Genomic DNA, 144179 nt, shown 5'->3' on the forward strand with positions numbered 1-144179 from the left:
CACACCTCAGGGCAGTCACTACTACTGGGCTAGTGGAGTACCGAGCTGGTGAGAATGGCAGAGGGGCCGTTAACCATGCCCCTAATCTCGTGCCCCTACATGAGGCCGCCTCCATCTGCTCCCACACCGATCCTTTCCCCACTACCCACTTCCTGACCATTGCCATGTTCGCCACCCAATAATAATTTATAAAGTTCGGTAGGGCCATCCTCACCTCTCGACCTGCTCCAGCAGCACCTTCTTCACCCGTGAGGTTTACCTGCCCACACAAACCCAGAAATCACCGCATTCACCCTCTTCAGGAAAGCCTGGGGATAAAAATAGGAAGGCTCTGAAAAATGAACCGAAACCTCGGGAGAACCGACATCTTCACCATCTGCAACCTCCCGCCAGCGACAATGGGAGCACATCCCACCTTCTAAAGTCCCCATAATCAGCTTGTGCAGCTGCTCCCCTCGTGGTGGGTTATTGTTAATGGTGGATATTTTCTGGACTTTCTGAAACTCTCCTCGCAAGTTTGGCTACATTGGAAGAAAAATTAAAAAGGCAAAATTTTGTGATTCAAAAGTCAGAATTCTGCCAAACAGTGAAAAAAGCCACCAGCGGGCTGAGTTAAAATCAACCCGGCTGACCATATAAGGACAGCTCTGCTATCCTTTGAGATTGATTCTCAAGTTGAAGACAAATTTGTTTCCCCCAATATTCCAGGATGGATTCTCCTCACATTATCAGGTTAGCCAATGGTTGGGGCTTCTGCCTGCCCAGTTGACCAGTGAACTTTCCTATGATGTTTCCGTGGAGATTTTGGTGGCTGACGAGGATTTGGAAGTCACCAAAGAGAAAATGCTGCCGGAGCAACCGTTGGCCGATAATAAAAGTAATAATAATAATCACTTATTGTCACAAGTAGGCTTCAGTGAAGTTACGTGAAAAGCCCCTTGTCGCCACATTCCGGCGCCTGTTCGGGGAGGCCGGTACGGGAATTGAACCTGCGCTGCTGGCCTTGACTTGCATTTCAAGACAGCTGTTTAGCCCACTGTGCTAAACCACTGTGCTAAGCCAGGCAGTCAACTTGCCCAATTTTAAGCCCTTCCACCCACCTTTCCCACCTGGTAGAGTGGAGTTGAAAATTAATGCCAGAGAGAGAGAGAGTAGTCTGTAAAGTCCTAGATGTGTGATAATATCTGTCATGCTGGTGAGAATTTGGTAGTGTTGTGATGTCTACGTTAAGGACTGTAAGGAATGGAGAAATTCTTAGCCCCTTGCACACATAACCTTTGTGAAAACAGAGGATAAGGAAGCTATGGACTGTAAGGGACCCAGTTTCATTAGGGGATCTGCTGTTAGATCACAAAAGAGACAGTAGTGCCAAAAGCCCTGGAGCTATTCTGAGAAATAATGTACAAGATAAAATCACATGGATCACCACAGAAGAAATATTCGGATTATCCTTTATTAAAATGCAGAACATACCAAAAATAAATAAGAATTATTGTTTAATACAGCTAAATTCCAAATTGCAAATGTAAATCCTTGATCGATGTTTTGCCCCAACATCCTCCTTTTAAATTGAATATCTTGGTATATAGTTTGATGTGTTCATATATAATTTGTTGGTCTAATTAAGTGTATGTTAAAAACAAAGTTATAAACAGTAGTTTTTTAAAAAATTATAAGCTACAAGTGAGTGTTATCTTTGGTAAAACACGAGATTTGTTTCAGATCATGAAAGTTTTTTTAAAAATTCACAGACAAAGTACATGGTGAGGTGGCATTCCACATCATTCCAACCTCCGTCACTTACCATTTCTACACAGTCCTCACCACCAAATGCATTGTTGGGTTCTCCTGGTCTCCAATGACTGTAATTCTGCAGAGGGGTGGAGTCAGTGTACGTGAACTGTCTTTCTTTTTCTAAGTCATTCACCCCGATGAACACTCGAGACAAACCAGTCTTGTTCACATAGGCCGCAATCAGTGTGTTTGTTTCTTCATCCTTCGGCATTGCCAGTGATCCTCCTCTATCTTTGCAGTGCACAAGAGCAGCATTGTAGTTCTTCCCTTCTTTCACAATCAGGTAGAATTTCTCTGCGGTCTCTTTGATACCTGCTATAACTGTGAAGGTAAAGCAGAGAATTTATTTTGTTTGCCAACCAATGACTGGTACTTATGAGGTTATTCATGAAGGCCCTGCCTTATCAACCTTACCCCTCGCCTGAGATGTGGTGACCCTCAGGTTAAATCACCACCAGTCAGCTTTCCTCCTCAAAGACGCCTATGGGCGTCTGGGACTATGGCGACTTTAATTTTTATTTAAGACAGCTTGGTTGCCACATTCTGCACATTGCCAAATTTGCAGATGAACTAGAGGGAAGATGAGGATAAATGATTTTATGCAGCAACTTGTTGAACATCGCTAATCCCTTCTCTTAACAATGCACAACTGAACACGCATTTATCAGCAAGGAGGACAACTGTGCACCTGCCTCCCCCTATCCGCCCCTTCATTGCTATTTAAAGGGATCATAAACTGCATTAAGGACAGTTGCTGATTGATTTATATGGGCTGTTACTGCAATTGTTGCAGTGCTTGTTACGTTTGACTGTTCTAGAAGTAAACAAGAAATGGTGTGGCATATACCAAAGGACTGGTGCTGACTTTAATCATTGTGCAGAAACCACTTGGTGTCAGACATAGGTGCAGTAGCATGCATCACGCTTCAACTACAGAATGCAGTTAGCATGAGCAAAGGAGACACAGAGCAGCACAAGCTGCTGGGATAAGGAGGCCTTGAATAAGAGAAGAGCCAAGAGCTCAGAGAGCCAGCAGCCTCACTGTGCAAAAAAGGTAATGATATGGCCAATCAATAAGTACTGCACCCAATTCGAAACGAGATTCGCTATTTCCCAAAATTTTTCTCCCATGAAAAGAAAACCTTAATTTCTGCCTGCATTGAACAAACATGCAGCAGAATGTTTGAGCTTGGTGATGTCAAATTGAAAATTGCCTTCTGGTCCTCCCCGACTTGTTATTAAATTTCTCAAGAAGATTAGCAAGCCATGAACCGGGACACTGGCGTGCCATCCACACGCTTTAATTTCAATGTTCCAGCCCCTGGGTAATTAAAAGTCCGAGCCCTCAAAGCAGGGTGAGCACAGCATTGCCAGAAGCTGTGAAGGTAATTATACCCATGAACCTCTATACACTGTGCTCCCTCCAGGCTGGTGCAGGTGATGTTTGCAACATCTCCCAGTTTGTCATAAACTTTGCATTAAGGAGATCCATTCCCATAAATACATATCATTCTCTCATGGCATTAGAAAAGCAGATGGACTGAGCACACTGTTTCCTCAGATTGCAGGCTTCCCATGATGCTATTGACGTTATGGGTAGTGCATGTCAACTCTGAAATGTACCGCAGCCAAAAAGATTCCATTCCTTCAACATGCAGCTGGTGCCCGCCGATACGCACAATGCCATGCTGGTCAATGCCCGGTTCATGTATTTTGCAGCAGTGGCAGCAGTCATAATCCCATCACTCTGCAGCAGTCCACTATGCCATGTGCATTTGGATCACTACAACCAACCAATGACGTGGTTAATGAACCTGGTTCATAACCCAAGCACTCAAGTGCAGACTCCGCACTGACAGTGACCCAAGCCAGAATCGAACCTGAGAGCCTGGAGCCGTGATGCAACAGTGCTACCGTGCCGCCCAATATCCATCATATTGGTACTACATCTTCATCCTCTTCCAGATATTTCAAAGGCAATTTTCATGGGGTGGTAAGTATGCCGCATTTTCCAAATGTTTCCAGAGTACTTTAGATGGCAGCTTTGTATCTCCATGTTTAACTTGTCTGTACGCGATTGCCAGAACTGATGATCAAACTGACACCTTAAACGATTGAGGTCAAAAGTATTGTACTGCATAGAAAGTGGCAATATTGGCAAGATGTGTCTGACAACACCTCTTTGAAAGACTTATTGGATTCTTCCCACTACCTGTTCTTTCACCATAGCCCCAAAATTTGTTTTCCTTTTCAGGTTTCCATCAAATTCCTTTTTTTCTATATAAAGGAGCATTTTGCGTGGTCAATTCACCTACCCTGCACGTCTAGGGTATGTGGGGGTGAGACCCATGCAGACACTGGGAGAATGTGCAAACTCCACACGCACAGTGACCCAGGGCCTGGATCGAACCCGGGTCCTCGGCAGCAGTGCTGACACTTGCGCCACCGTGCCGCCCGATCAAATTCCTGTTTTGAAAGTTACTATTGCGGTTGTTTCCGTCACATTTTCAGATGCACAATCAAGATTAATTCTAATATATAAATCTGTGTGATTTATAGAGAAATTCATTGGGAATTCTACGGTCTATGAAGCAAGTAAAGTTGCCATAGCTCCAGATGACCACAGGCTGCTTTCCCCTTTGAGGGGGAGAGCTGACTGGTGGTGATTTAACCAGAGGATCAGCACACCTAGGCTGGGGGGAAGGGTTGAGAAGGCACAGCCTTCATGAACAACCTCAGCCGGCGCAGGAATTGAACCCCCATTGCTGGTTTTGTTCTGCATCACAAACCAGCTGTTCAGCCAAATGAGCTAGATTACAAACATAGACTAGAAAACATTGGCAAGTACAGCATAACCTCTCTTGTCTGGAATACGTGGGGCCAAGTCATTTTTGAATAAGGAATTTTCTGGATTATAGAACGATGTTAGAATGCCTACCCACAAGTGCAAGAACTGGAAAACAGTATGGCCGGGATTCTCCGAAATCCCGGCCAAGTGTTGACGTCGGCGTCAAAACTGGCCACCAGGCCCGGTTATTCTCCCCATCCTCGGGGGCTGGAACGGCGCCGGAGTGCTGTGCGCTGCTCCGGCACCGAAAGCCGGCCTGCCACGGCCAGCACGGGTCCATGCATGCGTGCCACACCCATCTCCGAGCCGGCCCACGGGCAACATGGCGGTGCCCTACAGGGGCCTGGCGCGGAGGAACATAGGCCCCCCCCCCAGAGTTAACGCGCCCGCCGATCGGTTGCCCACGATCGCGGGACTGGCCACTGTGGAAGCCCGACGATTCTCCGAACCGGCACGGGCTCGGAAAATCCTTGCCTAAATATATCTATTCGCCTGAAACATAAATCAGTGCTAAAACATTTTCAAGCATGGGCACTTTGCCATATCGGTACAAGATCCTGCTATGGCCTGATGCCACGCCTGTGGTCTACGCACCACGCCGGGTCCCAGCTCCACTGAAGGAGCGCCTGAAGGCGCAGCTAAAGGAGCTTCAGGACCAGGGCATCATCTCCAAAGTTACAGAACCGATTGACTGGGTCAGCTCGATGGTATGTGTAAAAAAGCCTTCGGAGGAGCTGCGCATCTGCATTGATCCCAAGGATCTCAACCAGAATATAATGCGAGAACACTATCCCATCCCAAAGCGGGAGGAACTCTCAAGTGAGATGGCACATGCCCGGTTTTTCACAAAGTTAGATGCATCACATGGATTCTGGCAAATCCAGCTGGATGAGTCCAGCAGAAGGCTCTGCACCTTCAACACACCGTTTGACAGGTACTGCTATAATCGTATGCCGTTCGGCATTGTCCCGGCCTCGGAGATCTTCCACAGAATCATGGAGCAGATGATGGAGGGCATTGACGGGGTTCGTGTGAATGTGGACGACATTATCATATGGTCCACAACCCCTGAGGAGCACATCTCTCATCTCCAGTAGGTATTCCGCCGTGTCAATGCCAATGGCCTCACGCTGAACAGGGCCAAGTGTTGCTTTGGCATGTCGACACTTAAGTTCTTAGGTGACCAGATATCTCAGCAGGGTGTGCACCCGGAGACAGACAAGGTTAAGGCCATCGAAGCCATGAAGATTCCTGAAGACAAGAAGGCGGTGCTGCGCTTCCTAGGCAGGGTAATCTTTTTGGGCAAGTTTATCCCAAACCTTGCCTCGCACACCACGGCCCTCAGACACCTGGTGAAAAAGTCTACTGCCTTTGAGTGGCAGACAGCTCATCAAGCAGAGTGGTTGGAGCTGAAAGCCAAGCTCACCACTGCACCTGTATTGGCATTTTTTGACCCTGACAGGGAAACAAAAATCTCGACAGATGCCAGCCAGGTCGGCATTGGCGCGGTGTTGCTCCAGCGCGATGACACTTCATCCTGGGCACCGGTTGTCTACGCATCACAGGCGATGACACCCACCGAGCAACGGTACACCCAAATTGAAAAGGAATGCCTGGGCCTTCTCACTGGAATTCTCAAGTTCCACGATTATGTCTACGGCCTGCCGACGTTCACTGTCGAGACGGACCACAGGCCTCTGGTCCACATTATCCACAAGGACCTGAACAACATGACGCCCCGGCTGCAGCGCATCCTCCTCAGACTCAGAAGGTACGACTTTGAACTCGTGTACACGCCTGGCAAGGAGCTCATTATTGCGGAAGCCTTGCCTCAGTCTACAGAGCTTGGTGCTCTGGCAAATCCACGAGGGACATCTGGGTGTCAAGAAGTGCAGGCGCAGAGCCAGGCAAGCTGTCTACTGGCCTGGGATTAGTCAGGACATCTCAAATATGGTCCTCAACTGTCTGACCTGTCAGCGCTTCCAGCCAGCACAGAGTAAGGAGACGCTTCAGCAGCACAAAATCGTGACCTCCCTGTGGTCCAAGGTGGGCATCGACCTCTTTCCGCCAATGGTCGTGATTATGGGTTAATCATTGATTATTTTTCCAACTACCCAGAAGTCGTGAAGCTATCGCACCTCACATCCAAGACCGTCATCAAGGCCTGTAAGGAGACGTTCTCCCAGCATGGTATCCCACTCACTGTCATGAGTGACAACGGTCCATGCTTCAGCAGCCAAGAGTGGTCAGGATTTGCCCAGATGTATCAGTTTCATCACGTCATTTCCAGCCCACATTACTCGCAGTCCAACGGGAAGGTTGAGAAAGGGATGCACATAGTGAAGCAGCTCATCTGCAAGGCCACAGATTCTGCTTCTGACGTCAACCCTGCGCTGCTTGCATACAGGGCAACCCCTCATGTCACCGGCTCAACTCCTGATGAACAGGGACCTGCGGACGACTCTTCCAGCCATACACTTGTGCGATCTGGATCACCTCCCGGTGCTGCAGAAGGTGCAGAAACTCAGGGACCGGCAAAAGCAGGGCTATGACGCTCATGCCACTGATTTGCCTTTGCTATCCCCGGCGGATGCTGTTCGGATCAAGTTACGTGATGGCGGCTGGTCAGCTCCAGCTGTTGTGGTTCAACAGGCTGCTCCTCGAGCGTATGTTGTGCGTATGGCTGATGGCTCTGTTGTGCGACGAAACAGACGGGCACTTCGCACAGTTGCCCGCCCGCAACCACTTTCTTCGTTGTTTCCATCTGTTATTGTGCCACCTCCTGATACCTCGAACCACGAGGCCACCAGTCTGGCTGCAATCCTGCCTATCAAGGCGCCGTTGTCCCCACCATCACCTCTCCGGCGGTCGACCAGGATCAGACGCAAGCCCCAGAGACTGGACTTATGAACATTTGTTTTGTTTGCTATGTTCTGTTTTTGCACATTAGACAGCTGTTTTCACATGTACATCTGTTCCCATCTGCCATTGTATGTAAATAAGTTAGTTTTTCGGCCTACACATATAAATACTTTCACATATGCTACAGAAAAACATTTCAAAAGGGGAGATGTCATGATATGCAGACGTGCACATAATGAGATACAGACAGGCAGCTAAAGAACACAGAGAGCAGGACATAACCAATCAGCAGGCAGAACACTTGGGGGTGGTTTCCCACAAAAAAAGGCACGAGGCACTCACACTCCGCCTCTTTCCACCGGGGTCATCTACAGAGTGAGTCAGGTGTATATACCACATAACATCTACAGCACGTGGCTAAGAGCTAGTCTGGTTCAGTCAGACAGAGTAATCACACTTAGGTTAGCAGAGAGTCGAACTCACAGAGAACTGAGCTAACTGTGAAAACTCTGAAAACAGCGCAGGAGCTGAGGGAGCCGGGACTTTGAAAACAGCGCGGGAGCTGAGTGAGCCGGGACAGTGAAAACAGCGCGGGAGATTTAAAAAGCGCGGGTGCTGCGAGTCGGAGCGGAGGTTTTAAAAGATCACGGCCTAGTTTCGGGAGCGGTTCGGAGGAGGAGGAGCAGTCTCTGTCAGGGAGAGAACCTGAGAACATCTAAGACACTCAGAGGGTAAGAAGGTAAGTAAGTGATTTTTACTCATTTTTACTTTTATACCTTTTTCAAATTGTGGGTGTCGGGGGGAAACTGAAGTGACATCACAGAAAACCTGTGGCCTGAGTGGCTGGTTGGGAATCTACACTAAATTAAAAAAATTAAGCATTGGTAACTAGAACATAGAACATAGAACAATACAGCGCAGTACAGACCCTTCGGCCCACAATGTTGCACCGAAACAAAAGCCATCTAACCTACACTATGCCATTATCATCCATATGTTTATCCAATAAACTTTTAAATGCCCTCAATGTTGGTGAGTTCACTACTGTAGCAGGTAGGGCATTCCACGGCCTTACTACTCTTTGCGTAAAGAACCTACCTCTGACCTCTGTCCTATATCTATTACCCCTCAGTTTAAAGTTATGTCCCCTCGTGCCAGCCATTTCCATCCGCGGGAGAAGGCTCTCACTGTCCACCCTATCCAACCCCCTGATCATTTTGTATGCCTCTATTAAGTCTCCTCTTAACCTTCTTCTCTCCAACGAAAACAACCTCAAGTCCATCAGCCTTTCCTCATAAGATTTTCCCTCCATACCAGGCAACATCCTGGTAAATCTCCTCTGCACCCGCTCCAAAGCCTCCACGTCCTTCCTATAATGCGGTGACCAGAACTGTACGCAATACTCCAAATGCGGCCGTACCAGAGTTCTGTACGGCTGCAACATGACCTCCCGACTCCGGAACTCAATCCCTCTACCAATAAAGGCCAACACTCCATAGGCCTTCTTCACAACCCTATCAACCTGGGTGGCAACTTTCAGGGATCTATGTACATGGACACCTAGATCCCTCTGCTCATCCACACTTTCAAGAACTTTACCATTAGCCAAATATTCCGCATTCCTGTTATTCCTTCCAAAGTGAATCACCTCACACTTCTCTACATTAAACTCCATTTGCCACCTCTCAGCCCAGCTCTGCAGCTTATCTATATCCCTCTGTAACCTGCTACTTCCTTCCACACTATCGACAATACCACCGACTTTAGTTCGTCTGCAAATTTACTCACCCACCCCTCTGCGCCTTCCTCTAGGTCATTGATAAAAATGACAAACAGCAACGGCCCCAGAACAGATCCTTGTGGTACTCCACTTGTGACTGTACTCCATTCTGAACATTTCCCATCAACCACCACCCTCTGTCTTCTTTCAGCTAGCCAATTTCTGATCCACATCTCTAAATCCCCCTCAATCCCCAGCCTCCGTATTTTCTGCAATAGCCTACCGTGGGGAACCTTATCAAACGCTTTGCTGAAATCCATATACACCACATCAACTGCTCTACCCTCATCTACCTGTTCAGTCACCTTCTCAAAGAACTCAATAAGGTTTGTGAGGCATGACCTACCCTTCACAAAGCCATGCTGACTATCCCTGATCATATTATTCCTATCTAGATGATTATAAATCTTGTCTCTTATAATCCCCTCCAAGACTTTACCCACTACAGACGTGAGGCTCACCGGTCTATAGTTGCCGGGATTGTCTCTGCTCCCCTTTTTGAACAAAGGGACCACATTTGCTGTCCTCCAGTCCTCTGGCACTATTCCTGTAGCCAATGATGACATAAAACTCAAAGCCAAAGGTCCAGCAATCTCTTCCTTGGCCTCCCAGAGAATCCTAGGATAAATCCCATCAGGTCCCGGGGACTTATCTATTTTCAGCCTGTCCAGAATTGCCAACACCTCTTCCCTACGTACCTCAATGCCATCTATTCTATTAGCCTGGGGCTCAGCATTCTCCTCCACAACATTATCTTTTTCCTGAGTGAATACTGACGAAAAATATTCATTTAGTATCTCGCCTATCTCTTCAGACTCCACACACAATTTCCCATCCCTGTCCTTGACTGGTCCTACCCTTTCCCTAGTCATTCGCTTATTCCAGACATACCTATAGAAAGCTTTTGGGTTTTCCTTGATCCTTCCTGCCAAATACTTCTCATGTCCCCTCCTTGCTCGTCTTAGCTCTCTCTTTAGATCCTTCCTCGCTACCTTGTAACTATCCATAGCCCCAACTGAAACTTCACACCTCATCTTCACATAGGCCTCCTTCTTCCTCTTAACAAGAGATTCCACTTCCTTGGTAAACCACCCACTTCCTTGGTAAACCACAATTAATTAAACTAATTTACTAATCAACTAATTAAACATAATTACTTAATTATAATTTAGAGGGATATCTAAGCCAGAGATCGGAGAGTACTAAATTTAGCTTTTGCATTTCTATTAGAAATCTAGTGCTAGGAAACAGATAGTTAACAGTAACTTTGAAATTTTAAAAAAATATTAAAAAACAATTTTTTTTAAAATTAATTGACGCAATATCAGTTAGAGGGGTGCAGTGCTCTGACTGTGAGATGTGGCAGGTCCGGGAGGCTTCCAGCGTCCCGGATGGCTTCATCTGCAGAAAGTGCACCCAACTGGAGCTCCTCACAGACCGCATGGTTCGGTTGGAGCAGCAATTGGATGCACTTAGGAGCATGCAGGTGGCGGAAAGCATCATAGATCGCAGTTATGTAAATGTGGTCACACCCAAGGTGCAGGCAGAGAAATGGGTGACCACCAGAAAGGGCAGGCAGTCAGTGCAGGAATCACCTGTGGTTGTCCCCCTCTCGAACAGGTATACCCCTTTGGATACTGTCGGGGGGGATAGCCTATCAGGGGAAAACAGCAGCCAGAGCAGTGGCACCACGGCTGGCTCTGATGTTCAGAAGGGAGGGTCAAAGCGCAGAAGAGTAATAGTAATAGGGGACTCTATAGTCAGGGGCACAGATAGGCGCTTCTGTGGACGTGAAAGCGACTCCAGGATAGTCTGTTGCCTCCCTGGTGCCAGGGTCCAGGATGTCTCCGAACGGGTAGAGGGCATCCTGAAGGGGGAGGGCAAACAGGCAGAGGTCGTTGTACATATTGGTACTAACGACATAGGCAGGAAGGGGCATGAGGTCCTGGAGCAGGAGTTCAGGGAGCTAGGCAGAAAGTTAAAAGACAGGACCTCGAGGGTTGTAATCTCGGGATTACTCCCTGTGCCACGTGCCAGTGAGGCTAGAAATAGGAATATAGAGCAGCTAAACACCTGGCTAAACAGCTGGTGTAGGAGGGAGGGTTTCCGTTATCTGGACCACTGGGAGCTCTTCCGGGGCAGGTGTGGCCTGTATAAGAAGGACGGGTTGCATCTAAACCGGAGAGGCATAAATATCCTGGCCGTGAGGTTTGCTAGTGTCACACGGGAGGGTTTAAACTAGTATGGCAGGGGGGTGGGCACGGGAGCAATAGGTCAGAAGGTGAGAGCATTGAGGGAGAACTAGGGAATAGGGACAGTGTGGCTCTGAGGCAGAGCAGACAGGGAGAAGTTGCTGAAGACAGCGGGTCTGGTGGCCTGAAGTGCATATGTTTTAATGCAAGAAGTATTACGGGTAAGGCAGATGAACTTAGAGCTTGCATTAGTACTTGGAACTATGATGTTGTTGCCATTACAGAGACCTGGTTGAGGGAAGGGCAGGATTGGCAGCTAAACGTTCCAGGATTTAGATGTTTCAGGCGGGATAGAGGGGGATGTAAAAGGGGAGGCGGAGTTGCGCTACTGGTTCGGGAGAATATCACAGCTGTACTGCGGGAGGACACCTCAGAGGGCAGTGAGGCTATATGGGTAGAGATCAGGAATAAGAAGGGTGCAGTCACAATGTTGGGGGTTTACTACAGGCCTCCCAACAGCCAGCGGGAGATAAAGGAGCAGATAGGTACCCAGATTTTGGAAAAGAGTAAAAACAACAGGGTTGTGGTGATGGGAGACTTCAACTTCCCCAATATTGACTGGGACTCACTTAGTGCCAGGAGCTGAGACGGGGCGGAGTTTGTAAGGAGCATCTAGGAGGGCTTCTTAAAACAATATGTAGACAGTCCAACTAGGGAAGGGGCAGTACTGGACCTGGTATTGGGGAATGAGCCCGGCCAGGTGGTAGATGTTTCAGTAGGGGAGCATTTCGGTAACAGTGACCACAAGTCAGTAAGTTTTAACGTACTGGTGGACAAGGATAAGAGTGGTCCTAGGGTGAATGTGCTAAATTGGGGGAAGGCTAATTATAACAATATTAGGCGGGAACTGAAGAACATAGATTGGGGGTGGATGTTTGAGGGCAAATCAACATCTGACATGTGGGAGGCTTTCAAGTAGCAGTTGAAAGGAATTCAGGACCGGCATGTTCCTGTGAGGAAGAAGGATACATACGGCAATTTTCGGGAACCTTGGATGACGAGAGAGTAGGCCTCGTCAAAAAGAAAAAGGAGGCATTTGTCAGGGCTAAAAGGCTGGGAACAGACGAAGCCTGCGTGGAATATAAGGAAAGTAGGAAGGAACTTAAGCAAGGAGTCAGGAGGGCTAGAAGGGGTCACGAAAAGTCATTGGCAAATAGGGTTAAGGAAAATCCCAAGGCTTTTTACACGTACATAAAAAGCAAGAGGGTAGCCAGGGAAAGGGTTGGCCCACTGAAGGATAGGCAAGGGAATCTATGTGTGGAGCCAGAGGAAATGGGTGAGGTACTAAATGAATACTTTGCATCAGTATTCACCAAAGAGAAGAAATTGGTAGATGTTGAGTCTGGAGAAGGGTGTGTAGATAGCCTGGGTCACATTGAGATCCAAAAAGACGAGATGTTGGGTGTCTTAAAAAATATTTAGGTAGATAAGTCCCCAGGGCCTGATGGGATCTACCCCAGAATACTGAAGGAGGCTGGAGAGGAAATTGCTGAGGCCTTGACAGAAATCTTTGGATCCTCGCTGTCTTCAGGGGATGTCCCGGAGGACTGGAGAATAGCCAATGTTGTTCCTCTGTTTAAGAAGGGTAGCAAGGATAATCCCGGGAACTACAGGCCGGTGAGCCTTACTTCAGTGGTAGGGAAATTACTGGAGAGAATTCTTCGAGACAGATCTACTCCCATTTGGAAGCAAATGGACGTATTAGTGAGAGGCAGCACGGTTTTGTGAAGGGAAGGTCGTGTCTCACTAACTTGATAGAGTTTTTCGAGGAGGTCACTAAGATGATTGATGCAGGTAGGGCAGTGGATGTTGTCTATATGGACTTCAGTAAGGCCTTTGACAAGGTCCCTCATGGTAGACTAGTACAAAAGGTGAAGTCACACGGGATCAGGGGTGAGCTGGCAAGGTGGATACAGAACTGGCTAGGCCATAGAAGGCAGAGAGTAGCAATGGAAGGATGTTTTTCTAATTGGAGGGCTGTGACCAGTGGTGTTCCACAGGGATCAGTGCTGGGACCTTTGCTCTTTGTAGTATATATAAATGATTTGGAGGAAAATGTAACTGGTCTGATTGGTAAGTTTGCAGACGACACAAAGGTTGGTGGAATTGCGGATAGCGATGAGGACTGTCGGAGGATACAGCAGGATTTAGATTGTTTGGAGACTTGGGCGGAGAGATGGCAGATGGAGTTTAATCCGGACAAATGTGAGGTAATGCATTTTGGAAGGTCTAATGCAGGTAAGGAATATACAGTGAATGGTAGAACCCTCAAGAGTATTGAAAGCCAAAGAGATCTAGGAGTTCAGGTCCACAGGTCATTGAAAGGGGCAACACAGGTGGAGAAGGTAGTCAAGAAGGCATACGGCATGCTTGCCTTCATTGGCCGGGGCATTGAGTATAAGAATTGGCAAGTCATGTTGCAGCTGTATAGAACCTTAGTTAGGCCACACTTGGAGTATAGTGTTCAATTCTGGTCGCCACACTACCAGAAGGATGTGGAGGCTTTAGAGAGAGTGCAGAAGAGATTTACCAGAATGTTGCCTGGTATGGAGGGCATTAGCTATGAGGAGCGGTTGAATAAACTCGGTTTGTTTTCACTGGAACGAAGGAGGTTGAGGGGAGACCTGATAGAGGTCTACAAAATTATGAGGGGCATAGACAGAGTGGATAGTCAGAGGCTTTTCCCCAGGGTAGAGGGGTCAATTACTAGGGGGCATAGGTTTAAGGTGAGAGGGGCAAGGTTTAGAGTAGATGTACGAGGCAAGTTTTTTACGCAGAGGGTAGTGCGTGCCTGGAACTCGCTACCGGAGGAGGTGGTGGAAGCAGGGACGATAGTGACATTTAAGGGGCATCTTGACAAATACATGAATAGGATGGGAATAGAGGGATACGGACCCAGGAAGTGTAGAAGATTGTAGTTTAGTCGGGCAGCATGGTCGGCACGGGCTTGGAGGGCCGAAGGGCCTGTTCCTGTGCTGTACATTTCTTTGTTCTTATTTCTTTGTTCTGTGTGACAGGTTCAATAAATCAAATTGAACTAACTTCAAGGCCTGGAGTAGATTTCAGTTATAGCTGCATCCAGTTGTAGCCCGTGTTATTTCACTATGCTTAACACGACACACATCTCCTCTAAACATTGCCCCACGGACCTTAAACCTATGCCCCCTGGTGACTGACCCCGCCACCCAGGCAAAGAGTGCCTGCCCATCCACTTTATCCATGCCCCTCATAATTTTGTAGACCTCTATCAGGGCACCCCTCAACCTCTGTTGTTCTAATGAAAACAGTCCAAGTCTATTCAGGCTCTCTGCATAGCTAACACCCTCCAGACCAGGCAACATCCTGGTAAACCTCCTCTGCACCCTCTCCAAAGCCTCCACACCCTTCCCGTAGTGTGGTGACCAGAATTGTGCGCAATATTCCAAGTGCAGCCTTACCACGTTTCTATGCAACTGCAGCATGACTTCTCAGTTTTTATACTCGATGCCCCGTCCAATGAAGACAAGCACTCCGTATGCTTTCTTGACTACCTTGTCCACTTGTGTTGCCACTTTCAAAGATCTGTGGACATGCAAGCCCAGATCGCTCTGACTTTCCATATTCCTAAGAGTTTTGCCATTTACGGTACATTTCTCCTTCATGTTAGGCCAACCAAAGTTCATTAACTCATATTTGTCTGGACTAAACTCCATTTGCTATTTCTCTGCCCAAGTCTCCAACCTATCTATGTCCTGCTGTATCCTCTGACAATCCTCAACACTATCTGCCACTCCACCAACCTTGGTGTCATCCGCGAATTTACTGAGATGAACATAGAACATAGAACAGTACAGCACAGAACAGGCCCTTCGGCCATCGATGTTGTGCCGAGCCTTGTCCGAAACCTAGATCAAGCTAACCCACTCCCTGTCATTCTGGTGTGCTCTATGTGCCTATCCAATAACCGCTTGAATGTTCCTAAAGTGTCCGACTCCACTATCACAGCAGGCAGTCCATTCCACCCCCTAACCACTCTCTGAGTAAAGAACCTACCTTGGAAATCCCTCCTATATCTCCCACCCTGGACCTTATAGTTATGCCCCCTTGTAACAGCTACATCCACCCGAGGAAATAGTCTCTGAATGTCCACTCTATCTATCCCCCTCATCATCTTATAAACCTTTATTAAGTCCCCTCTCATCCTCCTCTGCTCCAAAGAAGGAGCTCTAGCTTCTTCAACCTTTCCTCATGAGACCTATCCTCCAAACCAGGCAGCATCCTGGTAAATGTCCTTTGCACCCTTTCCAATGCTTCCACATCCTTCCTGTAGTGAGGTGACCAGAACTGCACGCAATACTCCAAATGTGGTCTCACCAGGGTCCTGTACAGTTTCAGCATAACCCCACGGCTCTTAACTCAAGCCCCCTGTTAATAAACGCTAACACACTATAGGCCTTTTTCACGGCTCTGTCCACTTGAGTGGCAACCTTTAGAGATCTGTGGACATGAACCCCAAGATCTCTCTGCTCCTCCACATTCTTCAGAACCCTGCCGTTGACCCTGTAATCCGCATTCAAATTTTTCCTACCAAAATGAATCACCTCGCACTTATCAGGGTTAAACTCCATCTGCCATTTTTCGGCCCAGCTCTGCATCCTATCAATGTCTCTTTGCAGCCTACAACAGCCCTCCACCTCATCCACTACTCCACCAATCTTGGTGTCATCAGCAAATTTACTGACCACCAGATGATGAGTTGCTTAGGTTTACTGAAAGTAATTCTGGATAACTGGTGTTTCCGGACAATAGATTTCTGGACATGAAAGGCTGTAGTGTATCACCGTATCCCTGATACTAAGTATACCTTTTGCTCAAAACAAGAATCATGGGCGGGATTCTCCGATATCGGCGCGATGTCCGCTGACCGGCGCCAAAAACGGCGCTAATCAGTCCGGCATCGCGCCGCCCCAAAGGTGCGGAAGTCTCCGCACCAGCTGGCACGAAACTGACTTTGCCGGGCGGCGCTTGCACGGGAGCGTCAGTGGCCACTCACGGCATCCCCGCCCATGCGCAGTGGAGGGGGTGTCTTCCGCCTCCGCCATGGTGGAGACCATGGCGAAGGCGGAAGGAAAAGAGTGCCCCCACGGCACAGGCCCGCCCGCGGATCGGTGTGCCCCGATCGCGGGCCAGGCCACCGTGGGGGCACCCCCCGGGGCCAGATCGCCCCGCCCCCCCCCCAGGACCCCGGAGCCCGCCCGCGCCGCCGTGTCCCGCCGTCCCAAAAGTAGTTTAATCCACGCCGGCTGGTGTGGGTTGACAGCGGCAGGACTTCCGGCCCATCGCAGACTGGAGAATCGCCGGGGGATTCCCGCCGACCGGTGCGGCGCGATTCCAGCCCCCGCCGAATCTCCGGTGGCGGAGAATTCTCCGACCCGGTGGGGGGTCGGAGAATTGCTTCTCTTAGTCATGTTCAAAAACACATATCAGCATGCCTATTCAGTGAGCAACTGTATCAATACAACTTAAAACTAAAATGACCTACCGTTCTTTACAAAGCTCATTGTGTTGTTCAAACGAGCAATGTTTATATCCATTTGTCCTACAATTTTCCGGTATCTTCCACAGTCACAGAAGCTGCCTATTAATTGATCAGAACACACATTGGGAGTGATGTTGTCTTATCCAGAATAAGCATATCTTTGTTTGATAACGATTAAGGACAGAAGTTCAAAAGAGTTCTCTGTCTAAATATCAGAATAAAATTAACACAGAGAAATTTTGTATTAATACATTAGCAGGACTACTAGAAATAGATGTTGGAACGATTTCAACACCCATGTAAGAATTGAAATATTGTTGATGGCCAGTTACCACAAGGCACTAATCTACTGGTTGAGATACATGACATGGACCTCAAAATTATTCTTGAAATAAAACTGGTCAAAATTAAAAGTGAAGACTTTGGGTTGAATTTTCCAAAGGTGTCCGCAACCTCGACACTGGCTCCTCCCCCGATATATCTTACGGGAAGCGGCCAAGCCATAGGCCACCTTCGCGTTCTGTGTCCAATTAGGGGAAGCACACAGGTTCCAGAGGTGGAAGGGCAATCATATCTTACTATAATAATAATAATAACTCCACCCCACTGTGAGACCGGTGAAGGCCAGACTGATGGATTGGTAAGGAGGTAATGCTGCATCATTAGCATCTATTCTGTGGCTGTGATGTTACATGCAAAAATCATCAGAGACATCCATCTCTGCTATTTCAGAACTCAATGGTGTGTCTGCCCATTGCAACCGATGGGTTCTTTAACAGCCTTACAAGTTATAAGGCCCTGTCCTCCTTCCGTCAAGTAGCCTCTTCTCACCTGCCAGGGAGCAGACATAATAGGAGCCACGTGGCCAATCCAAAAAATGTAATACTATCAAAACATAGGGCTTAATGACCCTTTCAAGTGTTTCCATTGGCTACCTGTGCTGGTAGCCGATGCTGCTGGGAGCCCACATCCAGGAAATGTGCTTGGAGGCAGGAAGAAGTTGAAGAGTTAAACTGACAAGCTGCGTTCCAAATTCCCCCCCCCCCCCCCCCCCCCAAAAACGGCCTCCAAAGCCTCCACAGTGTCTCTCTTACACAAATTGCATTGACATGTTACAAAGTCAAGTAAATCATAAGCAGGACACAGTTGAAGAAGGTCAATTGAACTTTATGAGTTGACTCACCCACAAAGAACTTAAACTACTGACTTTTGTTTAATGATTCCTGGATTTTGCCTTCTTCCTGAATTCCATTCTATGTAATGCTCCATTTTTTTGTGAAGACCTTCCTGATGTCAGTTTTACATTTGCCTTTCACTCAAGAACAAAGGACAAAGAACAAAGAACAATACAGCACAGGAACAGACCCTTCAGCCCGCCAAACTTGTACTGGTCATGATACCACCCTTGGCCAAAACCCTCAGTACTTCCGAGTGCCGCATCCCTCTATACCCATCCTATCCATGTACTTGTCGAGATGCCTTTTGAACGCTGTTAATGTATTTGCTTCCACAACCTTTCCTGGCAACGTGCTCTAGGCACTCACCACCCTCTGTGTAAAAAGATCTCCTCTGAACTTTGCCCCACGGACCATAACCTATGCCCCCTGATGACTGACCCCTCCACCCTGGCAAAGAGTACCTGCCCATCCACTCTATCCATGCCCCTCATAATTTTGTAGACCTCTATCAGGTCTCAACCTTCATTGTTCTAATGAAAACAATCTGAGTCTATTCAGCCTCTCCGCATCGCTAACACCCTCCAGAACAGGCAACATCCTGGAAAACCTCCTCTGCACCCTCTCCAAAGCCTCCACATCCTTCTGGTAGTGTGGCGATCACTCGTTTGAACCTGCGTCTTTTATGCTTTCACAGTTAAGTTTGAAGCAATGTTCCTGACCCATCTTATTAAAAGCATTAATATTTGCATTTATATCTGATTTTAAAGGTCATGCAAAAAGCAGTTATCATGACAATTTACCCATTTATTTTAGAAATCGGAAACAATACCTGATTCACCTTTCAATCCGGGAGCTCCTGGATAACCTTTATTCCCTTTGTCACCTAAATTATAATCCATAATGAGTTATAATCTTATATCATAGTTAGAGAACTAGATATTACCAGTGGCACAACATGTTATTTAAAGATGAAAAGAAAATGACCTCTGTTTTGGGTTTTGGAGGGAGAACAGCCAATGCATCCTTTTCGTCACGTTGATGCCGCTGCACACGGCACAGTGATACATTACAATGTGATTTGCACACAATTGCAAGATGTGTTAACATACAAACAAAAATAGGAATGGCGATGGGTGGGTTTCCTCCAGGTCCTCCGGTTTCCTCCCACAGGTTAGGTGGATTGATCATGTTAAATTGTCCCTTATTGTCCAAAAGGTTAGGTGGGGATACTGGTGACAGGATAGGGTGGGAACGAGGACCAAGACGAGGTGTTCTTTCGGAGGGTTGGTGTGTACTCGATGGGCTAATTGGCTTCCTTCTGCACTGTGAGGATTCTCTGATGCTTCTATATGTTGGTCAAATTGTGGCATTATCACCCTATCACCTGGGAAATATTATCCACAATTTTGTGGGATGTGTGGGTTAGATGGATTGGCCATGCTAAATTACCCCTTAAGTGTCCAAACGTTAGATGGGATTGCGTGGATGGGCCTGGCAAGATGCTCTTTCAGAGGGTTGGTGAAGACTTGATGGGCTGAATGGCCTCCTTCTGCACTGTAGGGATTTTATGATTCTATGAAGTATATTGTTGTTCTATGAAGTTTATTTATGCCTATTTTTTCATTAATATAAATTGCTCAAAGTTACTATCTGGCGTGCTTCAGGTTTGAATTGCACCTTTGATAATATTTAGGAGCAAGTCTCAAATGGAATGCCGGATACAGTCACTCAAGATACTGAAGCTATATCACCAGAAACAAAAATCACCAAAGGATCACCGACTTCTGGAAATGGACCATGTCAGTCAATGGGACCATGGATCAGTTTGTGATTGAGTCCTTTGGAATATAATGGTCAGAAACTTATCACCCTCAGAGTATGGAGGGTGGGGAAATCCTGACAGATAAGCATCCTCGGATCAGATATCTGACAATTTCCGGCCTCTGAGCGATCTTGCTGGAGGTAGGGTCAAAGAGAATGTGGTGACCCATCCCATAGTGGCAGGTAGCCAATTAGACTAATTAAGGGACCAATTGGTACAGGAATAAGGAGCTGCTGGTATCTCAGCGACGGTGGATGGTATCCTCGCAGTCTCCTACCTGCCTCAGCAGGGCCCACCTCTTCTGGTGGGGCTGCCAGTCAGACATCACTGTGAGCCCTCCCATTGGGCCTCCCTGTTTCCTGGTCCACATTAATTGTATGGTGATCCCTGAGCTGGCATCTTAATTGTCCATCTCCAGGGAGATGGCTATGTTGTCCAGGTACCATTGGGGTATGGACCTGTAGTTGGCCCCCAATTAAAAATTGATTTCAAAGGTGGTAAGATTCCACCAACATGGTGGGAAGTCAAAAGTAATTTATAATGATGTGATTTTAATCAATTTTAGGAACTGTGGGGCCAGTATAAAATGCTGAAAGCTACTTTTTCATGAATTATAACTATTAATTCTAGCCAGTTAGGATACCTTAATGTTTTACACTGCAAAGATTTGTTATCATATGAGAATTGTAAGCATTTTGTACCGTATATTTGTAAGATTTACATATTCCTTGAATTACAATTTGCCAGTTTGTTGGGATGGTACATGAATTCCAATAAATATCCCATCTCTAAAGTTAATTTTATTGACATATCAATATTATAGCAAAGTGCAACGTTTTCTGGACCCTCTGCTACTGATTTATTGATTAAAGTAAGAAGTCTTAACCAGGTTAAAGTCCAACAGGTTTGTTTTGAATCACTAGCTTTTGGAGGACTGCTCCTTCCTCAGGTGAGCAGTGCTCCGAAAGCTAGTGATTCGAAACAAACCTGTTGGACTTTAACCTGGTGTTGTAAGACTTCTTACTGTGCTCACCCCAGTCCAACGGTGGCATCTCCACATCATGATTTATTGATTGTACTTGGCGGTATTCGCACAATTTTACCTCACAGACAAGGGGCTGAATTTCCTCTGTTACTCCACCGCCAACCTTACAATTTTGGGAGAGAGAACCTCAAGGAGAAGAGGAAAGTGGGTTGTGAGGCTTAACCCTTACATTCCTATCCCACTTTATACTTTGCTCCCCATCTCACTTACTGCACATAATTACCACCAGGGATGTGGTGCCACCAATATTTATCTGGCCTAAAATATTTTGGTCCAGTCTCCAGGGACGTTCTGAATACAATCCCCCCATTAGTGGGATAATCGTGCTTTAAAGACCTATAAGACCTCAGGAATCCACCCCCTGCTTCCTTTTACACATGCACTGGTGCAGAATCAACACAAGAGGGAGGATGCATACAAATCATAAAATCATAGAATTCCCAAAAGCCATTTTCACCCTGAGGCAGAGGAATAATTTTGAACTATTTTTATTTACGTGTAAAACTAACCATTTCCAGTCAGATTACCTAGGATCCAAATATATATATTTAAAAGTTATGAAATGTGGCACATGTGCTCCAACCTAAGGTTAAATTAAATACTGTTGCCACCATTACTGGAACTACGTTGACACCTCCCCTTCAGTCATTGCTGCACAAAATAAATACACCACATTTAATGCAGATGACAGACTATTCAGCAAAGTTTGTGTTGCAAGTAAATGTTTTTATACCACAAAATAGACAAACTCGTTTTTGCATGACATGGAATTAATTCATATCTCATTCCTTATCTGGAAGAATGTGAATCTATTACCTAAACATTTGCAATAGAATGTTTATTCCTGTACGTGCTGGTGTAAACTGAGATATTTATTTTCCAATTATTTTTGTTCTTCTTCAATAATGTTCCATGACAAAAATAGCTGCACGAGAAAGGAAATGCGGTAGTTATCTCTAAACACTTCGACTTCAAAGTCGTTACACTGTCCAAACTTTAGGCTTACCCTTTGAGCCAACTGGGCCGATTTTACCCCTTCGTCCAACTTCTCCATTCTGACCTGGTTCACCAAACAATCCTGAATAAAATTAAAACCTCACATTAGATATGGCATTGCAATAAAGCCATTGAAAGTGGTTATTCACTCTGTAATTTATGTGACCAATTAAATAGGAACTTATTTTATTTGTTAGTAGGCAATAAGAATGAACATAATTATTTTGATTTACAACAAATGTCCTTGGCCTTGGGTTAAAACATCTCTTCCATTTCAGCTTATGCCAGAGTTTTCTGTGGAGTAAAATGTTACTCTACTATCAGAATTCAGAATGCCAAGTTAAATTGCTAAGGTTTTCACAGTCGACTTTTTCCATCTTTAAAAGGCATACAATGTACTTGAGTATAGTCAATATCATCAAAATGGTCATTGGCAAGTTATGTGTCCTTAATATAAAGTTTAAGGTACTCAACAAAGACTGCAGTTTGGATCTGATGGAGATGTGAGTGAGAGTGAGAAATGCTTTTACTTAAACATGGCAAAGTCCAGGAGTGTAATTCTAAACTGACTGGCATGATGCAAGAATGATAGGACTGGACTGACCACCTGTTTGTCCCCTTTCTGATTTCATTTTGCATTGGTAGCAAATATAGGTGACCTGGTCCATTGATGGATGTTTCCCACTGATAATGATAATAATAAGTTAGTTAGATTAAAGTAATCTATCCATTGTAATTCAAACTCCATAAATGCAATTGCCTGTATTTACCCTTTACATGAACAGAGCATGAACCTGTAGCAGCCTCAAGAGCGATGATTCATTCTCGGATTTTGAATCCAGGTGGATATTGTGTGTGCAGGGGCTGAAGCTGAGAGAAAACCATCCCGTACCATGGTTCGAGACCCAAGAGATTATAACTGTGGCCATCTGGGATGGCCACTTTCAGCATATAAAATGGACACTCGCAGAGCATACAGGGAAAAATGGACAATGCAAAGTAAACAAGCAGGCACAGAGCCTGAATGTATATTTAGAAGACAGACTGCAGACGGAAACGAAACTCTGGGCCGATTTGCATATTGATGGCCCATCTCCAATAAACAAAGAACTAATGCTCAGGTAGCCGATACCATCCCAGACATTCCGGCGCCACTACCTTAGCAAGAAGACACAAACAAAGCAAGGCCAATGGCCACTTAGGACACGCCCAGCCATCAAGGCACCCACCCCTTTATTGACTCAGATCGATGGCAGTGATCAAGAAGCTGCCCAATTAATTGGGACCAAGTTTAAGGCCCGCCTAAAAGCACGTGAAGCCCCCAAGTATAAGAAGGAACCCTCGCCATGTGTTCCCTCTCTTGGATTCGGCTCTCAACTGGAGAGACCCTTCCACCTGCACCACCAGAAGCAAGCAAGTTCAAGTTCAAAGCTCGCTACCAGACAGACGACCTTAGCTGTACTCCTGTTACCTCTTCGAACCCAACAGCCTCAGATCCGAACAACGGCCATTGTTCCTCTGACCTAAGTGGGCACCCGAAGTTAAGTATAGGTGTTAGTGATAGACATAGATTAGCCTGAATGTTATTGTGCATGAGTAAATCATACTGTGTGTAAATAAAGTATCATTGACTTTGAACTAACTAACTGATGTATTGGCTCTTTGATCGGTATTCGGTTGAACCTTGTGGCGGTATCAAGAGATATCTGGCGACTCTGAGAAAATATTCATAATTAAGTTGAAGAAAGGCGACCTTATTAATCGCCATATTTATAGCCACTGAAAGAGAGCAACATAACGATCAGGTCTCATTGCCATTAACCAACACTGACTCTCAGCTGGAGCTGCAATAATCGAGGAGAGTAGAGCATTAGAACTCTGCTGCGATGGGGAGCGTCCGCTGTGACCCATGCCTCCGCCTGGTTGGGTGACCTTATGTACTTTTTATACCTGGAAAAGGTCACGTCCAGCGTCAGGAGGTTGGTAGAGGGATTCTACCTGAGGTGGCAGCCATTTATCTCATAACTTCAAAGAGTTAATTACCATCAGTTGTTGGGGGGAGGTAGAGTTTATTTGTGGGATTAGGGGGGATATGGGGCTGACAATTTGGATGTAGCCTTTGTTGTGTGTTTTTCTATATCTCTGTTTCCTTGCAATGTGAATGTGATAATTGTACCATGTTTGACCAATTTCCATAGCTGTGTTATAGTTTAGATTGTGTTTGTTAATTTTGAAATCTTTAATAAAATATTATTTTAAAAAAGAATTGCCAAATGCGGTCACTGGAAAAGTAAGGATCAAAAAACACAACTACCTCATCTCAGGGAGTAAAATAACTGTAAAGCAATACAGAGAAATGTGCATGTGCAATATTAGTTAAACAGGGGCAGCATGATGGTGCAGTGGTTAGCACTGCTGCCTCATAGCGCCGAGGTCCCAGGTTCGATCCCAGCTCCCGGTCACTGCCCGTGTGGAGTTTGCACATTCTCCCCGTGTTTGTGTGGTTTTCATCCCCACAACCCAAAGATGTGCAGGCTAAATTGCCGCTTAATTGGAAAAAGATGAATTGGGTACACTGAATTTATTTTCAAAAATTTGAAATCTTTAATAAAATATTATTTTAAAAAATAATAGCTGGAGGGAGACAATAGATGGCAACTTGTCATTGCTTCTCCAAAACTAAAGCAGAAGTATGGGGAGGTGGTGGCATTGTGGTAATGTCACTAGTAAACCAGAGACCCAGAATAATGCTCACGGAATCCAGGTTCAAATCCTACCATTGCAGATGGTGAAATTTGAATTCAATAAAAGTCTGGAAATAAAATTCTAATGATGACTATGAAATCACTGTCGATTGTCATAATCTGGTTCATTAATGCCCTTTAGGGAAGGAAATCTGCAGTCCCTACCTGGTCTGGCCTACATGTGACTCCAGACCTACAGCAACGTGGTTGACAGTTAACTGCCCCCTCAAGGGCAATTAGGGATGTCAATAAATGCTGGGACAGCCTGCGACTCCCAAATCCCATGAACGAATAGTGGCACAATAGACCAGAGGAATAGCCCAGATAATCAAAATGATACACTGACTTCAGACTGTAAAATTAACTTGGCTGTGATGTGATTCAAAACAGTGAACATCATTTTGTTATACTTTTAGAGAGTAAAATCCAACAAATGATGAGATATTGTGGTACACTAGGCCTATGGTAATTTGGACCTTGCCAATTATTAATATATATCGAAATGCGTCAGCCATTCTAGGTGGTCTCCGGAGCCAGTTTTCAAAATGCCGGTCAGACAGGGAAGTTGGGAGTGGAAGATTCTGCAAAGGGCTGCTCCTCCAATCATCGGCATTCCCGCGCTTGCTGCTGATGGGCTCACTCTAGGCAGCAAATGTAGGAGAGAAACAATCTCTGATTCGAGGAACAGCAAACTCCAATGGTGGCGATTTTGCTGGAAAGAGATTTTTATATCTGGTGGGGGAGGCAGTGGGAAAGATGGGGATGGGGGGTGGGGGAGGGTTGGAGCTGAGGCCTGCAAGTGAATGCCGAATGCGGTTTTGCTTGAAGGGGGTGATACAGCCACCGGGACAGCACAGGGGCGAAGGCCGTGTTGGTAGTTAGGGGTGGGTATGGGAGGTAACCTTGTGGAGGCCGTCATTGGCATAACTTTGAAAGGGGTTGTGGCCTATCCCCATAATGCGGGAGTGGGGGGCAGCAGGGAAGGACATTTTCACTGAAGGTCAAATTAGCCTCTAACAAATCTCACCCGCCCAGAGGCTGCAACCTGTGCTGCCACATAATAATAACCTTAATAATAATCTTTATTAGTGTCAAAAGTAGGCTTACATTAACACTGCAATGAAGTTACTGTGAAAAGGCCCTAGTCGCCGCACCTGTTAGGGTACACAGAGGGATAATTCAGAATGTCCAATTTACCTGCAAGCACGTCTTTCGGGACTTGTGGGAGGAACCCGGAGGAAACCCACGCAGACATGGGGAAAATGTGCAGACTCCGCACAGACAGTGACCAAAGCCGGGAATTTAACCCGGGCCCCTGGTGGCAGTGAGGCAACAGTGACAACCACTGTGCTACATGGGGCCCTCGCACTGCGCCAAGAAGCTTGGGCAGCTTGGTTGGGTGGGTGGGTGTCCAGAATACAAGAGTTTTAGAGTCACAACTTTTGGGGTGGGGGAGGAGGGGGGAGGCGGGCTGCCAGGGATGTAATCTGATCCTGTTAAGTTTAATATGAAGACTTGACAGCAATCAGCTCACCCAGGCCTGCATCAGGAGGTTTATTTTGGATATGTCAAAGAACCAATTAAAATAAACGACATAACTGAGGGACAAATTAAACCAACTTGTCTTTTAACATTCCTTAGCCTTGATGGATGAGCCAATTATGCCCAGTTACTTAGTTGTGATGTATGCTGGTCCCACTGATTGACACGCATGAGTTCACTGATTCTGCGATGAGCTCCCCCATTCCCTGAATTCCAAGGCTTTCCTGCAGCATTCGCTGAGAGTGCGAGCAGAGGTACCAAGATAAGGGCCAAAAGTTTAAGATCTCAACAGACCTCCCAGCTCCAACATGTGGTGTTGCAGCGATGTCCTCACAGCTCTTCACCGCACACTCTCCCCACCCCCTCCCACCTGGACGTTTAGTTAACCCATGAGCCACATGATTTCACCCTTCGGGAGACCTGAGATCCAATGAGAGTACAGCCATAGACAGCCATGTGTCATGCTGAGTTGAGAGGCTCATGTGGGATCTTGGCCAGTGGTGTGGGAGATTGTAAGGGAGTGGAGCTCAGTGAGAAGGTGAGAACAACAGTCACTGACCGTTGCTAGGATGCCTCTGGACATGGACAAAGGGTCAGGCATAGGCAGGGCGCCTCACTGGTCACTCACTCTGTTTCTTCCTGCGTTCTTATCTGCGCAGTTATTGCGCAAATAAGATCATGGAGCCTGTAGAGTTGGCAGTAATCCTTCTAACCATGGGGCAGCAGAGACGATGCCAGCGGTAACGTGCAGCTTCCCAGAGGCAGGAACAAAATCCTGAGGAGGAAAGGGCGGCAGGTCCTGCTCAGCTGCCGAAGGCTGGACCACAGGGAGTGGCCACTCAGGGGCAACAATACCGGGCCAGAATTTACAGATGGTGGATGGGTTCCCTGCAGATGAGTGAGAACCAGCGCAGGAGTAGACGCTGGATGACATGGAAATGGTCACTCATCTTTGCCAGGCTATGTAAGAATTGGCATCACATGGACTCAAGGGCACCCACTGTCTGTCACCCTGAAGGTCACAGCTGTTGAGTAATGGGTTAAGAGGCATTCCAATTAGTTGTCTCACTTATGTTAAGTATCCAATAATTGACACTGATATGTAAAGGGGTGTATCCTGTTGAGGTCGATACCATGTTCCTAATGAACATGAGTGCAAATGGGAGGACTGTGTCCCATGTTGTATTGTGCTGTTGCACCTTTTTCCTAAGGGTTGCTTTGAGGGTTCGATTCATACATTCTACTATTCCGCTTGATTGGGGATGATAGGCAATATGGAATTTTTGTCGTATGCCGAAAATTGTGAGGACATTTTTCTTGACCCGTCCTGTGAAATGTGAGCCTTGGTCTGACTCGATACTATGGGGAAGGCCTCATCTTGTGAAGATGTGCTGCGTTAGGATCCTGGCTGTCATTTTAGCCGTGTTAGTTCTAGATGGAAAAGCTTCCACCCATTTCGTGAAGGTGTTGATTACTACCAACGCATACTTAAAACCATTTTTGCAGGGGGGTAGGGTATAATCTACCTGTAAATTCGTCCAGGGGCCATTAACAGGGTGGGTGTGACTGAGTTGGCCTTTCCTCGCATGCCTGTCTGGATTGTTCTGGGCGCAAATCAAACAGTTTTCAATGTAATGAGTCACATTGGATTTTAAATCGGGCCACCAGCAGAGAGGTCTGAGGTGGGCTAGGGTTGCATCTATCCCTTGATGTCCATGGTTGTCATGGAATTGGCAGATAATCTGGTTTCTATCTTGGCGGGGACCACATAAATACCGTCTTTTAAAATTATGCTGTCGTTTGCTGTTAAAGTGTTTCTGTACTTATCATAGGGGGCAGGAAAGTTACCTTTAAAAACTTCCCTGAGCTTTTCGTCTTCCTTCTGGGCTTGAGCTAAATCTTGAATATTGGTCTGTGAGACCTGGACCGTGTGTACTGGGGCACTCTCGGGGGGATTCCTAGAGTGACCATGTCTGGAACCTGCTTTAGCTAGGGCGTCTGCCTTAACGTTACCGGGGGGGAAGAACGATGGTGGCTGCGAACTTTAACGATACCGTATTTGCGGCCTGTAGCTGACTTGAGGATATGCTGGAGTAATGGGGCTGAGGGTAGGAGTTTTCCGTCTGCGGAAATAAAACCTCTATATTCCCACAGGGGTAGGAATTCAGTTAAGCTATTGCAGACATATAGACTGTCGGAGTATATGTCGGCTGGGGTCGGGAACGAGTCGGGGAACTGTACAATGTTGGCTACGGCTGCTAATTCGGCTGCCTGCGAACGTAGGTGTCCAAGCAATTTCAGTGAGATTTCTTCTAACGCGCGTCCCTGCGCGTCCTCTACATAGATACCACAACCAGTGATTTGTTTGCCATTTAATACTGGAGGAGCCATCCACATAAATCCTAAGAGCTGTCTGTGGGCTGGGGTCTCTGGGGTGTAGTACCTGGTTTCGGGGGAGCTGATTTGGGTACAAAGGGGCCTGTATTGTGATTGGTGGTAATGATCTCACACTCCTGTGGGGTGCCTGCGAACTGTAAATTGTCTGCTAGAAACGTGTGTCGTAGTCCTTTTAACTGTAAGTCCCATCCTTGTAGGAGTAGGGTCCATCGTGCTGCCCGAATTTGGCTGACTGTGCCGTCCTTTAGTCTACCGTCTAGTAGAAGTTGGGTTGGGGTGTGTTCTGTTAAAATGGTAACGGAGTTGAGTCCTGTTATGTACGCAAAGTACTGAACAGCCCAAAAAACTGCGAGTAAGTGCCTTTCGCAGGCAGAAAATCCTTGCTCTACCGGATCGAGAACTCGTGAGGTGTATGCTACGGGGCCCAAACGATCGTGTCTTTCCTGAAGGAGCACGGCCGAAAGGGTTCGGTTGGTGGTTGCTACCTCTATTGCGTATGGGGCGAGTGCGTCTGGTACCTGTAAAGCGGGAGTTGTGCTCAGGGTACGTTTTAATGCATCCACGGCATCCGTGTGCTGTGGAAGCCATTTCCATGGGTCTTGCTTTTTTAGGAGCTCGGAAAGAGTGGCTGCCTTTGTGGCAAAACTGTCTATGTGGTTCCTGCAGTAGCCAACCAGTCCTAGAAAGGACACGGTTGCCATCGGCTTGCAAACTTTTCCTAAACTCTTCTTATGAATCTCGGTCAGGTTATCCCACCAAATCTGTCCTATACCTCCGGGACCTGTTTCCTCATTTGTGCAAAATTCGTTCCAAAGGAGCCATCCTTTCCCTTTTAGATACTTCCGAATTTCCTCTTCCCATATGGGACACTGCTCTGCTCTATTGGTCGCTGCGACCTCGAATTCCTGGTGTGCATAAGGCGTTCCATTGCCTTCATTGCCATTTTTACTGTAATCTCTGGGTTTCTACCGTAAATTTGGAACAGGGGGGGAATAAAGCGGTGATGCAAACACGGGTATGGCTTAAGCTAATTTCCGGCGCCAACCCGCGCATGCGTGGTTGCCGTCCTCTCTAAGTCCGCCCCGCAAGAAGATGGCGGACGGATCTTGTGGGGCCGCGGAAGGAAGGAGGTCCTCCTTCAGAGAGGACGGCCCAACGATCGGTGGGCACCGATCGCGGGCTACCCCACATTTGAGGTACCCCCCGGTGCAGAATCCCCCCTCGCCCCCCCCGCAGGCCAGGTGTGGACGGCGCCGGGGGGAACCCGCCATTTTGGCCTGGCCGCTCGGCCCATCCGGGTCTGAGAATAGCGGGGGTGAAGGAGAATCACCATTTTGGGGGTCTCCGGCGATTCTCCGACCTGCGGCCCGCGGAACTCGACCGGGCCGTTCCCGGCGCTTGGGAGAATCACGGGAGGGCGTCGGACCGATGTCCCAGGAAATCTTGGCGGCCCAGGCGATTCTCCCAACCGGCGCGGGAGTGGAGAATCTCGCCCTATATAATGGAATTTGGCAGACTATATAAAAGGCTGCAGAAACACAGCCTGGAATTTCCACAGTCTGTGTTGGCCTTTAAATTACTTGACTGTGCTAGAGTGAGCAACATGGATAGGCTCCTGGTTTTGACAGGAGTTCAGTTTGTGGATAAGTATACCTTATTCGATCAGATGACAGAAGCTTTAAAAAGGTTTCTGGGGAAACATTTGATTCCGATGGCTCTGATGACCCAAATAGATCAGTCTGCAATAAAGCAGAATATGGAAGATACACGACTAACAGTATGGTGAAATCGTAGGGCTACAAACAGGTTCCAAGACTATGGAAGGAGATCAGGACCCGGAAATTATGAAGACAGAAACCCAGTTAGAACCTACAATAGGAAGATGAACCCCAGAAATGCACGGGGCATGATAAATCGATGTTTTCGATGTGACTCTCAATACCATTATGCTTTCAACTGTCCAACACGTTATAATAGAGTGTTTGAAGCAACACATGACACGGAAGAGTCAGAAGAGGAAAAAGATAGTGACCAGAAAGAAGGCATTGTCCTATTAACAAGCTGTTTTACGCCGGTAATGAGGGTGTTGGTTGCAGAATCCTTCAATTGTGCTGTATTGGACAGTGGCTGCACATCTGTGTGCGGAATTGACTGGTTAAAATGTTACCTGGGTTCTTTGAATGCTGAAAATCGTAACAAGGTTAAGGAATTTGAAAGTTCCACAAGTTTCAGGTTTAGGGATGATAATACTCTGAAGTCGCTGAAAAGAGTGGTGATCCCTTGCAATATTGCCGGAGTGAATCATTTCATTAGCACGGATGTTATTTCAAGTGAGATACCTTTGCTTCTGAGCAGACCGTTGATGAAGACAGTGCATCAATTTATTACACAGAGATTTTACAAAGATGGATCTCCTCATCAAGCCAGATCGCCTGCAGCTGCATCCTCAAGCAGATAACGATAAAAAAGGACTTTGCACATTGGCTAGCTTGCTTTGAAGCATACATCGGATCTGCGACAGAACCAATCCCAGAAGCAAAGAAGCTCCAAATTCTGTACACGTGGCTGAGTCCGATGTCTTCCCCCTCATCCAGTGCGCGCCTACCTACGCAGAGGCCATGGCGCTACTGAAGGAGAACTACGCTCAGCAGACCAACAAGATCTACGCCAGGCACCACCTGTCTGATGTGTTAGGCTGGTAGGTTCGATGTGGACTGCACTCGATGCAGGGAAGCTAGAAACAGACGTCTAACACTGGAGAAGATCCAACACTGTTTTATTCAACGATAGAACTGATATACATATTCAGCTGTGGGTCGACACTATACTGAACTGACTGGAGACCTTGTAGTAGCCTGACCAGACTTACTAGCAACCGCATGGTGTTTGCACTGTACTAGCTCGTGGACTCTGACTGTCTCAGTGGCTGGGTCCAGAGAGAACGGGAAACCTAGTGCCCTCTGGCTTTATAGTGGTAGTGTCCTGTCTGGTGATTGGCTGCACTGTGTTGTGTGCTTACTGGTCATCCTGTGTGGCAATCACTGCCTGTTGCATCTCATTATATACATGAGTGGATATTATGACATTTCCCCCCCTTATTTTTTTAGTACGAAGTCTTACAACACCAGGTTAAAGTCCAACAGGTTTGTTTCGATGTCACTAGCTTTCGGAGCGCTGCTCCTTCCTCAGGTGAATGCAGAGGTCTGTTCCAGAAACACATATATAGACAAATTCAAAGATGCCAAACAATGCTAGGAATGCGAGCATTAGCAGGTGATTAAATCTTTACAGATCCAGAGATGGGGTAACCCCAGGTTAAAGAGGTGTAAATTGTATCAAGCCAGGACAGTTGGTAGGATTTTGCAGGCCAGATGGTGGGGGATGAATGTAATGCGACATGAATCCCAGGTCCCGGTTGAGGCCGCACTCATGTGTGCGGAACTTGGCTATAAGTTTCTGCTAGGCGATTCTGCGTTGTCGCGGGTCCTGAAGGCCGCCTTGGAGAACGCTTACCCGGAGATCAGAGGCTGAATGCCCTTGACTGCTGAAGTGTTCCCCGACTGGAAGGGAACATTCCTGCCTGGTGATTGTTGCGCGATGTCCGTTCATTCGTTGTCGCAGCGTCTGCATGGTCTCGCCAATGTACCACGCTTCGGGACATCCTTTCCTGCAGCGTATGAGGTAGACAACGTTGGCCGAGTCGCACGAGTATGTACCGCGTACCTGGTGGGTGGTGTTCTCACGTGTAATAGTGGTATCCATGTCAATGACCTGGCACGTCTTGCAGAGATTGCCATGACAGGGTTGTGTGGTGTCGTGGTCACTGTTCTGAAGACTGGGTAGTTTGCTGCAAACAATGATTCGTTTGAGGTTGCGCGGTTGTTTGAAGGCAAGTAGTGGGGGTGTGGGGATGACCTTGGCAAGATGTTCATCGTCATCAATGACGTGTTGAAGGCTGTGAAGGAGATGACGTAGTTTCTCCGCTCCGGGGAAGTACTGGACGACGAAGGGTATTCTGTCGGTTGTGTCCCATATTTGTCTTCTGAGGAGGTCGGTCCGGTTTTTCGCTATGGCGCGTTGGAACTGTCGATTGATGAGTCGAGTGCCATATCCCGTTCGTACGAGGGCATCTTTCAACGTCTGTAGATGTCTGTTACGCTCCTCCTCGTCTGAGCAGATCCTGTGTATACGGAGCGCTTGTCCATAGGGGATGGCTTCTTTAATGTGTTTAGGGTGGAAGCTGGAGAAGTGGAGCATCATGAGGTTATCCGTGGGTTTGCGGTAAAGCGACGTGCTGAGGTGACCGTCCTTGATGGAGACGAGTGTGTCCAAGAATGCAACTGATTTTGGAGAGTAGTCCATGGTGAGTCTGATGGTTGGATGGAACTTATTAATGTCATCGTGTAGTCGTTTCAGTGATTCTTCGCCGTGGGTCCAAAGGAAAAAAATGTCATCGATGTATCTGGTGTATAACGTCGGTTGAAAGTCCTGTGCGGTGAGTAGGTCCTGTTCAAACTTGTGCATGAAGATGTTGGCGTATTGGGGTGCGAATTTGGTCCCCATGGCTGTTCCATGCGTCTGGATGAAGAACTTGTTGTCGAAGGTGAAGACGTGATCCAGAATGAAGCGGATGAGTTGCAGAATTGCGTCTGGAGATTGGCAGTTGTCGGTGTTGAGTACTGAGGCTGTTGCAGCAATGCCGTCGTCATGGGGGATGCTGGTGTAGAGTACCGAGACGTCCATTGTGACGAGGAATGTTCCTGGTTCAACTGGTCCATGGGTGCTGAGTTTCTGCAGGAAGTCCGTCGTGTCGCGACAGAAACTGGGCGTACCTTGTACGATGGGTTTCAAGATGCCCTCGATGTAGCCAGAGAGGTTCTCACACAGGGTCCCATTGCCTGAAACGATAGGGCGGCCTGGTGTGTTGGCCTTATGTATTTTCGGGAGGCAGTAGAGATCTCCAATGCGGGGAGTACGTGGGGTGAGAGCACGTAGGGTACTCTGAAGATCTGGATCCAAGGTCTTGATCAGTCTGTTAAGTTGGCGGATGTGTTCCTTGGTCGGATCTGCGGGTAACTGTCTGTAGTGTTCTTGGTTGTTCAGTTGTCGGTATACTTCTTTGCAGTAGTCCGTTCTGTTCAGTACGACAGTGGCCCCCCCTTTGTCTGCTGGTTTGGTGACGATGCTGCGGTTGTCTTGAGAGCGCGGATGGCATTGCGTTGTGCTTGGGTGACGTTCGGGGCTGTCTTGTGAATGCGACTGATGAATCTGGCATTGACACGACTCCTGACGGCTTGAGCATACATGTCGAGTCTAAGGCAGCGGCCTTCCGGAGGGGTCCAATTCGACTCTTTCCTCTTCGGTTGCCGCACCGCAGATCTCTCGGTCTGCTGTTCCGGTTCATTGGTAGTCTGCTTGGGTTCGCTGTTGGCCTCTTGGGGTCTGTGGAAGAATTCCCGGAGCCTCATTCGCCTGATGAATTCCTCAGTGTCTGCCGCGAGACTGATGGGGTCCATTTTGGTGGTGGTGCAGAAATTGAGCCCTCTGCTGAAGACTTCGATTTCGTCTGGTTGAAGGGTGTAGTCTGACAAGTTGACAATAGATTTCCCTGTATTGTTTTCTACTGTGACACCGGCTTGGTTGCTGCTGGTGGTGATGCCAAGTTTCTCAAGCTTTCTGTTCTTCGTATGCATATAGGTGGCATAGTATTGTTGTCTCATCTGTTTGGCAGTGTTCCGCAGCTGGTCTGCTGCATCCTGAGCGCAAGTTGAGAATATGGCCTCTATCTTGGTTTCCAGGTTGCGTCGTTTGCTGTAGAGCTGGCGGACGAGGTGGTTGAGGAGTGTGAGAGAGGTGCGACGGCAGAGTCTCTCAGCGAAGTCTGTATTGTAGGTCGACTTGAGTGGGTTTGTGATCTGTAGCCCTTTCGGGATCTTGTCTGCTTTCTTGCATCTTTGTAGAAACTTAATGTCAGTGTCTATATGCGCGATTTTCCTGGAGATCCTCTCCACTTTGAGCCGGCAGTTTGCGGTGTCGATGGTAGCCATGATGTGGAGATGCCGGCGTTGGACTGGGGTGAGCACAGTACGAAGTCTTACAACACCAGGTTAAAGTCCAACAGGTTTGTTTCGATTTCACTAGCTTTCGGAGCGCTGCTCCTTCCTCAGGTGAATGCAGAGGTCTGTTCCAGAAACACATATATAGACAAATTCAAAGATGCCAAACAATGCTAGGACTGCGAGCATTAGCAGGTGATTAAATCTTCACAGATCCAGAGATGGGGTAACCCCAGGTTAAAGAGGTGTAAATTGTATCAAGCCAGGACAGTTGGTAGGATTTTGCAGGCCAGATGGTGGGGGATGAATGTAATGCGACATGAATCCCAGGTCCCGGTTGAGGCCGCACTCATGTGTGCGGAACTTGGCTATAAGTTTCTGCTCGGCGATTCTGCGTTGTCGCGGGTCCTGAAGGCCGCCTTGGAGAACGCTTACCCGGAGGTCAGAGGCTGAATGCCCTTGACTGCTGCAGTGTTCCCCGACTGGAAGGGAACATTCCTGCCTGGTGATTGTTGCGCAACAACGCAGAATCGCCGAGCAGAAACTTATAGCCAAGTTCCGCACACATGAGTGCGGCCTCAACCGGGACCTGGGATTCATGTCGCATTACATTCATCCCCCACCATCTGGCCTGCAAAATCCTACCAACTGTCCTGGCTTGACACAATTCACACCTCTTTAACCTGGGGTTACCCCATCTCTGGATCTGTAAAGATTTAATCACCTGCTAATGCTCGCATTCCTAGCATTGTTTGGCATCTTTGAATTTGTCTATATATGTGTTTCTGGAACAGACCTCTGCGTTCACCTGAGGAAGGAGCAGCGCTCCGAAAGCTAGTGACATCGAAACAAACCTGTTGGACTTTAACCTGGTGTTGTAAGACTTCGTACTGTGCTCACCCCAGTCCAACGCCGGCATCTCCACATCATTATTTTTTTAGATAAATAAATACTAAGGTGTGCATGCGTATATATGCCTGACTATATATAAAAGGTGTCTAATTGAACGTAAATACATAGGAAGGTGTCGATAGTGCAGATACATGGCAAACAAAACAATATTTACAGAGGTTAAATCGATGAAGTCACAAAATGTACAAAAGTTCAGTCTACAGATTCAGTCTTTGTGGTGAGCCGCCTTTACCATTTCCTTAGGGTTCCCTTCAGCGTCACTAACGGGGTCTCGGTCTTCCAACGGGAGATGGACCAAATGGTTGACCGGTACGGACTGCAGGCCACTTTCCCGTACCTGGATAACGTCACCATCTGCGGCCACAACCAGCAGGACCACGACGCTAACCTTTCCAAATTTTCCACACCGCCGAACTCCTCAACCTAACCTACAACAAGGAGAAGTGTGTGTTCAGCATGAACCGATTAGCCATCCTTGGCTATGTGGTTCAGAATGGAGTTCTAGGGCCTGACCCCGATCGCATGCGCCCCCTCATGGATCTCCCCCTTCCCCACTGCCCCAATGCCTTCAAACGATGCCTGGGGTTCTTTTCGTACTACGCCCAGTAGGTCCCTAACTATGCGGACAAGGCCCGCCCACTCATCCACTCCACCAGTTTCCCACTGACGGCCGAGGCTCACCAGGCCTTCAAACGTATCAAGGCTGACATCGCCAAGGTGCGATGCACGCGGTCGACGAGATGCTCCCCTTCCAAGTTGAGAGCGATGCATCAGACGTCGCTCTGGCCGCCACCCTCAACCAGGCAGGCAGGCTCCTGGCATTCTTTTCCCGCACCCTCCATGCCTCCGAAATTCGGCACTCCTCCGTCGAAAAGGAGGCCCAAGCTATCGTTGAAGCTGTGCGGCACTGGAGGCATTGCCTGGCCGGCAGGAGATTCACTTTCCTCACAGACCAACGGTCGATGGACTTCATGTTTAACAACACACAGCGGGGCAAGATCAAAAACAATATGATCTTGTGGTGGAGGATCAAGCTCTCTGTTTTGTTATGCTCTTGACGTAGCATAAGCTGCTTCCTTGATGTGCACTCTGACAAGGGAAGGTTCAGACTTGGAGATAGCTTTAACACATTCATTAATGTTAACGATTCTCCTACTTGGATTCGACTCCACTGTTAATCCTTCTATAGCTACTCAGACTGACGAACCAGTCTGCTACAATCCACGTGGTGGGTGTGATGCATAATCAACCCTGTGTCTGTACTCACTGAGAGTCTCCACTGGAAAGAGACTGAGCATGTGTGATGTGTCCATTTATATGGGTTGGTACAATGCCCTCCTGTGGCAGTGTCACCTCTGTGTGTATCGTGAATGCCCATTGGTCATGTCCCATCTTACTGACCTATTGGTTGACTGACTGTGCGTCATGTCTCTGGTGCTCCCTGTAGTGTCTAGCTAGGTGTAGTGTATGTACATTAACCCTTTGTGTACTTACAGTGATGCATATCACCACATACCCCCTTTTTTCGTGTTACATATTTTCTGTACAGTGTTAAAGAAAATTGAACAAACTAGGTAGATGAGTGATGCTATGTACAAGTTATGATAACAGCGATGACTGTACAATAATATACAAGACCAAATAATAGTTGCGATGACGTTGAGGATAAAACAATACAAAATAAAAGTTATGAGTCCAAAGTTCATGAATTTATATGGTCTGGTATAGAAGTGTCAATAGTGACGTTGTAATTCCCTTGTGAATGCCATCAGTGTCCTGGTGTTTGGTCATCAGGAGGTGTTCAAGTGTTCAAATCACTTCATTGACTGACTTGGAGTCTGTTTCTTTTTTTTTCGATGCTGATGGTAGCAATTCTTGATAGCATCTGTCCTGAAAGCCTGTTGGTAGTGCAGCAAACGTGAATTGGTAAGATGCATCGTCCTGCCATGGTATGTCATTGTACTGAGCTGAGCAGTAACAGTGTCCCGCATTTGCAGAGTTGTACCATGTCGTACCAGTCGTAGTTCCATTGGTGTTGTTTTTGTTGTGCTTGTTGTCGACGTTGTTGGCTCTGGTACGTTTCTTGTTATTGTATTTGATGTTATTGTTGTGTTGGTTGGTTTTGTTGTCGTGTTTGCTGCGCTCAAGGACCACACTCTGTGGATAATACGAGTCCTTCACACAGTTCCTCGTGTTAGCGTGCTTTGTGGCATCTGCTGTTTCCTTGAGCGTGCCGTCACTGAGTTTGTGGCGCTCCCCGTCTGGAGTCATGTCTAGCTTACTGGAATCAGCTTTGGCTTGTCGATTCTCCTCGTCTGGAGTCTGGTCTGTTTTGTCTGGTCTGTTTCACCTGAGTCAGTTTTGGTTTGTCGATGCTCCCCGTCTGGAGTCTGGTCTGTTTCACCTGAGTCAGTTTTGGCTTCTTGATGCTCCCCATCCGGAGTCATTTCAGGTTCACTTGAATCTTCTGAAGTTTCGTGATGCTCCCGGCCTGGAGTCAAAACATTCAGGAATGCATTTGCTTGCGGAGAGGCTCGAGCGAATGAAGTTTGAAGTAACGTGGTGTCACCGGAGTCACCAGTGTCATGATATTCAAACACACACATCATGATAGACACACCAACAGACAAATCAGAACACACAACACCACAACCAATCACAGACAAGGACAGGGACAGTATAAAAGGACAAACACGACACCTGGTGGCCAGTAGATCTGGGGACAAGGACAAGGACAAGACCTGTTTTAACATCACAGACAGGGAGTTCCCACGTGCAGAGTATCAAGACAAAACTGTAGATAGTAAGTTTGAATAAAACAGCGTTGTACCAAATACAACTGTGTTGGCTCATCTGTGTGTCAGAACGCCCAACACCACAACCAGTAGTCTCACTGTGATTGTCGAGTGTCTCTGTACATTCTAGCTGAGGTCTGTCACGTTGCACATCTGGTATGGGAAGTGGGATGCCGTCGTCACTTGTCACACATACAGTGGGTAGAGCCTCAGTGTCTTCTTGTCGTTCACTTGAGCTGGGTAGACTGTCAGAGTCTTCTTCTTGTTCACTGGAGCGTGGTAGACTGTCATAGTCTGCTTGCTGTACATTTGAGCATGGCAGACTGTCATAGTCTTTCTGTTGTTCACTTGAGCGTGGCAGACTTGCATTGTCTGCTGCTGGTTGCTCAGAGGTGGTTGCGAGACCCTCATGGTCTTGTTCATGCAAGGACTGCGCTTTGGAGTCTTGCGTTGCTTCTATCGTGGAGTCTGTCCACGAGCTCGCTGTGGAGGCTTGTGTCACTGGAGTCACATCTTGTGTGGAGACGTGCAGTTGTCTCGCTGTGGAGTCTTTCATCGCTTTCTGTGTGGAGGCTGGGACCCTTTGCGGTGCGTGGGCCACTCTCTGTGTGGCAGCAGGCCGCTCTCTGAGGGCTTGTACCGCTCTCTGTCTCTTGGTGTCAGGCCGCAGCATAATCGTGCACTCACAAGTCGGGATGTCGTATATGCTGGGCTGAAGATCTTCAAATCCAAAGAACACATCTGCGTCTGTGTCGGATTCTTCACTGTAAGACACATCTCGTTCGGATTTGGTACTGGGGTCGCCATCTCCAATGATGAAATCATCGTCTGAGTCGTAGTCTTCTAGGACCATATCATCACGTTTTGTGTCGAAGCTGGCATTGTGCTTGCGATGTCCAAAGACAAATTCAAGGTTTGATTCATAGTTTTCAAGGACTGTATCATCTCTTTGGGCGGTGCTACCTGCTTGTTGCAGGGATCTGCGGTGGTTACTTTCAGCTACGGGTCGAATTTCAGGCATTGTTCTGTCGTTCCAGGTGAAAGAATCTGGTTTTGAGGCTTTAAAAAATTTGTTTCTTGTTTTGGGATATTTCCCCTTTAAGTGGGCATGGTCCGGGGCCTCTGACGTCATGAAGCGTGTGACGTAGTGCGTAGGAAGCGATTCTGCATGCGCATATCACTGTGCCTTTACTTGGGGCCTTTTTCGCAATTGAAATGAAATGAAAATGAAAATCGCTTATTGTCACAAGTAGGCTTCAAATGAAGTTACTGTGAAAAGCCCCTAGTCGCCACATTCCGGCGCGCTGTTCGGGGAGGCCGGTACGGGAATTGAACCGTGCTGCTGGCCTGCCTTGGTCTGCTTTAAAAACCAGCGATTTAGCCCTGTGCTAAACCAACCCCTAATTGCGCATGCGCGGCTTCTCTCGCATGCGCAAACGGACCTTCCCATTCTGTGCGCTCTTCGCGCAACTGCGCGTGTGCAGCACCTTTTCCAAGATGGCTGCAAATCAAAACTGCCGTTTTCTGCACTGGACGCCTTACCTTCGCCTCATGGTCAGGTCTTTTACCGTTGTTCCTTGTATTTTCCTTGCAGAATTCTTGGAATTTGTCCAGGACTGCCTGGAAGTCGCTCTTGTTTTGCCCCTTTGAGTATTTGAAGGTCTGGAAAATTTCAGCTCCTTCTGGACCCGTGATGGTAAGTAGAAGCTTTATTTTTTCTGCATCCGCCACGCCATCTAGGTCGCACGCTACCAGGTAGATCTCGAATCTCTGCCGGAACCAACGTCAGTTTTCACTGAGATTGCCTTGGTACCTGAGCTGCTGTGGAACTGGAATCTTGAACATCATCTTGCCTGGCTTTTGTTGCTGGTTGTCACTGTTTGCTGAGTTGAGCTATATAGATTTAACAGTCACTCCTGGGTACCATGTTTTGTTATGCTCTTGACGTAGCATGATCTGCTGCCTTGATGTGCACTCTGACAAAGGAAGGTTCAGACGTGGAGATAGCTTTAACACATTTATTACTGTTAACGATTCTCCTACTTGGATTCGACTCTCCTGTTAATCCTGCTATAGCTACTCAGACTGACGGACCAGTCTGCTACAATCCACGTGGTGGGAGTGATGTTCAATCAACCCTGTATCTGTACTCACTGAGTGTCTCCACTGGAAAGAGACTGAGCATGTGTGATGTGTCCATTTATATGGGTTGGTGCAATACTCTCCTGTGGCAGTGTCACCTCTGTGTGTATCTTGAATGCCCATTGGTCGTGTCCTATCTTACTGACCTATTGGTTGACTGTCTGTGTGTCATGTCTCTGGTGCTCCCTCTAGTGTCTAGCTAGGTGTAGTGTATGTACATTAACCCTTTGTGTACTTACAGTGATGTATATCACCACACTCTCCACCTTTAATTACGAGATTTTGTATCGCCCTGGTAAGTTCAACGAGCCCTCGATGCCCTGTCCCGAGGTATATGTGCCAGCGCACATGTGGACCGACCACGGACCCTGCACGACGATCTCTGTCACCCAGGGGTCACCCGCCTTTATCACTTCACTAAGGCCCGCAGCTGTCCTACTCCATCGAGGAAGTCAGGGCAATCACCAGAGACTGCCAGGTCTGCACGGAGTATAAACCGCACTTCTACCGGCCAGACCGTGTGCGCCTGGTGAAGGCCTCCCGCCCCTTTGAACGCCTCAGCGTGGATTTTAAAGGCCCCCTCCCCTCCACCGACCGCAACACGTACTTCCTGAACGTGATTGACGACTACTCTCGGTTTCCATTCGCCATTCGCTGTCCCGACATAACGGCATCCACGATCATCAAGGCCCTCCAGGGTATCTTTACACTGTTCAGTTTCCCCGCGTACATACACAGTGATAGGGGGTGTGGTGGTATGTATTAGGGGTAATACGGTACACCACGTGTCGACAGGCTACTGGTGGAGGGATGCCAGGTCCTGATAGGATCTGCCACCTACTGGACTCCACCCAGAAATGCCGGTATAAGAACCCAGTTTTTCCCTCCATTTCCCTCAGCAGCTGCTGGGGATAATGTTCTGCTTTATAAAGCCTTCAATTGACATTACCTCAACCTGCCTCGCGTCATATTGACGGTGCTACAATTTATTAAGCAGAATTTAAATTGAAGAAAACGACGTGGGAACATAGAGCTCCGAATCACCCCGGAGTGCCTGCGCATCGCACCCCAAGCAGCTAACTCGGCCTCTATCTTCAAGCACTGGCTGGCTTGCTTTGAGGGCTACCTCCGAACGGCACACCGACTGATGAACAAAAGATGCAGGTCCTCTATTCCAGGGTGAGTCCTGACGTCTACTCCCTTATCGAGGACAAGGACGGTTTCACCGGTGCATTCGCCGCGCTGAAGGATATCTACATCCGGCCCGTCAACCAGGTTTTTGCTCACTACCAGCTCGCCACACGACGGCAATTTCCGGGGGAATCGCTGGACGAGTTTTATAACGCCCTGCAGGTCCTGGGTCGAAACTGCAACTGCCCGGCGGTAACAGCGAGTGAACACACAGAGCTCCTGGTCCGCGATGCGTATGTGGCAGGTTTGGCCTCTTCCCAGATCCGCCAGAGGCTTCTGGAGAAAGAATCTCTGGGACTTACAGAAGCTCGGGCCCTGGCAGCATCCCTCGATGTGGCCTCGCGTAACGCCCGTGCCTACGCCCCCGAACGCACTACAGCCCCTTGGGCTCCATGGACCCCCGCTGCAGCCGACTCTCCGACACCCCCCCACCCCCGCAAACCTGCACGGCCAAAACACCAGACCAACCGGGGGGGCCCCGCTGCTATTTTTGCGGCCAGCCGAAACACCCTCGGCAGCGCTGCCCGGCCCGCGCGGCTACCTGCAAAAGCTGCGGGAAGAAGGGCCACTACGCGATGGTGTGCAAGTCCCGCGGGGTCGCCGCTATCTCCGGGGAAGAAACGGGACCACAGACCCAGCCCCCCCAGCGATCCACGTGTGACCAACGGACGCCGCCATTTTGGACCCCGGACGCCACGAGGGAGAGATGGGCGCCGCCATTTTGTCCACCCCCGACCGCGCTCGATCCGTGGACGTCGCCATCTTGGCTGAAGGACCCTGACACAGACGGCCACATACTGCCTGATTACGATGCTCAACTTCAACAACCACGTCTGGCTTCGACGACCCTCGACCAGTCGCGACCCCGGACGCTCCAGACTGCAACCACTACAGTCCTAGTGAATGGCTACGAGACGCTGTGTCTTATCGACTCTGGGAGCACGGAGAGCTTCATGCATCCGGACACGGTAAGGCGCTGTTCCCTCGTAATTCGGACAAGCACCCAGAAAATTTTCCTGGCGGCGGGATCCCACTCCGTTCAGATCACGGGGTTCTGCATCGCTAACCTAACGGTGCAGGGGAGGGTGTTCTGAAATTACCGGCTGTATGTCCTCCCCCATCTCTGTGCGCCCACACTCCTAGGGTTGGACTTCCAATGCAACCTCCAGAGTTTAACATTTAAATTTGGCGGCCCTATACCCCCACTGACTGTCTGCGGCCTCACGACCTCAAGGTTGAACCGCCTTCCTTGTTTGCAAACCTCACCCCGGATTGCAAACCCGTCGCCACAAGGAGCAGACGGTACAGCGCCCAGGACCGAGCATTTATCTGGTCCGAAGTCCAGAGGCTGCTAAAGGAAGGCATCGTCCAGGCTAGCAACAGTCCCTGGAGAGCCCAGGTGGTAGTTGTTAAGACCGGGGAGAAACAGAGGATGGTCATCGACTATAGTCAGACCATCAACAGGTACACTCAGCTAGATGCGTACCCTCTCCCCCGCATATCCGACATGGTCAATCGGATTGCAGAGTACAAGGTATTTTCCACCGTGGACCTCAAGTCCGCCTACCACCAGCTCGCCATCCGTCCCGGTGACCGCAACTATACTGCCTTCGAAGCAGACGGGCGGTTATACCACTTTTTAAGGGTTCCATTCGGCGTCACAAACGGAGTCTCGGTCTTCCAAATGAGAGATGGACCGAATGGTTGACCAGCACGGTTTATGGGCCACGTTCCCGTATCTCGGCAACGTCACCATCTGCGGAAACGACCAGCAGGACCACGACGCCAATCTCCAAAAGTTCCTCCAGACCGCTCACGCCCTGAACCTCACTTACAACAAAGAAAAATGCGTGTTCCGCACCGATCGTCTAGCCATCCTGGGCTACGTAGTGCGTAATGGAGTGATAGGCCCCGACCCTGAACGCATGCTCCCCCTCATGGAGTTCCCTCTCCCCAACTGTGCCAAAGCCCTGAAACGTTGCCTGGGCTTCTTTTCTTATTACGCCCAGTGGGTCCCCCAGTACACAGACAAGGCCCGTGCACTAATCCAGTCCACTACTTTTCCCCTGACGACAGAGGCATGCCAGGCCTTTAGCCGCATCAAAGCGGATATCGCAAAGGCCACGATGCACGCCATCGACGAGTCCCTCCCCTTCCAGGTCAGGAGCGATGCATCGGATGTAGCTCTGGCGGCCACCCTCAACCAAGCAGGCAGACCCGTGGCCTTCTTCTCCCGAACCCTCCACGCTTCAGAAATCCGCCACTCCTCAGTGGAAAAGGAGGCACAAGCAATAGTGGAAGCTGTGCGACACTGGAGGCATTACCTGGCCATTAGGAGATTGACTCTCCTCACTGACCAACGGTCGGTTGCCTTCATGTTCGATAATGCACAGCGGGGCAAGATCAAGAATTACAAGATCTTGCGGTGGAGGATCGAACTCTCCACCTTCAATTATGAGATCTTGTATCGTCCAGGAAAGCTGAACGAGCCGTCCGATGCCCTATCTCGCGGCACTTGTGCCAATGTACAAGTGGACCGTCTACAAGCCCTCCACGAGGACCTCTGCCACCCGGGGGTCACTCGTTTCTACCACTTCCTTAAGGCCCGCAACCTCCCTTCCTCCGTCGAGGACGTCCGAACAGTCACCAGAAACTGCCAGTTCTGCGCTGAGTGCAAACCGTACTTTTTCAGGCCAGATAGAGCGCACCTGGTTAAGGCCTCTCGACCCTTTGAACGCCTCAGTTTGGATTTCAAAGGCCCCCTCCCCTCCACCGATCGCAACGCGTACTTCCTGAACGTTGTTGACGAATACTCCCGTTTCCCTTTCGCCATCCCCTGCCCCGACATGACAGCGTCCACGGTCATTAAAGCCCTCGGTACCATTTTTACACTGTTCGGTTTCCCCGACTATATCCATAGCGACAGGGGGTCCTCCTTTATGAGTGACGAACTGCGTCAATTCCTGCTCAGCAGGGGCATAGCCACGAGCAGGACGACCAGTTACAACCCCCGGGGGAACGGGCAGGTAGAAAGGGAGAATGGAACGGTCTGGAAGGCCGTCCTGCTGGCCCTCCGGTCTAGGAGCCTCCCAATTTCCCGCTGGCAGGAAGTCCTCCCGGATGCCCTTCACTCTATCCGGTCCCTGCTGTGCACCACCACGACTCAAACGCCTCACGAGTGCCTCCTCCTCTTTCCTAGGAAGTCCTCCTCTGGAACGCCACTTCCGACCTGGCTAGCAGCTCCGGGACCCATTCTGCTCCGGAAACATGTGCGGGCGCACAAGTCAGATCCATTGGTGGAACAGGTGCATCTCCTTCACGCCAACCCGCAATACGCCTATGTGGAGTACCCCGATGGCCGACAGGACACGGTCTCCCTGCGAGATCTGGCGCCCGCCGGAGCTACCCACACCCCCCCAACGCCAATCACCACCTCCTCACTCCCGCCGGTTCATCCCGCAGCCACCCCCTTCCCAGGGGGTTCGGTTCTCCTCTCAGACCCGCCCAGGAGTAAGGACACAGGGGACAGCGCTACGCTACCAGAGTCGACGGGACTCGAGCCAGCGCCATCACCACCACGCCCGAGACGATCGGAAAGGACGACCAGGGCGCCCATCTGGCTCATCGAATCACTTTAACTCTCAACGTTTTCAGTTATGGTGTCTTGTTATAGTTATGGCATCATGCCGACCCTGTTTGGCCCGTTGGCCCAGTTGAAGCGATAATTTTGTGTTTTTTCAAAGTTACGGCACAGTACCGACTCTGTAAACCCCTACCACCATGCGAACCACCATCCAGCCAGGTTTTATTTTCAACAAGGGGTGAATGTGGTGGTATGTATTAGGGGTAATACGGTACACCACGTGCCGACAGGCTATTGGTGGAGGGATGTCAGGTCCTGATAGGATCTGCCACCTACTGGACTCCACCCAGAAATGCCGGTATAAGAACCCAGTTTTTCCCTCCATTTCCCTCAGCAGCTGCATTCTGTAACCACGCTGCTGGGGATAAAGTTCTGCTTAATAAAGCCTTCAATTGACATTACCTCAACCTGCCTCGCGTCATATTGACGGTGCTACAGGGGGTCCTCCTTTATGAGCGACGAACTGCGTCAATTCCTGCTCAGCAAAGGCATCGCCTCGAGCAGGACGACCAGTTACAACCCCCGGGGAAACGGGCAGGTAGAGAGGGAGAACGGAACGGTCTGGAAGACCGTCCTACTGGCCCTTCGGTCCAGGAACCTCCCAGCCTCCCGCTGGCAAGAAGTCCTCCGGTGGCCCTTCATGCCATCCGTTCACTGCTCTGTACCACAACGAATCAGACACCTCACAAACGTCTTCTTGTCTTCCCTAGGAAGTCCTCCTCCGGCACGTCGCTCCCAACCTGGCTAGCAACACCCCGACCCATTCTGCTTCGGAGGCATGTGCGGGTGCACAAGTCGGACCCGTTGGTCGAAAGGGTCCATCTGCTGCACACAAACCCACAGTACGCCTACGTGGCGTTCCCCGATGGCAGGCAAGACACGGTCTCCCTTCGGGACCTGCCGCCCGCCGGAACCCCACGCGCTCCTGACCCATTACCCCCACCCCCACCGCCCCCGCAGCAGTGGGAGTGCTCAGTACTCCCGCCACTCCTGCCTTGGCCCGGCCACTCATCGGCGTCCCCTACAGGGTTTCTCCCCCCCACGTCAACCGCTTGCCCCAACAGCGCCGCCCAGGGGTGACGAAACTGCCGACGAGACCGTAACTATGCTCACGGAGTCGCATCCACCAGGACCCACACCAGGATCACCACCAAAGCTCCGACGCTCCAAGAGGACAACCAGGCTGCCCGAGCACCTTATTGCTTCATCCTGTCTCGGACACTAACTTTAAATGAACACTGTTGTTCAATCCTCGGCTGTACGGTGCCTCAATACCTGGTCCTAGCATGTGAAGGGCAAAACGTTTTTTCACTGGCCAACACCCCCCCCCCGGACTCCTTCTTAACAGGGAGTCAATGTGGTAGTACCAGGTATTGCGGTACCTGAGAGCCCGACGCCATTGGTTGAGACTTTGGAGTCCACCATTGGCTGTGCGAAGTAGCTCCGCCCTGAAGGTGGAGTATAAGAGACGGCGCCGTCCCAGCAGCCTTCACATTCTCTCCCGAAGCTGCTGGGGATCAGTTCTTAGAGTATTAAAACCTCAGTTACTAAGTACCTTCGACTTGTGTATATTGATTGCGTATCAGTACATAGAAGGTGATTCTAATCTGTTGGATGGAGGGATCATTCATTTCATATATAATCAGTGCTCAGCATAACCTGGGAGAGAATTCAGCCCTAAATTTCAGGAAGGAGAATGAATACATGGAAAAGTGCAGACAGAGCAATAGTATGAATAGTAACGGTCTTTTGAAGGGTAGAGCTGACTGGTGGTGATTTAGCCTGAGGATTGCCACACCTCAGGCAAGGGGCAAGGCAGAGAAAGCAGGGCCTTCATCAATAACTTCAGCAATAACCTCGTAATTGAACCCGCGCTGCTGGCCTTGCTCTGCATCACAAACCAGCTGTCCAGCCAACTGAGCGAAACCAGCCGACAGGACAAATACATGGGTAGTAGCAAAGCAAAAAGAGAGACCAAAGAAGTAGGAATCAGGGAGAAAGAGAGAGAGCGAGGAGAGAGAGAGAGAGAATCCTGAGAATGGGAGGGAGATTGACAGTGGGTATAGGGAAGACAGTGACTGACTGAGAGTCACAGTAAGGGAAAGAATACACTGAAAATGATGCCCAGATTGAACCTGAACGTAAAGAAATCAACTGATGCCAAGAGTGGAGGAGGGAAACCAGCAGAAAAGATTCTCGAATATAAAAAGAAGAGAGGCAGAGTGCAAGAAAATGAATGTAATGAGTTTTGGGTGCAGTGAAGAAAGTCTGAAGGGTGAATTGTGTGTAACGGGGAAAGCGAGGTTCCTGAGAATGGAACCCGTATCCCTGCCGCAGTGAGGCAGCAGAGCTAACCACTGTGCCAGCACGCTGCCCTAGTCAATGCACATTTGCACAGCTCTCTGCATTTTCGGGCCCTGCCCCCACCACGACGGGACAATAAAATTCTGATCAATGTATCTGGAACGTTCCCCAAGTTTAAGGAAGCCTTCAACAACCAGGCCCATGAGTCACCAGACACTGAAAACCCACGTTAATTGAAATGGTCAGGTACAAAAGGAAGGGTAGCCTAGCTGTGTTGAAAGAAGTTCTGGGGAGACGGTTACTCCACACTATAGCTTTGTAGGATATATCATGAATGTTAACTGTGCTCTCCTATGTTGACAGCTCATCACCTGTTATTGTGAAATGCATCGAAAGCATCAAAACCTGCCTGTGATCATTACTGTTCAACAATATTATCAGCATGTGGCTTTTGACCAGCACATTTTAGTAACTACAAGTATCCCATCAGATGGTGTTCACCATGCACCATACCTTTTGATCCAGGTGGACCTAGTTTTCCTGTTTTTCCTGCTTCTCCGGAGTCTCCCGTTTCACCCTGTTCACCTTTGAAAACAGAAATTAATCATCAGATGCATGTTTTGTTTATTAAAGTCACTTTATCTAATTGCACAAAGCATTCATAATAAGATGGATGACTTGAAAATAAATGGGTATAAATGGGTACATGATGGCCATTAGAGATGATGCAAAGTGGCCAGAATGATGGCACAGTGGTTAGCAATGCTGTCTCATAGCTTCAGGGACCTGGGTTCAATTACGGCTTCGGGTGACTACCTGTGTGGAGTTTGAACTTTCTCCCCGTGTCTGCGTGGGTTTCCTCCGGGTGTTCCGGTTTCCTCCCACAGTCCAAAGAAGTGCAAGTTAGGTGGATTGGCCATGATAAATTGCCCCTTAGTGTCCAAAAGATTGGGTGGCGGTACTGGGTTGTGGGATCGGGTGGGGGCGTGGGCTAAAATGGGTGCTCTTTCCAAGGGCTGGTGCAGACTCGATGGGCCGAATGGCCTCCTTCTGCAGGGATTCTATGAAAGTGGCTAAGGCTAGAAATGAATATTCAGGGGTATTTGACATTTCGGAAGGACTGGAAGAAAGGAAAAGAATGTAAAAACATGAGAAATAGGAGCCGAAGGAGACCACATGACCCACCAAACTCGCTCCACCATTCAATATGATCATGGCTGGTATATTTGGCTTCAACTCCACATTCCACCCATTCCCATTGTCCCTTGATCCCAAAAACCTATACATCTCAACCTTAAATGGACTCACTATCCAAAACTCTCTTGGGGAATAAATTGCAAAGACTCACAACCCTTTGAATAAGACATTCTCTTTATCTCAGTCCTAAACGCCGGGCCTTATCATCAAACCCATTGTTCTAGATTCCTCAGCCGGGGAAATAGCCTCTCAGTGCTGACCCTGTCGAAGTTAGAAGGCTTCAATGAGATCACCCCTCATCCTTCTAAACTCCAGAGAATGCAGAACCAATTTACTCACCTTCTCATCATTGGACAATCTTCTCATCTCAGGGATTAATCTGGCGAACCTTCACTTGTAACACCTCCACTGCAAGTGTATCCTTTCTTAAATGTGGAGACCACACCTGCACACAGTATTCCAGGAGTAGGCTCACCAAAGCCCTGTTTGCATTCCCCACTAACTTAGAAACATTACTCTTAGGCTCTTTGACTGAGGCAGAAATAGATTGTAAATAACTGAGGCCCCAGCACTTTGGGCGGCACGGTGGCACAGTGATTAATAACATAAGAGCTAGGAGCAGGAGTCGGCCATCTGGCCCCTCGAGCCTGCTCCGCCATTCAATGAGGTCATGGCTGATCTTTTGTGGACTCAGCTCTAACTTTCCCACCGGAGCACCATAACCCTTAATCCCTTTATTCTTCAAAAAACTATCTACCTTTATCTTAAAAACATTTAATGAAGGAGCCTCACTGGGCAGGGAATTCCATAGATTCACAACCCTTTGGGTGAAGAAGTTCCTCCTAAGAGCAGTCCTAAATCTACTTCCCCTTATTTTGAGGCTATGCCCCTTAGTTCTGCTTTCACCTGCCAGTGGAAACAACCTGCCCGCATCTATCCTATCTATTCGCTTCATAATTTTATAAGTTTCTATAAGATCCCCCCCTCATCCTTCTAAATTCAAATGAGTACAGTCCCAGTCTACTCAACCTTTCCTCGTAATCCAACCCCCTCAATTCTGGGATTAACCTAGTGAATCTCCTCTGCACACCCTCCAGCACCACTACATCCTTTCTCAGGTAAGGAGATCAAAACTGAACACAATACTCCAGGTGTGGCCTCACTAACACCTTATACAATTGCAGCATAACCTCCCTAGTCTTAAACTCCATCCCTCTAGCAATGAAGGACAAAACTCCATTTGGCTTCTTAATCATTTGTTGCACCTGTAAACCAACTTTTTGCGACTCATGCACTAGCACACCCAGGTCCCTCTGCACAGCAGCATGTTTGAATATTTTATCATTTAAATAATAATCCCTTTTGCTGTTATTCCGACCAAAATGGATAACCTCACATCTGTCAACATTGTATTCCATCTGCTAGACCCGAGCCCATTCACTTAGTTAGAACTGCTGCCTCACCACACCAAGGACCCCAGGGTGACAGACTGAACCATTAGCCGGAGCGGGGCTGGAAACCCAGCCAATGGAGCAGAGGAATGGCTGGAGACAGCAAGAGTCTGATGAATCCAAGCCGGCGATGCAGGTATTCTGGACAGCGAGTGAGGATGTAAAAGAAACGGCTCCGAAAGACCGGGATTCGTGGCGGACGCTCTTGCCAAGACCGGGGATGGGACAACAGTAGGCCCATGATGGCAGGGCTGCTGGTATTGACGCTGGCGGGGAGACAGTCCAGTCGGGGAGGGGTATGGTTGGCACAACAAGGCCCGGACTCGATGGAAGGACGTGAGACACAGCAGCCAGAGGCAGTGAGACCTCCTGTAACATCTTCACTGATCACAGGAGTGGCCCAGCTTCAGCAGCCCGGCCTCAGCAGCAGCAGGCTGAGCCCGGAGGCCGGAGGAGCGGCAGCGGAGGAGCCAGAAACAGGGAGAAAACACATGGAGATGTACAATACAGTGGCTGGAGGAGCAGAGGAGGCGAAACAAGAGAAAGGAGATCCAATGGTGGTGATGCAGGATTAAGTCCAGAAAAGGGAAAAACAACAACAGGATTAAAAAATTATTTTTTCCAAAATGGCGCCGGAGCTTGTTGACTCTCGGCGATCTCTTCCCTAGAGATCCTCTTCCTACATCTTCTATATCCGTTAGTTGTAGTATGTTCTATGTTTTCATGTATGGAGCGATCTGTCTGGACTGTAAGCAGAACAATAATTTTCACTGTACCTTGGTACACCTGATAATAAATAAATAAATAAATAAAATCAATTCCAGCCTTGGGTGACTGTCTGTGTGGTGTTTGCACTTTCTCCCAATCTTTGCATGGGTTTTCTCCAGGTGCTCCGGTTTCCTACCACAGTCCAAAGATGTGCAGGTTAGGTGGGGATAGGGCAGGGAAGTGGGCCTAGGTAGGAAACTTGTTCGGAGTGTCAGTGCAGACTCGATGAGCTGAATGGCCTCCTTCTGCACTGTAGGGATTCTATAGATATGGATTAGTGACAGACTGCGAACTTAAAATAATGCCCTGTCTGTCCCTACTCTTTGTTCTAGTCAATGAATCCCTCAGCCTTGTTAATATAATACCTCCAATTGTAAGACTTTGTCTTACATATTGGACTTTTATGTGGCATTTTTCCTTTTGGAAACCCAAGAGTACTACATCTACTGGGACTCCATTATCTACCCTTCTAGTTACAGCCTCAAAAAACTCATGGGTTTCTCAAACATAATTCATAAACTGTGTTGACTTTGTCTGATAATACTATATTTTTTGAAGTGAATTGTTAATAAGGCTTCTTTAATAATAGATTCCAGCACTTTCCCAATGACTGATGTCCTGCTGACTGGTCTGTAGTTCCATCTTTGTTCTCTCCTGCCTTTTTTGAACAGCTGGCATTCAGTGCTAATACACAGACCAATAAGTTAATGAAACATGCATTAAACCAGTGTCCATACCATTGGCATCAGTGATGCTACCCAGAATTGTGGCCATTATTTCTGGATAGTACACTGTTATGGAGAAGAATAGTGTGGCCTCTTCCAGTCTTCAATCAGGATATTTGTATGTAAGTCATGTGTACGTCCTTACTCTCAGAAATTATTTTTCTTTATTTAAAATAAATTTCAGGAGCAGGCTTTCAGATGATTTTTTAAAAATAAAGAAGGTCATTTATTATCACGCACTTGCCCTGGACATCTAAACCCGACGTCTCAATCATTCATTTCACTCACAGTAAGTCAGACACAAAGATCAGACACAGATGAAGTTAAAGCTGTAATCATAAAAATGGAATTATAACTGGGACTTTATATCGATGCATGCCTAGTGTCTTCCTGGTGGAGTTGTTACTTTAAGAACAAAGAACAAAGAACAATATAGCACAGGAACAGGCCTTTTGCCCCTCCAAGTCTGTACTGTTCATGATGCCACCCTTGGCCAAAACCCTCAGCACTTCCTTGTGCCATATCGCTCTATTTCCATCCTATCCATGTGTTTGGCAAGATGCCTTTTGAACGCCATTACTGTATCTGCTTCCACAACCTCCTCTGGCAATGCGTTCCAGGCACTCACCACCCTCTGCGTAAAAAACCTGCCTTGCACATCTCCTCTAAACATTGCCCCATGGACCTTAAACCTATGCCCCCTGATGACTGACCCCTCCACCCTGGGAAAGAGTGCCTGTTCATCCACTCTATCCATGCCCCTCATAATCTTGTAGACCTCTTGGAGTGAAGGTCTTTAAAGGATTCTCATGAAACTGTGAAGCCTCTTGTAGACAAATATTGGAGATTGGTTCGGTGGACCTGGAAGCTGAAACAAGTACCACACTTTGGCTGCATGATAGACAACTTCCAGCCGTGGTGTTACAGCTGTTGCAGATGTTCCTCTCACGGATAGGCTTTGCTCAGGTTGCCTGTGGTGCCTGAAAATTAGTTTCTGTCACATGATTGCTGGGTTAACATTTCTGGAGCCCCTGCCACCATGATATAAAAGCAGTTGACAATGGTCATTCACTCATATCTCTGCCTCAGTTAGATTTCAAATTGTGTCCTTTGTTCAACAAAGCACTTGTGAGGCCAATTAGTCTTTGAGATTTCATGGGCTGGATTCTCCGCAGCCCGACACCGAAATCGCGGCTGACCCCAGGGCAGAGAATCCATTTCAGCACACGGAATCGGGACCGGCGCCGGTTGCCTGATTCTCCGGGCCCCGAAAAATGCCATACCCGGGGAGTACACCATGCCACGTATCCCCTACCTGCGGCCATTGCTGGAGGCCCGCTCCGCCATTCTCCGCCCCCAATCGACCAAAGTTCCGACGGTGTGGTCCTGTCTGTCGAGACACTAGCAGCCGCCATGGTCGGAGGCGGGCCGATCGGAGGGCAGGGGGGGCCTTATACGGGGTCGGGATATTTTTGGGCGCGCAGTCAGGGTCAGGCGCGCGGCCGATCGAGGGCACTATTTGGGATATCCAGCTCCTCAGTCTGAGTCCGCCATGGAAGACGGCACGGCCGCTGGAGGCCGCCGCCGTGCGCATGCGCGGCCTCTGACCTGGAAGTGCCGGGACCCGGATCTGCAGCAAAAGTTGCGAGCTTCCCGAAGGGTTACTGCTAACCCCCTGCGGCCTTTTCATGACACTTTTTCTGTCGTGAAAGGCCACAGTTTTTACGATGGCGTGGGGACTTAGTCCCAAAAACGGAGAATCCAACCTCAAATTCCTCAAAACGCTGGTTCATCTGCACAATGAAATGTTTGAACTTCACAGGTGGCTGCAAAGTTCCCTTCTTTGGCTCGATGTTTAATTATATATTGGCCCCAGGATTGATTACTGTCCACAGTTTAAATGTCTATGTTACGTTACAGCTAGCTTAACCGAGTTTGTGACCATTTTAGAAACATAGAAACATATAAAAAATAAGAGCAGGAGGAGGCCATTCGGCCCTTCGAGCCTGCTCCGCCATTCATTACGATCATGGCTGATCATCCAATTCAAGAGCCTAATCCCACTTTCCCTCATATCCTTTGATCCCCTTCGCCCTAAATGCTACATGTAACTGCTTTTGAAACCGTACAATGTTTTGTACTCAACTATTGCCTGTGGTAATGAATTTTCACAAGATATGATCTTACAGCCCATAATGTACAATATTGCCATGGCTGTACTGAGCGTGACAACATTTGGAAATGTGGAAAAGTCTAACCAATACATGAGCATTTATTTATTAGGATTGCAAATTCTCATTAGTTCAAATGAAGTTCAATTAATTCAAGCTTGAGTTCAAATTGTTTAAAACTGATTTTTTTTAACTTTCTGGATTTGGAGTGTTAAGGAGGCTGCGGGGTTATTGCACATTCCAAAGCAACAAAGCATTTTACTTGGAAAAGCAATAAACTCCCTCGTAAGAAAAAAGGACGTAGAGTAATTTTATTAATGTCTTGATGCTATTGTTTAAATCACGACAGGGGGAATTCCTGTAAAGTGAATGTTTCCTTGTTCAGAAGATAAAAATTCCAGACAGCTGATTATTCCCAAAGTTCATTCAAATGCATGGCTTCTCTCACTTTGTCCTTGACTCAATGCCATGAGTATATTGAATTTGCCAGTACTTTCAGCATTAATAATGCAAATCAGCCCACTAATGACCACCTGGCTTCACCTTCTATATTCATTTCCTCCTCCACCAACACAATGGCAGCAGTGTGCCCTGTCTACAAAATGCACTGCAGCAACTCACATAAGGGGCACGATTTCTAAGTGTCATTCCAGGGGTGTTTGGCTGGGAGTTTCTCCCTGACTCTGTCAGCGAGTTCCCCACAACTATCTAACTACACTTTTGTGCACCCTGGGGAGTCCATCTCTGGGCTAGCCCACACTAGGAATTATTTTCATCACTTGGAAGCTGAACTCGCTGGTCAGGCCAGCTCCTCAGAGATCGGACCACCGTTTTGAAAGCTCTCTAAGTGAGCTTGAGGGTCCCCCATACTCCACACCCAAGGGTAATGTCACCTCCCACATATATGGGCACCCTGAGTGAGGATACCCCGCTCTGAAGTCGCTGAGGCCTGTCTTTTTCAGGCCTTCCCATGACTCCTTTCAGACCCTTCCCCTTTCCCCCTTTCAGGACCCCGGTCTTCAAGCCCCCAACCTTCCGGAGGCCCTTTCATAATGCCTTCACCCACCTACCCGTCATAGCCTCGTCTATCCTTTCATGGGTATGGCCCCGCTCATGCCCTGGCCCTTGGCAGTGCCACCCTTGCACCTGGGCACCAAGGCAATGTCACCATGGCAGTGCCTCTGCCAGCATGGCAGTGCTACCTGGGCACTGTGGCAGTGCCCGGGTGGCTATGCCAAGTTCCAGCCTGGCAGTGCCAAGGTGCCCAAGTGGCAGAGGGAGTGCCAGGGTGCCACCCTGCATTGTCCCTGACCACCCAGGGGTCTCAGAAGGTCAGGGAGTCCCCCAGGTGCAGTGATGCCTGGTCCACATAGTGTGGACCAGAATTAAATGGTGCCCGCCTGCCTCTCACTGAGGAGTCAGTTAGATCAGATTTCCATCTTGCTAATGGATGGAGATTGCTCTTAGTTAACCTTAATTAGCTTCAGGCCATGCCTGGGCAGGATCCCGATCCTGCCAGCATGAGCGGGCTGGTTAGATTGAAAACCGCTCAGCGGCCAGCTTGGTTCCCAATGTGGGTCTCTCTCGCGATCTATCCGGCCATTGCCAGCCGCAATGTGGCTGTTAAAACGCACCCAGAACTCTTATGACGTTACCATCCAAACATGTGACCTCTACCACCTAGAAAGACAAGAGCAGCAGACACATGGGACACCACCACCTGCAAGTACCCCACCAAGTCACTCACCACCCTGACTTGGAACGATGTCGCTGTTTCTTCACTGTCATTGGGTCAAAATCCTGGAACTCCTTCCCTAACAGCACTGTGAGTGCATCTACACCAGGGTTCAAGATGGCAGCTCATTCAATCTTCTCGAGGGTAATTGGAGATGAGCAGAAAGTGCTGGCCTAGCCAATGATGCGCACATCCCATGAAAGAATAACAAAAACCCTGCTCCACATTTCTTCCTGTTGTTAGCCATTTAAAAAATTTTTAAATCACTAAATCGGATGTTTGTGGAAGGTGCTATGTATATATTAGATGCTGCATTTCCGAATTACACTTTCACAAAGTACTTCACTGGCTGTCACTTTGGAATATCTAGAGATCTAGAAAGGCCACAATCGTTTGCTATAAAAGATCTAATTTGGTTGGTGTGTCTGAAGTTCAGACCAGAGTACACTGGAAAACATTTAGTGGCCAGTTATAATGTTAGTGAAGGTTTGATCTGGTGAGTTTTGTTATGTTGAAATGCTAAAATAACTGCAGAATTACAGAAAATCTCTTCAGCAGCTGAGCTAACACGATCCGCTGCTGGCAGAATCTCAAGTCCCCTCAGAGCAGGATATGACAGGGAACCTGAACACAGCATTGATGCAGGGGCAATTCATGCCCAAACAGAAACAGCCCCTCATTGAGACAACTTATGCCAATCGCAGTCAGCTCCGATCCCTGACACCTGGGCACCTTGACACTGCCACCTGGGCACCCTGGCAGTGCCTCCATCCTGGCGGGTGGAGATCTTGATGAAGAGGTCAGGGGCAGACTTTGTGGGGTGTGGGGTGGTGCTCAGAAATAGATCTCTTGAGGGAGGGACCCCAATTCTGCCTGAGGCTCAAGCAGTGTGATCTTCCTCCTGCACCTAAATCTTTACCACCAGCTTAAAAAATTGAGACCAGGTGGGAAATGGCCCTTAACAGATCGGAGGCGAGCTGGACATCTACAGGACCGAAGGAATTTTAATGGCTTCTCTGCAAAGATATCAGCGGGGAACTGATATCACTGTTGTACTTATATTAGAGGTTGTACGGTAGAACCTGCACTACAGGTTCGCCTGTGGCCCCTGCCTGCTGGCTCCGCCCAGGAGGCGGGGTATAAATATGCGTGTCCTCCAGCTCGCAGCCATTTCACCAGCTGCTGTGGGAGGCCACACATCTGGGGCGGGATTCTCCGACCCCCGCCGGGTCGGAGAATCGCCGGCGCTGGCACCGGATATTCGGCAGGGGTGGGAATCGTGCCACGCCGGTTGGCGGGCCCCCCCCGGCGATTCTCCGGCCTGTGATGGGCCGAAGTCCCGCTGCTGGAATGCCTGTCCTGCCGTCATGGATTAAACCACCTACCTTACCGGCGGGACAAGGCGGCGCGGGTGGGCTCCGGGGTCCTGGGGCGATCTAGCCCCAGGGGGTGCCCCCACGGTGGCCTGGCCCGCGATCGGGACCCACCGATCCGCGGGTGGGCCTGTGCCGTGGGGGCACTCTTTTCCGCCATAGTGGAGACCGTAGCGAAGGCGGAAGAGACCCCCTCCACTGCGCATGCGCGGGGATGCCGTGAGCGGCCGCTGTCGCTCCCGCGCATGCACCGCCCGGCAAAGTCATTTCCGCGCCAGCTGGCGGGGCACCAAAGGCCTTTCCCGCCAGCTGGCGCGGGCCTAGCCCCTCAAGGTGAGGGCTCGGCCCCTCAAGGTGCGGAGAATTCCACACCTTTGGGGTGGCACGATGCCGGACTGATTTGCGCCGTTTTTGGCGCCGGTTGGCAGACATCGCGCCGATTGCGGAGAATCCCGCCCCTGATACCAATAAAGCCTCAGTTTGGATTCAACTTTCGTCTTTAAGTCAAATTGATCGTGCCTCAATTTATTGGTATCAGTTTTGAAGGATGGACCTCCGTATTAAACCAGATCGCCTGCAGCTGGATCCGCACTCAAGCAACGCCAGAAAGGACTTCCAGCATTGGCTCGCTTGCTTTGAAGCGTATACCAATGCAGCGCCGACCCCTGTTCCAGAGACTCAGAAGATTCAGATCTTATATTCCAGGCTCAGCTCCAAAGTCTTCCCGCTGATCCAGGATGCGCCAAACTACGCCGAAGCCATGACTCGATTCAATTATGAGCAGAAGACGCACTTCGCCAGGCCCACGCTCGCAACTCGTTCTTAACTACCGGGTGAGTCCATAGAAGACTTCTGGAGGGCCCTAATCCCATTAATCCGGGACTGTGACTGCCAGGACGTTACAGCTAAGGAACACTCAGACCTTCTTATGAGGGACGCCTTTGTGACCAGAATTGGGTCAGACATCATACGTCAGCGGCTCCTAGAAGGGGCCACGCGCAACCTCGCAGAGACTAAAATGCTAGCGCTCTCCAGGACGGTCGCCCTGCGCAACGTCCAGTCCTACGCCCCCAGCCGCGCGGCCCACCCCTCCTACGCTTCATGGACCTCACAGGCAGCTGCCCCAGCGGGGGCACTGCCCACCCAATATGCCTGCGCTACACGCCAGCCAGCAAACCCGGGGGGCCCCGATGCTACTTTTGCGGCCAGCAAAAGCACCCCCGCCAACGCTGCCTGGCCCGCGCTGCCTGCGGGAAGAAGGGTCACTTCATCGCGGTGTGCCAGGCCCGCCCAGTGGCCACGATCGGCCCCACCCCCCCAGTCATGGACAATCTTCTCCTCCCCTCCAGACCATGTGCGATCAGTGGGCGCCGCCATCTTCCCCTCGGTGCAACGCGTGCGTTTCAGGGCGCCGCCATCTTGCTCCACCCCCGCAACGTGCGCTCCATGGGCGCCGTCATTTTGTAACCCCCAAGATCTCCGGGCGCCGCAATCTTGCCTACCCCTCAGCATATGGACACCACCAGCGTTCCAAGATCGGAACTCAATGGACGCCCCATTACCTGCCGACCAACCAAGGTCATGTCACTCGACCAGTCTAGCCCGCATAACCTGACCAACGCACCCACCAGCGTGAAAGTCGACGTCCATGTGACCTCTTGCCTGCTGGACTCTGGGAGCACCGAGAGCTTTATACACCCGGATACGGTAAGGCGCTGCTCCCTCACGATACACCCCGCCAATCAAAAAACCTCCCTGGCCTCCGGATCCCATTGCGTAGCGATCCGGGGGTACTGTACAGTCACGCTCACGGTCCAGGGCGTAGAATTCCACGGCTTCCACCTCTACGTTCTCCCTAACCTCTGCGCAGAATTTATCCTCGACCTGGATTTCCAGTGCAACCTCCAGAGCCTAACCCTTAAATTCGGCGGACTCTTACCACCCCTTACTGTGTGCGGTCTCGCGACCCTAAAGGTCGACCCACCTTCCCTCTTTGCTAATCTAACTCCAGATTGCAAACCCGTCGCCACCAGGAGCAGACGGTACAGCACCCAGGATAAGACCTTCATCAGGTCCGAAGTCCAGCGGTTGCTTCGGGAAGGCATCATCGAGGCCAGCAACAGCCCCTGGAGAGCTCAAGTGGTAGTGGTTAAATCTGGGGAGAAAAACAGAATGGTCGTGGACTACAGCCAGACCTTCAACAGGTACACGCAGCTCGACGTGTACCCCCTCCCACGCATATTTGACGTGGTTAACCAGATTGCACAGTACCGGGTCTTCTCAACGGTGGACCTGAAATCCGCCTACCACCAGCTCCCCATCCATAAATCGAAACGTCCATACACCGCCTTCGAGGCAGACAGCCGTCTATATCACTTCCTTAGGGACCCCTTCAATGTCACTAACGGGGTCTCGGTCTTCCAAAGGGAGATGGACCGAATGGTCGACCGGTGCGGTTTGCGGGCCACGTTTCTGCACCTAGACAATGTCACCATCTGCGGCCATGATCAGCAGGACCACAACGCCAACCTTGCTAAATTTCTCCGCACCGCTACTCTCCTAAACTTCACTTACAACAAGGAGAAGTGTGTGTTCAGCACGAACCGCTTAGCCATCCTCGGCTATGTGGTCCAGAACGGAGTTCTGGGGCCCGATCCCGACTGCATGCGCCCCCTCATGGAGCTCCCGCACCCCACTGCCCCAAGGCCCTCAACGCTGCCTGACGTTCTTTTCATATTACGCGCAGTGGGTCCCAAACTATGCGGACAAGGCCGCCCACTAATACAGTCCACCCAGTTTCCCCTGATGGCCGAGGCCCAACAGGCCTTTGCCCGGATCAGAGCTGATATTGCCACGGTGACAATGCAAGCTGTAGATGAAACGGTGCCCTTCCAAGTAGAAAACGACGCATCAGACGTCGACCTTGCTGCCACCCTCAATCAGGCAGGCAGGCCCGTGGCATTCTTTTCCCACCCTTCATGCCTCAGAAATTCGGCACTCATCCGTCGAAAAAGAGGCCCAAGCTATCGTTGAAGCTGTTCGGCATTGGAGGCATTACCTGGCCGGCAGGAGATTCACTCTCCTCACTGACCAACGGTCGGTAGCCTTTATGTTCAACACACAGCGGGGCAAGATCAAAAATGATAAAATCTTGCGGTGGAGAATTGAGCTCTCCACCTATAATTACGAGATTAAGTATCGCCCTGGCAAACTGAACGAGCCCCCAGACGCCCTATCCCGAGGTACATGTGCCAGCACACAGGTAGACCGACTCCGGACACTGCACGACAGCCGGGGTCACACGGTTGTACCGCTTCATTAAGGCACAAAATTTGCCCTACTCCGTCGAGGAAGTAAGGACAATCGCCAGGGACTGCCAGGTCTGTGCAGAGTGCAAGCAACACTTTTACTGGCCAGACCGTGCGGGTCTGGTGAATGCCTCCTGCCCCTTTGAACGCCTCAGCATGGACTTCAAAGGCCCCCTTCCCTCCACCAATCGTCACACATATTTCCTCAGTGTGATTGATGTCTACTCCCGGTTCCCCTTCGCCATCCCTTGCCCCGACATGACGTCTGCCACCGTCATTAAAGCCCTCAATTCGATCTTCACTCTGTTCGGTTTCCCCGCCTACATCCACAGTGACGGGGGTCCTCATTCATGAGTGATAGTTGCGTCAGTTCCTGCTCAGCAGGGGTATCACCTCCAGCAGAACGACAATGTACAACCCCTGGGGAAATGGACAGGTAGAAAGGGAGAATGGGATGGTATGGAGGGCCATCCAGCTGGCTCTATGGTCCAGAAATCTCCCGGTCGCCTGCTGGCAAGAGGTCCTCCCTGCTGCACTACATTCCATTTGCTCGTTACTCCGCAGTGCCACGAACAATACACCGCATGAACGTCTTTTTGCCTTCCCCAGGAAGTCCACATCCAGGGTGTCGCTCCTGACTTGGCGCACAGCTCCGGGAACCATGCTTCTCCGTAAACATGTGCGACTCCACAAGGTGGACCCGTTGGTGGAGAGGGTACACTTGCTCCACGCAAGCCCCCAGTACGCCTACGTGGCGTTCCCCGACGGCCGCCAGGATACTGTCTCCCTCAGGGACCTGGCACCAGCAGGTTCCACCCCCACACCACCCCTGACGCCCCCGACGCTGCCCTCCCCTCCCCCGTCGCTCGCAACACCACCTCCCCCAGGACCGTCCGATCTCCCCCTGCCCACGCCCATCGATGAAGAGGATTTCGGCACTCTCCCGGAGTCACCTTCAACCAGGTCAGGACCAACATCGCCGTCACCACTTCGTCGCTCTCAAAGGACCATCAGGGCCCCGGACTGGCTGAACCTCTGACCGGTCCATCGGACGCCAAGAGACATTTGTTTTGCTCTGTAAATGTTAAAATCATGATTGTATATAGTTATTCACCACCCTCGCCGGACTCAATTTTAACACGGGGTGAGTGTGGTAAACCACTGTTGTACTTATATTAGAGGTTGTACAGTAGAACCTGCACTACAGGTTTGCCTGTGGCCCCTGCCTGCTGGCTCCGCCCAGGAGGCGGGGTATAATTATGCATGTCCTCCAGCTCGCAGCCATTTTGCCAGCTGCTGTGGGAGGCCACACATCTGATACCAATAAAGCCTCAGTTTGGATTCAACTTTCGTCATTTAGCCAAATTGATCGTGCCTCAGCAACCATAAAATTCTGCCCATGACAAAGGTTGTGAACTGTGGCTCAACATAGTCCGAGGGACTATAATCTCCCACCATCAACAGGCCCTCCCCCAAACTCCAGACAATGGCCGCCCAGCATGTCATTCTTCACAAAGCCCTACCCTCCAGAAGGCTTTTCAATGTATCCTGGTTTTCACTTTTAAAAACCTGGGGGTCAATTCTGAGCCCGCACTGGCCCTGTGCGGGATCAGCGGCGTGGGGGGAATATCCAGCGAGAATCGGGAAACACGATTCTCGTCGGAGAGATTACGTTTCCTGGTTTTCCCCACCCATCACTCCCATTGTCACCAGTGTGTGAACCTCATTTTAATAGTGATTGCTTCCTCACTAAATATTCATACCTCGCAGACATGATGGCAGGTTGGCGAGTTTACAGCAGGTTTGGTCAGACGAGAAGCAGTTGAGGGGATGCATCCGGAAGTGCAGAGGTAAGTATAGTCCCCAGGATGTAGAGGAACATGCATGCCCAGCACAGGTTGGCGCTACCAGGTTGCCACTGCCAGGTTGGTACAGTGCCAACCTGGTAGTATCAACCTGTGACAGGGGGCATTGTCGGGCACACCTTAGTTGGCGATCAAAGCGGGTTGCATTTATGTGTGGTGGGGGGGGGGCGGAGAACGGACATTGATTGGGGGGGGGGGTGAAATGCCAGTGATGATATTTGGGGGTGGGACGGGGGGTTGGAATGCCAGTGAGGATTGTCGGTGGGTGGGGGGAGAGGGGGGGAGCTGGTTGAGAGGTGGGGAGAGCTGCTGATACCTCCATTATGGGGCATCGAGGCTTTTAGTCTGCAGTGATGATCAGGACACCCTTTAAAGATGGCGTCCCGGTCTCTGTGATGCCGGTTGCTGACTCCATGAGTGCTGACTGGCCAGAGTGACAGCATAATCACGCCTACTCTCTATTTTCTCTGAGAGGCTCAGCATTTGGAGAGAAAATTGGCCTGTGCATCTGGAGAGTTTTATTTTTATTTATTTTTTTAAAATTTAGAGTACCCAATTCATTTTTTTTCCAATTAAGGGGCAATTTATTAGCGTGGCCAATCTACCTACCCTGCACATCTTTGGGTTGTGGGGGCGAAACCCATGCAAACATGGGGAGAATGTGCAAACACCATAGAGACAGTGACCCAGAGCCGGGATCGAATCTGGGACCTCGGCGCCATGAGACAGCAGGGCTAACCCACTGTGCCACCGTGCTGCCTCCCAACTGGAGAGTTACATGGCAGTTTTCAGTCTGAGCCTGACACCTTGCCAAATTCTGGTAAGATTCTGCTCCTGGTCTCTCTCGACCATGAGAACTATGGAATAATTGTGTGGCAAAACATAAAACAACCCATTGTAATTAGTTGGAGCACAGAATAAATTCTTACATTTTAAAGGAGAATGAGCACAGTTTCACTCGCCTCCCTATGTGCACGGTAGCACAGTGGTTAGCATTGCTGTTTGATAGCGCCAGGGACCCATGTTCGATTCCCGGCTTGGGTCACTGTTTGTGCGGTGTCTGCACGTTCTCCCTGTGTCTGCGTAAGTTTCCTCCAGATGCTCTGGTTTCCTACCACAAGTCCCGAAGTACGTGCTTGTTTTTTAAAATATAAATTTAGAGCACCCAATTAATGTTTTTCCAAATCAGGGGCAATTTAGCGTGGCCAATCCACCCAGCTTGCACATCTTTTGGATTGTGGGGGCGAAACCCACACAAACACGGGGAGAATGTGCAAACTCCACACGGACAGTGACCCAGAGCCGGGATCGAACCTGGGACCTCGGCGCCGCGAGGCCGCAGTGCTACCACTACGCCACCATGCTGCCCCTAAGACGTGCTTGTTAGGTGAATTGGATATTCTGAATTCTCCTTCAGTATACCCGAACAGGTGCCGGAATGTGGCGACTAGGGGATTTTCACAGTTACTTCATTGCGGTGTTAATGTAAACCTACCTGTAACACTAATAAAGTTTAAGCGTTGGATTCTCCGATTGCTGCAGGATCGGAGATTCCAGCCCCACATGTTAGGAAGTATATCAAAGCTTGAGGGAGAAAGAAGAGGAAAGTTACTGGAATCCCAACAAAGGAAGAGAGATTTCTGTTACATAGGGCTGGATTCCCCGATCCTAAGGCTATGTCTGCAGGATCCGTCTGGTCTTACGACCAGAAAGTCGGCACCGCCCTCGCACCGATCCTCCGCTCGGTGGGGGGGGTAGCAGCCACTCAGCGTGAAGCCCCCGGTTTTACCTGCGGATACAGCCGGAGAATGGGTGGGTGAGTGGCCGCGCATGCACATGGTGGCCTGTGGCGGCCGTGCCGTGCAACATAGCACTGGACTATATGACATAGTGCGGACCCTGCCTGCCAAAAGCTGCTCCCCTGTAACTAGCCTCACCACCCCAGGACCACACCCCCCTCAGCCCCCGCCCAATCCCCCCCCCTGCCAGCGGAACGGCTTCCCCCGACTGCGGCAGCATTGGACCAAGTCCGCAGCCGCAACGCAAAGACCCTGGACGGTGTAAGCACATGCGAGCGACGCTGTCGGGGATTCGGCCCATCGGGGGTGGAGCATCAGGGGAGGGCCTCGGGTGACGTCCTGAGGCCATCCATACGGCATGTGCCGTACTCCCCACGTATGCTGTTTTTGAGGGGGTGGAACATCACCGCCCCCAATTTTGAGGTAAATGTGAATTCTACAGTCGATCACTGAATGCGATTTTGGCATTGGCGATCAGAGAATCCAGCCCGGTGTCCAGAATTGGCTACATTCCCCCAACTGAAGCCTAACAAGTATTTATAAAGGTTTAGCATATTTTCCTTGCCTTAATTGTACCCAATGCTTCTATTAATAAAGCCAAGGAGACTTGTTTACTTATAAATATTTCTGCCCTGTAGCCCTTGTACCATTTCATTTACATTGCCTTTTCTGGACTACAAAGTGATCAGGGTAAAGAGTGCTTTTGTTAAACAATGTGTGAAAGTCGAAAATGTGGTACAAGTCATAGTATTTACAGAGCAGAAGGAGGCCATCTGGCCCATCGAGTCTGCACCGGCCCTTGGAAAGAGCACCCCACTTCAGCCCACGCATCCCCATTCCCATAACCCAGTAACCCCACCTAACCTTTTTTGGACACTAAGGGCAATTTAGCATGGCCAATCCACCTAACCGGCACATCTTTGGACTGTGAGAGGAAACCGGAGCACCCGGAGGAAACCCACGCACACACGGGGAGGATGTGCAGACTCCGCACAGACAGTGACCCAAGCCGGAAGCGAACCTGGGACCCTGGAGCTGTGAAGCAATTGTGCTATCCACAATGCTACCGTGCTGCCCTTTTGTAAGATGGAGACTTACAAAAGGAGAGAATTTGTGTGATAAAATAATTTGTGTGACTGAGTGTGTTTTAAATTTCTCCTGAAATTGTTATTTATAAAGTAGTAACTTTTACTAGTTTTGAATTCAAGTAAATTTCACAATGAAAATGGTGATCTAAAAGGAAGACGTAATTAATGGCTGGAATTCTCCAGTCGTGGCGATTCAATTTTCCCACTGGTGGCGCACCCCCGACAGCGGGTTACGTGGCGGCATGGGATGGTCACAATGGGAAATCTGTCATGATTGGGAGATATTACTGTAGCCACTTAAAATGGCCAACTCCCGATTCAAAATGGCGAACGGCAAAGGCTGATGTGAAAGTCAGCCAACAAGACAAAAACCAGCAGCTGCAGGTTGGCTGTGTATTTACCTCTGGAAAGGCCAGACAAGATCGATACCAGCAACCATCAGCATAACAAAACAACAGCCATCTGCATACTAATGAGCAATCCCCGGGAATAATAAGCAACATTTAGACACACAAAGCAAAACCAGACTCTTGGGCGCCAGCAGAAACCTACACAAAAGGAGGTGAACGAGCACCTCAAGACCGTCCATCGATCAGGGAACCGCTCCAGCATTGGAGAAAATCGAACCAAGCGATTGGGACAAAGTCCAATCACTTGGGACCAGGTACAGGGTCCGCCCCGAAAGGCGGGAAGCCCCTGGGGACTATAAGAATTGAGCCCCAAGTTCAAATCGCTCTCTTCTTCTCCACCTCTTCGCACTCTTCACGCTCTTTTTCCTGCCCGGGAAACCCAGCAACAACGAACCAACAGTGACCATGACTGGAGCAGTGAAGATCGAAATCGTAAGTCTTAATTCAATGCTCGATACAAGATAGGCGCTCCTAGCTACCAATCTGTACCAACTTCGAATTCCGCAGGCTCAGAAGCCGAACGAAAGGCCATTTGTTCCCCTGACCTGGTGGGCCAGTCCAAAGTTAAGTGTAGGCCTGTTAGTTGTAGAAGTAGCTTAGACGTAGAATTTGTGCATGAGTAGCGATTACTGTGTATAATAAATGTGCTTTGATTTAAATCTTACTAATCGGTGTATTGGATTATTGATCATTACTCGGACTTGAACCTCGTGGCGGTATCATAAAGATGAAAATGAAAAATGAAATGAAAACCGCTTATTGTCACAAGTAGGCTTCAAATGAAGTTACTGTGAAAAGCCCCTAGTCGCCACATTCTGGCGCCTGTTCAGGCCAGGCGCTAGTTCAGCGGAACTAGTTTGACTGCAGAGACTTGTTAAGGTACCAGACGCCTGTTCATAACTGCCCTTCTGGTTCGAAGGAAAGGACCACTACGGCAGCCCCACCACAATGACTACATTTCTTGCCCGTTCTTGTCGGTTGCTCAGGCAGTGGAGAAACGGCTTGGGACCCGCCCTGCCTGGGAACCTCCCCTCTGGTCAACTACGCTCGGGTAGGGGAGACACGGCATTGATAGCCATCCTATCCGGGGACTCCATCCAACTCTTACCCGTCGCGGCCCATACGCACCTCATTTTGGAAATTTTAGTTCAAAAAGTTTTGTTTTGTTTCAGGTAACCCTTAGGTTGCCAACCACATGCTATTTACATCCTGAAACATTTGGATGGTAAATTGAACAGTCTGCGAGATGGCTCGCACTGGTTCATTATTTGGACATGTGTCTTGTCCTAAAATTTGGTTTTTGAAAAAAAAATGAGGGAGTCACACATGGTGACCAATTATAAAGGGAGTAATTGGCACTAAAGGACAGAGAGACTATCGTACGAGATGTTAAACAACGATAGTTACAGACACTATGCTTGTTTCCACAGAACTCCAGAAGCTCCAGGACCGGAGAAGAGAAGAAAAGGAAAGAGAAGAGCCATGAGGACTTCCTTCACATGGATCATCATCTTTATGGACATTTGGTTGCGCGTGAACGCGAACCCCATGACTGGAATAGAAACCTTACTAGTATTGGCGATCTCTGCTGCATCGTGCAGACTATGCGTCTAAGGAAATGGAGAAGGAGAGCCTACCGCGCTCGAACCCCGGTATATAGGATCAGATCCACTATTTTCGGATACGACCAGACCCCGGCCCCCGCGATCTATAATAAAGAGCATTCATTTGCGGTTTTATTGTAAATAAAGAAATGTAAAGACATGTTCATGAGCAAATTGTACGATCCTGAGCTTGACTGCCAAGCCAGGAAAAATGTGTATAAACTGCTATGATTTTGTTTGTATGGTTGAGGAAGGTGGAATGATGAAATGTTTAAGTGAGTGTAGTGTATTAAGAATAGTTAGAGGTTCCCAGTTTATTGTTTTGTGATGCATGACCCTGTTTGACATAGCGCCCCTTAGAATTGTCAGTTAAAATTTTTTTGCCTAGTTATGGTCAGTGTAGAGGCCATGAAAGAAGTGCCCCCCAGGTCAGGGAATGGAAAGCAACATAGTTATGTGATCCTTCACGCTTTGCGTTAGGATCACAAGGAGGGCTTGTAGCCACTTAAAATGGCCAACTCCCGATTCAAAATGGTGAATGGCAAAGGCTGATGGGAAAGTCAGCCAAGACAAAACCCAGCAGCGGCAGGTTGGCTGTGTATTTACCTCTGGAAAGGCCAGACAAGATCGATACCAGCAACCATCAGCATAACAAAACAACAGCCACATGCATATTAATGAGCAATCCCCGGGAATAATAAGCAACATTTAGACACACAAAGCAAAACCAGACTCTTCGGCGCCAGCAGGAGCCTACACAAAAGGAGGTGAACGAGCACCTCAAGACCGCCCATCGATCAGGGAACCGCTCCAGCATTGGAGAAAATCGAACCAAGCGATTGGGACAAAGTCCAATCACTTGGGACCAGGTATAGGGTCCGCCCCGAAAGGCGGGAAGCCCCTGGGGACTATAAGAATTGAGTCCCAAGTTCAAATCGCTCCCTTCTTCTCCACCTCTTCGCACGCTTCACGCTCTTTTTCCTGCCCAGGTCACCCAGCAACAACGAACCAACAGTGACCGTGACCGGAGCAGTGAAGATCAAAATCGTAAGTCTTAATTCAACGCTCGCTACGAGATAGGCGCTCCTAGCTACCAATCTGTACCAACTTCGAATCCCGCAGGCTCAGAACCCGAACGAAAGGCCATTTGTTTCCCTGACCTGGTGTGCCAGTCCAAAGTTAAGTGTAGGCCTGTTAGTTGTAGAAGTAGCTTAGACGTAGAATTTGTGCATGAGTAGCGATTACTGTATATAATAAATGTGCTTTGATTTAAATCTTACTAATCGGTGTATTGGGTTATTGATCATTACTCGGACTTGAACCTCGTGGCGGTATCATAAAGATACCTGGCGACTCGAGAGCAAAGGTAATAAAGCAGAGCAATTGAACTAAGGCAAAGTTAGCAACATTAGGAACTTGGGTCCAGAAATGGGTTCCAAAATGTAGCAGGCAATTTAGATTTAATCAGATGGAGGGACAAGACTGCTGGCAGCGGAGTCAGAGGGTTATGCCCACAACCTGAGATGCCTTGTCCCATTCAAACTTAACCTCATTAGTGGGAATACACAGGATGCCCCGGTTGAGCCAGGATGATCCACCTGAGATCCATTGTTATTCAGGACAACCTTGTTTTGCAAGCCATTAGCCCATCACAGAGTCTCATGACCTATTTGTCCATCAATGGAAGGTAGGTTGCAGATAAATGGCCTAGCTCTGTTCTTTTGCATAAACGGGAGTGGGCAATCAGCCAAAATAACGATGATAGTTTCAAGTCTTGGAAACGAGAGAACCTTTGTTTTAGGAGCGAGAGAGAGTGAGAAAGAATGCTGTTCTGAACAGGGCGAAGGCTGTGGAAATCGACCTGAGAAGTCATGAAAGTTGCCACTGACGCATTTGGAAAAATGGTTCTGAACAAATGTCCCTAACAGAAGTAAAAGTGCTTTGTAAAAACAAGTACTGAGGGCAGCATGGTTAGTATTGCTGCCTCATGGTGCCGAGGTCCCAGGTTCGTTCCCAGCCCTGGGCCACTGTCTGTGTGGAGTTTGCATATTCTCTCTGTGTTTGTGTGGATTTTGCCCCCACAACCCAATGATGTGCAGGGTAGGCAGCTTGGCCACGCTAAATTGCCCCTTAATTGGAAAACTGAATTGGATACTCTAAATTTATTTTTAAATAGTAAATGCAAGTATTGCCTTGGTCTGTCTGTGTAAGCGGCATGAGAGCGGCATGGTTATTTAAAGTGATGTTTAATGGGGATTAATGTGTTCAGGTTAAGAAACTGAATGTAACCTGTTGATGTTAGAGCAGAAGTAAAAGTTTAAATATTTTTTCCCCCTTCATTGTAATAAAGTTTGTTTCTAAAATAACTGTGCCCTATTTCTTACATTATCACTCCTGGAAAGAATCGTTCTTTCCGCAATGTATTAAAACTTGAAAAAGTTATGGCATGTGGTCCAGTCTCCTAGCCACTTGAGAGCTGACCAGGTGCCCATAACATCTCATTGACAATTGGCAGGAAAATAGAATCCCGCCGCCAAACTGAACGCGAGCGGCCGGGAAACGCAAGATATGAACCGGGAGCAACGATTGCTGACAAGAATCATGACTTCAGGGTATTTTTTTAGAAAAATGTGGGAATTTTAATGCAGATACAAATGTATACATGTGAGAACAAGATAGTCTGAATGGTAGTTAGGTAGATTGGAATTTGGAATATTGCAAGTGATTATGGCTAATCCTAAATTGGATTTATCTTGGGTCAGGAACTTGTTACAAAGTTTAAAGATTTAACAATTTTGTCCCTACAAAAGGGAAATTCTGAAATTGGATACCGCTAATTCGAACATGAGCTTCTAAAAGCAAGGGAGAAATTAAAGCTTGACATTTTAAACAATTGGATGGGCAATTTAAAATACTGGCAGAAGAGAATGAAATAAAATCTGAGGAAGTGGAAAAGATAACATGAGAATTTGACATGAATCAGCCTCTATTTATTTTTAAATTTATTTATATTGGACATTAAAACATTTGAAGTTATGTTTGGATTCATTAACCCATTTTGCCCTGAACAAAATGGATCATTTGTGTCTTTTCCTTACAGGTAACTGCAAAATCGTGATACCAGCAACGTGGCTGATAAGGGAGAGAGAGGAGGTAGGACAAGAAAAGGCGCCGGGCGGGGGTGGGGGGGGGGGGTGATGGGGAAATCCCCATGAGACGTGGGCGGTGGCCAAGCATGGACCACCCATTGCCGCGGGCTGCAAGGTAGCCATCTTGCCGCACAACCCATTGACTACCCACCTTACCCCCTGTAGAGTGACACCAGCCATATGGATGTCCCTTCACCCGCACCTCTGCACCCCACCCTCCTCTGTACCCCCTACCACCCAACTTTCTGCCACCTGCCGGCGGGGCATCAGGCAGCCAGCCCAGGGCAACGTCCACAGTGGCCCCAACAGGGGGGGCGCCGGGCAGGGGCCACGTAGTCTGTCGCTGGCAAGGGCAGCAGCAACCAATGGTACCCCTGGCAGCAGGGACTGGCAGCAGGGACAGGTGCCAGGGACAGAGGCCCCCATGGTGCCGGACACTGATGGGACCAGGTTTGCGGAGACGGGGTGGGGGAAGAGCCCTCAGTGCCAACCGGTGGACCTGGTTGGGAATGGGGTGCAAACCATGCTAACATGTCGGCCTTTCACCCTCTGCACACAATGGATATTGGAATTCTTCCAGCAATGGTGGTCTTCTTCCTAGCTGCCACAGGGGGATGCACTGAGTATGTACGAGTTGCTGCTGCTCGTGGAGGGGAACGCTGCAGCAGTGGAGCCTGCCCCAGAGGTACAGGATGCAGCTGATGAGGAAGTGGAGTCGGCTAACCTACGGGTTGAAGAGGAGGTGCAAAGGAGGCGCCGCATGATGCCTTGTGTGCACTGGCTGCGCATGACATTCAAAGATCTGCCGGACCGGGCATGCCATTGAAGACTCTGGCTGAGCAGGGAGCAAGTGCAACATATCTGCCAGATTATGGCACACCTGGCACCATGGGGGAATGAGGGAGGACACCTGCTCCCGGTGGCCGTATGGTGAAGGTCGCCCTGAACCTTTACGCACTGATCCTTCCAGGCGCAGTGGGGACCTGCCCGGAATCTCACAGAGCTCGGTGCACAAGTGTATTCACGCCATCACGGAGGCCCTACATGCCCAGTCAGAACAATACATCCATTACAATGTGGACCGAGCCAACCAGAATGCCCGGGCAGTGGGGTTCACCGACATCGAAGGGATGCCCCGGGTCCAGGGACTGATTGACAGAATGCATGTCCCCCTATGAGCGCCTGCAGATGACAGGCCGCTCTACACCAACCAAAAGGGGTTCCACTCGATGAACCCAATACCCGGGCAGTTTGCATGACGCCTTCATCCTGGCACATTTGACGATTCCTGACATATTCAAGACGCCACCACGTCTGGGGGCTTGGCTCCTGGGCGACAGGGGTTATCCACTGCGGTTGTGACTAATGACGCCTATTAAGTGGCCATCGACCGACGTGGAGATCTGCTACAACGACGCCCATGCTGCGACCAGGATTGTGGTCGAGCGGTGCTTCAGCATCCTGAAGCTGCAGTTCAGATGCCTGGACCGCTCTGGGAGGGGCCCTCCAGTATGACATTGAGAGGGTCGCCTGCATGGTGGCGGCCTGCTGTATCCTCCACAACATTGCGCAGCAGAGGTGCGACATGCTGGAGGAGGAGGATGAGCACCCGTCCTTGTCCGATGAGGAGGATGCGGGGGAGCCGAGGATGGGCAGATCATGGGGCCCGGGCAGGCACAGGAGGCTGGACGATGTGTACGTCAGGGCCAATGCGCACAGGCCGCTCTGACTGCCTCCAGGTTCACTGATGAGGGAGGGACTGGCCAGGGGCACGGACACGCATCCCACCCCCTGCTAAAATGCGAAATTGCCCTTAGTGTCCAAAAAAATTAGGAGGGGTGATTGGATTACGGGGGTAGGATGGAAGTGAGGGCTTAAAGTGGGTCGGTGCAGGCTCGATGGGCCGAATGACCTCCTTTTGCATTGTATGTTCTATGTAACTAAACTCAAAGGTTAGAAATTGGGGACAGCTGCTCTTGAGAGCAGAGAGAGGCCATGAAATGACGGGGGCCCGAGGATGCAAGAGTGTGGCATCCCTGTTGGAAAATATACATGTTACAGAGACCCATGCCACGACTCCCAATCACTTAATAGAAACGAGGAACGGCAAGAGGACAGTACCTACAAAGGCCAGGGGATGGTTGGGTAACTAAAACACAATCTGGCCCAAATACTAAGGGGGGAGGCACTGAACTGGATTAACATTACCCGGTTGTGGGGAATGCACAAGAACCTGGGCTTCATTGACACCAGAACATTGAAGGAAATGACCAGGCTGTGCCGGTAATTCAGGAATGTGCCACAAACAAACAGGTGTAATGAGTATGGTATTGGAAATCCCCTCAGTCACTGCAGACACTGAATCATACCCTCAGTACCAAGTGGAAAACATTGGATTAATCCGAGACAATGACTCCCACCGGTATTACCCCATAGACATGCATGCCATACACAAGAACAGATGCAGAGACGGAGCATCACTGACTGGGTGTAGGAAGAAAGGAGGCCTCACGATTTGACCCGCACAGTCAGAACGGGGGATTTGGATGAATGCGGATGCAACCGAACAGATGGCGGCATGCTAGAAATTACCCACAAAGTAAACCATCAAACCCACTCAGGATACAAGGGGAAGGGGGAATACTGTGCGACAACTGCCAGGATGAAGGCGTCATGCAAACTGCCCAGGTATTGGGTGCAGCTGCACGTTCATCGAGTGGAACCCCTTTTGGTTGGTGTAGAGCGGCCTGTCATCTGCAGGCGCTCATAGGGGGACATGCATTCTGTCAATCAGCCCCTGGACCCGGGGCATCCCTTCGATGACGGTGAACCCCACTGCCTGGGCATTCTGGTGGGCTCGGTCCACATTGTAATGGATGTAATGTTCTGACTGGGCATGTAGGGCCTCCGTGATGGCATGGATACACTTGTGCACCGAGCTCTGTGAGATCCCGGGCAGGTCCCCACTCAGCGCCTGGAAGGATCAGTGCGTAAAGGTTCATGGCGACCTTCACCATATGGCCACCGGGAGCAGGTGTCCTCCCTCATTCCCCCATGGTGCCAGGTGTGCCATAATCTGGCAGATATGTTGCACTTGCTCCCTGCTCAGCCAGAGTCTTCAATGGCATGCCCGGTCCGGCAGATCTTTGAATGTCATGCGCAGCCAGTGCACACAAGGCATCATGCGGCGCCTCCTTTGCACCTCCTCTTCAACCCGTAGGTTAGCCGACTCCCCTTCCTCATCAGCTGCATCCTGTACCTCTGGGGCAGGCTCCGCTACTGCAGCGTTCCCCTCCACGAGCAGCAGCAACTCGTACATACTCAGTGCATCCCCCTGTGGCAGCTAGGAGGAAGACCACCATTGCTGGAAGAATTCCAATATCCATTGTGTGCAGAGGGTGAAAGGCCGACATGTTAGCATGGTTTGCACCCCATTCCCAACCAGGTCCACCGGTTGGCACTGAGGGCTCTTCCCCCACCCCGTCTCCGCAAACCTGGTCCCATCAGTGTCCGGCACCATGGGGGCCTCTGTCCCTGGCACCTGTCCCTGCTGCCAGTCCCTGCTGCCAGTGGTACCATTGGTTGCTGCTGCCCTTGCCAGCGACAGACTACATGGCCCCTGCCCAGCTGTGGACGTTGCCCTGGGCTGGCTGCCTGATGCCCCGCCGGCAGGTGGCAGAAAGTTGGGTGGTAGGGGGTACAGAGGAGGGTGGGGTGCAGAGGTGCGGGTGAAGGGACATCCATATGGCTGGTGTCACTCTACAGGGGGTAAGGTGGGTAGTCAATGGGTTGTGCGGCAAGATGGCTTCCTTGCAGCCCGCGGCAATGGGTGGTCCATGCTTGGCCACCGCCCACGTCTCATGGGGATTTCCCCATCACCCCCCCCCCCCCCCCTCCGATTTGGCAGTTACCTATAAGGAAAAGACACAAATGATCCATTTTGTTCAGGGCAAAATGGGTTAATGAATCCAAACATAACTTCAAATGTTTTAATGTCCAATATAAATAAATTTAAAAATAAATAGAGGCTGATTCATGTCAAATTCTCATGTTATCTTTTCCACTTCCTCAGATTTGATTCCATTCTCTTCTGCCAGTATTTTAAATTGCCCATCCAATTGTTTAAAATGTCAAGCTTTAATTTCTCCCTTGCTTTTAGAAGCTCATGTTCGAATTAGCGGTATCCAATTTCAGAATTTCCCTTTTGTAGGGACAAAATTGTTAAATCTTTAAACTTTGTAACAAGTTCCTGACCCAAGATAAATCCAATTTAGGATTAGCCATAATCACTTGCAATATTCCAAATTCCAATCTACCTAACTACCATTCAGACTATCTTGTTCTCACATGTATACATTTGTATCTGCATTAAAATTCCCACATTTTTCTAAAAAAATACCCTGAAGTCATGATTCTTGCCAGCAATCGTTGCTCCCGGTTCATATCTTGTGTTTCCCGGCCGCTCGCGTTCAGTTTGGCGGCGGGATTCTATCTTCCTGCCAATTGTCAATGAGATGTTATGGGCACCTGGTCAGCTCTCAAGTGGCTAAGAGACTGGACCACATGCCATAACTTTTTCAAGTTTTAATACATTGTGGAAAGAACAATTCTTTCCAGGAGTGTCAATGTAAGAAATAGGGCACAGTTATTTTAGAAACAAACTTTATTACAATGAAGGGGGAAAAAATATTTAAACTTTTACTTCTGCTCTAACATCAACAGATTACATGCAGTTTCTTAACCTGAACACATTAATCCCCATTAAACAGACATGACATGATAAATTGCCCTTAGTGTCCAAAATTGCCCTTAGTGTTGGGTGGTGGTGTTGACCTTGGGTTGGGTGCTCTTTCCGGGAGCCGGTGCAGACTCGATGGGCCGAGTGGCCTCCTTCTGCACTGTAAATTCTATGATAATCTATGATTAATCTAGGACAAAGGTTCGGCACAACATCGTGGGTCGAAGGGCCTGTTCTGTGCTGCATCTTTCTATGTTCTATGTTCTATGACTTACGGTAGGTGATGGAAATGGAGAATCTCACCCTTGGTATGGGTATTGGATTCATTTTTTAAAATTCTGTTTGTAACATGTAATATTATTCCATCACCGACCACACGTCTTGTCTAATCAGGGATAGTCAGCATGGCTTTGTGAAGGGTAGGTCATGCCTCACAAACCTTATTGAGTTCTTTGAGAAGGTGACTGAACAGGTAGACGAGGGTAGAGCAGTTGATGTGGTGTATATGGATTTCAGCAAAGCGTTTGATAAGGTTCCCCACGGTAGGCTATTGCAAAAAATACGTAGGCTGGGGATTGAGGGTGATTTAGAGATGTGGATCAGAAATTGGCTAGCTGAAAGAAGACAGAGGGTGGTGGTTGATGGGAAATGTTCAGAATGGAGTACAGTCACAAGTGGAGTACCACAAGGATCTGTTCTGGGGCCGTTGCTGTTTGTCATTTTTATCAATGACCTAGAGGAAGGCGCAGAAGGGTGGGTGAGTAAATTTGCAGACGATACTAAAGTCGGTGGTGTTGTCGATAGTGTGGAAGGATGTAGCAGGTTACAGAGGGATATAGATAAGCTGCAGAGCTGGGCTGAGAGGTGGCAAATGGAGTTTAATGTAGAGAAGTGTGAGGTGATTCACTTTGGAAGGAATAACAGGAATGCGGAATATTTGGCTAATGGTAAAGTTCTTGAAAGTGTGGCTGAGCAGAGGGATCTAGGTGTCCATGTACATAGATCCCTGAAAGTTGCCACCCAGGTTGATAGGGTTGTGAAGAAGGCCTATGGAGTGTTGGCCTTTATTGGTAGAGGGATTGAGTTCCGGAGTCGGGAGGTCATGTTGCAGCTGTACAGAACTCTGGTCCGGCCGCATTTGGAGTATTGCGTACAGTTCTGGTCACCGCATTATAGGAAGGACGTGGAGGCTTTGGAGCGGGTGCAGAGGAGATTTACCAGGATGTTGCCTGGTATGGAGGGAAAATCTTATGAGGAAAGGCTGACGGACTTGAGGTTGTTTTCGTTGGAGAGAAGAAGGTTAAGAGGAGACTTAATAGAGGCATACAAAATGATCAGGGGGTTGGATAGGGTGGACAGTGAGAGCCTTCTCCCGCGGATGGATATGGCTGGCACGAGGGGACATAACTTTAAACTGAGGGGTAATAGATATAGGACAGAGGTCAGAGGTAGGTTCTTTACGCAAAGAGTAGTGAGGCCGTGGAATGCCCTACCTGCTACAGTAGTGAACTCGCCAACATTGAGGGCATTTAAAAGTTTATTGGATAAACATATGGATGATAATGGCATAGTGTAGGTTAGATGGCTTTTGTTTCGGTGCAACATCGTGGGCCGAAGGGCCTGTACTGCGCTGTATTGTTCTATGTTCTATGTTCTAATCTTGCTCAGACTGTCAGGAAGGCAGGGGAATTGGGCCCACTCGATTCCTCACACTGCTTTAAGGTATCATGGAGTGTGTCAGAGACGTTGATTGAGACCTGACATCTTTGTAGTATGTACAGAAGAACGGTTAAGGGCCGGACATGATGGAAACAAGTGTGGGACTGGGAGCTGAATGTAGATATATACTCTTGGATAAGAATAATCTTTCATGAAATCGTCATAGTGCAGCTAGTGTTAGCATTAGCACGGGGAATTACAGCATGTCGCACATGTAAGAGGAAAGCCCTTAAACATCAAACTCAAATAATGTTAGAGGAACAACAATGGCTGCTGGGACAGAGAGGACACAATATTAATGTAATAGGTCCCAGCCTCTAATCTTGGTGGTTGCACACCACCAGAAAAACAGGAGTGTCGGACATTAGGAAGCTTCATACCTGGGGAGAGGTTCAGGTGATGCCATGACCCGTAGTGTTTGTTTGGGTAGGAACCCCGGAGCAATGATAGAACCATTGGACGCAGATTAACTGGCTAACGTAACCTAACGGTTACACACCCAAAAGGGAGAGACTGAAGGTGCAAAATTTGGATTTTTCTCAGAGTGCCAGTCAGAACCAGCAGCTAGAGTGCTGAAATACGCACAGAGAATCACAGCTTTACATGAGAGCAGTTACAAGATTCTCCGTTTCCCGATGCCGATTTTGTAATCGGCGATTGGGCGGAGAATCCCTCTTTATGATAGAATCAGGGGCGGTGCCTGTTTTACGCAGGTTTCACCTGAAGGCCCTCTCCCGATGCTCCCTCCCTGATGGGGTGAGTTCACAACGCCGCGGGGACGTGTGCAGGGTAGGTACGTTACGTGGAGTAAGCTCCGGGAGGTTGGGTGCGTGATGGGTGGGGGTCCTGGAAGGAAGGAGATGCTGTAAGGGTGCTGGAGGGGCCTGAAGAGGGGGAACCCCATAGGGGGGTGTCCTCACTTGGAGAATGTGGGGTAGCGCCCATGTGGGCGGGGGGTGACATCGCCCATGGGTGGGGGTGTGGGGGACACACAAGCTCACTTAGAGATTGGGGCACCCTTTCAAAATGGCGGCCCAACCTCTGAGTTCAGCTCCCCAGTGCTAAACAAAATTACAAGTGTGGGCTAAACCGATGAGAAACTACCAAGAGCCCAAAAAAGTGGGATGGATTCTCCCGTCCCGCGGGCCGCAAGAACGCCACGGGCAAGGTGCCGACAATGCATTTGGTAAGGTTCCCCATGGTAGGCTCATTCAGAAAGTTAGGGGGCATGGAATACTGGGAAATTTGGTTGTCTGGATACAAAATTGTCTGGCCGAAAGACAGCGAGTGGTAGTGGGTGGAAAGTATTCTGCCTGGAGGTCGTTGAACAGCAAGGTTCTGTTCTGGGACCTCTGCTCTTTATTGTTTTTATAAATGACTTGGATGAGGAAGTGGAAAGGTGGGTTAGTAAGTTTGCCGATGACACAAAGGTTGGGGGAGTTGTAGATAGTGTTGAGGGTTGTTGCAGGTTACAGCAGGACATTGACAGGATGCAGAGCTGGGCTGAGAAGTGGCAGATGGAGTTCAACCTGGATAAATGTGAAGTGATTCATTTTGGAAGGTCGAATTTGAATGCTGAATACAGGGTTAAAGGCAGGATTCTTGGAGGAACAGAGGGAACTTGGGGTCCACGAACATAGATCCCTCAAAGTTGCCGCCCAGGTTGATAGGGTAGTTAAGAAGGCGTATGGTGTGTTGGCTTTCATTAACGGGGATTGAGTTTAAGAGCCGCGAGGTTTGCTGCAGCTTTATAAAACCCTAGTTAGACCACACTTGGAATATTGTCGATTTCAGCGGGAGCGGAGCAGGTTAGTCAATTTCAGCGGGAGCAGTGCGCAAGTGATTTGTGGGAGGTAAGTCTCTCCTTTAAAAACACTTGTCTTTGCAGGAGCAGGCCAGTCGATTTCAGCGGGAGCGGAGCAGGTTAGTCAATTTCAGCAGGAGCAGTGCGCAAGTGATTTCTGGGAGGTAAGTCTCTCCTTTAAAAACACTTGTCTTTGCAGGAGCAGGCCAGTCGATTTCAGCGGGAGCGGTGCGTTAGTGATTTCTGGGAGACCTTCACAGGAGCAGGCTAGTCAATTTCAGCGGTAAACACTTACCTGGTCCCATTTTCGGTCCCTCTTTGCTGTTTTAAAAAAAAAAATTTGTGTTTAAGGCGGGTACAGGAAGTTCGACCCGTGGACTTCTGGGAAGACCCTCACCAATAAATTCTGGTGGAGAGGAAACCCGAGACACTACACGTGTAGTGTCTCCCACCCGCCCTCCTCCTCTAACCTAATAATAAAACAGGTTTGTTTCGATGTCACTAGCTTTCGGAGCGCTGCTCCTTCCTCAGGTGAAGTGTGCTCACCCCAGTCCAACGCCGGCATCTCCACATCATGGCTAATAATAAAACCCATTGGTGTGAGGTAAGTACCATATTTTATTATTATTATTATTTTTAAAAAATTTAATTTAGTTGATAGCCAGATCTTGGTAGAAAGTTAGAGGGATGGCAGGGAAGGGAGTGCAATGTTCCTCCTGCAGGATGTTTGAGGTGAGGGATGCCGTTAGTGTCCCTGCTGATTTTACCAGCAGGAAGTGCTGCCATCTCCAGCTCCTCCAAGACCGAGTTAGGGAACTGGAGCTGGAGTTGGAAGAACTTCGGATCATTCGGGAGGCAGAGGGGGTCATAGATAGCAGCTTCAGGGAATTAGTTACACCAAAGATTGGAGATAGATGGGTAACTGTAAGAGGGACTGGGAAGAAGCAGTCAGTGCAGGGATCCCCTGCGGTCGTTCCCCTGAGAAACAAGTATGCCGCTTTGGATACTTGTGGGGGGGACGACTTACCAGGGGTAAGCCATGGGGTACGGGCCTCTGGCACGGAGTCTGTCCCTGTTGCTCAGAAGGGAAGGGGGGAGAGGAGCAGAGCATTAGTAATTGGGGACTCGATAGTCAGGGGCGTAGATAGGAGATTTTGTGGGAGCGTGAGAGACTCACGTTTGGTATGTTGCCTCCCAGGTGCAAAGGTACGTGATGTCTCGGATCGTGTTTTCCGGGTCCTGAGGGGGGAGGGGGAGCAGCCCCAAGTCATGGTCCACATTGGCACTAACGACATAGGTAGGAAAGGGGACAAGGATGTCAGGTAGGCTTTCAGGGAGCTAGGATGGAAGCTCAGAACTAGAACAAACAGTTGTTATCTCTGGGTTGTTGCCCGTGCCACGTGATAGTGAGATGAGGAATAGGGAGAGAGAGCAATTAAACACGTGGCTACAGGGATGGTGCAGGCGGGAGGGATTCAGATTTCTGGATAACTGGGGCTCTTTCTGGGGAAGGTGGGACCTCTACAGACAGGATGGTCTACACCTGAACCTGAGGGGCACAAATATCCTGGGGGGGAGATTTGTTAGTGCTCTATGTGAAGATGAGGTGTGAAGTTTCAGTTGGAGCGATGGACAGTTACAAGGTAGTTACAAGGTAGCGAGGAAGGATCTAAAGAGAGAGCTAAGACGAGCAAGGAGGGGACATGAGAAGTATTTGGCAGGTAGGATCAAGGAAAACCCAAAAGCTTTCTATAGGTATGTCAGGAATAAGCGAATGACGAGGGAAAGAGTAGGACCAGTCAAGGACAGGGATGGGAAGTTGTGTGTGGAGTCTGAAGAGATAGGCGAGATACTAAATGAATATTTTTCGTCAGTATTCACTCAGGAAAAAGATAATGTTGTGGAGGAGAATGCTGAGACCCAGGCTAATAGAATAGATGGCATTGAGGTACGTAGGGAAGAGGTGTTGGCAATTCTGGACAGGCTGAAAATAGATAAGTCCCCGGGTCCTGATGGGATTTATCCTAGGATTCTCTGGGAGGCCAGGGAAGAGATTGCTGGACCTTTGGCTTTGATTTTTATGTCATCATTGGCTACAGGAATAGTGCCAGAGGACTGGAGGATAGCAAATGTGGTCCCTTTGTTCAAAAAGGGGAGCAGAGACAACCCCGGCAACTATAGACCGGTGAGCCTCACGTCTGTAGTGGGTAAAGCCTTGGAGGGGATTATAAGAGACAAGATTTATAATCATCTAGATAGGAATAATATGATCAGGGATAGTCAGCATGGCTTTGTGAAGGGTAGGTCATGCCTCACAAACCTTATTGAGTTCTTTGAGAAGGTGACTGAACAGGTAGACGAGGGTAGAGCAGTTGATGTGGTGTATATGGATTTCAGCAAAGCGTTTGATAAGGTTCCCCACGGTAGGCTATTGCAGAAAATACGGAGGCTGGGGATTGAGGGTGATTTAGAGATGTGGATCAGAAATTGGCTAGCTGAAAGAAGACAGAGGGTGGTGGTTGATGGGAAATGTTCAGAATGGAGTTCAGTTACAAGTGGAGTACCACAAGGATCTGTTCTGGGGCCGTTGCGGTTTGTAATTTTTATCAATGACCTAGAGGAAGGCGCAGAAGGGTGGGTGAGTAAATTTGCAGACGATACTAAAGTCGGTGGTGTTGTCGATAGTGTGGAAGGATGTAGCAGGTTACAGAGGGATATAGATAAGCTGCAGAGCTGGGCTGAGAGGTGGCAAATGGAGTTTAATGTAGAGAAGTGTGAGGTGATTCACTTTGGAAGGAATAACAGGAATGCGGAATATTTGGCTAATGGTAAAGTTCTTGGAAGTGTGGATGAGCAGAGGGATCTAGGTGTCCAAGTTCATAGATCCCTGAAAGTTGCCACCCAGGTTGATAGGGTTGTGAAGAAGGACTATGGAGTGTTGGCCTTTATTGGTAGAGGGATTGAGTTCCGGAGTCAGGAGGTCATGTTGCAGCTGTACAGAACTCTGGAACACCGCATTTGGAGTATTGCGTACAGTTCTGGTCACCGCATTATAGGAAGGACGTGGAGGCTTTGGAGCGGGTGCAGAGGAGATTTACCAGGATGTTGCCTTGTATGGAGGGAAAATCTTATGAGGAAAGGCTGATGGACTTGAGGTTGTTTTCGTAGGAGAGAAGAAGGTTAAGAGGAGACTTAATAGAGGCATACAAAATGATCAGGGGGTTAGATAGGGTGGACAGTGAGAGCCTTCTCCCGCGGATGGAAATGGCTGGCACGAGGGGACATAGCTTTAAACTGAGGCGTAATAGATATAGGACAGAGGTCAGAGGTAGGTTCTTTACGCAAAGAGTAGTGAGGCCGTGGAATGCCCTACCTGCTACAGTAGTAAACTCACCAACATTGAGGGCATTTAAAAGTTTATTGGATAAACATATGGATGATAATGGCATAGTGTAGGTTAGATGGCTTTTGTTTCGGTGCAACATCGTGGGCCGAAGTGCCTGTACTGCGCTGTATCGTTCTATGCTCTATGTTCTATTGTGTCCAGTTCTGGTCGCCTCATTATAGGAAGGATGTGGATGCTTTGGAGAGGGAACAGAGGAGATTTACCAGGATGCTGCCTGGAATGGAGGGCATGTCTTATGAAGAAAGGTTGAGGGAGCTAGGGCGTTTCTCACTGGAGCGAAGAAGGCAGAGAGGTGACTTGATAGAGGTGTACAAGGTGATGAGAGACATGGATAAAGTGGATAGCCAGAGACTTTTCCCCAGGGCGGAAATGGCTGTCACGAGGGGACATAGTTTTAAGGTGATTGGAGGAAGGTATAGGGGGAAATGTCAGAGATAGGTTCTTTACACAGAGAGTGGTGGGTGTGTGGAATGCACTGCCAGCAGAGGTGGTGGAGTCAGACTCATTAGTGACATTTAAGCGACTCTTAGACAGGCACATGGACAGCAATAAATTGAAGGGCTGTAGGTTAGGTTGATCTTAGATTAGGATAAATGGTCGGCACAACATCGTGGGCTGAAGGGCCTGTACTGTGCTGTACTGTTCTATGTTCTATAATGGAAAACTCCATTGATCTCGGGCAGGATTCTCTGGTCGCCGGGCAAACACAGCCGGAGAATCCCGCCCAGTGACTAAGTGTCATTGAATAGCGGTGGGGAACTTGCAAAGATTGCAGGGCTCCAGGAAAAAGGGCAGGAGAGTGAGACTAACTAAATTACTATTGCAGAGATCTAGCATGGCACAACAAGCCAAATGACCTCCCACTGTGCTGTAACCATTCCAGGATTCTACTAATTATTCTCATTTTTATTTTTAACATGTATCTCTTCAGATGCCGTCCTACCGTGAATTAAAGCTGAATAAAAGGGTGAGGAGTTACATCTTGCTTCAGATGCTGAAGGTAGGTTGGGGAGTTCATAGCGTGATAGTGGAGTGGGATTGCAATGACTTAATAACCACAGAGATATCAATTCAATAAATGCATTACAATGACAACAAATAATGTTTTCATTAAATATTGTTTGACTGAAATATATCTGCAGTACCTTTTGGACCTGGCAAGATTATATGAGTTGCACAGATGTCTGAGGCAGGACGATGGGTTGCACTGAAGGACAGAGTCTGTACTTGTAGAACTATGAGCAAAAACAAAAATTTCTTTAGCCGCTCCACCTCCATTCCTCTAGATTTGTTCAACCTGTAAAAACATGAAATGCAGCTGTACTCAGAATGTTTAATTATGTCTGCATCTGGGTGATTTTACCCCTGAATGAGAGGGAAAAATGGATGATAAACATTTCCAACTCATCGTATGTCACTCCTGGTTTATATTTCCACAGAAATCGATGGGAATCAGGAGACATTTACTGCCAATCTGTCATTACCTGTTTTGCACTATCACTCAAAATCAATATCTACTCTTTTCACACCTAACAGCCATACTTTTCAAATGCATTTATTTATGTTAGGTTGACTTGACACAACACCCACAGATATAAAAGCAAAATACTGCAGATGCAGGAAATCGGAAATAAAAACAGAAAATGCTGGATAAACTCAGCAGGTCTGCAGCATCTGTGGATAGAAAAACAAATTTAATGTTTCAAGTCCGTCTGACTTCCAAAATGTTTTCCAATTAGAAATCCAAGGTTATAGAACATAGAACATAGAACAGTACAGCACAGAACAGGCCCTTCGGCCCTCGATGTTGTGCCGAGCTTTGTCCGAAACCAAGATCAAGCTATCCAACTCCCTGTCATTCTGGTGTGCTCCATGTGCCTATCCAATAACCGCATGAAAGTTCCTAAAGTGTCCGACTCCACTATCACAGCAGGCAGTCTATTCCACATCCTAACCATTCTCTGAGTAAAGAACCTATCTCGTCATCCCACCTATATCTCCCACCCCGAACCTTATAGTTATGCCCCCTTGTAACAGCTACATCCACCCGAGGGAATATATCTGAACGTCCACTCTATCTATCACCCGCATCATCTTATAAACCTCTATTAAGTCACCTCTCATCCTCCTCTGCTCCAAAGAGAAATGCCCTAGCTCCCTCAACCTTTCCTCATAAGACCTACCCTCCAAACCAGGCAGCATCCTGGTAAATGTCCTTTGCACCCTTTCCAATACTTCCCTATCCCTCCTATAGTGAGGTGACCAGAACTGCACACAATACCCCAAATGTGGTCTCACCAGGGTCCTATACAGTTGCAGCATAACCCCACGGCTCTTAAACTCAAGCCCCTGCTAATAAACGTTAACACACTATAGGCCTTTTTCACGGCTCTATCCACTTGAGTGGCAACCTTCAGAGATCTGTGGACATGAACCCCAAGATCTCTCTGTTCCTCCACATTCCTCAGAACCCTGCCGTTGACCCTGTAATCCGCATTCAAATTTTTCCGACCAAAATGAATCACCTCGCACTTATTAGGGTTAAACTCCATCTGCCATTTTTCGGCCCAGCTCTGCATTCTATTAAGCTTTGCAGCCTACAACAGCCCTCCACCTCATCCACTACTCCACCAATCTTGGTGTCATCAGCAAATTTACTGACCCACCCTTCAGCCCTCTCCTCCAAGTCATTTATAAAAATCACAAATAGCTGAGGACCCAGCACTGATCCCTGTGGTACACCGCTGGTAACTGGTCTCCAGTCTGAAAATGTTCCATCCACCACCACCCTCTGTCTTCTATGTGATAGACAGTTACTTATCCAATTGGCCAAATTTCCCTCTATCCCACACCTCCTACTTTCTTCATGAGCCGACGATGGGGAACCTTATCAAACGCCTTACTGAAATCCATGTATATGACATCAACTGCTCTACCTTCATCTACATACTTAGTTACCTCCTCAAAGAATTCAATCAAATTTGTGAGGCAAGACTTACTCTTCACGAATCCGTGTTTACTATCCCGGATTAAGCTGCATCTTTCCAAATGGTCATTAGTACTATCCCTCAGGACCTTTTCCATTAACTTACTGACCACCGAAGTAAGACTAACCGGCCTATAATTACCAGAGTCATTCCTATTCCCTTTCTTGAACAGAGGAACAACATTCGCCACTCTCCAGTCCTCTAGCACTATCTCCGTGGACAGTGAGGACCCAAAGATCAAAGCCAAAGGCTCTGCAATCTCATCCCTTGCCTCCCAAAGAATCTTCGGATATATCCCATCTGGCTAAGGGGACTTGTCGACCCTCAGGTTTTTCAAAATTGCGAATACATCTTCCCGCAGAACATTTACCTCCTCCAGCCTACCCGCCTGTATCACATTCTCATCCTCAAAAACATAGCCCATCTCCTTGGTGAACACTGAAGAAAAATATTCATTCAACGCCTCTCCTATCTCTTCTGACTCCATGCACAAGTTCCCACTACTGTCCAAACCGGGCAATGTTTAATGTTTCAATTATCTATAATCGACGGGATTCTCTGTCCCGCCGTGCCCGTTTTTCGGTGCTGTGCACCCCCGCTGGAGCGGGATCCTCCGTCCCACCAGCTGCCCAATGGGGTTTCCTATTGTGGGCACCCCCACGCCATTGTAAATCCACGGGCGTGGGTGCACTGCTGACGAAACGGAGGATCCCGCCGATGGAGAATCCAGCCCAATATATCTCCTGTGACCTTACTTACAGGAAGCTGTTTGCTTGGAACAGAAGGATCAGATGGTATAATAGACAATATATCATTGTAATGCATTGAGGAGTTACAGTAGCATGAATGTTAGCAATTAAAAAATAGAACAAAAGTGTATATTAGAGGATTTCAAAGATGAAAATAAGTTGAAATAAACCAGTGTATAATTTATAATATTTTTGTAAAGTATAGATGTAATGTATAAATCTAAATGATTTGGTGGTGGCAATTAATGTTCACACTGTAAGGTTGGTGTGATGAAGTCCAAAGAGGAAAGAAATTCAGGGCAGTTATATTAAATACAAGGGTGCAAAAAAGGGAGGATAGATAACTCCTATTAATGGGGACTATTAAAGCATTGTATTCAGTGCGAATGGGAACTAGCAAAAGCTGAATTTGATTTCACCAGTGTCTGCTCTCCTTCTCCTGATTACCACAATTGGACAGGCGAATGCAAAAGGGAATTAACGTAGTACAATACCATTTCCACATTTATACCCTTCAGAACACTGGATATTTAGGACACCCTGAGTCTTCCTGACATCCACCGATGATAATGTATCTAAAGATGTTACATTGTAGAATTCCAGTTCTTTTCCCGCACCTAGTGGGGCACTAAGGCAGATTTTTGTCTGTTTCCATAGCTGTAATTCCCAGGACAGGTCGCTAGTCTGTCGCCAGAGCCTTATAGCTTGAGGGACGCCACTCCACATCAAGCATGGCTGACCAGGATTCTCTCCTGCTCTTATTGTCAGCTACTGGCATGTTTAGAAGGATTTGCATGATGATACACTCGACCTGTTTGACTGCATGAATGCACCTTCCTTGGCCATCAAATCATGGGATGGCCAGGTGGCAGGGTGCCAAGGGCCAGGGCCTGAGAGGGGGCCATGTCCATGAAAGGGGGGATGAGGGGGATATGAATGGTGGGGATGTTAACGGTAGGTATGAAGGGGCCTCATGAATGTTGGGGGAGGGGGGGGGGGTGAAGAGTGAGGGTCCTGAAAGGGGGGGCCCGAAAGGCAGGTGGATAGGCCTGGAAAAGGGGGGCCCTCATCGGCTCCATAGTGGGGTGTCCTCACCAGGAGGTGTATGGGGTAATGCACAAGCGTGCAGGAAGTAATATTGTCCTTGGGTTGGGGGGGGGGGGGGGGGGGGCTGGGGGGAATTCTTGAATCCACTTAGAGATCGCGGCATTAAATCAGTCTGATCTCTGTTAAACCGGTCTCACCAGTGAGTTCAGCTCCCTGTTGCTGAAAAAATATATTTATTTTATGTAAATTTAGAGTACCCAATTCTTTTTTTCCAATTAAGGGGCAATTTATCGTGGCCATTCCACCTACTCTGCACATCTTTGGGTTGTGGGTGTGAGGCCCACACAGACACGGGGAGAATGTGCAAACGCCACATGGACAGTGACTTGCGGCCGGGATCGAACCCGGGTCCTCAGAGTGTGAGGCAGCAGTGCTAACCACTGCGCCACTGTGCCGGAAAAATTCCAAGGGCAAGATTCTCTGGAAGAATTTCTAAGTTCATTTGTGGCAGGTTTTTCAGGGAGTTTCTGCTGGTGGGTTCCCCACCACTATTCAATGACACTTATGGTGGGATTCCCTGGCTGCGCCTGCTCTGCGATCGGAGAATCCAGCCCAAGTTCAATGGACTTTTCCATTGTCCTCGTCTCGCCCGTGGCGATCTGGGGTTGGTTTAGTAAAAGGGGCTGGTTTAGCACAGGGCTAAATCGCTGGCTTTTAAAGCAGACCAAGGCAGGCCAGCAGCATGGTTCAATTCCCGTACCAGCCTCCCCGAACAGGCGCCGGAATGTGGCGACTAGGGGCTTTTCACAGTAACTTCATTTGAAGATTACTTCTGACAATAAGCGATTTTCATTTTTCATTTCTTGCGGGGGATGGGCGGAGGGACCCTGGGGAGTTTCTCACCGGTTTAGCCCACAATGAGGGCGTGATTCTCTTGCCACGTTGTGCTCAAGTGGGAGCACAATGCGGCTGGAGAATCCCGGGAGAGGCCTCCAACCGACCTTCCGGCAGCCTCTGCACCTCGCGGGATTCACCAAAGTTCCCTCAGACGTTGGAGTCGGACCACCGCCCAAAGGGGTGGGACTAAATGGCACACGCAGAAGTAGGTCTTAAATCTACTTACGGCCTACCTGCCCGGGATCCATCGCCCTCTGCTGATTCTCTGGCCTCCCCAGGGATGTTGCAGCCGGGCGCCGAACAGTGCTGGTCCACACAAACGTGGACCAGGCGGAACGACACCCAGGGATCTCCTGGAACATTGGAGACCCCCAGGGTGGTCAGGGTAAGTGCAGGGTGGTTCCCTGACCCTCCAACCGGATGCCACTGCTAAGCCAGCATGAGAATTGCCTGGGTGTCAGGGTGTCAGTGCAAGGGTGCCCAAGTGCCAGCGCGGCACTGCCAAGTGTCAGGGGGCAAGGGGGGGGGTCATGCCCATGAAATGAGGATGGGGGGGGGATTTGAAGGGTAGGGGAGTGCAGGGCAGGTAAGTAGGGGCCTCTGGAATATTGGGAGGGGCTGACTGGTGGGGATCACAGAAGTGAGGGGGTGCTGTGAGGTGGCTTGGGGGGGCCTGAAGAGGGAGGACCCCCATGGACCCCATAGCGGTGTACCTTCACTTGGGGGGGGGTGTGAGGCAGTGCCCATGTGTGTGTGGAGGGTGCCATTTCCCATGGGTGGGGGTGTGTGGGGGACCCACACTTAGAGATTGGGTCATCCTTTCAAAATGGCGTCCCAATCTCTGAGTTCAGCTCCCCAGTGCTAAATAAAATTCTAAGGACGCGATTCTCCAGAAAAAGTTTTGAGTGAGGTAGCGAGCAGGAATTGCCACGAGCTTCCCTGTGCTCGGCCCAGCGGGGCCGGCAACGCAATTCAACCTTAATTGGTCTACTTCACGAGGCTTCACGGACTTCTTGCCACAAATGAAGGCTCGCCAGTTGATTCGCCTGGACCATGCTCATCAACCCCCCGCTAACAAGGTTGAACAGCACTTAAGCTGGACTTGCTCAGCCAACATCAGCCAGCTTGTAATAATGGCGCCGAGGGGGCTAGCCCCAACATTGGGAGATGCTGACTTTGCGAGGCTGCTGGATGCCCTGGAGGCCCAGTTCCCCCGAATGTCCCGAAGAGTCTATCACAAGGCAGCTTGTGCTGCCTGGTTTGTGATGGCGGCAGCTGTCAGGTTGGGGAGTGTGACCAGGAGGACTGGCCTCCAGTGCCGTAAGATCAACGACCTACACCAGCAGCACGAGTGAATAGACACCAATGGGACTTCCCATTGTAACCATCACATGCCGCCTCAGGACCTAAAGATGCCGACCAGGCCAGCTCCTCAGAGATCGGAGCGATCTTTTTAAAGGATGGACCAGCTTCCACATAATCCTACAGTATCCCCTATTGACCAGCAGAGTCCCCTCTTCCCCATTCGCAGGCATCAGCGCCCACCATCGCTGCTACCAGTATCTCCCCACCCAATGTTATCAGCGCCCGCAATGGGGTTGCCGTAAGGCCCCTCCCCATTTAAGAATTCCCCCTCTCAGGGCCCTCTTTCATGCACCCCCACTTACCCAATTCTTCCCCCTTCCATGGTCATGCCCCCTCTCAGGGCCATGCCTTGGCAGTGCCCCTTGGCAGCCTTGCAGTGCCTCGTTGCAATCTGGCCCGTTAGCACCCAGGCAGTGTCAATCTGCCAGTGCCAGGCCATGCCCCCAGCTACCTGAGAGCTCCAATGCCCTCGGCGCTCCCTGACATGGCCATCACATTTGGTCTCCATTTATGGAGCTCAGTAGTGATTCCCATCGGCCTCTGGCTGCGCCAGCAGGGACGGAGAATCCCAGGATTCAGAAAGCTCCAGCTTTGAATAGTCTGAGCATGTTTATAATAACAATAATAATCTTTATTGTCACAAGTAGGCTCACATCCACACTGCAATGAAGTTACTGTGAAAAGCTCCTGGTCGTCACATTCCGGCACCTGTTCGGGTACACAGAGGGAGAATTCAGAATGTCCAAATTAACTAACAGCACGTCTTTCGGGCTTTGTGAGAGGAAACCGGAACACCCGGAGGAAACCCACGCAGACGCGAGTAGAACGTGCAGACTCCACACAGACAGTGATCCAAGCTGGGAATCGAACCTGGGACCCTAGCGCAGTGAAGCAACAGTGCTAACCACTGTGCTATCTATTTTAACATAGAATTTACAGTGCAGAAGGAGGCCATTCGGCCCATCGAGACTGCACCGGCTCTTGGAAAGAGCACCCTACCCAAGGTCAACACCTCCACCCGATCCCCATAACCCAATAACCCCACCCAACACTAAGGACAATTTTGAACACTAAGGGCAATTTATCATGGCCAATCCACCTAACCTGCACATCTTTGGACTGTGGGAGGAAACCGGAGCACCCGGAGGAAACCCACGCACACACGGGGAGGATGTGCAGACTCCGCACAGACAGTGACCCAAGCCAAACCTGGGACCCTGGAGCTGTGAAGCAATTGTGCTAACCACCATGCTACCGTGCTGCCCCTTCAATGCTCATTTAAGTATGCTCAGCTGGTTCAGGCCCTCATGTTAGGTGCTGCGGACCGGGAGCATCATGCTCCATTTGCGCCCGTCCCGGACCTCGTTTCAGGGCTCACTTACTGTTCTCCAGGAATAGTGGGAGGTTCACCAGGTCAAACGTGGGGAGAGTTGCACCCTGTACGGCAATGAACAAACAGCAGTGACTGTCAGGAGATCATTTTCATCCTGATTTTTAATTGTTCTGATAGGTACTTTGCTTATTTTAGGTTCCATTCTAAGTTGACTGTCAGCAACCTTTTAACTTTTCTTTGCAAGTTTGCCCTCCTTGTTTTATTTCTTTCTGTTGACAGATAGAAAGTAAAATATTTGTCTTCAGGCATGAGTTCCTTTTATCCCTGAACATGAGAACTAATGTTGCAACCATAGTGATGAATGGCAATAGACTGCTGAACCTGTATTTGATCTGAATTCTCTGATTGGGAGATTCTCCTGCCAGCGAGGAATCGCCTCTCATTTGCACTCACACTGGGAATGAGAATCCAGAGAAATTCACAATCCCTTGCCATGTAAAGTTATGCAAGGCAGAAATTGCGAGGGATTCCCTCGTGAATCCTGCTTTTGGGTTGCCATTTTGAGCAGGCGGCCTGATGTTGAGGTCTGGCAGCTGGGGCGCCTCTCGCCTGCAATGGAACTCCGCGCCCCCCCACCCCCCGCTCCCCACAGTGACCCAGCCGCCCCCACCGGAGACTCCCACCAGAGACCCCCACCCATAAGAGAACCCGCAAACAGACCCCCCCCCCCCCCACCCCACACACACTCCATAAGAGAGATCCCTGCCTGGAAGCCCCCCATGACAGAAACGTCTGCTTGGAAGCTAGAGAACAATCCAGGCAGAGACAGTGAAAAAAGAATCACTGCTTTAAAACTTACCTGTGCCCTCTACCTGTTGACTCAAGCAGAGGAGGCAGCACCTGTAAATTCCTGGAAAAGGAAAACCACATCAGCTGGGTTAAACCCCTCAGAACTTTGTTCTGCAAGGCATAATTTACATCAATGGGAAATTACTAGACGGTGATTGCATAGAACTAGCTGTATGGATTGTTTAATCTTATTTCCCTGAATGCTTCAGCGGCACGGTAACACAGTGGTTAGCAATGTTGCTTCACAGCTCCAGGGTCCTAGTTCCAATTCCCGGCTTGGGTCACTGCCTGTGCGGAGTCTGCACGTTCTCCCCGTGTCTGTGTGGGTTTCCTCCGTGTGCTCCGGTTTCCTCCCACAGTCCAAAGATGTGCAGGTTAGGTGGATTGATCATGCTAAATTGGCTCTTAGTGTCCAAAAAGGTTAGGTGGGGTTACTGGGTTATGGAATTGGAGTGGATTTGTGGGCTTAAGTTTGGTGCTCTTTGCAAGGGCCGGTGCAGACTCGATAGACTGACTGTCCGACTGCACTGTAAATTCTATGACTCTATGATATCAGTTAGACTGCTGTGCAACTAACCGCATAGTTTAGAAACATCTAGTTAAAATTTCGAGCTTTTGGACCACATCAAAGGCTGTTAAGTACTTTCTGCAGAGAAAACAGGAAGTGAGAGCACTTAACTGCCTTTGACATGGTAGAAGACTTTGTGTAGATTTCTTTCTAACCATCCATAATAACTGGAAACATCATCCTGGATTGATGTAACACAGACTGTGAGAGGATGGAAAATGGGGGGGGGGGGGGGTGAAGGATAGCGATGATGGACTAAGCCATGTGCTACATGAAACTGGCAATGATAAGGGCCTCCCTGGTTTGATAGATCCTCCCCGCTGCCGCCTGTCCTCCAGCCTCCTGCTGGTCCTCCAGTTCCTCCCCAGGATCGTCCTCCAGCACTTTGTGGTCCAGCAGTCCCCTCATCATCCTTGTCCGCCTCCTCAGAAGTATCCACTTGTTGCTCCTTCATCACCTCCAGAACATTGTCTTTCTGCTCTGTCAGGTTGTGGAGAACACAGCAGATCACCACAAAGTGTGCAACCCTCTGGTGTACTGCGGGGCACCACCAGTGTGGTTGTGGCATCAGAACTGCATGTTGAGCAGGCTGGAGACTTGGGCGGAGAGATGGCAGATGGAGTTTAATCCGGACAAATGTGAGGTAATGCATTTTGGAGGTCTAATACAGGTAGGGAATATACAGTAAATGGTAGAACCCTCAAGAGTATTGACAGTCAGAGAGATCTAGGTGTACAGGTCCACAGGTCACTGAAAGTGGCAACACAGGTGGAGAAGGTAGTCAAGAAGGCATACGGCATGCTTGCCTTCATTGGCTGGGGCATTGAGTATAAAAATTGGCAAGTCATGTTGCAGCTGTATAGAACATTAGTTAGGCCACACTTGGAGTATAGTGTTCAATTTTGGTCGCCACACTATCAGAAGGATGTGGAGGCTTTGGACAGGGTGCAGAAGAGATTTACCGGGATGTTCCCTGGTATGGAGGGCATTAGCTATGAGGAGCGGTTGAATAAACTCGGTTTGTTCTCACTGGAACGAAGGAGGTTGAGGGGTGACCTGATAGAGGTCTACAAAATTATGAGGGGCATAGACAGAGTGGATAGTCAGAGACTTTTTCCCAGGGTAGAGGGGTCAATTACTAGGGGGCATAGGTTTAAGGTGCGAGCGGCAAGGTTTAGAGGAGATCTACGAGGCACGTTTTTTACACAGGGGTAGTGGGTGCCTGGAACTCGCTATCGGAGGAGGTGGTGGAAGCAGGGACGATAGTGACATTTAAGAGGAGTCTTGACAAATACATGAATAGGATGGGAATAGAGGGATACAGACCCCGGAAGTGTAGAAGATTTTAGTTTAGACAGGCACATGGTGGGCGCAGGCTTGGAGGGCCGAAGGGCCTGTTCCTGTGCTGTACGTCGCTTTGTTTTTTGTTCTTTGTTGATGCACCGCTCAATGACAGGCTGGGTGGCCGTATGGGTCTCTTTGTACCCTATTTCTGCATCGGTCACTGGCCTCCATACTGGCGTCATTAGCCAAGTCCTAAGCAGGCATCGCTTATCCCCAAGAGCCAACCACCCTTCTTGGGGTGGACCTCGAAGCGGCTGTGGATGTCTGACTGCCCCAGGACATAGCTATCGTGGACACTCTCTGGGAGTCATGCACGCACGTGCATGCTCATTATGTGTTGGTCACACACAAGCTGTATGTTCAGGAAGTGGAACCCCTTCCTGTTAATGTAGGGCACTCCCAGCTGGCCTGGTGAGCACAAGACGATGTGCGAGCAGTCTATCAGCCCCTGGACCTGGGACATCCCGGCGATGGTGGATTATCCTGCTGCCCAGGCATCTTGTTGGGCTTGGTCCGTGTCAAAGTTTATATAATTTTCTGCCCAGGCAAATAGGTCATCCGTGACCTGTCAGATGCACCTATGGGCTGTGGCCTGAGAGATGCAACACAGAGCATCGAGCCCTGGAATGATCCTGAGGTGTAGAAGTTCAGGGCTGCAGTGACCTTGACGGCCACCGGGAGCGGGTGTCCTCCTCCTCCTAGTGATGCCAAGTCAACAAGGATATGGCACAGTGCCGGACCATCCCCTTGTTGAGGCGGAGCCTCCTGCAGCACATGCTGCCTGTCATCTGCTCGAATGACCAGCGATGCCTGTACACTCTGGGCCATTGCAGGCCTCCTACTCTGGGTCTCATCCTGGCCTGATGGGCAGCCGGATCTTCAGGGTGTGGGGTGGGGCTGTTGATGCTGCTGCTGCCACCGCCATCTCTGGCGGCTGGCTGCCCGGCCTGCCAGCAGCATCACAAGGGCAAGTTCCACAGGGTCTAAAATATTGTCCATACCGATCAATATCTGTAAGGAATTGGGAGAGGGTGTTAGACTGACAAACAGTGATGTCTTTCATCCTGGGACCCTCCATTCCCTCATTGATTCCTCCCCCCCCCCCCACCGCATTGGGAACGCCATGCCCACGCACACCTGGCTGCAGCGGGGCTCCCACTCACCGGACCCCAGAGCCTGAACCCCTGACACCCGCACATAATGTTACCTGGAGTGGGTGCTGGTCCTATCCCCATTGCAATCATCCACCCCCCGGCCATGGACATGTCCCGGGCCTGAGACCCAGCCCCTGGGTGTTCGGATGTTGGCTCCTGCATCAGTGGGGTTGCCTCCTGCAATGTTCAGGCACAGTGTCCCGGCATCATGGTCTAATTCGGATGCTAGGCAATAACACCCACATGCTAACTGGCACGTCTACCCACGGAAATCCACTTGTGATATGTGAAGTGCTCACTTAACCACAATTGCCAATATCCTATTAGCAATAGCCTTCATCCGCAAGGTCAGAGGCCTCAGCAGTCTGTGGGATTTAAGGGATGTTGGTGGGGTAAACAGGAAGGGACTAGTATTCTCTCTGGATTGGGTACACACAGGGGTTTCCCCCCCAGCAGAAATCCGCTCCCTCAGCTCTGATACCCCACCCCCATGGTGGGCCACACCACCTGAGCCTGGACTCCCCTAGGTTGCCCCCGTTTGCCCCCCCCACCCCCTTCCAAGCACGGGGACAGCTAGCCCAGAGCCCCCGTCTCTTTGCCTGTGAACGAAGATGGCTACTCACCTCCTCGGGTCCCCGCATCAGCTCATCCACCAGGAGTACAAATTGGTGCCACGCGACCACTTGCTGGGGAGGCGACTATGGCGGGATCCCAATCTGGCTCGCCTACGGGAGCTGGCCAGTTGCATCGCGAACGGTTTGGTGCCCGGCGTGGGTCTTGGTTTTGGCCTCTCTCACTATTTACTGGCGTCGTTGCCCTCTCGCTCGAGCACAACGAGGCCACTGAATTGCACCCTTAGAAATATTTTGGTTGAATTCCCCCTATTATGCCACAAAGCGACCTTCCTGGCCAATCATTTACATACAAACAAACAAATTAGGAGCAGGAGTCGGCCATTCGGTCCTTCAAATCTGTTCTGTCATTCAATAAGATCATGGTTGATCTGATTGTGGCCTCAAATTCACATTCTGTCGACCCCCCAATATCTTTGAAGCAAAACTGAACAAGAGACAGCTAACATTCACCAAGGATAATTAAGATCATATGGATTAAAAATTTGACTTTTCTTTAACTGTTTGGTAGGTGGAAAGCAGGCGTGTGAACAAATTGCTCCTGAAATGTTTCCATCCTCGGATTTCTGAAATGCGTCCAGTCCAGATGACTTTACAGGCTTCACTATCAGCGGCCTAAATCAAGCATTGGTGATCTTTCATATCAACAAAAAAAAAACCTGTGGAGGAGTACTAGGGATGTGGTAATTTTTCTGAACTAGCAATCCAGATTCCCAGGCTAATGCCAAGGAAACCTTGGCATTCCCCTTGGTAGGCGATGGAATTTACATTTAATTAATAAAATCTGGAATTGAGAGCTAGTCCCAGTAATGATGAAGTAATCATTACTTCATTAGTCATTCACCCCGCATCTGCATGAGTTTCCTCCAGGTGCTCTGGTTTCTTCCCATAGTCCAAAGATGTGCAAGTTTGGTGGATTGGCCATGCTACATTGTCCCTTGGTGTCCAAAGATGTGCAAGTTAGGTGGGGTTACATTGATAGGGCGGGGGAGTGGGCCTAGGTAGGTTGCTTTTTCGGAGGGTCGGTGGCGACTTAATTGCCAAATGGCGCCTTCTGCTCTGTAGGAATCCTATGGTTCTATGGATTTAATGGTGATAATTGATTGTTGTAAAATCCCATCACTAATGCCCTTCATAGAACCATAGAACCCCGAGAGTGCAGAAGGAGGCTATTCGGCCCATCGAGTGTGCACCAACCTTCTAATAGAGCACGCTACCTAGGGCCACTCCCCTGCCCTATCCCCACAACCATACCTAACCTGCACATCCTTGGACACTAAGGGGCAATTCAGAATGGCCATTCCACCTTACCTCCACATCTTTGGACTGTGGGAGGAAACCGAAACACCCGGAGGAACGCCACGCAGACACAGGGAGAACATATGAACTTCACACAGACAGTCACCCAAGGCCGGAATCAAAACCAGGTCCCTGACTTGTGAGGCAGCAGTGCTAACCACTGTGCCACCACTCCGCTCTTGTGAGAAGAAAAACTGCCATCCTTACCTAGTCTGATCTACATGTGACTCGGTACCCATAGTAATGTTTCATAGATTCATAGATTTCATAGAATTTACAGTGCAGAAGGAGGTCATTCGGTCCTTCAAGTCTGCACCAGCTCTTGGAAAGAGCACCCTACCCAAGCCCACACCTCCACACTATCCCCATAACCCAGTAATCCCAATTTTGAACACTAAGGGCAATTTATCATGGCCAATCCACCTAACGTGCACATCTTTGGACGATGGAAGGAAACCGGAGCCCCCGGAGTAAACCCACGCAGACACGGAGAGAACGGGGAGACTCTGCACAGACAGTGACCCAAGCCAGGAATCGAACCTGAGACCCTGGAGCTGTGAAGCAATTGTGCTAACCACTCTGCTACCATGCTGCCCTATGTGGTTGATTCTTAACTGCCTTCCGAAATGGCCCATCAAGCCACTTCTGTTCAAGGGCATTTAGGGATGTGACCAGCGATGGCCACATCCCAAGAAAGAATAAAGACAAAAACCCTTTGCCAAATTGGACTTCCTGGAGTGGATTCGGCCTAGCAAATACCTATCACCAAAATGATAAGAAAAAAAACAAGGATAGCTACAAAGTTCCTCCCATGCCTATGGTCACTGCTGATCTACAAGTGGCCTTCCATCCTGTTGTTCAGCCCCTTGCTCCCAGGACTAATAAAAGCTGCTGCTGAGACAGGCAGTGGGAAATAAATCAGCCAGATTGACAGCTTGAAAAAATTATTTTAATGAGACCTGAAGCCAGCATGTGCGACTTGGGCCTCCTGTTAGGGCACGCACACTTCGTTATACATCCCCCAAAAATGGCTCACAACAAATTTTCTCCCTTTGTATTTAACAAAGAAAGAATTACACCTCCAAAAAGACAAATAACGTAATTCTGACAGGCTGAATGTTTCTCTTTACGTGTTTCCTTGTACATAATTTACTTGTTCGATTTTCTTTTCATCCTTTAAACCTGTTCAATCCTAAAATTCATCAGATGACATCTCAGCATAAAATGTCGATTTGTCTAATGGTTAGACAGGTCAGGACACCGCAATGTTACTGGAAATTGCAGTTTTAAAATCTAAATTATATTGAAACTAAATTTATAAAAACTCTGGGTTTGGCAAGAATCCATCCCTGACAATTCATCAACACTAATGATCCCTTTTCATTGATTTTGTGGGTGGGTTGTATCTCTGTTAACTTCATTTAGTTTGTCATTATTCTTTCTCTTTGTTTTGATGTAAGCTGACCACAAGGCTTCATTATAATTTAAATTCTCGGTTAGCCAGGATTTTCCCCTTTGAGGCCCAGCAGCATGTGTAGCTGTTTATGACCGTGGTTCTACTTTTAAAACGTACTTTACTAATCCATCTTTCCTTTTACATTATTCACAGTTCTATGAAAGGGAAGTTTCACAAATAATTCTATAGATATAAAACTATTGAGCTGATTACCAGGAACAACTCCCAGGGCAAATAACCTGAATCATTAACTGAAGATATGCAATTTTAGATGCTATCGTTTGTGAAACAGGAAAATGTTGCGGTTCAGCTCCAGTCTTTTCAGAAACATCCTTTTCATTAAACAACACATCTGAGGAAGATATTATTCTGAAAAATTAAATGGAAGCAAAAGACTGAGGAGCCACATGCCACTGTTTATTTAATGCACACTTTCTGCTTACAAACTAAAGTTAATCCTTACGTTACAACAATAAAAACAAACTAAAATTTCTGACCAAACACAAGACATTTGCTTACCTCTCCAAACAACAGAGTAAAATGGAGGATCTTATCCAAGCCTCTGATACCCTATCCAGATCCCTCACAGAGTGTTTATTCATTGTTGACATTTGTTTATTGCAGAGTTGCTTTTAATATTGCGTCAGTGAATCACATTGCCCACCCAGTGTTTCTGCTTACAGGATTTGATTCCATTATATTGAAGTTTCTTTTGTCGAAATCAGTCTGTAAAATGTTTTGTGACCATCAAACAAGTGAAAGCGTTGTTAGACATACGGTTTGATCAAAATCACTGCACTAAACGATTTGTACAGTTCTCTCTATCTTCTTTAAAATAGTTACTCCTTTGCCTATTTTTTTTCTGTTTCTTCATTATGACATGTGTCTCCATTATGTATTTTGCTCCCAAGCCTACAGCAATGTTTCCAAGCACAGGGGGCTGTGAAAAGGTGCACGAGAGCAATGTTAGATAGTTGGAGCTCAAAATCTCTTTTTTTTCCCGTTTAGGAAACAGCTAGTCCACTTTTAACTTTCATAACCAATGGCGGTGACTGGAAGGGAGCATGAGGGGAGGAAACGGGATCAAACGTTATTTACTGGAAGCAGGGGAGGGGCAAAACAAGAAGGATATCTTGCAAAAGATGCTCTTTTGTTTGCTGTACACCAGGCTATTATCTCGGTTAGCTTGGACTTTTTTGTTTGAAGCCCAACAGGAAATATACCTGTTTATCTGTGGTAAAAACAATTTGAGGTGAATAAATGTTACCATATCTTTCCTGCTACTTTAATCACAGTTCTATGACATTAGGCGCTCACAAAAAGGGGCCATTGTCTGCATACGTACACGTTTTTAGATGTTTTAATTTACAAACAGAACATTGTTATGGTCTTGCTTACTTTTCATGAGATCACACATCTGAGGAATGGGTAACATTCTGATAATTGCAAAATCGGAAGGCCTATAAGTCAATGTTCACTTAATGAAAGTTATGGCCACATGTGGTTAATTTTTCAACTTTTATTTTACATTTACTGTAACAATTATGTGGGCGAAGGGGCTGTATAAAGTGATTTGCATGTTCTTAATTTTTGTCCTCCCGTTCTGATCTATTTACATAAAGTTTGGCAGAGGCTAGACAACATGTAGTCAAGGGGGGTAGGAGTGAACAGCAAAACCTTATTTTAAAAATGCAGCAAAGGGAAATAGAAAAGTGACAAAGAAGAGCTGGCTAGCCATATCTGGGAAGAGAGTCAGCCTGACTCCCAGGGGTGAAGCACCCCCATTATAAAGTCAAAGCCAAAGATGGGAGGTATGAAAGGAGATAGATAAGTCTATAAAGTATGTAGTGTTGGTACATTAAATATAATAAGATGTCTTATTAAAGTAATTAATGATAAACAAATAAGAACCAAGTTAGAACTGATATTTGAGATCTTCCAGCTATTGTTGCTGGTGGGAACCTCCAGTCCCACTACCGGTGCACCTCCATTGTTTCTACTGGAACATCGGAACTTCTGTACCAGTGCCTACTGCAAGATTGATCCATCTCTACATGCTTCTCCCATTGTGGAAGTCAGGGCTACTGGGAAAGGACATTACCCTGCACTAGCTTCAGAGTGCTAACCTCTCTGAAGGAATACACCATTGGGTTTTTGGTTCTAGGCTCTGGACTCGATTGAAACAATAATGTCCTGTACCCATTTCATGGTAGAATAGTGGTTAGCACAATTGCTTCACAGCTCCAGGGTCCCAGGTTCGATTCCCAGCTTGGGTCACTGTCTGTGAGGAGTCAGCATGTTCTCCCCATGTGTGCGTGGGTTTCCTCCGGGTGCTCTGTTTTGCTCCCACAGTCCAAAGAGGTGCAGGTGGATTGGCCATGCTAAATTGCCCTTAGTGTTCAAAATTGCCCTTAGTGTCGGGTGGGGTTACTGGATAGGGTGGATGTGGGCGAATTAAGCAGGCTGCTCTTTCCAAGAGCCGGTGCAGACTCGATGGGCCGAATGGCCTCCTTCTGCACTTCAAATTCTATGAATTCCTGTATTCCTCTTTTACTGTATGAATGCAGGGGGGGGGGGGGGGGCAGTGGGGCATTGCAAACCCTTTTTCTATGTTTTGAGTGTGTGGAATATAAACTAGCCCTCTGATTTTACCCTATCATGAGTTTGCGGTCAGGTTATTAATAGAGGGTTTGGATCATTCCAAAAGGGAAAGGTTTATGGGCCTGAATTTCACGGCTGCTGGGTGAGCACAGTCGGCAGGCTCAGGGTGAATGTGGAAACTGCCCCCCTGCGACATTGTGTTGCAAACGCAGTTTCTCTCTGGGTGGCCAGTAAAAGCCTGTCCAGCTTGAACCGAGTCTTCTTGTTAGGCTGACAGGCCAGGTGACGGTGGGAGCTACTTGTTTAAAATATGCAGAGGCAGCTCCCTGAAGGCAGCCAGGTGTTGTGGAGGAGGCTGATGGAGTTGTCAGGATGGAATCGAATAACTGTCTTGTTGTGCTGTCATGGCCATAGCATCCGGTGGGCACAGAAGTTGGGAAGGCAAGTCTGGGGGGCACTCTGCCCCCTGTTTATCAGCCGAGTCCCTAGGCATACTGGTCAAGGTCATTGCCAAACGTGACGTTCTGGTGCCAAGAGTTAGCAAAAGGAGGCCACCGCCTCTAACAAAGAAGGCCTGGGCAGAGATGGTCACCCAAGTCAGCAGGCACAACGTGGTGCACCGCATCTGGATACAGTGCCACAAAAGGTTTAATAATCTTCCTGTGTGGAGATGTGTAGTTGTGTGCCTATTCCTTGTGATGCTCAGGGGTTTAAAAGTGTGTGTGTCAGCCGACACTGTAGCCTGCACCAGGCAGGCTGGGGGCTTGTCCACTAGGCCTGACTGCATTGAAGTGTGAGGTGTGATACACTGATGTGGCCCACAACCTGGTTTTCAGGTGAGGGGTGGGGGATGTGGCGGGGAGACATCATTCTGCCGAGTGTATAAGAATGGACAGAGGGGAGTCGAACTTACTAGACCTCACCCATTATGAGATGGTACCCTGGAGCTGGAATGGCATCGCAGAGCTCGCTCCATCAGTGATGGAGAGGAAGGTAAGAATGCAGCGTACAGATATGAGGCTGGTGGAGAGTGCAAACAGTGTGTGCCCCTGTTACCTGAAATGGAATTGTCAAAGCAAGAGTGCCCACTGGTCCTCCAACTACGATGGCACCATTATGCAGTTCTCCACTGTCTCACCAGCCCACCCAGCACGTAAATTGACTATTATGATGATTGAATGTACTGACATTGCATTCCTCCCTCAGATGCAACATCCTCTAGTGGTTCCAGAGACCCAAGGCCCCTTTTAACTCCTGAGGGGGACGCACAGACAGACGGACCTGTGTCACACCCTGCCTCTGAACCAGAAAGCAGTGCAGAGATAAGTACAGCGATTCTGATGGCAGTGCACAGTGGGGAGGGCAAGGCATGATGGCATCAGGAGCTGGCAGGGGCACGGTATGCCCAGGGCGCTGGTAGTCAGAGACCATCCTCAGTCTGAGGCAGAAGACAAGCCTCTGTGTCATCAATCTGGCGGCAGATGCTGGATGTCCAGAGGGATGCGTGGGGAGATCTGGCGGTGATCCCAGAAGTTCTGCGTGTCATGGTCTCTGCCATGGAGAAGTCTATGTGGAGCTTGAGTTCTGCGTTAACCCTGAACTCCGAGCGCACAGCCTCTTCCATTGAGAGAGTGGCAACTCTCACTCTCATGAAGAGGCAGCTCTAGGAGCAGAATGGGTTTAAGCACAACAGGCGCTTTTCACAGATGACGTTATTGTCATTCCTATTTCAAAACTCTCTTGATAGTGTAATCATTACTACTAGAAAATGCTGTGCCTGTTTCCTGTTTCTTATATTGACTTTGTTGTAATGACCTGAGTATGTGTGATGATTCGTTCAGGTGTGGAAGTCCACTGGGGCTTTGAACTTTATTGCGTAGGTTGCAGTTGGAATTTGGGGTCCTGCATTTGCACAGCACAAATATCTTGTACAGAGCTTGTACAGCATAAGCTGGAATCACTGCCCTGTCAGCCTAGCTGAAGGTTTGCATTGTCAAGGCCTCCATGGTGTCCCTGCCTCCCTGAATCTGTCTCCTTGTCCTCACCCTGTGTCTGCCCAGCCTCCTCATCAGACCCAACAGTAGATCCTCAGCCTCCAGTGGGTCCCCATTCACCAGAGCCACTGATCAGTCCAGGCATCTGAAACGCACCTTCAGCAGCCCAATGGCCCTCTCTCCCACTCTCCTAGTGGAGGCGTAACTCCTGTTGAATCTCTCCTCAATCTCAGTTCCCGGTTGTGGGAGTTGGGTAATGAGCCACCTTTTCAGAGGATAGCTCTTGTCTCCCAGGAGCCATCCAGCCAAACAAGCAGGAGCCACAAACAACCTTGGCACTGTGAGTGTGGTAGGATGTAAGTGCCACGCAAGCTCTGGGTCAATGGCCACAAACGTGCACGGTCTGTGCCTTGAGGTTGCAGATAATCTGGATGTTTATACAGTTCACAAAGGCCACATGAGTGCAGACACTGGCAGCCAGGATGCATGAGATACCTGCAATTGCTGCAGAACCTTTGGATCTCTCAACGTCACTGACCTCATCTATCCAGTAATGAGTGAACGTCATCGTCCATGATACGGTAAGCGTGATGCAGCAGTGGGCAGCAGATTGCGACACACCACACAGATCCCCGACAACCTCTGGAAAGAGCCAGTGGCTTAGAGGTCGAAGGCCACTGTGACCTGCAGAGCCCTGGCACAGGGTGTTCACCCACACAGTTGGAGGAGATCACCAACCCAATCATCTGGTATATGGTGGTAACAGTGTTTCAAGTGAGGAGGAGTCTCCTTTGACACTGCACCTTGGGCATGTTGAAGTAGTTGGAGCACTGCCTGTACACCCTGGCTGCGGAGTAATGGCACCTCCCGCGGAGCTTTCTGTCTTTCACTCCCTGATGGCCCTGCTGCCCCTGTAGGCACTGTGCCCACCCATCTCCTCCCACACGTCACTCGCTGGATGCTGCCTGCAGTCACCTGACCTCCTCTCCCACCTGACCCTTTCATCCACCTCAAAGTGGGTCGAACCAACTGAGTATACAATGCCGATGATCAGAAATGCACAAGGCACTGAGTCATGTACCAAAGCGCACACTTTGCTGAAGTTGTCAAAAAAAGATGGAACGATAAAGTATTTCTGTAAATACATGGAAACCTCACAACTCAAATACACTTCACAGTAATAGGCTTCAACCTTAAGAGACAGAGCCTTTGATCCAGGGAGCTTTTATCCTGCCCCCGGATGAGAACTCAAGAAAAATATATTGATTTCCCTCACGTGTTGCCTGTGCAGTGACCACAAAAACGGGCAATGTAATATTGCTTTCAGATGGTAAATTAATGATCTCAAAGGGCCCTTTAAGTGTTGACGGGCAGGCTTCCATCCCTTGCACTTGTTCGCCGATTCTAATATTGGCGTAATTACATCAGGACGCATGCCCGACATCTGTTTGCGTCATCTCACACAAATGGATGGCACAATGGCACAGTGGTTAGCACAGCCTTACAGTGCCAGGGACCCGGGTTCAATTCCAACCTTGGGTGACTGTCTGTGTGGAGTTTGCATTTCCCCCCGTGTGTGCGTGGGTTTCCTCCGGGTGCTCCGGTTTCCTCCCACAGTCCAAAGATGTGCAGGTTAGCTGAGGTTATGGGGTTAGGGTGGGGAAGTGAGCCTAGGGGGAGTGGGCCGAGGTAGGATGCTCTTTCAGAGGGTCGATGCAGAGGCGATGGGCTGAATGGCCTCCTTCTGCACTATAGGAATTCTATGATTCTATGAATATCCAGTCTGGCACTAGCATTTGAACTTATCGTGTAAAATTCTGAATGTCGTGGGGGAAATTAAAATCCCTTTTCTGTTTCCCACAGGATGGTGAGAGGAGGAATCACAGCTGTTTAAATTAAACCCCCACTTGTCTGTGACATATGTCGTGGGCCTCCTTTCCTCCTGCCCTCTGAACACACAAAATAACCATGCCATCTGTTAGCTCACATCAGCAGCTGTGTTGGGGATTTCGCATTTGCTGCTTTTCCCATGTGACACAGGAGTTAAGGAAAACTATAAAAATCTATGCTTATTTAACAAAAACTTTCTGCTTCCACAATTATGTAAATAATAAATATAATGTTATAATATAAATATAAATGCTGAGTTTAAAGCTGGAGTGAAATAATTTTTATTGTACAGCTGTTAATATAGTGGACATAAACGTGGAAAATATCTTTAGTCATAAATGTATTTACGTGAAACAGAGACTAAGGGACGAAATCTTCCAGCTGTTCATGCCGGTGGGATCTTCCGATCCTGTTGGTGACGCTGTGAATTCAATGGGAAATCCCATCGGCGGGACCAGTTAATCCCGTCGCTGGCCCATGGTGGACCGCTACCTACTGCCGAGAAACATGCCGCGGGGATGCCAGAGAATCTTGCCCTAGATCACACCAGTCCTGAATGGGCAACATTTACAATGTCAGTGTGCAGACAAATCCACAAGGAGAGAGGCATCTAGAGTGCCAAATTGCACCTGCTTCAGTCCTTTAGCCCTGACTCTGCGAATACTGGTGAGATCAGAGGAATTACTTCATTAACTGTCATTAGTGGCGGCCTGTTCCACGAAGGGTACATCTAAGGCACTCACCATTGTTGAGAGTCTGAAGGGTCCAGCCCAAGTATCTGGGGCGGGATTCTCCAATCCCGCGGCAGAGTGTCCACGCCGTTGTAAACACCGTCGCATTTTACGATGGCATGAACGGGCCGACTCGACGACTAACTCTGGCTCGCAAAAGGGGCCAGCACGGCACTGGAGCGGTTCACACCACTCCAGCTGCTGGTCCCGGCCTGAACTGTGTGCTGCGGGATCCACGCATGCGCAGTGGCACCGGCGCCAACGCACACATGCGCAGTGCCTTCCTTCAATGCGCCGGCCCCGACGCAACATGGCGCAGGACTACAGGGGCCGTCGCGTAGGAAAGGAGGCCCCCTGCCAGAGAGGCCGGCCCGCCGATTGGTGGGCCCCGATCATGGGCCAGGCCATATCGGAGTCCCCCCTGGGGTCGGACCCCCTCTCCCCCTCCCCAACAGGCTGCCCTCCGACCCTTCCACGCTGATGTCCCGCTGGCTGAGAGCAGGTTTGGACGGTGCCGCTGGGACTTGGCGTTTTCACGACGGCCGCTCGGCTCATTCAGGGACCAGAATCGGCGGACCGGCCGCATAGACGACCCTCAACTGGCGCCGTGCCAACCACGCCGGCGCCAATGGTGCCGCGTAGAATCGCGTGCCGGCGTGGCGCGATTCGCGCCAGGCACGGGGATTCTCTGGCCCGGCCCCGGGCTGAGAGAATCCCGCCCCCGATTTTGAGAAGATTCTGGATAGCCCAGTCTCCTCAGAAAATTGTTACCACTGCCCCATGGCCTCCTCTCTGCAAAGCGGCATGCCTTACAAAATAAAACGGTTTAACAAAAATAAAACTGAAATTTCTCTTTGGTAATTTTCATGTTCCAAGACTTTGGTCTAAATCTGCAGGTGGATTCCATATCCACCAACTGACAGACATCTGCCTCATTGCCGGAGGGCTGCGAAGGTTTGGGGTAGGTCAAACTTTGTCTCCCAGCACTCATCCCAGAAATTCCAATCCATGGCTGATATCTGGCCACCCCAACAGTCTCCAGCCAAAGGCATGATGGGAAAGTGAGAGAGGCCTCAGATTTAAGGAAGGCTTTTGTTTGCATTTTTGGATGTGAGAAATTGTACACTTGTGAAGGATCCCATCTGGAACCTTCCTATCTCAATTGCTAACTCAACTGCTGCTTATATCTAGCACATTCCCATTCTTATCTGATGAAAAATAGAACTCTGACAGGTTTATGGTGAGTCATTATGAATATAAAGATCTATTTATACTTTAAACATCTGTCAAGTGGGATTGGTGACATGGAACCAAACTGTTTTTACAATATATGACACATATAATTGCTTACAGGGGATTTTCTACACACTTCCCCTTTCCCAATATTGTGGCTGCAATAGTTACTTTTATTATTCGGCACTTAGAATTTTATGTATTTTTACGAAGCAAAGGCTGCAGGTTATCTTTCCAGCTTAAACTGTTTGGTTGAGCATGACTATGAGAAACACAGTTTTAAGTTTCCCTCTCATTTTTTAAAGACTCGTAGATTCTGGAGCTCACGGTAAACGTTGACCAGTTTCAGAGTACAACCAAGAGTAACTAAAGCTCTGTCAGGGCAGCACGGGAGCACAGTGGTTAGCACTGTGGCTTCACAGCTCTAGAGTCCGAGGTTCGATTCCCCGCTGGGTCACTGTCTGTGCGGAGTCTGCACGTACTCCCCGTGTCTGCGTGGGTTTCCTCCGGGTGCTCCGGTTTCCTCCCACAATCCAAAGACATGCAGGTTAGGTGGATTGGCCACGATAAATTGCCCTTAGTGTCCAAAAAGGTTAGGAGGGGTTATTGGGTTACGGGGATAGGGTGGAAGTGAGGGCTTAAGTGGGTCGGTGCAGACTCGATGGGCTGAATGGTCTCCTTCTGCACTGTATGTTCTATGTTCTGTCAATGTCATTGTGTCCATTTCAATATCAGCTTTTTACATTTGTTGGATCGTATTCCTTCTTGAGTTTCTTAACATATTTGAAAAATCACTTTCCCCAATCGATCTTATAACAATCTCTCAGTGCTTTGTACAATTTCTTCCTTTCCTTAAGAAAGCTGGATGATCTTTGCAGCATAACCTTAAACACTGGAAATATTGGACCATACAATTTGCAATGTCTGTTCATGTTACCAGTTTCACTTTACTGGACTGAGGTTAATTATTCCAATTAACAGAGGCTGGCCAACTGATCTTTGGCTCAGTTTGAAGATACTGAACCAGGCATTTTAAATAACTTTTGATATTTCTACTTGCGCAAACAAAGACTGATGAAAAAACCCATCCAACCGTTTGGCAGGGATTTGGGTTGTAGAGAAATGAATAGCTGCTGCCATAAACTGAGAAGGAGATGGTTCATTGACAAGAATCATAAGGTATTCAAAATAAGAGTATGGCAAGATCACTATCATTAAACTTTAGACATATTGATTGATAAGGTAAGCCCATTGCATTTTCGCATACTCATAGTAAATCCTTTGTGATCTTGCCTACACAATCTCTGATAAACTTATTGGTTCTTCCTACCCCATCTCCTGTACATCCATGTCCTTTAAGTCACTGTTGTTATCCAGCCTTCGTCCCCATTGCCCCATCTCTCCATTCATTGCTCTGCCGCTCCTCCCTCACTCTACACCTTGAGATACTTACTCAACAATACCCATCTCGTGGTCCGAGCCTTCACTCAACCCCCGTCATCCTTCCTCTCCTGGCTCAACACAGCTTTCTTTACACCTATTTGCAGTTTTGGATAGTTGTGTACTAAATATTCTTCATAATTGTTGCTTTGTTGCTCCTCGCAAGAGCTGCAAAGAACTAATCTCACTCTTCCCATACTAAACACTCGGGATAACTATCCACAGGCTCTTGTGCTTGCATTCCAACCTTTGTTCAGAAAGCAATTAAATGAAAAATAAAGTTCATCTTACTGACTCCAATAATTTAAATGATATATAAATGTATGTGAACAGGCAGATGACAAGTGAAATTTCTCTACTTGCTGAATCACTGTTAACAAAGAACAAAGAACAAAGAACAAAGAAACGTAAAGCACAAGAACAGGCCCCTCGACCCTCCAAGCCCGTGCCGACCATGCTGCCCGTCTAAACTAAAATCTTCTACACCTTCCTGGGTCAGTATTCCTCTATTCCCATCCTATTCATGTATTTGTCAAGATGCCCCTTAAATGTCACTATCGTCCCTGCTTCCACCACCTCCTCCGGCAGCGGGTCCCAGGCACCCACTACCCTCTGTGTAAAATACTTGCCTCGTACATCTCCTCTAAACCTTGCCCCTCGCACCTTAAACCTATGCCCCCTAGTAATTGACCTCTCTACCCTGGGAAAAAGCCTCTGACTATCCACTCTGCCGATGCCCCTCATAACTTTGTAGACCTCTATCAGGTCGCCCCTCAACCTCTGTCGTTCCAGTGAGAACAAACCAAGTTTATTCAACCGCTCCTCATAGCTAATGCCCTCCATACCAGGCAACATTCTGGTAAATCTCTTCTGCACCCTCTCTAAAGCCTCCACATCCTTCTGGTAGTGTGGCGACCAGAATTGAACACTATACTCCAAGTGTGGCCTAACTAAGGTTCTATACAGCTGCAACATGACTTGTCAATTCTTATACTCAATGCCCCGGCCAATGAAGGCAAGTATGCCGTATGCCTTCTTGACTACCTTCTCCACCTGTGTTGCCCTTTTCAATGACCTGTGGACCTGTACACCTAGATCTTTCCGACTGCCAATACTCTTGAGAGTTCTACTGTTGCTAACTTTAATAGGCTCTTAATTTGTTGCTCGTTGCGTCTTTACTTAATTTGCTCTGTTTCTAGAACCTTTGCTCTAGAGTCGCCGGGTATCTTTATGATATCGCCACGAGGTTCAAGTTCAAGTACTGATCAATAACTCGACACACCAATTAGTAAGATACAAATCAGAACACATTTATTATACACAGTCAATCACTACTCATGCATAAAACTCTACTTACTAGACTATCTCTATCACTAAAAGGCCTATACTGAGCTTTGGGACTGGCCCACCAGGTCAGGGGAACAAATGGCCTTTCCTTTGATTCTGAGTCTGCAGGATTCAAAGCTGGTATGGACTGGTAGCTAGGAGCGCCTATCTCGTAGCGAGCGTTGACTGGAGACTTACTTGGTTGCTGCGGCATCTAGGCAGGTCACTGTCAAGGGTTGTTTTGTGCTGCTGAGTGACCCTGCCAAGAAGGACGAATTGAACTTGGGGACTCTATAGTCCCCAGGGGCTTCCCGCCGTTCGGGGCGGACCCCGTATCTGGTTCCAAGTGATTGGACTACGTTCCGATCACTTGGATCGATTTCTCCAATACTGGAGCTGTTCCCTGATCGCTGGGCGGTCCCTGAGTGTCCGTTGGCCTTCCTTTGTCTTGGCTCCTGCTGGCGCCGAGGAGTCTGGCTTGGCCTTATTCACCTTTCATGTTTCAATTGTTCCCGGGGATCGCTCATTAATATGCAGATGGCTGTGAGTTTCAGTGCTGTCTGGGTTTCTGCAAGTTCTAATACACAGGAGACTTTGCACTTGCTAGTTTTTCCTGGCTTGGCTGAATTTCCCTGCATTCTTTGCGGATCTCCATTTTAAGTCGGGAAGTGGCCAACCCAGGTGGCTACACACCCTCCTTGTGATCCCTAACGCGAAGGGTGAAGGATCACATAACTGCGTTGTCTTCACTTCCTGACCCAGCGAGCACTCTTTCCATGGCCTCTACACTGACCATAACTATGTATGAAAATGTTTAACGAACAATTCTAAGTGGCGCTATGTCACAACAGGAACATGCATTACAACATAAAAAAACGGTACCTCTAACTATCCTCAATAAACTATCCAAACTCAAACAATCAAAAATAATCTACAACACTTTAAATGTACAAATAGCAGCAACACAAGTTTCTCTGGCTTGGCAGTCAAGCACAGAGGTTTACATTCTCTCAGTTGTCTTAATTCACAAAATGACGCCTGAACGAATGTTCTTTATTGTAGATCAAGGGGTTCGGGGTCCTGGTGATAACCGAAAATAGGGGATCTTATCCTGTATACCGGGGTGCGAGAGCGGTAGGCTCTCCTTCGCCATTTCCTCATGCGGATTGTCTGCACGATGCTGCAGAATATCGCCAGTACTAGAAGGGATTCAATTACGTATGAAAGGGAGTACCATGTTATAAACGTATCACACCATGATGGTGTGTTGTTACTTGGCACTGGGCTCTGGGTGCTATGGGGAAGTGAATCATTGACTGCCGGGGGGGGTTGGGGTCAAGGGATTCGCATTCGCGCGTAACTTCTGTAAAATTCTGTAAATCAAGAATAGTTTCTGTTACTATCTTGTTTAATATCTTTGTACATTAGCATGTCTGTCTTTTAGTGCCAATTTCCTTTTATAATTGGTCACCGTGTGTGACACCCTCATTTTTTTTTAAACCGAAAATTTGGACTAGACATCTAAGAAAATACTGCCATACTGCGAGCCGTCTCACAGCCTGTGTGATTTACCACCCTAGTGTTTGAGGATGTAAATAGCAGAGGGAAGCAACCATAGGTTGCCAAAACCAAACAAAAGAATTCTGAACATAATGATCCAAAAATGGGGTGCGTATGGGCCGCGGCGGGTAAGATTTGGATGGAATCCCCGGGTAGGACGGTGATCAATGCCGTGTGTGCTCTACCCGAGCGTAGTTGACCAGAGGGGGGTCCTCAGGCAGGGCGGAGACCAATGCCGTTTCTCCACTGCCTGAGCAACCGGCAAGAACGGGCAAAAATGTAGTCATCGTGAGGGGGTTGCTGTAAAGGCCCTACCGTCGAACCAGAAGAGCAGTTATGAACGGGGGTCTGGCAAGCTCTCAGCGGTTTCTGCCGATAAGCGTGCTTGCAAGTTTTCACAGGTTTCTGCCGACAAATATGGCTTGTGGCCGTGGAACTTCCGAGTTTACAAACAACACTTAACGATAACATTAACGAACAAACATTGAACAACATGCTGCAGGTTCCATCAAAAAGGACACCGTTTCTCCCAAGCGGTTCCTTTTAAAACATCATCTGGACACCTCAGTTATGAGTTGCGAACAGGGTCGCAAAGGGGTTCTCGTTTTGGGAGTCAGACTCAATGTCATCCTCTTCTCCCGGATGCCATACTCATGAATGGATGAGGGTTGCTAAAGCTGCATGGTGTGACTTAGGGTCCATCTCGTCGTTTCAGACGAGCCTGTACGAATTGTCACGGTGCCAAATAGTGGTGTCTAATTCCGTGGGGACGGAGTCGGGGTCGTCATTGTAGGGCGGTGGTCTTTGGTGAGGTTAGTTGAGGAATGTGATCAGGAAGGGATCACTCGAATCGTGTTCAGATTTGCTGGGTGTGGGGCCTGTTGCATGGGGATAGTAGAGAGGCGTGCTGTGGCTAATACCTGTGTCACAATCGCTGTCGCTGCTGCTGTTGTCTGTGGGCGTTCCGGGGCGGAGTCTAGAGTTCGGGGGTGGAGTTGAGGTTGAGTCCATGGATGGGGTGGACGTGTTGGGGGAGGGTGGGGATACGTTGGCTGTGGGCAGGGTGTGGTCTGCTGCGTCGAGCATGACGTGGTGTGTGGGGTTAGACTGCGAGCCATATGCCTTGAGCTGGTTAATATGGAACCACGCGGTCTTCCCGTTGGGGTACTTAATTTTATACACGGAGGGGCTTACTTTGTCCGCAACGGAGTACGGACCAGAATACTTTGGTGACAGGAACGTGCTGGGGTTGTAAATGGAGAGCATGACCTGCTGTCCTACTTCAAACTCAGTCGCATGCACTGTCTTGTCGAAACAGGCCTTGCTCTGTTTCTTCCTGGTGCCTCATCTTACTGCGGCTGCTAGCTGAGCCGTTTTTACATTTTCAACTAATTGTTTTACTGTGTTCTCGTGTGTGAGGGCCGTCACTTCGGGGCTGGTCAAGTCAAGTCCTAATAAAAATTCTGTGCCTTTCATGGGGCGTCCGGTCATGAGAGTGTGTGTGGTGTATCCTGTGGATGTCGAAACAGTGTTACGTAAAAACATTAGTGCAAAAGGGAGGACTGAATCCCAAGTGGTGGTGTTCTGTTGGACCATTTTTCTGAGGGTTGCCTTTAGGGTCCGATTCATTCGCTCCACGATACCACTGGACTGGGGGTTGTATGCGATGTGGAATTTTTGGGTAATGCCAAATATCGTGAGGACGTTCTTCATGACACGTCCCGTAAAATGGGAACCTTGGTCGGATTCAATGCTGCGGGGAAGTCCCCATCTTGTAAAGATGTGGTGGTTTAAAATCTTAGCGGTAGTCTTTGCCGTGTTAGTTCTAGATGGGAATGCTTCTACCCATTTCGTAAATGTGTCTATCACAACTAAGACATACTTGTGACCATTCCTGCTGGGGGGAATGGTCCTATAAAATCAATCTGGAGGTTAGTCCAGGGCCCATTAACGGCTCGGGTGAGGCTAAGCTGAGCTTTCTTTGCATATCTGTCCGGATTGTTTTGGGCACAGATAAGGCAATTTTCAACATAGTGCGTGACGTCATCCTTTAAATTCGACCACCAACAGAGTTGCCTGAGGTGGACTGTAGTGGGGTCAATTCCCTGATGCCCATGACTATCATGGAACAAACAAATAAGCTCATTCCTGTCCTGTTCTGGAACCACATAAAGGGTGTCTTTTAGGATCACACCATCATGTGTGGTCAGTGCATTTTTAAACTTTTCGTATGGGGCTGGAAAGCTTCCTTTTAAAATCTCCCTGAGATTACTGTCTTGCTTCTGGGCCTGTATTAAATCCTCGATATTAGTCTGTGAGACCTGAACTGCATTCACTGGGGCGCTTTCGGGGGGTGTCCAAAAATGTCCATGCCTGGAACCTGTTTTAGCCAGTGCGTCGGCTTTTACATTTCCAGGTGGGGAGGAACAGTGGTGACTTCGAACTTTAACGATGCCAAATATCCTGTCCTGTGCTTTGTCTAAAATGTGCCGGAGCAATGGGGCTGAAGGGAAGGGTTTTCCAACTGCAGAAACAAATCCTCTTGCTTTCCACAGGGGTAGGAATTCTGTGAGGCTGTTACAGATATAGAGGCTGTCCGAGTATATGTCTGCTGGGCTGTTAAAGGAATCTGGGTGATCAACAATGTACGTAATGGCTGCTAGTTCTGCCGTCTGCGTGCCTAAGTGTCCTGGTAGTTTTAAGGAGATTTCTTCTAGGGCTCGTCCCTGTGCGTCCTCAACATAGATGCCGCATCCTGTAATGCGCTTCCCGTCTAATACAGTGGAAGAACCATCCACATATATTCTCAAAGGTGCGCTCGTGTCTGTGTGCTGGGGGCTCTGGGGTGAACTACCTATCTTTCTGGGGGGTGTTTTCGCGATAAAGGTGCCTGTGTTGTGGTGCGGTGAGATGATTTCACATTCGTGGGAGGTGCCTGGGTACTGAAGGCTGTCGGCTGGGTCTTGGTCCTTTTTACAGTGATGTCCCATCCCTGCAAAAGAAGGGTCCATCTGGCTGCTCTAATCTGGCTTACTGTACCGTCCTTAAGTTGTCCGTCTAGTAAAAGTTGGGTGGGGGGGGGGTGCTCCGTGAGGATTGTGATGGGGTTTAGTCTGGTGATGTATGAGAAGTATTGAACTGCCCAGAAAACTGCGAGCAAGTGCCTTTCCCTGCTCCACAGGATCTAAAACTCTGGAGGCGTAAGCCACGGGTCTTAACTGTTCGTGCCGTTCCTGGAGGAGCACGGCTGAAAGGGTGCGATCTGTGCTAGCTATCTCTATAACATAGGGGGAAAGCGGGTCTGGAACCTGTAGTGCGGGGGCTGCAATGAGTGCGCGCTTTAAAACATCTACAGCATCCGTGTGCTGCGGAAGCCATTCCCAGGAGTTCCCAGAGAGGTGCTGCCTTGGTGGCGAAACCGTCAATATGGTTTCGGCAGTAGCCAACCAGTCCTAAAAACGACCGGAGGGCTGAAACATTCTGGGGAAGGGGCAATTTGACAATCAAGTCAATTATTTTATGCTTGATCTCACGTTTACCATGCGTGATAATCATTCCCAAATATACCACTTTGTCTTCCAAAAGTTGGGCCTTTTTGGGGTTCACTTTGCATCCAATCTGCTGCAGGAGTTCGGCCACAAGCTCGATGTGCTCTGCCTTGGTGTCTGTCTGCAGTAATAGGTCGTCCACATACTGGACCAGGCATTCGGGGCGAGAAAAGTTCGATAAACCATTTGCCAGCTGTCGGTGGAAAATGGAGGGGGAGTTGTGGAATCCTTGTGGAAGGCATGTCCATGTGTACTGCTGACCTTTAAAAGTGAAGGCAAATTCATACTGGCACACTTTTGCCAATGGAGTGGACCAGAATCCGTTACTGATGTCCAAAACTAAAATATTGTGAGTTGAGTCCCTGTTTGAGCATGGTCTCGGGACTTGTGGCTACCGTGGGGGCTGCTGCGGGGGTGACTTTGTTGAGTTCCCGGTAATCGATGGTCAGTCGCCATGATCCATCGGGCTTTCTCACTGGCCAAATCGGGGCATTATTAGTGGAGGCTACTGATCTAAGTACGCCTTGTTCTAATAAGCTGTCAATAACCTTTGAGATTTCTCACTCTGCCTCTTGGGGAAATCCGTATTGCTTCTGGGGTCTAGGGTCAAGTCCTATTATTTGAACCGAACCAGCCATTCTGTCGCAGTCATGTTTATGACTTGCAAATGCGGTCCTGTTCTTTTGGAGAACTGCCCTAACCTATTTCTCTGCACGAATCGTGGTCGGGTCAAACCAAAAATTGCTGACTGCGCTAATCTTATTAGCATACTCACCTACTGTGAGCGTTGCGGGGGCTCTTGCTGACTTTGTCATTTTCCAGACACATTGATTTACTGGGTCAAATGAAAGGTTGTGGGAGTTCATGAAATCAATGCACAAAATGTGTTCTGCTGTGTGGTCCAGATCGACCAAAACTATGGGGTGTTTTGTTGTAATGTTGCCAATTTGAATGGGTACAGGGGCTGTGATGTGTCCCTGTTGCGAGTGGCCTGTGAAGCCGCTGAGGGTGATTGTGGCTGTATTGGGCCACGTGTCTTTTTGGAACATGGTGGAGGAATTTATTGTGGTGCGGGACCCTCCTGTGTCCCAGAGAAATTTGATGGGCGGTCCCCGTATTACCGCTGCAATTACTGGTCGGCCGGACCTATCCCAAAGGGATATCCAAAGCAGACCCAACTGGGGGAGCCCGAACAACGTCAGTCATAGAAAATACATAGAAAATACAGCACAGAACAGGCCCTTCGGCCCACGATGTTGTGCCGAACCTTTGTCCTAGATTAATCATAGATTATCATTGAATTTACAGTGCAGAAGGAGGCCATTCTCTGCACCGGCTCTTGGAAAGAGCACCCTACCCAAACTCAACACCTCCACCCAACACCAAGGGCAATTTGGACATTAAGGGCAATTTATCATTGGCCAATTCACCTAACCCGCACATCTTTGGATTGTGGGAGGAAACCGGAGCACCCGGTGGAAACCCACGCAGACACGGGGAGGACGTGCAGACTCCGCACAGACAGTGACCCAAGCCGGAATCGAACCTGGGACCCTGGAGCTGTGAAGCAATTGTGCTATCCACAATGCTACCGTGCTGCCCTTGAGAACAAATAAATCTACACTATATCATTTAACCGTAATCCATGTACCTATCCAATAGCTGCTTGAAGGTCCCTAATGTTTCCGACTCAACTACTTCCACAGGCAGTGCATTACATGCCCCCACTACTCTCTGGGTAAAGAACCTACCTCTGATATCCCTCCTATATCTTCCACCTTTCACCTTAAATTTATGTCCCCTTGTAATGGTGTGTTCCACCCGGGGAAAAAGTCTCTGACTGTCTACTCTATCTATTCCCCTGATCATCTTATAAACCTCTATCAAGTCGCCCCTCATCCTTCTCCGTTCTAATGAGAAAAGGCCTAGCACCCTCAACCTTTCCTCGTAAGACCGACTCTCCATTCCAGGCAACATCCTGGTAAATCTTCTTTGCACCTTTTCCAAAGCTTCCACATCCTTCCTAAAATTAGGCGACCAGAACTGTACACAGTACTCCAAATGTGGCCTTACCAAAGTTTTGTACAGCTGCATCATCACCTCACGGCTCTTAAATTCAATCCCTCTGTTAATGAACGCGAGCACACCATAGGCCTTCTTCACAGCTCTATCCACTTGAGTGGCAACTTTCAAAGATGTATGAACATAGACCCCAAGATCTCTCTGCTCCTCCACATTGCCAAGAACTCTACCGTTAACCCTGTATTCCGCATTCATATTTGTCCTTCCAAAATGGACAACCTCACACTTTTCAGGGTTAAACTCCATCTGCCACTTCTCAGCCCAGCTCTGCATCCTATCTATGTCTCTTTGCAGCCGACAACAGCCCTCCTTACTATCCACAACTCCACCAATCTTCGTATCGTCTGCAAATTTACTGACCCACCCTTCAACTCCCTCATCCAAGTCATTAATGAAAATCACAAACAGCAGAGGACCCAGAACTGATCCCTGCGGTACGCCACTGGTAACTGGGATCCAGGCTGAATATTTGCCATCCACCACCACTCTCTGACTTCTATCGGTTAGCCAGTTCGTTATCCAACTGGCCAAATTTCCCACTATCCCATGCCTCCTTACTTTCTGCATAAGCCTACCATGGGGAACTTTATCAAATGCCTTACTAAAATCCATGTACACTACATCCACTGCTTTACCTTCATCCACATGCTTGGTCACCTCCTCAAAGAATTCAATAAGATTTGTAAGGCAAGACCTACCCCTCACAAATCCGTGCTGACTATCCCTAATCAAGCAGTGTCTTTCCAGATGCTCAGAAATCCTATCCTTCAGTACCCTTTCCATTACTTTGCCTACCACTGAAGTAAGACTAACTGGCCTGTAATTCCCAGGGTTATCCCTAGTCCCTTTTTTGAACAGGGGCACGACATTCGCCACTCTCCAATCCCCTGGTACCACCCCTGTTGACAGTGAGGACGAAAAGATCATTGCCAACGGCTCTGCAATTTCATCTCTTGCTTCCCATAGAATCCTTGGATATATCCCGTCAGGCCCGGGGGACTTATCTATCCTCAAGTTTTTCAAAATGCCGAACACATCTTCCTTCCTAACAAGTATTTCCTCGAGCTTACCAATCTGTTTCACACTGTCCTCTCCAACAATATCGCCCCTCTCATTTGTAAATACAGAAGAAAAGTACTCGTTCAAGACCTCTCCTATCTCTTCAGACTCAATACACAATCTCCCGCTACTGTCCTTGATCGGACCTACCCTCGCTCTAGTCATTCTCATATTTCTCACATATGTGTAAAAGGCCTTGGGGCTTTCCTTGATCCTACCCGCCAAAGATTGTTCATGCCCTCTCTTAGCTCTCCTAATCCCTTTCTTCAGTTCCCTCCTGGCTATCTTGTATCCCTCCAATGCCCTGTCTGAACCTTGTTTCCTCAGCCTTACATAAGTCACCTTTTTCCTCTTAACAAGACAATCAACCTCTCTTGTCAACCATGGTTCCCTCACTCGACCATCTCTTCCCTGCCTGACAGGGACATACATATCAAGGACACGTAGCACCTGTTCCTTGAACAAGTTCCACATTTCACTTGTGCCCTTCCCTGCCAGCCTATGTTCCCAACTTATGCACTTCAATTCGTGTCTGACAACATCGTATTTACCCTTCCCCCAATTGTAAACCTTGCCCTGTTGCACGTACCTATCCCTTTCCATTACTAAAGTGAAAGTCACAGAATTGTGGTCACTATCTCCAAAATGCTCCCCCACTAACAAATCTATCACTTGCCCTGGCTCATTACCCAGTACTAAATCCAATATTGCCCCTCCTCTGGTCGGACAATCTACATACTGCGTTAGAAAAGCTTCCTGGACACACTGCACAAACACCATCCCATCCAAACTATTTGATCTAAAGAGTTTCCACTCAATATTTGGGAAGTTAAAGTCGCCCATGACTACTACCCTATGACTTCTGCACCTTTCCAAAATCTGTTTCCCAATCTGTTCCTCCACATCTCTGCTACTATTGGGGGGCCTATAGAAAACTCCTAACAAGGTGACTGCTCCTTTCCTATTTCTGACTTCAACCCATACTACCTCAGTAGGCTGATACTCCTCGAACTGCCTTTCTGCAGCTGTTATACTATCTCTAATTAATAATGCCACCCCGCCACCTCTTTTACCACCCTCCCTAATCTTATTGAAACATCTATAACCAGGGACCTCCAACAACCATTTCTACCCCTCTTCTATCCAAGTTTCCGTGATGGCCACCACATCGTAGTCCCAAGTACCGATCCATGCCTTAAGTTCACCCACCTTATTCCTGATGCTTCTTGTGTTGAAGTATACACACTTCAACCCCTTTCCGTGCCTGCAAGTACTCTCCTTTGTCAGTGTTCCCTTCCCCACTGCCTCATTACACGCTTTGGCGTCCTGAATATCGGCTACCTTAGTTGCTGGACTACAAATCCGGTTCCCATTCCCCAGCCAAATTAGTTTAAACCCTCCCGAAGAGTACTAGAAAACCTCCCTCCCAGGATATTGGTGCCCCTCTGGTTAAGATGCAACCCGTCCTGCTTGTACAGGTCCCACCTTCCCCAGAATGCGCTCCAATTATCCAAATACCTGAAGCCCTCCCTCCTACACCATTCATACTCCTACAGTCATAGAACATAGAACATAGAATGATACAGCGCAGTACAGGCCCTTCGGCCCACGATGTTGCACTGAAACAAAAGCCATCTAACCTACACTATGCCATTATCATCCATATGCTTATCCAATAAACTTTTAAATGCCCTCAATGTTGGAGAGTTCACTACTGTTGCAGGTAGGGCATTCCACGGCCTCACCACTCTTTGCGTAAAGAACCTACCTCTGACCTCTGTCCTATATCTATTACCCCTCAGTTTAAAGCTATGTCCCCTCGTGCCAGCCACTTCCATCCGCGGGTGAAGGCTCTCACTGTCCACCCTATCTAACCCCCTGATCATTTTGTATGCCTCTATTAAGTCTCCTCTTAACCTTCTTCTCTCCAACGAAAACAACCTCAAGTCCATCAGCCTTTCCTCATAAGATTTTCCCTCCATACCAGGCAACATCCTATTAAATCTCCTCTGCACCCACTCCAAAGCCTTCACGTCCTTCCTATAATGCGGTGACCAGAACTGTACGCAATACTCCAAATGCGGCCGTACCAGAGTTTTGTACATCTGCAACATCACCTCCTGACTCCGGAACTCAATCGCTCTACCAATAAAGGCCAACACTCCATAGGCCTTCTTCACAACCCTATCAACCTGGGTGGCAACTTTCAGGGATCTATGTACCTGGACACCTAGATCCCTCTGCTCATCCACACTTCCAAGAACTTTACCATTAGCCAAATATTCCGCATTCCTGTTATTCCTTCCAAAGTGAATCACCTCACACTTCTCTACATTAAACTCCATTTGCCACCTCTCAGCCCAGCTCTGCAGCTTATCTATGTCCCTCTGTAACCTGCTACATCCTTCCACACTGTCGACAACACCATCGACTTTAGTGTCGTCTGCAAATTTACTCACCCACCCTTCTCCGCCTTCCTCTAGGTCATTGATAAAAATGACAAACAGCAACGGCCCCAGAACAGATCCTTGTGGTACGCCACTTGTAACTGAACTCCATTCTGAACATTTCCCATCAGCCACCACCCTCTGTTCCGTTCAGGTCTGTCTGGTCTGAAAAGGTGCTTACACTATGTATTGGCTTTGTCATGTTACTATTTAGAGTGGCTGCCTGCTGGGTTCTCTGTGGCTTTCGTGGGGCATTGCACTCTCGTGCAAAGTGACCTAATTGTCCACAGTTGCAACAATCCTGTGGTTTCTGTGGGGGGCTGTTCATGCCTTCGTTCACCCATGCGCGGTTCTGGTGCGTTTTAACTGCTTGGATATCCGCCTCTGCCTGCTGTTCATCGGGTTTCCTAATTGCGGGTTTGTTTTGGACAGATTGCTCCCAGGGGTGGGACAACCTTTTTAAAACCCATTTTTCGTTGTGCGCTTCTTCCGAGGGGTCATAATTGGTACAAACTTTTTGGCCTGCCTCTGTGGCATGGGAGATAAGGGTACGGGTCCATTTGGCCATGTTGTCTGGGGACAAATGGGCACGGTCTAAGTTGCCAAAAACGGCTGTAAAATGAATCCACAGGCGTCCAGCAAACGCTGTGGGGTGTTCGGTTGTCTTCTGCCTGCACTTATTCAGGCCTTCTACTGGGTCACCTCTGTTATAGCCGATCGCATCTAGGATCGCCGTGTGCAGCTCTGCAAGGATGCCTCCTCCTACATTCTGTGGGTCGGGAAGGGCTGCTACAACCGGAGGGTCTATGCACAAAACTGTGAGCTTCACTTGCTCACGCTCATCCAGGCCGTACATGGTCGCCTGCTGCTTCACTCTAGCAAAGAAGTGGTGGGGGTCTGAGGTGGGGAGGAACGGGGAGAATCTTTTCGCACGTGTCCTGTAATTGGGTCACGGTTAAGGGGGTGGTGTAAAGGAATTCCACATCTCCTTCCGATGTGACTGTGCGGTGGGTAGTTACTGGATTCATGGGTGCCTGATCTATCTGCTTTGTGGGGGGTTGGGGTGCTTTTCTCTTTTGGGGCTTTCCTTGCACACATGTTCCCTGTACATATCTCTGCGCGGTTTTTTAAATTTCGTCTTCCTCATCTAAAGGTGCTCTGAAACCCATTTTGCACTGAAAGCAAAGACTGCAGTTCCGCAATCTGCTTGCTGCATTTCGCATGATCTAATGAGCTTTGTCTGTGCTCCGTGGTGGCAGCATGGAGTGCTCTTAATGCTGCCTTTAGATCGCTGCACTGCCTTTGCAATGCCTCTACCTGTTTCTCTGTCTCTTCTCTTTCCAGGACTGCACGTTGCGTGTCCTGATAGGCCTTACCGTATTGAGTTTGGAAGCTGCTCAGATGCGCTAGACAAGACTGGTGTGCACTCTTGGCATCATCCACCTCTCCGTCCTTTGCTGCCAACTTCCTTCTTAAATCTATATTCTCCCTCTCGATCTCACTGACATCGACCTTGCTCATTTGATGTCTCTCTTCTATCTCTTTGCGGAGATTCCGAACGACCTCCTCTGTGCCTTGCAATTGTGCCAAACAGGACATGATTGCCATCAGCTTGCGAGCTTTCCCTAAGCTTTTCTTATGGATCTCTGACAGGTTCTCCCACCAAGTATGTCCTATACTCCCGGGTCCTGTTTCCTCATTATCACAGAATTCACTCCAAAGGGGCCATCCTTTCCCTTTGAGATGTTTTCTGATCTCTTCTTCCCAAACAGGACACTGTCCTACTCTGCTGCTGGTCACTGTGACCTCGAATTCCTGGGGGTTCATAAGGCGTTCCATTGCCTTCATTGCCAATTTCTCATTTCTGAATGCTTTCTTTAAAAATTTGGAACGAGGGGTACTAAGGCGGTGCTGTAAACACGGGTACGGCGTTCGCTATTTTCCGGAATACAAACTCCCGACAGTTTATCGCAACACAAATCTATCAGTTTTACCTTATAGCCCTGTTGGTTACGCATGCATTAACATGCTTCCGAATTATGAGGATTGACCAGAACTGCTTGAACACTTGTGGTTATTCTGTTCCCAATTGGATTCTCAATTCAAATTTTGGGTTCTCCCGGAGTGGTTAGGCCACTTCTAAGTCGGGTCCCGTCAGGATGTCGCCAGTAAATGTTGCTAACTTTGGTTGGCTCTTAATTTGTTGCTCGTTGCGTCTTTACTTAATTTGCTCTGTTTCTATAACCTTTGCTCTCGAGTCGCCAGGTATCTTTATGATACCGCCACGAGGTTCAAGTTCAAGAACTGATCAATAACTCGACACACCAATTAGTAAGATTCAAATCAAAACACATTTATTATACACAGTCAATCACTACTCATGCATAAAACTCTACTAACTAGACTATCTCTATCACTAAAAGGCCTATACTTAGCTTTGGGACTGGCCCACCAGGTCAGGGGACAAATGGCCTTTCCTTCGATTCGAAGTCTGCAGGATTCAAAGCTGATATGGACTGGTAGCTAGGAGCGCCTATCTCGTAGTGTGTGTTGACTGGAGACTTACTTGGTTTCTGCGGCATCTAGGCAGGTCACTATCAAGAGTTGTTTCATGCTGCTGAGTGACCCTGCCAAGAAGACCGAATTGAACTTGGGGACTCTATTTTATAGTCCCCAGGGGCTTCGCGCCGTTCGGGGCGGACCCCGTATCTGGTTCCAAGTGATTGGACTACGTTCCGATCACTTAGATCGATTTCTCCAATACTGGAGCCGTTCCCTGATCGCTGGGTGGTCCCTGAGTGTCCGTTGGCCTTCCTTTGTCTTGGCTCCTGCTGGCGCCGAGGAGTCTGGCTTGGCCTTATTCACCTTTCATGTTTCAATTGTTCCCGGGGATCGCTCATTAGTATGCGGATGGCTGTGAGTTCCAGCGCTGTCTGGGTTTCTGCAAGTTCTAATACACAGGAGACTTTGCACTTGCCAGTTTTTCCTGGCTTGGCTGAATTTCCCTGCATTCTTTGCGGATCTGCATTTTAAGTCGGGAAGTGGCCAACCCAGGTGGCTACACTACCATTCACTGTATATTCCCTACCTGCATTAGACCTTCCAAAATGCATATTCCCTACCTGTATTAGACCTTCCAAAATGCATATTTCCTACCTGCATTAGACCTTCCAAAATGCATATTTCCTACCTGCATTAGACCTTCCAAAATTCATATTCCCTACCTACATTAGACCTTCCAAAATGCATATTCCCTACCTGTATTAGACCTTCCAAAATGCATATTTCCTACCTGCATTAGACCTTCCAAAATTAACTGAGCTGGCTGGTTGGAACAGAGTAGAAATCAGGCACTAGCAGCTTAACTGACAGGCAGGAGAACTGAAACCAATGCTTTGATATTAATGGGGAGTCAGGAATGATGCAGGAGAGACGGAAACATGCTGAACATCAAGGTCTCTTGAGCATCTTGCCTTTTTGCTTGGCAAATGTCCAAATGGAGTGCCTTGCAGCAAGTGGCATGGAACGCCAGGGGCATGATGATGTCCTTTGATACGGTGCACCAAACTGGGAAAGGGCTCCCCTCGATGAATGGTAATGCTGCAGAGAAGCAATTGGGAAGATAGGGCAGTCAGAGGTCAAGGAGGGTCAGTGAGCGGGAGGGTGTGACCGGGAGTGTCAGAGATGCGGAGAGTCAGTGATTGGGGGCATAAGTGATGAGGTGGGTCTAAAATCGGGAGGGTCAGGGATTAGGTAGGTCAGCGATTGGGAGGGTCAGTAATTGGGAGAGTCAGTGATTGGGATAGTGATTGGGAAGGTCAGAGATTGGGAGAGTCAGTGATTGGGAAGGTCAGTGATTGGGAGGGTGAGGGGTGGGGGTCAGTGATCAGGAGGATGGGGGGATGAGATTAGGAGGTTTGGGGGGGTCAGTGATAGGGGAGCATTGGGGGGATCAGTAATCAGGAGGAAGGAGGGGGTCGGTGGTCGGGAGGATGGGGGTGTCAGTAATCAGGAGAATGGGGGCTGTGCCAGTGATCGGGAGGATGGGGGGGTCAGTGATTGGGATGGTCAGTGATTGGGAATGTCAGTGATTGGCAGGGTCAGTGTTTGGGTGGGTCAGCGATTGGGAGGAGCAGTGATTGGCAGGGTCTGTGATGGGAGGGTCAGTGTTTGGGAGGGTCAGTAATTGGGTGGGACAGCGATTGGGAGGAGCAGTGATTGGGAGGGTCAGCGATTGGGAAGGTCTGTGATTGGGAGGGTCAGTGATTGGGAGGGTCAGTTATTGGGGGGGACAGCGATTGGGAGGGTCGGTGTTTGGGAGAGTCAGTGAATGGTGGGTCAGCGATTGGGATGGTCAGTGATTGGGAAAGTCAGCGATTGGGAGGGTCAGTGATTGGGAGAGTCAGTGGTTGGAAAAGTCAGTGAGTGGGAGGGACAGTGATCAGGAGAGTCAGTGATTGGGAAGGTCAGTGATTGGGAAAGTCAGTGATTGGGAGAGTCAGTGATTGGGAAGGTCAGTGATTGGGAAAGTCAGTGATTGGGAAGGTCAGTGATTGGGAGGGTTGGTGATTGGGAAAGTCAGTGATTGGGAGGGACAGTGATCGGGAGAGTCAGTGATTGGGAAGGTCAGTGATTGGGAAAGTCAGTGATTGGATGGGTCAGTGATTGGAAGGGTCAGTGATTGGGAGGGTCAGTGATTGGGAGGGCCAGTGATTGGAAGGGTCAGTGATTGGGAAAGTCCGTGATTGGGAAAGTCTGTGATTGGGAATGTCAGTGATTGGAAGGGTCAGTGATTGGGAGAGTCAGTGATTAGGAAGGTCAGTGAATGGGAGGGCTGGTGATTGGGAAAGTCAGTGATTGGGAGGGACAGTGACCGGGAGAGTCAGTGATTGGGAAGGTCAGTGATTGGGAAAGTCAGTGATTGGGAGGGACAGTGAATCGGATGGTCAGTGATTGGGAAAGCCAGTGATTGGGAAGGTGAATGATTGGGAGGGTCAGGGAGTGGGAAGGTCAGTGATTGGGAGGGTCAGTGATCGGGAAGGTCAGTGATTGGGAGGGTCAGTGATTGGGAGAATTAGTGATTGGGAGGGGCAGTGAATGTGAGGGTCAGCATTTGGGAGGGTCTGTTATTGGGAGGGTCAGTGATTGGGATGGTCAGTGATTGGGATGGTCAGTGATTAGGATGGTCAGTGATTAGGAAAGTCAGTGATTGGGAAGGTCAGTGATTGGGAAAGTCAGTGATTGGCAAGGTCAGTGATTGGAAGGGGCAGTGATTTGGAGGGTCAGCGATTGGGAGGGTCTGTGATTTGGTGGGTCAGTGATTGGGAGGGTCAGTTATTGGGTGGGACAGCGTTTGGGATGGTCAGTGCTTGGTAAAGTCAGTGATTGGGAGGGTCAGTGATAGGGAGGGTCAGTGATTGGGAGGGTCAGCGATTGGGGGGGCCTGTGATTGGGAGGGTCAGTGATTGGGATGGTCAGTGATTACGATGGTCAGTGATTGGGATGGTCAGTGATTGGGAAAGTCAGTGATTGGGAAGGTCAGTGACTGGGAGGGTCAGTGATTGGAGGGTCAGTGATTGGGAGGGTCAGTGATTGGGAGGGACAGCGATTGGGAGGGTCAGTGATTGGGAGGGTCACTGAATGGTGGGACAGCGATTGGGATGGTCAGTGATTGGGAAAGTCAGTGATTGGGAGGATCAGTGATTGGGAGGGACAGTGATTGGGATGGTCAGTGATTGGGAGGGTCAGTTATTGGGTGGGACAGCGATTGGGAGGGTCAGTGATTGGGAGGGTCAGTGAATGGTGGGACAGCGATTGGGATGGTCACTGATTGGGAAGGTCAGTGATTGGGAGAGTCAGTGATTGGGAAAGTCAGTGATTGGGAGGGACAGTGATCGGGAGAGTCAGTGATTGGGAAGGTCAGTGATTGGGAAAGTCAGTGATTGGGAGGGTCAGTGATTGGGAGAGTCAGTGATTGGAAAAGTCAGTGAGTAGGAGGGACAGTGATCAGGAGAGTCAGTGATAGGGAGAGTCAGTGATTGGGAAGGTCAGTGATTGGGAAAGTCAGTGATTGGATGGGTCAGTGATTGGAAGGGTCAGTGATTGGGAGGGTCAGTGATTGGGAGGGTCAGTGATTGGGAGGGTCAGTGATTGGAAGTGCCAGTGATTGGGAAAGTCCGTGATTGGGAAAGTCCGTGATTGGGAAAGTCAGTGATTGGAAGGGTCAGTGATTGGGAGAGTCAGTGATAAGGAATGTCAGTGATTGGGAGTGTTGGTGATTGGGAGGGTCAGTGATTGGGAGGGTCAGTGATTGGAAGGGTCAGTGATTGGGAAAGTCCGTGATTGGGAAAGTCAGTGATTGGAAGGGTCAGTGATTGGGAGAGTCAGTGATTAGGAAGGTCAGTGATTGGAAGGGTTGGTGATTGGGAAAGTCAGTGATTGGGAGGGACAGTGATCGGAGGAGTCAGTGATTGGGAAGGTCAGTGATTGGGAAAGTCAGTGATTGGGAGGGTCAGTGATTGGGAGAGGCAGTGATTGGGAAGGTCAGTGATTGGGAGGGACAGTGAATCGGATGGTCAGTGATTGGGAAAGCCAGTGATTGGGAAGGGGAATGATTGGGAGGGTCAGTGAGTGGGAAGGTCAGTGATTGGGAGGGTCTGTGATTGGGAGGGTCAGTGATCGGGAAGGTCAGTGATTGGGAGGGTCAGTGATTGTGAGGGTTAGTGATTGGGAGGGGCAGTGATTGTGAGGGGCAGCATTTGGGAGGGTCTGTTATTGGGAGGGTCAGTGATTGGGATGGTCAGTGATTGGGATGGTCAGTGATTAGGATGGTCAGTGATTAGGAAAGTCAGTGATTGGGAAGGTCAGTGATTGGGAAAGTCAGTGATTGCCAAGGTCAGTGATTGGAAGGGGCAATGATTTGGAGGGTCAGCGATTGGGAGGGTCTGTGATTTGGAGGGTCAGTGATTGGGAGGGTCAGTTATTGGGTGGGACAGCGTTTGGGATGGTCAGTGCTTGGTAAAGTCAGTGATTGGGAGGGTCAGTGATAGGGAGGGTCAGTGATTGGGAGGGTCAGCGATTGGGGGGGTCTGTGATTGGGAGGGTCAGTGATTGGGAGGGTCAGTGATTGGGATGGTCAGTGATTGGGTTGGTCAGTGATTGGGAAAGTCAGTGATTGGGAAGGTCAGTGATTGGGAGGGTCAGTGATTTGGAGGGTCAGCGATTGGGAGGGTCAGTGATTGGGTGGGACAGCGATTGGGAGGGTCAGTGATTGGGAGGGTCACTGAATGGTGGGACAGCGATTGGGATGGTCAGTGATTGGGAAAGTCAGTGATTGGGAGGATCAGTGATTGGGAGGGACAGTGATTGGGATGGTCAGTGATTGGGAGGGTCAGCTATTGGGTGGGACAGCGATTGGGAGGGTCAGTGATTGGGAGGGTCAGTGAATGATGGGACAGCGATCGGGAGAGTCAGTGATTGGGAAGGTCAGTGATTGGGAAAGTCAGTGATTGGGAAAGTCAGTGATTGGAAGGGTCAGTGAATGGGAGGGTCAGTGATTGGAAGGGTCAGTGATAGGGAAAGTCCGTGATTGGGAAAGTCCGTGATTGGGAAAGTCAGTGATTGGAAGGGTCAGTGAATGGGAGAGTCAGTGATAAGGAATGTCAGTGATTGGGAGTGTTGGTGATTGGGAAAGTCAGTGATTGGATGGGTCAGTGATTGGAAGGGTCAGTGATTGGGAGGGTCAGTGATTGGGAGGGTCAGTGATTAGAAGGGTCAGTGATTGGGAAAGTCCGTGATTGGGAAAGTCAGTGATTGGAAGGGTCAGTGATTGGGAGAGTCAGTGATTCGGAAGGTCAGTGATTGGAAGGGTTGGTGATTGCGAAAGTGAGTGATTGGGAGGGACAGTGATCGGGAGAGTCAGTGATTGGGAAGGTCAGTGATTGGGAAAGTCAGTGATTGGGAGGGTCAGTGATTGGGAGAGGCAGTGATTGGTAAGGTCAGTGATTGGGAGGGACAGTGAATCGGATGGTCAGTGATTGGGAAAGCCAGTGATTGGGAAGGTGAATGATTGGGAGGGTCAGTGAGTGGGAAGGTCAGTGATTGGGAGTGTCTGTGATTGGGAGGGTCAGTGATTGGGAGGGTTAGTGATTGGGAGGGGCAGTGATTGCGAGGCTCAGCATTTGGGAGGGTCTGTTATTGGGAGGGTCAGTGATTGGGATGGTCAGTGATTGGAATGGTCAGTGATTAGGATGGTCAGTGATTGGGAAAGTCAGTGATTGGGAAGGTCAGTGATTGGGAAAGTCAGTGATTGGGAAGGTCAGTGATTGGAAGGGGCAGTGATTTGGAGGGTCAGCGATTGGGAGGGTCTGTGATTGGAAGGGTCAGTGATTGGGAGGGAAAGTTATTGGGTGGGACAGCGTTTGGGGGGGTCTGTGATTGGGAGGGTCAGTGATTGGGATGGTCAGTGATTGGGATGGTCAGTGATTGGGATGGTCAGTGATTGGGAAAGTCAGTGATTGGGAAAGTGAGTGATTGGGAAAGTCAGTGAGTAGGAGGGACAGTGATCAGGAGAGTCAGTGATTGGGAAGGTCAGTGATTGGGAGAGTCAGTGATTGGAAAAGTCAGTGAGTAGGAGGGACAGTGATCAGGAGAGTCAGTGATTGGGAAGGTCAGTGATTGGGAAAGTCAGTGATTGAGAGGGTCAGTGATTGGGAGAGTCAGTGATTGGGAAGGTCAATGATTGGGAAAGTCAGTGATTGGGAGGGTCAGTGATTGGGAGGGTTGGTGATTGGGAAAGTCAGTGATTGGGAGGGTCAGTGATTGGGAGAGTCAGTGACTGGGAGAGTCAGTGATTGGGAAGGTCAGTGATTGGGAAAGTCAGTGATTGGGAAGGTCAATGATTGGGAGGGTCAGTGAGTGGGAAGGTCAGTGATTGGGAGGGTCTGTGATTGGGAGGGTCAGTGATCGGGAAGGTCAGCGATTGGGATGGTCAGTGTTTGGGATGGTCAGTGATTGGGAAAGTCAGTGATTGGGAAGGTCAGTGATTGGGAGGGTCAGTGATTGGGAGGGTCAGCGATTGGGAGGGTCAGTGATTGGGTGGGGCAGCGATTGGGATGGTCAGTGGTTGGGATAGTCAGTGATTGGGCGGGTCAGTGATTGGGAGGGTCAGTGATTGGGAGGGTCAGTGATTGGGAGGGTCAGTGATTGGGAGGGTCAGTGATTGGGAGGGTCAGTAATTGGGTGGGACAGCGATTGGGAGGGTCAGTGATTGGGAGGGTTAGTGAATGGTGGGAGAGCGATTGGGATAGTCAGTGACGGGGGGGGACAGTTATCGGGTGGGTCAGAGATTGGGAAAGTCAGTGATGGGAAAGTCTGTGATTGGGAGCGACAGTGATTGGGAAAGTCAGTGATTGGGAGGGACAGAGAATCGGATGGTCAGTGATTGGGAAAGTCAGTGACAGGGAGGGTTAGTGATTGGGGGAGACAGCGATTGGGAGGGTCGGTGATTGGGAAGGTCAGTGAATGGTGCGACAGCTATTCGGATGGTCAGTGATTGGGAGGGACAGTGATCGGGAGAGTCAGTGATTGGGAGGATCAGTGAATGGTGGGACAGCGATTGGGACAGTCAGTGATTGGGAAGGTCAGTAATTGGGAGAGTCAGTGATTGGGAAAGTCAGTGATTGGGAAAGTCAGTGATTGAGAGGGACAGTGATCGGGAGAGTCAGTGATTGGGAAGGTCAGTGATTGGGAAAGTCAGTGATTGGGAGGGTCAGTAATTGGGAGGGTTGGTGATTGGGAAAGTCAGTGATTGGGAGGGACAGTGATCGGGAGAGTCAGTGATTGGGAAGGTCAGTGATTGGGAAAGTCAGTGATTGGGACGGTCAATGATTGGGAAAGTCAGTGATTGGGAGGGTCAGTAATTGGGAGGGTTGGTGATTGGGAAAGTCAGTGATTGGCATGGACAGTGATTGGGAGAGTCAGTGATTGGGAAGGTCAGTGATTGGGAAAGTCAGTGATTGGGACGGTCAGTGATTGGGAGAGTCAGTGATTGGGAAGGTCAGTGATTGGGAGGGACAGTGAATTGGATGGTCAGTGATTGGGAAAGTCAGTGATTGGGAAGGTCTATGATTGGGAGGGTCAGTGATCGGGAAGGTCAGTGATAGTGAGGGTCAGTGATTGGGAGGGTCAGTGATTGGGAGGGTTAGTATTGGGAGGGGCAGTGATTGGGAGGATCAGCATTTGGGAGGGTCTGTTATTGGGAGGGTCAGTGATTGGGAGGGTCAGTGATTGGGATGGTCAGTGATTAGGAGGGTCAGTGATTTTAAGGGTCAGTGATTTGGAGGGTCAGCGATTGGGAGGGTCAATGATTGGGTGGAACAGCGATTGGGAGGGTCAGTGATTGGGTGGGACAGCGATTGGGAGGGTCAGTGATTGGGAGGGTCAGTGATCAGGAGGGTCAGTGATTGGGAAAGTCAGTGATTGGGAAAGTCAGTGAATCGGATTGTCAGTGATTGGGAAAGTCAGTGATTGGAAGGGTCAGTGATTGGGAAAGTCAGTGACTGGGAGAGTCAGTGATTGGAAGGGTCAGCGATTGGGAGGGTCAGTGATTGGGAGGGTCAGTGAATTGTGGGAGAGCGATTGGGATAGTCAGTGATGGGGGGACAGTTATCGGGAGGGTCAGTGATTGGGAGGGTCAGTGATCGGGAGGGTCAGTGATTGGGAGGGTCAGTGATTGGGAGGGTCAGTGTTTGGGAAAGTCAGTGATTGGGAAAGTCAGTGATTGGGACGGCCAGTGATTGGGAAAGTCAGTGATTGGGAAAGTCAGTGATTGGGAAAGTCAGTGATTGGGAAAGTCAGTGATTGGGAGGGTCAGTGATTGGGAGAGTCAGTGATTGGGAAGGTCAGTGATTGGGAAAGTCAGTGATTGGGACGGTCAGTGATTGGGAAGGTCAGTGATTGGGAGGGACAGTGAATTGGATGGTCAGTGATTGGGAAAGTCAGTGATTGGGAAGGTCAATGATTGGGAGAGTCAGTGAGTGGAAAGGTCAGTGCTTGGGAGGGTCTGTGATTGGGAGGGTCAGTGCTCGGGAAGGTCAGTGATTGGGAGAGTCAGTGATTGGGAAAGTCAGTGATTGGCAAGGTCAGTGATTGGGAGGGGCAGTGATTTGGAGGGCCAGCGATTGGGAGGGTCTGTGATTGGGAGGGTCAGTGATTGGGAGGGTCGGTTATTGGGTGGGACAGCGATTGGGAGGGTCAGTGATTGGGAGGGTCATTGAATGGTGGGACAACGATTGGGATGGTCAGTGATTGGGAAAGTCAGTGTTTGGGAGGGTCAGTGATTGGGAGGGTCAGTGATTGGGAGGGTCAGCGATTGGGAGGGTCTGTGATTGGGAGGGTCAGTGATTGGGATGGTCAGTGATTGGGATGGTCAGTGATTGGGATGGTCAGTGATTGGGATGGTCACTGATTGGGAAAGTCAGTGATTGGGAAGGTCAGTGATTGGGAGGGTCAGTGATTTGGAGGGTCAGCGATTGGGAGGGTCAGTGATTGGATGGAACAGCGATTGGGAGGGTCACTGAATGGTGGGACAGCGATTGGGATGGTCAGTGATTGGGAAAGTCAGTGATTGGGAGGGTCAGTGATTCGGAGGGAAAGTGATTGGGATGGTCAGTGATTGGGAGGGTCAGTTATTGGGTGGGACAGCGATTGGGAGGGTCAGTGATTGGGAGGGTCAGTGAATGGTGGGACAGCGATTGGAATGGTCAGTGACGGGGGGGGGGGGGGGGACAGTGATCGCGAGGGCCAGTGATTGGGAAAGTCACTGATTGGGAGGGTCAGTGATTGGGAAAGTCAGTGATTGGGAGGGACAGTGAATCGGATGGTCAGTGATTGGGAAAGTCAGTGATTGGGAGGGTCAGTGATTGGGAAAGTCAGTGATTGGGAGGGTCAGTGATTGGAAGGGTCAGCGATTGGGAGGGTCAGTGATTGGGAGGGTCAGTAAATGGTGGGAGAGCGATTGGGATAGTTGAAGGGGGGACAGTTATCGGGAGGGTCAGTGATTGGGAGGGTCAGTGATCGGGAGGGTCAGTGATTGGGAAAGTCAGTGATAGGGAAAGTCAGTGATTGGGACGGACAGTGATTGGGAAAGTCAGTGATTGGGAATGTCAGTGATTGGGAGGGACAGTGATTGGGAAAGTCAGTGATAGGGAAAGTCAGTGATTGGGACGGATAGTGATTGGGAAAGTCAGTGATTGGGAAAGTCAGTGATTGGGAGGGACAGTGATCGGGAGAGTCAGTGATGGGGAAGGTCAGTGATTGGGAAAGCCAGTGATTGGGAAGGTGAATGATTGGGAGGGTCAGTGAGTGGGAAGGTCAGTGATTGGGAGGGTCAGTGAATCGGATGGTCAGTGATTGGGAAAGTCAGTGATTGGGAAGGTCAATGATTGGGAGGGTCAGTGAGTGGGAAGGTCAGTGATTGGGAGGGTCTGTGATTGGGAGGGTCAGTGATCGGGAAGGTCAGCGATTGGGATGGTCAGTGTTTGGGATGGTCAGTGATTGGGAAAGTCAGTGATTGGGAAGGTCAGTGATTGGGAGGGTCAGTGATTGGGAGGGTCAGCGATTGGGAGGGTCAGTGATTGGGTGGGGCAGCGATTGGGATGGTCAGTGGTTGGGATAGTCAGTGATTGGGCGGGTCAGTGATTGGGAGGGTCAGTGATTGGGAGGGTCAGTGATTGGGAGGGTCAGTGATTGGGAGGGTCAGTGATTGGGAGGGTCAGTAATTGGGTGGGACAGCGATTGGGAGGGTCAGTGATTGGGAGGGTTAGTGAATGGTGGGAGAGCGATTGGGATAGTCAGTGACGGGGGGGGACAGTTATCGGGTGGGTCAGAGATTGGGAAAGTCAGTGATGGGAAAGTCTGTGATTGGGAGCGACAGTGATTGGGAAAGTCAGTGATTGGGAGGGACAGAGAATCGGATGGTCAGTGATTGGGAAAGTCAGTGACAGGGAGGGTTAGTGATTGGGGGAGACAGCGATTGGGAGGGTCGGTGATTGGGAAGGTCAGTGAATGGTGCGACAGCTATTCGGATGGTCAGTGATTGGGAGGGACAGTGATCGGGAGAGTCAGTGATTGGGAGGATCAGTGAATGGTGGGACAGCGATTGGGACAGTCAGTGATTGGGAAGGTCAGTAATTGGGAGAGTCAGTGATTGGGAAAGTCAGTGATTGGGAAAGTCAGTGATTGAGAGGGACAGTGATCGGGAGAGTCAGTGATTGGGAAGGTCAGTGATTGGGAAAGTCAGTGATTGGGAGGGTCAGTAATTGGGAGGGTTGGTGATTGGGAAAGTCAGTGATTGGGAGGGACAGTGATCGGGAGAGTCAGTGATTGGGAAGGTCAGTGATTGGGAAAGTCAGTGATTGGGACGGTCAATGATTGGGAAAGTCAGTGATTGGGAGGGTCAGTAATTGGGAGGGTTGGTGATTGGGAAAGTCAGTGATTGGCATGGACAGTGATTGGGAGAGTCAGTGATTGGGAAGGTCAGTGATTGGGAAAGTCAGTGATTGGGACGGTCAGTGATTGGGAGAGTCAGTGATTGGGAAGGTCAGTGATTGGGAGGGACAGTGAATTGGATGGTCAGTGATTGGGAAAGTCAGTGATTGGGAAGGTCTATGATTGGGAGGGTCAGTGATCGGGAAGGTCAGTGATAGTGAGGGTCAGTGATTGGGAGGGTCAGTGATTGGGAGGGTTAGTATTGGGAGGGGCAGTGATTGGGAGGATCAGCATTTGGGAGGGTCTGTTATTGGGAGGGTCAGTGATTGGGAGGGTCAGTGATTGGGATGGTCAGTGATTAGGAGGGTCAGTGATTTTAAGGGTCAGTGATTTGGAGGGTCAGCGATTGGGAGGGTCAATGATTGGGTGGAACAGCGATTGGGAGGGTCAGTGATTGGGTGGGACAGCGATTGGGAGGGTCAGTGATTGGGAGGGTCAGTGATCAGGAGGGTCAGTGATTGGGAAAGTCAGTGATAGGGAAAGTCAGTGATTGGGACGGACAGTGATTGGGAAAGTCAGTGATTGGGAATGTCAGTGATTGGGAGGGACAGTGATTGGGAAAGTCAGTGATAGGGAAAGTCAGTGATTGGGACGGATAGTGATTGGGAAAGTCAGTGATTGGGAAAGTCAGTGATTGGGAGGGACAGTGATCGGGAGAGTCAGTGATGGGGAAGGTCAGTGATTGGGAAAGCCAGTGATTGGGAAGGTGAATGATTGGGAGGGTCAGTGAGTGGGAAGGTCAGTGATTGGGAGGGTCAGTGAATCGGATGGTCAGTGATTGGGAAAGTCAGTGATTGGGAAGGTCAATGATTGGGAGGGTCAGTGAGTGGGAAGGTCAGTGATTGGGAGGGTCTGTGATTGGGAGGGTCAGTGATCGGGAAGGTCAGCGATTGGGATGGTCAGTGTTTGGGATGGTCAGTGATTGGGAAAGTCAGTGATTGGGAAGGTCAGTGATTGGGAGGGTCAGTGATTGGGAGGGTCAGCGATTGGGAGGGTCAGTGATTGGGTGGGGCAGCGATTGGGATGGTCAGTGGTTGGGATAGTCAGTGATTGGGCGGGTCAGTGATTGGGAGGGTCAGTGATTGGGAGGGTCAGTGATTGGGAGGGTCAGTGATTGGGAGGGTCAGTGATTGGGAGGGTCAGTAATTGGGTGGGACAGCGATTGGGAGGGTCAGTGATTGGGAGGGTTAGTGAATGGTGGGAGAGCGATTGGGATAGTCAGTGACGGGGGGGGACAGTTATCGGGTGGGTCAGAGATTGGGAAAGTCAGTGATGGGAAAGTCTGTGATTGGGAGCGACAGTGATTGGGAAAGTCAGTGATTGGGAGGGACAGAGAATCGGATGGTCAGTGATTGGGAAAGTCAGTGACAGGGAGGGTTAGTGATTGGGGGAGACAGCGATTGGGAGGGTCGGTGATTGGGAAGGTCAGTGAATGGTGCGACAGCTATTCGGATGGTCAGTGATTGGGAGGGACAGTGATCGGGAGAGTCAGTGATTGGGAGGATCAGTGAATGGTGGGACAGCGATTGGGACAGTCAGTGATTGGGAAGGTCAGTAATTGGGAGAGTCAGTGATTGGGAAAGTCAGTGATTGGGAAAGTCAGTGATTGAGAGGGACAGTGATCGGGAGAGTCAGTGATTGGGAAGGTCAGTGATTGGGAAAGTCAGTGATTGGGAGGGTCAGTAATTGGGAGGGTTGGTGATTGGGAAAGTCAGTGATTGGGAGGGACAGTGATCGGGAGAGTCAGTGATTGGGAAGGTCAGTGATTGGGAAAGTCAGTGATTGGGACGGTCAATGATTGGGAAAGTCAGTGATTGGGAGGGTCAGTAATTGGGAGGGTTGGTGATTGGGAAAGTCAGTGATTGGCATGGACAGTGATTGGGAGAGTCAGTGATTGGGAAGGTCAGTGATTGGGAAAGTCAGTGATTGGGACGGTCAGTGATTGGGAGAGTCAGTGATTGGGAAGGTCAGTGATTGGGAGGGACAGTGAATTGGATGGTCAGTGATTGGGAAAGTCAGTGATTGGGAAGGTCTATGATTGGGAGGGTCAGTGATCGGGAAGGTCAGTGATAGTGAGGGTCAGTGATTGGGAGGGTCAGTGATTGGGAGGGTTAGTATTGGGAGGGGCAGTGATTGGGAGGATCAGCATTTGGGAGGGTCTGTTATTGGGAGGGTCAGTGATTGGGAGGGTCAGTGATTGGGATGGTCAGTGATTAGGAGGGTCAGTGATTTTAAGGGTCAGTGATTTGGAGGGTCAGCGATTGGGAGGGTCAATGATTGGGTGGAACAGCGATTGGGAGGGTCAGTGATTGGGTGGGACAGCGATTGGGAGGGTCAGTGATTGGGAGGGTCAGTGATCAGGAGGGTCAGTGATTGGGAAAGTCAGTGATTGGGAAAGTCAGTGAATCGGATTGTCAGTGATTGGGAAAGTCAGTGATTGGAAGGGTCAGTGATTGGGAAAGTCAGTGACTGGGAGAGTCAGTGATTGGAAGGGTCAGCGATTGGGAGGGTCAGTGATTGGGAGGGTCAGTGAATTGTGGGAGAGCGATTGGGATAGTCAGTGATGGGGGGACAGTTATCGGGAGGGTCAGTGATTGGGAGGGTCAGTGATCGGGAGGGTCAGTGATTGGGAGGGTCAGTGATTGGGAGGGTCAGTGTTTGGGAAAGTCAGTGATTGGGAAAGTCAGTGATTGGGAAAGTCAGTGATTGGGAAAGTCAGTGATTGGGAAAGTCAGTGATTGGGAAAGTCAGTGATTGGGAGGGTCAGTGATTGGGAGAGTCAGTGATTGGGAGAGTCAGTGATTGGGAAAGTCAGTGATTGGGACGGTCAGTGATTGGGAAGGTCAGTGATTGGGAGGGACAGTGAATTGGATGGTCAGTGATTGGGAAAGTCAGTGATTGGGAAGGTCAATGATTGGGAGAGTCAGTGAGTGGAAAGGTCAGTGCTTGGGAGGGTCTGTGATTGGGAGGGTCAGTGCTCGGGAAGGTCAGTGATTGGGAGAGTCAGTGATTGGGAAAGTCAGTGATTGGCAAGGTCAGTGATTGGGAGGGGCAGTGATTTGGAGGGCCAGCGATTGGGAGGGTCTGTGATTGGGAGGGTCAGTGATTGGGAGGGTCGGTTATTGGGTGGGACAGCGATTGGGAGGGTCAGTGATTGGGAGGGTCATTGAATGGTGGGACAACGATTGGGATGGTCAGTGATTGGGAAAGTCAGTGTTTGGGAGGGTCAGTGATTGGGAGGGTCAGTGATTGGGAGGGTCAGCGATTGGGAGGGTCTGTGATTGGGAGGGTCAGTGATTGGGATGGTCAGTGATTGGGATGGTCAGTGATTGGGATGGTCAGTGATTGGGATGGTCACTGATTGGGAAAGTCAGTGATTGGGAAGGTCAGTGATTGGGAGGGTCAGTGATTTGGAGGGTCAGCGATTGGGAGGGTCAGTGATTGGATGGAACAGCGATTGGGAGGGTCACTGAATGGTGGGACAGCGATTGGGATGGTCAGTGATTGGGAAAGTCAGTGATTGGGAGGGTCAGTGATTCGGAGGGAAAGTGATTGGGATGGTCAGTGATTGGGAGGGTCAGTTATTGGGTGGGACAGCGATTGGGAGGGTCAGTGATTGGGAGGGTCAGTGAATGGTGGGACAGCGATTGGAATGGTCAGTGACGGGGGGGGGGGGGGACAGTGATCGCGAGGGCCAGTGATTGGGAAAGTCACTGATTGGGAGGGTCAGTGATTGGGAAAGTCAGTGATTGGGAGGGACAGTGAATCGGATGGTCAGTGATTGGGAAAGTCAGTGATTGGGAGGGTCAGTGATTGGGAAAGTCAGTGATTGGGAGGGTCAGTGATTGGAAGGGTCAGCGATTGGGAGGGTCAGTGATTGGGAGGGTCAGTAAATGGTGGGAGAGCGATTGGGATAGTTGAAGGGGGGACAGTTATCGGGAGGGTCAGTGATTGGGAGGGTCAGTGATCGGGAGGGTCAGTGATTGGGAAAGTCAGTGATAGGGAAAGTCAGTGATTGGGACGGACAGTGATTGGGAAAGTCAGTGATTGGGAATGTCAGTGATCGGGAGGGTCAGTGATTGGGAAAGTCAGTGATTGGGAAAGTCAGTGATTGGGAGGGACAGTGATCGGGAGAGTCAGTGATGGGGAAGGTCAGTGATTGGGAAAGCCAGTGATTGGGAAGGTGAATGATTGTGAGTGTCTGTGATTGGGAGGGTCAGTGATCGGGAAGGTCAGTGATTGGGAGGGTCAGTGATTGGGAGGGTCAGTGATTGGGATGGTCAGTGATTGGGAAGGTCAGTGATTGGGAAAGTCAGTGATTGGCAAGGTCAGTGATTGGAAGGGGCAGTGATTTGGAGGGTCAGCGATTGGGAGGGTCTGTGACTGGAAGGGTCAGTGATTGGGAGGGTCAGTTATTGGGTGGGACAGCGTTTGGGGGGGTCTGTGATTGGGAGGGTCAGTGATTGGGATGGTCAGTGATTGGGATGGTCAGTGATTGGGATGGTCAGTGATTGGGAAAGTCAGTGATTGGGAAAGTCAGTGATTGGCAAGGTCAGTGATTGGAAGGGGCAGTGATTTGGAGGGTCAGCGATTGGGAGGGTCTGTGATTGGAAGGGTCAGTGATTGGGAGGGTCAGTTATTGGGTGGGACAGCGTTTGGGGGGGTCTGTGATTGGGAGAGTCAGTGATTGGGATGGTCAGTGATTGGGATGGTCAGTGATTGGGAAAGTCAGTGATTGGGAAAGTCAGTGATTGGGAAGGTCAGTGATTGGGAGGGTCAGTGATTGGGAGGGTCAGTGATTTGGAGGGTCAGCGATTGGGAGGGTCAGTGATTGGGTGGGACGGCGATTGGGAGGGTCAGTGATTGGGAGGGTCACTGAATGGTGGGACAGCGATTGGGATGGTCAGTGATTGGAAAGTCAGTGATTGGGAGGATCAGTGATTGGGAGGGACAGTGATTGGGATGGTCAGTGATTGGGAAAGTCAGTGATTGGGAGGGACAGTGATCGGGAGAGTCAGTGATTGGGAAGGTCAGTGATTGGGAGAGTCAGTGATTGGAAAAGTCAGTGAGTAGGAGGGACAGTGATCAGGTGAGTCAGTGATTGGGAAGGTCAGTGATTGGGAAAGTCAGTGATTGAGAGGGTCAGTGATTGGGAGAGTCAGTGATTGGGAAGGTCAATGATTGGGAAAGTCAGTGATTGGGAGGGTCAGTGATTGGGAGGGTTGGTGATTGGGAAAGTCAGTGATTGGGAGGGTCAGTGATTGGGAGAGTCAGTGACTGGGAGAGTCAGTGATTGGGAAGGTCAGTGATTGGGAAAGTCAGTGATTGGGAAGGTCAATGATTGGGAGGGTCAGTGAGTGGGAAGGTCAGTGATTGGGAGGGTCTGTGATTGGGAGGGTCAGTGATCGGGAAGGTCAGCGATTGGGATGGTCAGTGTTTGGGATGGTCAGTGATTGGGAAAGTCAGTGATTGGGAAGGTCAGTGATTGGGAGGGTCAGTGATTTGGAGGGTCAGCGATTGGGAGGGTCAGTGATTGGGTGGGGCAGCGATTGGGATGGTCAGTGGTTGGGATAGTCAGTGATTGGGAGGGTCAGTGATTGGGAGGGTCAGTGATTGGGAGGGTCAGTGATTGGGAGGGACAGTGATTGGGAGGGTCAGTGATTGGGAGGGTCAGTGATTGGGAGGGTCAGTGATTGGGTGGGACAGCGATTGGGAGGGTCAGTGATTGGGAGGGTTAGTGAATGGTGGGAGAGCGATTGGGATAGTCAGTGACGGGGGGGGACAGTTATCGGGTGGGTCAGAGATTGGGAGGGTCAGTGATCGGGAGGGTCAGTGATTGGGAAAGTCAGTGATGGGAAAGTCTGTGATTGGGAGCGACAGTGATTGGGAAAGTCAGTGATTGGGAGGGACAGAGAATCGGATGGTCACAGATTGGGAAGGTCAGTGATTGGGAGGGTCAGTGATTTGGAGGGTCAGCGATTGGGAGGGTCAGTGATTGGATGGAACAGCGATTGGGAGGGTCACTGAATGGTGGGGCAGCGATTGGGATGGTCAGTGATTGGGAAAGTCAGTGATTGGGAGGGTCAGTGATTCGGAGGGAAAGTGATTGGGATGGTCAGTGATTGGGAGGGTCAGTTATTGGGTGGGACAGCGATTGGGAGGGTCAGTGATTGGGAGGGTCAGTGAATGGTGGGACAGCGATTGGAATGGTCAGTGACGGGGGGGGGGGACAGTGATCGCGAGGGCCAGTGATTGGGAAAGTCACTGATTGGGAGGGTCAGTGATGGGGAAAGTCAGTGATTGGGAGGGACAGCGAATCGGATGGTCAGTGATTGGGAAAGTCAGTGATTGGGAGGGTCAGTGATTGGGAAAGTCAGTGATTGGGAGGGTCAGTGATTGGAAGGGTCAGCGATTGGGAGGGTCAGTGATTGGGAGGGTCAGTAAATGGTGGGAGAGCGATTGGGATAGTTGAAGGGGGGACAGTTATCGGGAGGGTCAGTGATTGGGAGGGTCAGTGATCGGGAGGGTCAGTGATTGGGAAAGTCAGTGATAGGGAAAGTCAGTGATTGGGACGGACAGTGATTGGGAAAGTCAGTGATTGGGAATGTCAGTGATTGGGAGGGACAGTGATTGGGAAAGTCAGTGATAGGGAAAGTCAGTGATTGGGACGGATAGTGATTGGGAAAGTCAGTGATTGGGAAAGTCAGTGATTGGGAGGGACAGTGATCGGGAGAGTCAGTGATGGGGAAGGTCAGTGATTGGGAAAGTCAGTCATTGGGAGGGTCAGTGATTGGGCGAGTCAGTGATTGGAAAAGACAGTGAGTGGGAGGGACAGTGATCAGGAGAGTCAGTGATTGGGAAGGTCAGTGATTGGGAAAGTCAGAGATTGGGAAGGTCAGTGATTGGGAGGGACAGTGAATTGGATGGTCAGTGATTGGGAAAGGTCAATGATTGGGAGGATCAGTGAGTGGGAAGGTCAGTGATTGGGAGGGTCTGTGATTGGGAGGGTCAGTGATCGGGAAGGTCAGTGATTGGGAAGGTCAGTGACTGGGAGGGTCAGTGACTGGGAGGGTTAATGATGGGGAGGGGCAGTGATTGAGAGGGTCAACATTTGGGAGGGTCTGTGATTGGGAGGGTCAGTGATTGGGAGGGTCAGTGATTGGGATGGTCAGTGATTGGGATGATCAGTGATTAGGATGGTCAGTGATTGGGAAAGTCAGTGATTGGGAAGGTCAGTGATTGGGAAGGTCAATGATTGGCAAGGTCAGTGATTGGGAGGGGCAGTGATTTGGAGGGTCAGTGATTGGAAGGGTCTGTGATTGGGAGGGTCAGTGATTGGGAGGGTCTGTGATTGGGAGGGTCAGTGAATGGTGGGACAGCGATTGGGATGGTCAGTGATTGGGAAAGTCAGTGATTGGGAGGGTCAGTGATTGGGAGGGTCAGTGATTGGGAGGGTCAGCAATTGGGAGGGTCTGTGATTGCGATGGTCAGTGATTGGGAAATTCAGTGATTGGGAAGGTCAGTGATTGCGATGGTCAGTTATTGGGAAATTCAGTGATTGGGAAGGTCAGTAATTGGGAGGGTCAGTGATTTGGAGGGTCAGCGATTGGGAGGATCAGTGATTTGGTGCGACAGCGATTGTGAATGTCACTGAATGGTGGGACAGCGATTGGGATGGTCAGTGATGGGGGGACAGTTATCGGGAGGGTCAGTGATTGGGAGGGTCAGTGATCGGGAGGGTCAGTGATTGGGAGGGTCAGTGATTGGGAGGGTCAGTGTTTGGGAAAGTCAGTGATTGGGAAAGTCAGTGATTGGGACGGCCAGTGATTGGGAAAGTCAGTGATTGGGAAAGTCAGTGATTGGGAAAGTCAGTGATTGGGAAAGTCAGTGCTTGGGAGGGTCAGTGATTGGGAGAGTCAGTGATTGGGAAGGTCAGTGATTGGGAAAGTCAGTGATTGGGACGGTCAGTGATTGGGAAGGTCAGTGATTGGGAGGGACAGTGAATTGGATGGTCAGTGATTGGGAAAGTCAGTGATTGGGAAGGTCAATGATTGGGAGAGTCAGTGAGTGGAAAGGTCAGTGCTTGGGAGGGTCTGTGATTGGGAGGGTCAGTGCTCGGGAAGGTCAGTGATTGGGAGAGTCAGTGATTGGGAAAGTCAGTGATTGGCAAGGTCAGTGATTGGGAGGGGCAGTGATTTGGAGGGCCAGCGATTGGGAGGGTCTGTGATTGGGAGGGTCAGTGATTGGGAGGGTCGGTTATTGGGTGGGACAGCGATTGGGAGGGTCAGTGATTGGGAGGGTCATTGAATGGTGGGACAACGATTGGGATGGTCAGTGATTGGGAAAGTCAGTGTTTGGGAGGGTCAGTGATTGGGAGGGTCAGTGATTGGGAGGGTCAGCGATTGGGAGGGTCTGTGATTGGGAGGGTCAGTGATTGGGATGGTCAGTGATTGGGATGGTCAGTGATTGGGATGGTCAGTGATTGGGATGGTCACTGATTGGGAAAGTCAGTGATTGGGAAGGTCAGTGATTGGGAGGGTCAGTGATTTGGAGGGTCAGCGATTGGGAGGGTCAGTGATTGGATGGAACAGCGATTGGGAGGGTCACTGAATGGTGGGACAGCGATTGGGATGGTCAGTGATTGGGAAAGTCAGTGATTGGGAGGGTCAGTGATTCGGAGGGAAAGTGATTGGGATGGTCAGTGATTGGGAGGGTCAGTTATTGGGTGGGACAGCGATTGGGAGGGTCAGTGATTGGGAGGGTCAGTGAATGGTGGGACAGCGATTGGAATGGTCAGTGACGGGGGGGGGGGGGGGACAGTGATCGCGAGGGCCAGTGATTGGGAAAGTCACTGATTGGGAGGGTCAGTGATTGGGAAAGTCAGTGATTGGGAGGGACAGTGAATCGGATGGTCAGTGATTGGGAAAGTCAGTGATTGGGAGGGTCAGTGATTGGGAAAGTCAGTGATTGGGAGGGTCAGTGATTGGAAGGGTCAGCGATTGGGAGGGTCAGTGATTGGGAGGGTCAGTAAATGGTGGGAGAGCGATTGGGAGAGTTGAAGGGGGGACAGTTATCGGGAGGGTCAGTGATTGGGAGGGTCAGTGATCGGGAGGGTCAGTGATTGGGAAAGTCAGTGATAGGGAAAGTCAGTGATTGGGACGGACAGTGATTGGGAAAGTCAGTGATTGGGAATGTCAGTGATTGGGAGGGACAGTGATTGGGAAAGTCAGTGATAGGGAAAGTCAGTGATTGGGACGGATAGTGATTGGGAAAGTCAGTGATTGGGAAAGTCAGTGATTGGGAGGGACAGTGATCGGGAGAGTCAGTGATGGGGAAGGTCAGTGATTGGGAAAGCCAGTGATTGGGAAGGTGAATGATTGGGAGGGTCAGTGAGTGGGAAGGTCAGTGATTGGGAGGGTCAGTGAATCGGATGGTCAGTGATTGGGAAAGCCAGTGATTGGGAAGGTGAATGATTGTGAGTGTCTGTGATTGGGAGGGTCAGTGATCGGGAAGGTCAGTGATTGGGAGGGTCAGTGATTGGGAGGGTCAGTGATTGGGAGGGTTAGTGATTGGGAGGGGCAGTGATTGCGAGGGTCAGCATTTGGGAGGGTCTGTTATTGGGAGGGTCAGTGATTGGGATGGTCAGTGATTGGGATGGTCAGTGATTAGGATGGTCAGTGATTGGGAAAGTCAGTGATTGGGAAGGTCAGTGATTGGGAAAGTCAGTGATTGGCAAGGTCAGTGATTGGAAGGGGCAATGATTTGGAGGGTCAGCGATTGGGAGGGTCTGTGACTGGAAGGGTCAGTGATTGGGAGGGTCAGTTATTGGGTGGGACAGCGTTTGGGGGGGTCTGTGATTGGGAGGGTCAGTGATTGGGATGGTCAGTGATTGGGATGGTCAGTGATTGGGATGGTCAGTGATTGGGAAAGTCAGTGATTGGGAAAGTCAGTGATTGGCAAGGTCAGTGATTGGAAGGGGCAGTGATTTGGAGGGTCAGCGATTGGGAGGGTCTGTGATTGGAAGGGTCAGTGATTGGGAGGGTCAGTTATTGGGTGGGACAGCGTTTGGGGGGGTCTGTGATTGGGAGAGTCAGTGATTGGGATGGTCAGTGATTGGGATGGTCAGTGATTGGGATGGTCAGTGATTGGGAAAGTCAGTGATTGGGAAAGTCAGTGATTGGGAAGGTCAGTGATTGGGAGGGTCAGTGATTGGGAGGGTCAGTGATTTGGAGGGTCAGCGATTGGGAGGGTCAGTGATTGGGTGGGACGGCGATTGGGAGGGTCAGTGATTGGGAGGGTCACTGAATGGTGGGACAGCGATTGGGATGGTCAGTGATTGGAAAGTCAGTGATTGGGAGGATCAGTGATTGGGAGGGACAGTGATTGGGATGGTCAGTGATTGGGAAAGTCAGTGATTGGGAGGGACAGTGATCGGGAGAGTCAGTGATTGGGAAGGTCAGTGATTGGGAGAGTCAGTGATTGGAAAAGTCAGTGAGTAGGAGGGACAGTGATCAGGTGAGTCAGTGATTGGGAAGGTCAGTGATTGGGAAAGTCAGTGATTGAGAGGGTCAGTGATTGGGAGAGTCAGTGATTGGGAAGGTCAATGATTGGGAAAGTCAGTGATTGGGAGGGTCAGTGATTGGGAGGGTTGGTGATTGCGAAAGTCAGTGATTGGGAGGGTCAGTGATTGGGAGAGTCAGTGACTGGGAGAGTCAGTGATTGGGAAGGTCAGTGATTGGGAAAGTCAGTGATTGGGAAGGTCAATGATTGGGAGGGTCAGTGAGTGGGAAGGTCAGTGATTGGGAGGGTCTGTGATTGGGAGGGTCAGTGATCGGGAAGGTCAGCGATTGGGATGGTCAGTGTTTGGGATGGTCAGTGATTGGGAAAGTCAGTGATTGGGAAGGTCAGT

At 49.2% G+C, this 144179-nt stretch overlaps 1 protein-coding gene across 1 annotated transcript; it reads right to left on the reverse strand.

Annotated features, from left to right (window-relative positions):
• Positions 1–1473: 1473 nt before the first annotated feature.
• On the reverse strand, positions 1474–98384 carry LOC140385994 (collectin-10-like). Its single transcript, XM_072468626.1, has 7 exons — positions 98331–98384; positions 83277–83428; positions 48335–48406; positions 22106–22177; positions 19062–19115; positions 17058–17153; positions 1474–2115 (listed from the first exon to the last, which is right to left on the reverse strand). The coding sequence occupies exons 2-7, from the start codon at positions 83407–83409 to the stop codon at positions 1724–1726; spliced, it is 819 nt and encodes a 272-aa protein (XP_072324727.1). The 5' UTR covers positions 83410–83428; positions 98331–98384; the 3' UTR covers positions 1474–1723.
• Between the last annotated feature and the right edge of the window lie 45795 nt (positions 98385–144179).

This window comes from Scyliorhinus torazame, chromosome 11 (genome assembly GCF_047496885.1).
Source record: "Scyliorhinus torazame isolate Kashiwa2021f chromosome 11, sScyTor2.1, whole genome shotgun sequence".
In the NCBI taxonomy this organism is placed as follows: domain Eukaryota; kingdom Metazoa; phylum Chordata; class Chondrichthyes; order Carcharhiniformes; family Scyliorhinidae; genus Scyliorhinus; species Scyliorhinus torazame.

Excerpts from the sequence above, each read along its gene's own strand:
- LOC140385994 (XM_072468626.1), bottom strand. The coding sequence starts at position 83,409 with ATGGAGGTGGAGCGGCTAAAGAAATTTTTGTTTTTGCTCATAGTTCTA. Across the intron at positions 48,407-83,276 it reads AATCTTGCCAGGTCCAAAAG|GTGAACAGGGTGAAACGGGA; the intron begins GTACTGCAGATA and ends CTGTTTTCAAAG. Across the intron at positions 2,116-17,057 it reads AATGAGCTTTGTAAAGAACG|TTATAGCAGGTATCAAAGAG; the intron begins GTAGGTCATTTT and ends TTACCTTCACAG.